The 144,179-nt window shown below is 44.1% G+C and overlaps 1 protein-coding gene across 1 annotated transcript; it reads right to left on the reverse strand.

The window, feature by feature from the left end:
• Positions 1-49,231: 49,231 nt before the first annotated feature.
• Positions 49,232-112,947, reverse strand: SNX16 (sorting nexin 16). The gene is made up of 8 exons (XM_082257765.1): positions 112,815-112,947; positions 97,285-97,723; positions 87,801-87,887; positions 84,367-84,515; positions 68,155-68,224; positions 67,752-67,888; positions 66,095-66,211; positions 49,232-50,195 (listed from the first exon to the last, which is right to left on the reverse strand). Exons 2-8 carry the CDS (start codon positions 97,639-97,641, stop codon positions 50,090-50,092), a joined length of 1,023 nt encoding a protein of 340 aa, XP_082113891.1. The 5' UTR covers positions 97,642-97,723; positions 112,815-112,947; the 3' UTR covers positions 49,232-50,089.
• Positions 112,948-144,179: the final 31,232 nt, after the last annotated feature.

Genomic DNA, 144,179 nt, shown 5'->3' on the forward strand with positions numbered 1-144,179 from the left:
TACAGATGTAGCAGACCCCCCAAACCTCCTAGGGCCTGGTGGTGACCCTCATAGGCAGAGAGGGCCTACATACCTCCCTTGGGTGTGGATTGTCAGGCATGGTGGGTAATGATACAAGTAGAAGAAACGATGGGGGCCAGTCACTTTTTTGCTTGAACAACAGAAGAACTTTATTTGTTCTCAACAGGACAAAAATAAGATAAAGGGAGAGAGGGGTAGGGCACAGGACACCCTTAGAAACAGTCGAATTGGCAGACTCAGTTTTCACATAAATGACAGGCAGTACAGGATAACAGACCTTGAGGTTCAGACTGACCTGGGAGGCAACTCCTCTCCCTTGGATTCAGTCCCTTTCTAAAATCTGTGAAGCTTCAGATTGACCTGGGAGGCAATTCCTCTCCCCTAGGTCCAATCTCGTTCAGCAATCTGTACTGGCTGGACAGCTGTCTTCTATATCAAAAAGGCAGGTAACTCACAAAAGGTTGTTGGAGCTCTGTGGATGCTCACTTCCATGCAAAACACAGGCTCTCCTCCGCAGAGTCTCAGGCATGTGGCTAGGCCCCAGGCTTCAGGCCTACCCAGCAGCAGCATAGTGGCACACACCCACCCCAGAGGGGGTCCGGAGGGCAAGAGAGCGAGCATTGGACTTCCCCCCAGTTAAATAGCCTCTCCCAGCATGCACCAGTTGCAATGTAATTGGCTAAGAGAGACATAAATATTCTTAGCCTGTTTAACTGTTTTTCTCACTCTACTGACAGAAGGGAGAACTACAGCCAAACCCAGATTAAGAGGAAGTCCATTTTACCACAGTACTAATCAGCCAAGCTAGTTACTGCCCAGCAAACTAAATTTTACCAGCAACCTTGCTTAAGACAAGGGTGCTACACAGGTGTACCACCACCCCCGTAGGGGGTATTACCCAGATATTACCCAGATAGTTCTTACTTCTTCACCAGCAGCCAGGCAAAGGGTTTTTTCCACTACCAGATACATACACACACTTTAGCTTGATGTAGTCAAAGACCAGTCTAGGGGAGTTGTTTTGTAGTTTTATTTTGTAGGAACTTGGATAGGGTAAGGAATTTGTAGAATGCTACTCCAGAATAAAGCTATGCAGAACTTGAAGACTCTAGCTGATCAAGAATTGAGTAGTCAATGAAGTCCCTTTCTGGGAGCAGATGACAGACTTCTGTGTAGCAGTGCAGAAATAAAGAGCATGAGCAAAGTCTCTTGTAGTGAAGGACAGGTAGACAAAGCACTTCAGATCACTAGCCAGTGATCCCATTAGTTGGACTCTTGGCTGACTGTACTAGCACAAAGGGGTAGCCAAAAAGAACGGGCCCCCTAGATCAGTGTTTCTCAACTCCGGTCCTCAGGGCACACTAACAGGCCAGGTTTGCAAGAAAACTAAAATACATCACAGGTGATATAATTTGCTGCTCAGTGATTGCAGTATTCTAGTCTGCATCCCCTGAAGGCAATACTTAAAATCTGGCCTGTTAGTGTGCCCCGAGGACCGGAGTTGAGAAACACTGCCCTAGATCTTTGGTCTTTGCAAACAGATCCTCTCAGGCACAACTTCTCCTCAGTCAGCTCTTCAGAAGCACCAGGGTCGCTTTAACTTCAGAGCTGCAGGTCGCCCGACTGAGGCCACATGGCTGCACATGCCAGAGGGGGGGGGGGGGGAGTAGAGCCTGCTTCACCCCTGGCTGGTGCAATCCACCATCCGGGAAGGACCCAGAACTCACATGTTTCCTGAATATATAGCCCTATCCCAGCATGCTCAGGGGCACCTCCCCTGTAATTGGCTAGACTGCATATATATTCATGCTGCCTATTTGTCTAGGTCCCACCTATGTTCCAGAAAGCTTTATTGGTTTCTAGAAGGCGGGAGGAGCCCAGGCAAACTCAACAGCACCAGAACACCAGGAGCAGCCCTAACTAATGAATTGCAGCATTCTGCTAAGCAGACATGCTAAGATAGATTTGCCTCTAGCCCCACCATTAGGCAGAGGAGCAAACTACACCAATCTAACTATTTACATCTAGTACCTATACTAGGAGGGTGCTACACTGGTCATCATGCTCACAAATTTATACATTGTCCTCTCTCTGAGCACACTGCAGCTTTGACCACACTTGATGCAACATGAGGACAAGGTTGCAAAGAACAGAAATGTACACAACTGATTACTATGGGCTGCAAGAAATGTTCATTTTAGTACAATTTTTATACATTACCCTGCATTGTTCTGTGTCATACACATATGCATAATACTAACATTTTAAAGCCCTTAGAACCTATGATTCTGCAGGGGTACTATTGAGTGTGCCAAATGAGTGCCTTGGTCAAAACTTGTGATATTCTGATAATCTCCCTTTCAAAAAACATCTAAACTTGGCCATACACACAAATATGCCCTGTAGCACTAAACCTTGGCAATATTTATGGAACATTCAAGCCTAGAGACACAGGGCCAACACATAGGCAATCATAACAATACATGTGCAATAAAAAGTAGGTGAAATCATTGCAGCCCATTGTGCCATGCCCCTCTACTCCAGGCATGCTAGGCAGTAGACTATCTCTGCCCCTGACTAGGCATCCTCTCAATGGCCAGGAGGTGCTGCATGTGGAGAATGCAGCCTATGTTTTCTCCCATATCGCTTCTTCTTTACAGACTCAACTCTCTTCTATGACCCCTTATGTTACTGGAAGAGGTGACAGTGACATCCACGGCCATGTCACTCAGCTGATAGGCAGGCATCTGAATACTATATTGCTATAGGACAAACTGAAATTACATTGCACATTTAACATTATACTGAAACCATATTTTCATTAAAACAATATTTTATTTTATATTAATAATCATCAAAATAAATAACCGTCAGCACAGTGGCCAAGTAGTTAGCGCTTCCGTCTGCCAGCCCTAGGGTCCTCAGTTTGAATTCCAACCATGACACTACCTGCATGGAGTTTGCATGTTCTCCCTGTGCCTGCATGGGTTTACTTCGGGTACTCCGGTTTCCTCCCACACTCCAAAGACATGCTGGCAGGTTAATTGTTCCTGTCTAAATGTGCCATAATATGTGTATGTATGAATGGGCGTTAGTGGACCATAGATTGTAAGCTCCTTGAGGGCAGGGACTGATGTGAATGTATAAGCACTGGGTAAATTGACAGGTCTACATAAGTACCTGTAAAATATAAAACATACAAAATCATGGCTGAAAACTTAGGGGTTACTTTAAAGCATCAAAAATAAGTCATCCCCTACTTGTCCCACCAAATTCTATTGTTTTATTTCTTATGGTGGAACAAGTGGGGAGGACGTATTTTTTCTCTTCATCATGGGGTACAGTAGGATTATAGCATTGGCAACCTCTAATATTTATCAGCCAGAATTATCTTAAGCTCACTCCCAGTTGGAGTGTGCACATGTCTACCCAGATGAGTAAGGAGGTGGACATAAGCCTATAAGGACTCCCACAACAAGAATGTCTGGGTAAACCTCTCTAAAATGTGTGTATATCCTTGTTCTTTCAACAGGTAGAAGCTCTCAAAATGTACAAGAGGCAGACACTTTACCATTGCTGAACAGAGTTCCAAGATATTCACATAAAAGCCTAAATCTCAATGATAAAGCATGAGGGATCACTTGTACAACTGGAGCTTAGAAGGAGGGCTAGTATAATCTTGAATTTAAAAGCTGATTTGCACAGTAGAACAGCCCAGGTTTTAAGAGTTACTGGGGAGAATCCAGCAAACATCTACAGGTATGTTGGAGGGCTTGTTTTAAAGAATATATAATGTTTCTGCAGGTTCAGCTTTAAGTGGTTCAGGGGACATAGACTCCCTGTTCCCCTCTATCCCCATTGGATTTACTCACTTACTGTTTTCTTGTCCATTGTCCCATCCACTCCCTACAACAGGGTGTCAAACTCAATATCATAGTGGGCCGCATCAGCAGTATGGTTACCCTCAAAGTGCTGGTTGTATTTGGGGTGCAATACATACAGAGTGCAGGGTTCAGGAGTAAATTACATACAGACTGCAGAGTTCAGGTGTGTGCTACGTACAGAGTGCAGGGTTCAGGGGTGCACTACATACAGAGTGCAGGGTTCAGGGGTGCGCTATGCACAGGGTGCAACCCCAACCCCCAAAAGCTTTCTTGCATCTCAACTCTCTCCTACCTGACCTGGCTCTAGTCCATTCCTGTGTAGCTGGCTCTGCCTTGCCTTGCAGGTAGATTGCTCTCTCTCTCTCAGATTCTGGAGATCTGTACCTGCCGAGGGTGAGAGCCAAAGGTGGTAGAATGGAGTTCCGACACATTCCGGCCGCAAAACTTTGTGGGAGGGCCACATGACAAGGCTTGGTGGCCCGGATTCAGCCCACGGGCCTTGTGTTTGACATATGTACCCTACAGTGTAAAGAAATATTCTGGTACTTCTGGGTATGGGGAAGCATGTGACTCTCTCATTCCTCCCATGATGATGTGATGTATGCTTGATTGTCCAATCACCAGGCCTTACACTGTTGCATAGAGTGAAGAGAGAACTATAGCCTTAGTGCCATAGCTAACATAGAATTAAGTGAAGCGGCATTGGAGGAATAACAGAAAAGGAGTATAAGGGTGGCATCCAATTTAGCAAAACAGTTGCTGTGTTTTGCATGGGTGAAGCACAGGATCACTTTAAATGTGTTACCTATTTTGAAGCCGAATTCTAATAAAGTGAACAGACCTTACATCCCATTATTAATATGTCATTCAGAATTAACAGGAAAGTTCAGAACAGTTTGTAGGTTTGACATCAAAACTTTTTAATGAGTTTTTATGCTCTTTGCTGCCTTTTTTAATCCACATCTCTCCAGAGAACATTAATTTAACCAGGGGAATTCCAAATGTATTCAGTTTTTTTCACGCAAAGGAACCTGTGATGCCCTTGGCTAACAGCATAAAACTGTTTCACAGATGGTAATAAAATCAAGTCATTTTGATGTGAGCTGTTAAGCTGCTTCTTTGTGAGATGTTCCTCCCAAATGATGAACTACCTTTTATTCTGCCACTAGGGATTAGGCTATCTAGACTCCCCAATGGTTCGATGGAAATGTATCCTAAGCGTTATCAGAATTAGTGATGTAAATACAGGAAATACATAGATGGTGTATTTTAAAGTAGTATTTTAAAGTAGAAGGACAGAAATAGGACTAAAAGCCTTGTGTGAGTGAGCCAGCAGTCCAGTGTTGGAGCTCCCCAATATTCAAACTCTGAAAGATTTAGATGTTTTATTATAATTTTAATAAAATCAGATTGAAACAAATTCTGAAAGGGCCTTATTAAAAGCAAGGTAAAAAGATGTGCTTAAATATGTTCAGATGTGCACATTGGCTCAAGACTTAGAATATTGAAGTCCAATGTACTCAAATGTGAATTAAATTTTAAGAACCACTGGTTCTGGTTAGGTTGCATTCATCGAACAAGGTACCCTAGAATGGGAGCCCTGGGTTGGATCCACACCAATGATGGTAGCGTCCAAGGTGATTTTTAATTATTTCATACTAAGCTAATACAGCCAACATTTTTAGGAGGCTTAGGCACTCCCCATTCATAAGGAATGAGATAAAAAGAAAAAAAAAAGAAAATAGTATTTGTATAACGTAGTGTTTGTAATATCGTTTTAGGGTGAATTCACACAATTGGGAGAGCTGCCACAGTGCTTCTCTGCTACCGGCTGTGCTAGGAGGCAGTGTGGTGCACCATTCAGCTCATCATAATGCTACCTTTTTTCATTGTGTCTGAGTTTTACTTGAAGTGTACAAAATGTATGTTTCATTCACTGCAATGTCGGGCAGCATGGTGCACTACGCTGCCTAACATTGCAGTGCGATTTGGCCCAATTCACTGCAATAAAATGCAGCATGTCTACCATCTGTCACCATATTTAGTGTGAATTGGCCCTTAATGCTGTCTGTGTCCCTGCTTGGGACATTTACTCTCTGGATTTGTCTTAAAGACCATTGTTACAGGGTTTAAAGCCCTATACACATTTGTTTTTTGTTTTTTTTTTAAATCTTTTTATTCGTTTTTAAACAAGAATAGCAGTAGAACAGTATGAGAATACATACAAGGAAACAATGAAAAGTTCCTGGTCGATTATGCGGTTACATACTTAAAATAATTAAATCACACGTATAACCATACGAGACGCATCAACATTACGATTCAAACAGTACCGTTTTGGAAACGTACCCAACTCTCCCCGGGACACCCAACTGGGAGCTCTTTTACGTCCCGAGGGGAGCCGGCCACCGTCACCAAGCCATAGATGTGTTTTGCTCTAAGTCTTCTGATTTATGTAGAGTTCCCTATACACATTTGTGTTTTGGTACAACTCTTTTTACCACAATGCACCTGCTCTATGTGCAGTACGATGTAATGCCATTCATTACAAATGGCACCCCAATATACTGTAATCCAAAGCAAAACCCTTGTGTGCTGGGTTGAGAAATAGGGTATATTTTCTTTTTTTTATTATTCCATTAAAGTGTTACTAAACCCAGGAGCCTGCATTCACTATATCTGATCTCCCACAGTACACAGAACATGGAAATTCAAATATTTTAGTAAAAATAAACAGCTAAATACCTTTTCTCATTCGCAGTATATAGCAGTCTTGTGATTTCTATCAGAGTCTGGCCGAGCATTGGTAAAACATGTAGGAGTATTCATTCTTTTCTGACTGTAATATGAGGCTGCATGACCCCTGACCCTCTGTCTGGACAGTGCTGATTGGCCCTGTGCAAATCATATGCACCCTCCCAAGAAAAAAAAAAAAACAACTCTCTAGCGATACACACCCAGCTGAGCATGTGCAGAATGCTCTGTTCTATCAGCTCAAGGCTCTGTTCTATCAGCAGATGAATTGGGGACTGCGGAAGAAGGAGAGGATCAGAGAAGACAGGATCAAACTGCCTTTTCACACAATGTGCAGGACTAACCCCTTAGGTTCCACAGTAAGTATAACAAGCATGCTTTACTGCATATACAGACTCATTTTACTGTTGTGGGTTTAGTAACACTTTAATAATGGATGATTGGCATAAAGCACATTAACACATTGCAAATGGATCGCAAATGTGTGGCTTGAAAAGTAAGGAAAAATCCGAAGCTGGAAGTAGTCACTGGAGTAGAAATAGAGGGGCCATCTCCCAACAAGGACACTTAAGTAGCAGCTAAGAAAAGGAGAGATTTCTTGTTGCATTCTGATGGGACAGAAAGTGAAATCCTCAAAATGGGACACAGATGCTGAATCTTAAATATTCCAAAAGTGAAATGTCCCTCCCATCATTTTTTCCTTTTCACCAGAGACTTGTCAGTGTACCTGCTCACATTGGTGTATTCCAGTGCATTCTCTATAATATATAAGTAAATCTAACAGACAGAGTGGACAGCCATAATGGCCTGGCTTCAGATCCAGGAACTTAAGTGCAGAGATCTCACCAGTAGAGTCCCATGGGCCAAAGCAGTACATGTCCTAATTGCTTTCAGAGCATAGTTATGAGGTCCAACCTGCCCCATCCTCTCCTGTCCATTGCCGATCTGACAACAGCCTTGAAGGAGATGGCTGATTTATAAGTGCAGTTTATTACAGCCGTTAACACTTTCCGCAGACAAGCAGCAGCAAGAGAAATGCAGAGCCCCCCAATCCCCGCTGCATTTCTCTAGTCACTTTTTGTCTATGGAAAGTGTTCAAAGTTAAATTTATGAATCAGCGGTCTCCTTCAAGGTTATTGTGGAATCAGGGATGAGATCAAACCTCAAAACTATGGTTGAAAAGCTACATGGGAAAAAGTACACGTATTTTGGCCCATGGGGCGGCAGAACTGTAACAAAAAAATATAGTGATAGATCTTCTGTAACTCTTCAGCATCTGCCAAACACTGAATATCAGTTCTAGATGACGTGATCCTTAATAGTGAAAATTCTGTATGTAGACATTTTTAGGTTTTTAGTCGCCTTTACCTTGCATGACACTATGACATTATTCACATAGGCTTCAGATTGTATAAAAGCAAAGTGTACAGCTTAAGGAAAGCATTTGCAGTGCTTTTGACAAGCTTCATTAAGCCTTTCAAGTACCATTCAGCTCCAATTTGAGAATATTAATGGATAAGTTCACATTTTGAAACATGTTACATGTTCCACTGGTATTTATGTTCCAGCAGCTGCAGCCTCTCTCCTTCTCCCCCTCCCAGTGACAGCAGAGGAGGGGGGGGGGCATCTTTTTCAGGTGCCTGCTGTCACTGTTTGAAAAAACAATCATTAACAGTGCTCTGTAAATCAGAAAATACAAAACCCAACAGTCTTAACAGCTGTCAGCTTGTAGTTTCCATGAACTACCATGGCGCTGTTGAGTGCTCTGGTTGGTCATTCATTCTTCCAGTCACTGTGGGGTTGTTTTACTAAAGGCAAAAAGATCGCAGTTGCTCCAGAGCTTAGTAAATGAGGTAAAGCTTCGCTTTGCAAAGAGTAAGTAAAGTAAATAAGACAAGTAAAAAAAAAAAAATGAAAGGAATACATACACTTTTTTTTTTTTACTTGCAAAAAGGATGCTAATGCTGACTGTCACTATAAGCTAAACTCAGACTTTAGCACTACTTGAAGCTTGTTAAAAACCCACTAAAGCCTGATAGCTGCTTGTTTAACCACTTCTAGACCAGATTTTCCCCCTAATAACCAGGCCATTTTTTGCAGTACGGCACTGTGTTGTTTAATCGACAATTGAGCGGTCATGCGATGCGGTACCCTAATAACATTGATGTCCTTTTTCCTCCACAACTAGAGCTTTCTTTTGGTTGTATTTGAACACCTCTGTGATTTTTTTTTTTTGCGCCGTAAACAAAAAAAGAGCGAGAATTCTGAAAAAAAAAAAATGGATTTTTGTCTTACCGTAAAATCCTTTTCACTGACAGACACGCTTTATGCTGCTCTCTCTAGGAGTAGGACTAGGCGGAAACCTTTTTGGTTACGCCTCTGAGGCAGTCCCAGAGGGTATACCATCACTTCCTGCTATAGGACTTAAGTTTGTAACAAGCAATGTCAGAAGGACACATAACGCATCCCAACAGAGGGGCGGGTGCTGTGTCCGTCAGTGAACCTCAGAGAAAAGGATTTTACGGTAAGACAAAAATCCAGTTTGCTCTTTCGTTCACTGATGGACACAGCTTCATGTCTTCTAGACCATTGGGATATCCCAAAGCAGTCCAATATGAGGGGTGGAAAAAACACAGCAAGAGATATAATTCCCAACAAGGCTAAACATAGCCAACCAGGTAAAACAGGAGCTCAACCAGGAACAACAGGAGCTCACCACCAGGGAAAAATCACACCCTCAAGAAGCAGGAGCCTCTGCAACGGCAGCCTGCAAAACTTTGAGGCCGAATGCCACAACCAAAGATGCAAGTATAAAACTATGTGAATGTGTGTACAGGCGACCACGTAGCCGCCTTGCACACCTGAACCACTGACGCCTGATGACGGAAGGCCCAGGAGGCACTAAGCGCCCTTGTAGAATGCGCTTTAACAGGGAAAGGAGGAACCTGACCCTTAATTGAATAGGCCTGCTCCGCCGTCTACCTCATCCACAATGGTTGCAGCAGATGTGGCCTGCCCCTTACGAGGTCCATCTGTAAGAACAAACAAAGAATCAGATTTTCTAATCGGTTCAGTCAACACCAGGTACACCCGAATCACCCAGACCACATTCAAGGAATGTAAAACAATTTCCTTAGGATGTTTCAGCTTAGGACATAAGGACAGCAACACAATATCTTCGTTCAAATGAAACCCCAAGACAACCTTAGGAAGGAACGCCTGACAGGGTCGCAACAACACTTTGTCCCTATAATTCACCAGGTAAGGCCAAGACAAGACAACGCAGCCAACTCAGACACCCTGCGGAAGTAATAGCGACTAAGAAGGCCACCTTCTGTGACAGAGTGAACAGAGGAAGTTCTCGAATACTTTCAAAGGGAGGCTCTTGAAGCACCGACAGTACCAAATTAAGGTCTTACGGAAGCACCAGGGATCTCACTGACAAAGACCAGATGGCAAAAAAGTGTGAACCAAGGGCTTCGCTGCCAACGGAAAAATATAGCCAAAGCGTAAATCTGGCCCTTAATGGTGCCCAGAGCCAAATGCTGGTCTACACCCAGTTGAAGAAACTCCAACAGGTGAGAAGTCTCGACAGGAGTTGTATTGGATGAAAGGCGTAAATCAGACAATACTGACCCCCAAGGAGCCACCAGGACATCTGCGGCGTTGGCCAGAGGATCCCGAGGCCTTGACATGAACCTCTGCACCTTCCTATTGAGATGGGAGGCCGCAGATCCACATTGGGGTTCCCCCACCGAAGACACAATTGATGAAAACACCTCCAGGTGAAGAGACCATTCTCCCTGTTCCAACGTCTGGGGACTGAGTTCGTCCACTTGCCAATTCTCTGCCCCCGGAATGTGCTCAGCAGAGAGGGCTGTAACAAAGTTCTGCCCACTTTAAGATACCGGCCACTTCCCGGGCCACCAGGAAATGCTTTGTTTCCCCTTGATGATTGACATATGCCACAGCCAGCCCGTAGCATTGTCCCATTGTATCCACACAGGGCGTCCCTGCAGACGATTCGTCCATTGAGACAGAAAGTCTGATCGCCCAAATTTCCAGGATGTTGATCGGCATTCTGGACTCCCCTCGAGTCCAAACACCTTGGGCCAAGTACACTCCCAAGACACCTCCCCATCCAGACTGACTGGCATCCGTGGGGATCACAGTCCAATACAGGGGAAGAAGGGATCTTCCAAGATGAAGGGCCAGGGAACAGAGCCACGATATGGCAGAGACTCCCTCAAACCCCAACTCAGCAGGATCAAATTGTCCAAAGACAGCGAATCCTTGTTCCATTTGGTCAGAATTTCCCTTTGCAGAGGTCTGGTATGGAACTGCGCAAACTGAACCGCCTCAAAAGGTGGAATCAGAACCAGCACTTGCATACAAGTCCTGAGCGATGACCGATGGTTGGACAACAGGAGCTTCTGAATTTTCGCCTCAGGAAGAAACACCCAGGCGTCAGACCCAAATAGTCCAACTTGGTGGATGGAGTCCGAGCCGATTTCTGAAAATTCAGGGTCCATACAAACTCCTGTAGAGTTCGCACAGTAATGTCCAAGTCAGCCTCTAGAGCCGAGGAAGACTCTGCACGTAAAAGCAGATCGTTCAGGTAACCCAGTACCGTGATCCCTTTCAGTCGTAGCAAGGCCAGAACTAGGGCCAAAACCTTTGTGAACACTCGAGGAGCTGAGGCGAGACCAAAAGGTAACGCCAAAAATTGATAGTGCTCCCTGCCCATGGCAAAACAAAGAAAACACTGATGCCTGACATATATTGGAATATGAAGGTAAGCGTCCTCGAGATCGATAGAAGCCAGAAGATCCCCTTGATGAAGGAAAGCTACTACCATGCAAATGGACTCCATCCGAAATTTCTGAACCCGCACAAAGTGGTTCAGAGCCTTTAGATCCAAGATCGGACAAACCTTGCCTTCCTTCCTGGGAACTATAAACAGATTTGAATAAAATCCTTGAAAACGTTCCGACTCTAGAACCGACACAATAACTCCTTGAGCTAACAGGTCCTACACTGCCCCGTAGAGGCCCTGTAGCCGCTTGTAAGACACGCCGGAGGCAAGGCCTGAAACTTGATCTAACCAAACTGAATCAACTCATGGACCCATATGTCCTGAATGAGCAAGGTCCACGGATCCGGAAATAGGCGAAGACGTCCCCCACCCCTGAAGCGGGTGTGGGCGCCCCTTCAGGCTGGTGAAGGCTTGTCCACGGAACCAGAACCAAAACTACGGGTGGATCTCAAACCCTTTTCCTGTGATCCAGACAGACGAAAGAGCCGCTTGTGAGCCGAGAAGAAAGGACCACGTTTACGAAGAGGTCCCTTGCCCTTAACAACCTGCGGAAGTAATGTACTCTTACCTCCCGTAAGACCCTTAATGATCTCTTTCATAGAGGCCCCAAACAAACGGTCACCTACAAAGGGTAGATCAGTCAGCACCTTATTAGAAGCCTAGTTGGCCGACCAGTGCTTCAACCATATAATGCGGCGAAGAATCGCCGCCGTCACAGATACCCTGCCGGCCAAGCGTCGGCATCCAAGGATGCATCACAAATGTACTGTAAGCCCTGGATCAACTGATCCGCCAGCTCAGGGCGGTGCTGACCCCCTTTCAGGTCCTGGCGTAAAATCTTAGCCCATTCCGTTAAGGTCTGAGATACCAAGGTGAAAGCAAACACTGGTCTCAAAACTGAACGAACCACCGTGAAAAGGTACCGGACCAGAGCCTCAGCTCTCTTGTTCACTGGATCCTTAAAGGATAGAGAATCCTCCCCTGACAAAAAAGTGTGGTCTTATTTAGCCTGGAAACCTGAGAGAGGGGGAACTGTCAGTTTCTTCAGAAGAGACTCCTCAAAGGGATATCTCCTAGCGCAATGCTTAGGTTTTCCAACCATACGTTTTCGAGAACTCCACTGACTAGTGACAATCTCGTCAAAATAGGCAGAAAAGGGGAAAACCTTAGTCACCTTGGAAGATTTGCGGGTGCCAAAGTGCACCGGAGTTGCCGACTCAGCCTCGGCTGAGACTTCCAACTTTAAAGTTTCCCACACAGACACAATTAGGGCCTCCACCAGGGCTTTTTCATGCGTGGCTGTGGAGGAGGACAGCTCAGCTTCACTATTAGAGTACTCAGCCTACATGGACGCAGATCTGGTGGGCTGACTCTCGTCCATGGCGGCCAAATCCACCTCAGACTCTGAAGAGGCAAAGGATACAGGTGAAGGCGGGGGGCGCTTCTTGCTAGGCCTCCTTTGCAGGGCCATATCTACCTTGGATACAAGTGACTGCAGGGCTGCCGTCATGGCTGCCAGGGCAGACTGAGACACAGAGGGTCCCGCAGCTTCCAGGAGTGGGGCAGGTGGTGGTACACGCTCCAGAGGCTCCATTGCCAACAAAGGGTTAAGCGGAACGCACCGTGCACAAATGAGAAAAAATGTTTTTTTCTTCCAAAATGGGACCCCCCCCCCGACCCCCCCGCTAGAGCACCACAAGAATCAGCAGACCCGCGGCGCTGTAGCCGAGGGAGAATCGTATGCCCCCAGAGACTCACTACCCCAGAGCTGGAGAGCGCCAACCAGCCTGCCACACTGCGATGGAAAAAGAAGAGGAAGTGCTAGCACTAACACTAGAGGCCCCCGCAGCACATCATCGCACTCAGACTACAAGATAATGGCCGCCGTTATTTCATATGGGAAACCCAAAATATGGCCGCTGGACTACACAAACATGGGCGCCAAAGTTGGGAATGCAGAGACCACGGCAAAATGGAGGCGCTGCACGGATCCCCACTGGACCCTAGGAAAAAGGTCATAAACCAGTAGGGGACCCCCCTGCAGCACCCAGGTACGGGCACCGCCAAGAGTGGAGGCCGACAACCACCCACCACTCTCCAGCCCAACACCTGACAAGCCCCCCCACCCAATGCACCCGTGCCCTCCAAGAGGGGCTATGGGGGGGGATAGGGGGCCGACGAGGGCACCTATGCAGGGGAACCCTGCTGTGGAGATGGGGGAAAGAACATGAGGTGGAGGGAGGACACAAGAAGGGGGTCTACCATCCCCAGGGAGGGCCTGCGACCAGCTAACAATGGAAAGGAGGGGGGACACTACTCACCACACCACCAGGTGGGCGCTACTCCCAGAAGTCCACCGCGCCATCTTGGAATGGGGGTGCTGCGGCCTGAGGTACGCTGCGACTCCGATTGTGACTGCTGTCGTGACCAGGGCTATGCGACCTCGTGAGGTGTTTCACTCGCCGGCCAGCCCCCATCCAGTGGGGCTATGTCGCTAGCAACCTAGCGCAGAGCTAATAGTTGGGTCGCACTCGCAGGCCAGACTGGAAAGACCATAATGGATCTAGGATACCCAGTGCGCAAAAGTTACCGCGTCTACAAAAAAAGATTTGTCATTTTTCTTTATTTATTTTTTACTAGTAATGGCGGCGATTAGCGATTTTTAGTGGGACTGCGACATTGCGGCAGACAGATCAGACACCTGACTTTTTTGGGCGACCAGTGACATTGCTACAGTAATCAGTGCTAAAAATATGCACTGTTACTGTACTAATGACACTGGCAGGGAAGGGGTTAACACCAGGGGCGATCAAAGGGTTAAATGTGTCCCTATGGGGTTCTTTCTAACTGTGTGGGGGATGGACGTGCTAAATAAGAGGAACACAGGATTCCTGTGTTCATTACTGACAGAAAAGCGGTCTGCCGTATTTACAAGGGAAGACCGCCCTTCTGTCTCCACGGGGAGCGATCGCAGGTGCCCGGCGGCATTCATGACTGCCGGACCCGTTGATTGGCTCCCCCTATAGCCAATCGGGGCACGGTACCCCAAAACAGCGTACAGTTACGTCGTTTCACAGGATAGAGCCGTCTTGCCGCAGTATACACACTGCTGGCGGTCGGCAAGTGGTTAGAGTGAGCACCGCTCCTGCTGTGATTGGACACAGTGGGAGCCAATCAGCGGGTCTGGCGGCCGTGATGGCTGCCGGGACCTGCCGATCGTTCCGTGGAATGACAGAACGGTGGTCTGCCTATGTAAACATGGCAGACCACTGTTCTGTCACAGAGGCAGAAAGAGATCTTGTGTTTCAGCTAAGCTAAAACAAAGATCTCTCTTTTCCTGTAGTACATCCAGTCCCAGTACAGTTAGAAAGCACTCCCTAGGAGCACACTTAGCCCCTTGATCACCCCTAGTGTTAACCCCTTCCCTGCCAGTATCATTTATACAGTAACAGTGTATTTTGTTTAGTACTGATCACTATATTGGTGTCACTGGTCCCCAAAAAGTGTTACTTAGTGTCAGATTTGTCTGCCGCAATGTCGCAGTCCCGCTAAAAATCGCTGAATCGCCACCATTGCTAGTAAAAACTAAAAAAAAGTCCATAAATGTATCCCATAGTTTGTAGACGCTATAACTTTTGCGCAAACCAATCAATATACACCTATTAGGATTTTTTTTTTTTACCACAAATATTTAGCAGAATACATATTAGCCTAAATTGATGAAAAAATTCTATTTTTTAAATTTTTTTATTGGGAATGGTTTATAGCAGAAATGAAAAAATATATATATATTTTTTTCAAAATTGTGGTCCTTTTTTTGTTTATAGCGCAAAAAATATAAACCGTAGAGGTGATCAAATACCACCTAAAGAAAGCTATATTTGTGGGGAAAAAGAGACATCAATTTTATTTGGGTACAGTGTCGCACAACCGCGCAATTGTCAGTTAAAGCAACGCAGTGCCATATCGCAAAAAATGGCCTGGTCATTAAGGGGGTAAAACCTTCCGGAGCTGAAGCGGTAAGTAACAAACATGTTATATTTACCTGCTCTCTGTAATGGTTTTGCAAGGAGCAGTCCCTATCCTCCTCCTCTTGGGTCCCCCGCCACTTCAGGTCCCTCAGTCCTGCCTAGCCCCCCATAGCAAACAGCTTGCTATGGGGGCTCCTGAGCCGCTGCTCTGTGTGTCCATTCAAACACAGAGTGCGACTCGGCCACACCCCTGCTCTCTCCTCATTGACTCACTGGCTCTGATTGACAGTAGTGGGAGCCAATGGCTACTGTTTCTGTTTCAGCCAGTGAGAAGGGTAAGAAATTGGCTGTTTACCACGTGACCGGCTGTGTCCAATCACAGCCGGTCACAAATGTCAACAGAGAACAGGTAACTAGCTGTCACCGTGTTCTCCTCCTCACACACTGATCCTGTGTGATGAGTAGATTGTGGTAACAGCTAGTTACCAATTACAGTGCACCCCAATCACACTGATTGCCCCCCCCCCCCAATATAGAGCACCTGTCACTAGCCCATCAAAGTACCCGAGTACCTGTCACCAGCCCATCAGGTACTCTGATGACAGGTACTCGGGTACTCTGATGGGCTGGTGACAGGTACTCGGGTACTCTGATGGGCTGGTGACAGGTACTCAGATGGGCTGGTGACAGGTACGCGGGTACTCTGGTGACAGGTACTCGGGTACTCTGATGACAGGTACTCGGGTACTTTGAGTACCTGTCACCGGAGTACCCGTCATCGGAGTACCCGAGTACCCGTCATCGGAGTACCCGAGTACCTTCCACCTGCTCATCGGAGTACTCGAGTACCTGTCACCTACCCATCAGAGTACCTTCCACCTGCTCATCAGAGTACCTGACACCTGAAGTACCCGAGTACTTGCCACCTGCTCATCACTACTCATCAGTACCCATCAGTACCTATCACCTATCAGTATCAGTACTGATCATCCGTACCCATCAGTACAGTATCACCTATCAGTATCAGTACTACTCATCAGTACCCATCAGTACTTCTCACCTGCCTGTCACCTGCCCATAAGAGTACCGAGTACCTGTCACCTGCCTATTGGAGTACTCTAGTACCTGCCACTTGCTCATCAGTACCAGAGTACCTGTCACCTGCCCAGCAAAGTACCCGAGTACCTGTCACCCTTCATACAGCCACCATGTCTAAGTCCAAAAAGGTTTATATACGTCCTCTGTTTAAACCTAAATACCGGTGTTATGGCAGCAGATAGCTGCCATAACCCTGGTATTTTTTTAAACGGTGGACGGTTGGCTTTCCGATAAGGGTGGTCCCAGCGGCATATTCGCAGCGGGATCACCCTTCCGGGGTGGCAGAAGAGGTGCCCCCCCCCTCCGCTCGCATTCAGGTCCTTTTCCCCGCTTACCGGACCCGCCGGCAGCGGGGAAAACGATCCGGTCCTGGATCCTCACAGACAGGATAGCTTGCCCTCACTCGACTCTATGGTCTTGGAGGACCGGAGCTACGGCAAACGTTGTTGCCTAGCAACCGGTTTAAAGGTGCCTTTTTTTTTTTTTTTTTCATTTTATTTTCTTTTTTTTTTATTTTTTCTTTTTTTTTTTTTCTATCTTTTAGTGTACTTGTGAGATCTGAGGACTTTTTGACCCCAGATCTCACAAAAAAGAGGTCCTGTCGTGCCTTTTTCTATTACAAGGAATGTTTACATTCCTTGTAATAGAAATAAAAATGATCAATTTTTTTTTTTTTTTTAAACAGTGTAAAAATAAAAAATAATAAATAAAATCAATAGTAAAAAAAAAAAAAAAAAAATTAAAGCGCCCTGTCCCCGTGAGCTCGCGCGCAGAAGCGAACGCATACGGAAACCCCGCCCACATATGTAAACAGTGTTCAAACTACACATGTGAGGTATCGCCGCGATCGTTAGAGCAAGAGCAATAATTTGAGCCCTAGACCTCCTCTGTAACTCTAAGATAGCAACCTGTAGAAATTTTTAAAGTGTCGCCTATGGGGATTTTTAAGTACCAAAATTTGTCACCATTCCGTGAGCGTGCGCAATTTTGAAGCATGACATGTTGGGTATCTATTTACTCGGCGTAACATTATCTTTCACATTATGGAAAACAATTGGGCTAACTTTACTGGTTTCTTATTTTTTGATTAAAAAAAGTGAATTTTTTCCAAAAAAATTGCGTTTGGAAGACCGCTGCGCAAATACAGTGTGATAAAAAATATTGCAATAATCTCCATTTTATTCTCTAAGGTCTCTGCTAAAAAAATATATAATGTTTGGGGGTTCTAAGTAGTTTTCTAGCAAAAACAACTGATTTTAGCTTGTAAACACCAAATGTCAAAAATAGGCCTAGGCAAGTGGCTAGGATGCATGATGGTGCTCCTTGGATGCTGGGCCCCTCTATATGACTAGGCTGTGAAAAAGTTTCACACATGTGGTATTGCCATACTCAGGAGGAGTGGCAGAATGTATTTTGGGGTGTCATTTTTGCTGTGTACATGCTATGTGTTAGGAATATCCTATAAATTGGCAACTTTGTGTAAAAAAAAAAAAAGTTTATTTTTTTTCCCACATTTTCCAAAAACTTGTGGAAAAAAAATGACATGTTCAAACGACCCATAATGCATAATAGAATATACGTTGGGAGTGTTTGCTTTCCAAAATGGGGTTATTTTGTGTACTTTTCCATTGTATTTGTGCTCTAGGGCCTTGAAAAGTGTGATAGGTAGTAAGAAAGTTTTATGTGTATTTATGCTCCTAAAACGCCTGATGGTGCTACTTGGATGTGGAGGCTCTTTTTGTGGCCAGGCTGTGTAAAAGTCTCACACATGTGGTATCACCATACTCAGAAGGAGTAGCAGAATGAATTTTGGGGTGTCATTTTTGCTGTGTACATGCTATGTGTTAGAAATAGCTTATAAATTGACAACGTTTCGGGAAAAAAAAGAAAAAAAAATTTTCTTAATTTTCCCAAGAATTGTGGGAAAAAATTATAATTTCAAAAAACTCACCATGCCTCTTACTAAATACCTTGGACTGTCTACTTTACAAAAAGGGGTCATTTGGGGGGTATTTGTACTGTCCTGACATTTCAGGGCCTCAAGAAAGGAGATAGGCCGTCAGTACATCTGGTGTGATCAATTTTCAGTAATTGGTACCATAGCTTCTAGACTCAATAACTTTCACACAGACTAAATAATATACACTAATTTGGGTTAATTTTACCAGATATATGTAGCAGTATACATTTTGGCCCAAATGTATGAAGAAAAATAAATTTTTTGCAAAATTTTATAATAGAAACTAAAAAAAAGTGTTTTTTTTTCAAAATCTTTGCTCTTTTTTTGCTTATATCACGAAAAAAAAAAACCCCAGTTGTGATCAAATACCACCAAAAGAAAGCTCTATTTGTGTGAAAAAAATGATAAAAAAATTGTTTGGTTACAGTGTAGAATGACTGAGCAATTGTCATTCAAAGTGTGATAGTGCTGAAAGCTGAAAATTGGTCTGGGCAGGAAGGGGGTCTAACTGCTCTGTATGGAAGCGGTTAAGTATTAAGGGGCTGGGGACGCTGCTAACAGAAGGTTTTTTTAACCTTCATGCATAAAATGCATGAAGGTAAATAATCTTGAGCTTATACCACTACTTTAAGTAATAGTCAGCACTACAAATAAGATCTGTGTTTAACACCTCCAAACTTGAATTGAAGTGTTCTTTGAAGAATTCAGTAAGGTTTCACACATGCCAGCTATATGCAATGTTCTATATCCAATGCCTGTGTAAACAAGACTGTACAATGACACAGTTAGTTGCTAAATATATGTTAACCGCTTCTGGACCGGAAGGATTTGCCCCCTTAACCACTTTACCCCCAGCCCTATTTCGGACACTTTTTGTTCACAAGTTAAAACCAGTATTTTTTCCTAGATAACTACTTAGAACCCCCAAACATTATATATATTTTTTTAGCAAAGACTCTGGAGAATAAAATGTTGGTCATTGCAAAATTGTTTGTCACGCGGTATTTGCGCAGCGGTCTTTAAAACGTCATTTTTTTGGAAAAAAATTGAAAAATCACATTTCCCTGCATTTAAAAAATACTAAACAGTAAAGTTAGCCCATTTTTTTTGTATATTGCGAAAGATGATGTCACGCCGAGTAAATAGATACCCAACATGTTACGGTTTAAAATTGCGCCCCCCCGTGGGATGGCGACAAACTACGGTCAATAGAGATCTCAATCTGTGACGCTTTAAATTTATTTAACGGTTACCAGTTTAGAGTTAGAGTGTAGCTCTTTTTTTTAAATTATTGCCCACGCTCTGGCGATCACGGCGATACCTCACATGTGAGGTTTGAACAGCGATTTCATTCGCGGCTCGACTTGCGTATACGTTTTTTTTGTGCGCGAGCTAACGGTGACGGGGACGGCTAAATTTTTTTTTTTTCCTATTTATTTTTTCTTTTTTTTTTAACTTTATTACAAGTTTTTTTTTTAAAAAAAAAATCTGATCACTTTTATTGCTGTCACAAGCAATGTTAACATCCCTTGTGACACCAATATGTAGTGACAGGTACACTTTATGGAGGGATCGAGGGTCTAAAAGACCCTAGACCCCTCCACTACACTTCCCTGTATGCAAAACGCCGAAAACGGCATTTTTGCATACAGCCGTTTTTCAAATCTGCCGCCTTTTGCAGCACAGTAACCCGGAAGTGACGTCATGGACGCCACCTCCGGGTTACGTCATCGGAGACCCGATCGATGCAGTTTCCGGCATTCATCGGGACTCCATCCAGCCGGCGGACGTGCCGGCTGGGTGCTCGGGGCTCCCGGTGGGACGGGAGCCCCGAGCAAAGCCATGAAAGGCGGCGGGAGGGGGGGGGACGTCCCCTCCCGCCCCCCCGGGTAACGATCGAGCGGCTCCCGAGCCGCATCGATCGTTACCGACGGAAAGCCGACCGTCGGCTTCAAACAACGGTACCGGGATGATGCCTCTAGCTAGAGGCATCATCCCGGTATAACCACTCAAAGTCAGCCGACGTAGATCTACGTGGCTGGTCGTTAAGTGGTTAATGACCAGGCCATTTTTTGTGATTCGGCGGTGCGTTACTTTAATGGACAATTGCGCGGTCGTGTGACGCTGTACCCAAATAAAATTGATATCCTTTTTTTCCCATAAATAGAGCTTTCTTTTGGTGGTATTTGATAACCTGTGTGATTTTTAATGTTTGCGCTATAAACAAAAAAAGAGCGACAATTCTGAAAAAAAATAAATAAAATAATAATAATTTTCACTTTCTGCTATATAACATTCCCCAAAAAAAATTAAAAATCTAAATTTTTTAACATTTTAGGCCAATTTGTATTCTACTGCATATTTTTGGTAATAAAAAAATTGCAATAAACCCCAAAAGACCTCAAACCCCTCCTCTGCACTTAAAAGCATTCAAAAAGCAGTTTGGCTGTTTTGAATGCTGTCATTTTTTGAATCTGGCGCCAGTACCCGAAAGTGATGTCATGACATCACTTTCGGGTTTTTGCATATTGACCCTATCAGAGCCGAATGCGGCTTTGACTGGGTCTTTGGCGGCCGTGCAGGCTGGTTGCTCGGGTATCCCGGTGCCACGGGAGACCCGGGTGAGCCGCGGAAGGCGGTGGGAGGACGTCCCCTCCAGCTCCTTGTAATGACAGCCGAGCTGCTTCTCAGCCGCATCGGTTGTCAATACAAGACAGCCAACCGTCGGCTATGGATGCCGGTACCGAGGTGATGCCTCTAGCTGCAGGCATCACTCCGGTACAAGCACTTTCCGGAAATATCGGCAATATAGCTAACCTCAGGGGCCGATTCCGATATATCGGGGAAAGTGCAGATCACCCCTCGATATATCGGCTTTGCCGATAATCGGTCGATCCCTACTTGTCACCCCTTTTACCCACGAGACACATTTCCTGTCCACTATGGGATTGATTTAGGCAAACAGTTTGTGCACTTTGCAAGTGCAGTTGCCCCAGAGCTTAGTAAATGAGGGAAAGCTCTGCTGATTTCTATCAGCCAAACATGTGCAAGCAAAAATGCGTTTTTTTTTTTTCTTGCAGGTAATTGGGTATTTTTTGTAAAGTGAAGCTATATGGTCAGCACTTCTGCCTAACAGTAATAGGGTCCTTGGTTTTATTTATTATTTCAGGTACTTATACAGCGCTGTCAATTTACGCAGCGCTTTACATATACATTACACATTCACATCAGTCCCTGCCCTCAAGGAGCGTACAATCTAAGGTCCCTAACTCACATTCATACATACATAGTAGGGACAATTTTATACAGGATCCAATTAACCTACCAGCATGTCTTTGGAGTGTGGGAGGAAACCCACGCAGGCACAGGGAGAACATGCAAACTCCAGGCAGGTAGTGTTGTGGTTGGGATTCGAACCAGTGACCCTTTTGCTGCTAGGTGAAAGTGCTAACCACTGAATCCCAACCATGGTACTAACTGCACAAAGTTTTCTTGATCTCCCTATGTCTGCGTGGGTTTCCTCCCACACTCCAAATAAATGCTGGTAGGTTAATTGCCTCCTGTCTAAATTCGCCCTAGTATATGTATGGATGAATGCAAGTTAGGGACCTTAGAATGTACAATAAATATGTGTAAAGCGCTGCGTAAATTGACGGCACCATATAAGTACCTGCAAAAAAATAAAAAACTATGCAAAAAAGCACCTTGAAGTGGACTTCACTCCTCTGGTTTTCACATGTGAGGAAGCCCCTATAGTCTGCTAAAGTATATGTAAACCCCTAAATCTGTTTTTCAGTATGTTTGGAATCACGTCTCACTGTATGCAGTTCTCCTATACAATTTACATGCTGCCAGAAAGGCCTGGTTCACACCTATATTTTTTAGTGCATTTTCAGTTTTGCAGAAATACACTACTGTCCATTTAACATGGTTTCCTATGGGTCACATTCAAATCTGTGCATTTTATGGAAAGGGACAGGGCTTTTTTTCTGGTTTTTGGTTCCATACATTTCAATGGATCAAAAACATGTAATGAAAAATGCAAAATGCACCTGGAATATGCAAACTGCAACCTGCATAGGTCTGAACCAGGCCTTACTGTGCTTTCTGTTGCAGGCTGACATTGCTAAGCCACTGCTTCTCAATTAGTAGCAGTTTTGTCAACCTACTGTCCAAGATATATTTGGCTTCCTATTTGATAGACAGTCCAATAGTCAATTAAACATGGAAGGCTGACAGCACTGCTGTTAATTGCAAGGCAGAGGCTTTGTGTTGCCAGTCTGATACAAAAGTGTTGTGACTGGCAGGATTTCCAGCTCAGTGTGGCAACTCCTTAATGCCTCGTACACACGCATCGATTATTGGCCGGGAATTTTCGGCCAACGTCCGATCGGCCGATTTTCAGCTTGTTAGTATGATGCTTTCGACAACTGACTCAGACTTTTCGGCCGAAAAAAATCTGGTGTGCAGGCTATAAAATGTTTGTTGGCCGTCAACACAACGGCTGATTTTCCGTCAGTCAGTACAGATTTCGGCAGACAAAAATCTGATGAGCAAGACTGGGCATGCTCAGAGAAGAAAAAACACACGGAAAGTAAATCAGCACGACATCACTTCTGAAGTATATTTTTGTTGGCCGAGATAATTCGTGTGCAGTCTAGGCACATTCCAACCAACAAAACACCACTCTGGACAAAAGTCGGACGATCGGTCGTGTGTACGAGGCATTAGTCTCTAAGCCAGCCCATGCTCCCACGACCATGCTATCACTGACCTGGTGGCTGACCAGCTCTGCATTGGAATCGGGGGTCTTTTCTTCCATTAACCTGGACAGTTGCCAGGACAGATAGCGGCCCCCTGGGAGTCCTAGGGGAAAAAAAAAAAAAACGGTCCAAGGGACATGGGTTGTTGAGACTTCCCATCAACATTCTTGAGCTAAGAGCCATTTGTCTATCCCTGATGCAGTGGATTGACCAGCTTCAGGGAGGACCAACAAGGGTTCAGGCGGACATCGTCACAATAGTGATGCACTTCAATCATCAGGGTGGAAAAGGCAGCTGTGTTTCACTTCAAGAACATGACCTAATTCTGGCTTGTGCTAAAAGGAACGTTTGAGCCTTTTCAGCTGTCAATATTCTCAGAGTAGACAAATGGCATCCAGACTTCTTCAGTCAGTGCCAGGACACCAGGAAATGGGCTCTTCAAGTGTTTTGGGACGTCTGTCACTGTTGGAGGGCACCAGATGCAGATCTGTTGGTATCCCGCTTCAACAAAATGGTGGATAGATTAGTGGCCAGAATTAGGGAATCTAAGGGCACTGGTAGATCAATTCCTGCTAATACATACCATCCCTCCATTACAGATTATTTCCTGGCTGCTTAGAAGGATAGAGATTAGAGAGCATATTGTTGATATAGGTGGCACCAAACTGGCTCAGAAAGACTTGGTATTTGGGCATACTCCAATTCCTGGAAGCCACTCTGTGGGCACTTCCTGACCAGCTCAACTTGCTGTCCCAAGGGGCAGTCTGCCATCATGATTCACCATTGCTGGCTTTGACAGCTTGGCAAAGTCCTGATAGATCGGGGTCTATCCAACTCTGTTATGCCTACACTGCTTAAAGCTGGGAAATCAACCTCTCAGAAGGTTGTATCGCCTTTAGGAAGGTTTACTTTGCATGGTGTGAGGCACAGCATTTTCACCCTAAATGATACTCCATGCGATGTGTCCTATCCTTTCTCTGGTCAGCCTTGGCAATTCCCTTTCACAGATCTCTGGTGGCTCATTTGCTGGTAAAGGTCTTTGGGAGGTGGTTGATATATTGTCCCTTGTTCAATCACTAGTCTCAGCATGCAATCTTAATCTGGTCCTGTCAGCTCTAGAGAAGCCTCTACATTGAGTCCATTCTCCCTTAGTCAACTTTACTTGTAAGGTGTTTTTTCTTTTGGATATCATGTCAGAGACAGGCCTCCGGACTGGCTGCCTAATCTTGTAAAGAACTTTTCTTTGTTTTTTATAGGGACAAGGTGGTTTAAAGCAGTGGTCCTCAACTCCGGTCCTCGGGGCCCACTAACAGGCCAGGTTTGCAAGATAACTAAATTACATCACAGGTGATCTCATTTGCTGCCCAGTGATTGCAGTATTCTAGTCCGCATCTCCCCAAGGTAATACTTAAAATCTGGCCTGTTTGTGGGCCCCCGAGGACCGGAGTTGAGGACCACTGGTTTAAAGGACTTGGGCCTCCTTTCTCTCAAAGGTGGTTTCACCCTTCCAACTTAAATAGGCCATTGTCCTCCCTTCTGCTTGCCCAGCTCCAAAGCATACCAAATAGTCTTCTCTACACTGTTTGGGGGTGATATGCGCAATGCGAGTTTACTTCTCAGGCACTGCTTCTACCCGAAACCTGGATTCTCTTTTTTTCCTGCCTGTGGGCTCCCATAGGAATGTCCGGCCTCTTGTTCCATTATTTCTAGGTGGATTAGGCAGGTCATCATGAGGACTGATGCCTTGAAGGATTGCAACAATCCTTTTCCTTTTAAGGCTCACTTGACTTAGTCCCAGGCCTATATTTCTCAGATTTGCATGACCACCACCTGGTCTTCTGAGGTGGATGTACAGGCCTCTTCTGATGCCAGCTTCAGTCATAAGGTGGTTCAAGCTGCTCTTTGAGTTTGAAAATTGTATTCCCTTTTTGAGGCCCATTGGCTTTGTTGGTGTTTTGCCCACCCCTCAGTTGTATTGCTTGGGAATGTCCCATTGTCTTGAAAATTGGAAGCCTGTGTCTTGTACTAGATGTTAAAAAAATATGGAAAAAAAAAAGTTTACCCATCTGAAAAATTCTTTTCTTAGAGCATAGAGCACAGTTTGAAAAAAGGCCACCCTACCTTCTGTCCTGCCCTTGCTGGGAGTGGGAGGGGATGTATGAGCTTTCCTAACCGCTTTGTTTGCCAGTGTCCGCACCTGAAAGCCTGTATCAATGAAAAGGATTTTATGGGTAACTAAAAACTTCTTATATTGGGATTATATACAATTTAACAAAAAGGGTAAATATCAAAATTAATCTGATTTCAGGGTAGTATAAAGCTATATTTAAGGACAGCAAGGCAGTAATTCCTTATTGTTGATGTGCTATTCACATAATGTAGAAAAAAAATTAAATAAAGCAATCGATTTTTCTTGCATGCACCAAAACTGCTACTTTACTTGCTATGTTTTTATCTTTTGTATTATTTGGTTCAAACCTTTCTCCTGCAGCATAGGTAAAATGAGGTTAAAGTGTATCTAAAGCCAAGAAAGTTTTTTTTTTTTTTTAAAGATAGAGATGGATTAAAACCTCAGACAGATTTATGTTTGTCTATGTCTTCCAATAGGAACAACTTGCTCTTCTGTAGCCAGTTTAATTTAAATTTAAAAAAAGGGTTAATCAGAAGAGTTTGTCCTAATTCAATTTTGCTTCACATTAGGTAATACATTTTTAGAACGTATATAGTTTATAATGCCTGGATTCGCTTTCTATCCTCAAAATTTGTATAAATTTTTTCAAACTTTTTTTTTTTTTTACTGCAGTTAGTTTCTTCTCGCTGTCAGAATACAATAGTGCAGTGGGAAGGATTCCCCATAGGAACTATGATCAACTGAACATTGTTGTGAACACTACTGCATGCTACTTGTTTGCTTATTTCATAGAGTCATTATTTTCGCCTGTTTAGCAATCAAGTAGGTTTGAGCGAAAATAAATCTCTTGTGTAGCTCTAGCCTAAAAAGTGGGTAAATTTATTAATAGCAAGAGGTTTAGGTTTGGCTAATTGCTATGCCTAATATCATGCCAATGCACACTAGAGAGTCCATTTGAATCTATGGAAGTAGAGAAAAATGCATGGTGACGATTGACGAACTAAAAAGTGGTTGTTCTACAGAAAGAAACTGCCAAAACCCATTCGTCACATACATGTAGTTCAATTTAAAGGACTAGGATCAATACAATTAAACATCATATACAGTGGGTACGGAAAGTATTCAGACCCCCTTAAATTTTTCACTCCTTGTTATATTGCAGCCATTTGCTAAAATCATTTAAGTTCATTCTTCTTCCTCATGAATGTACACATAGCACCCCATACTGACAGAAAAACACAGAATTGTTAACATTGTTGCAGATTTATTAAAAAAGAAAAACTGAAATATCACATGGTACTAAGTATTCAGACCCTTTGCTGTGACACTCATATATTTAACTCAGTTGCTTTCCATTTCTTCTGATCATCCTTGAGATGGTTCTACACCTTCATTTGAGTCCAGCTGTGTTTGATTATACTGATTGGACTTGATTAGGAAAGCCACACACCTGTCTATATAAGACCTTCCAGATCACAATGCATGTCAGAGCAAATGAGAATCATGAGGTCAAAAGAACTGCCTGAAGAGCTCAGAGACAGAATTGTGGCAAGGCACAGATCTGGCCAAGGTTACAAAAAGATTTCTGCTGCACTTAAGGTTTCTAAGAGCACAGTGGCCTCCATAATCCTCAAATGGAAGACGTTTGGGACAACCAGAACCCTTCCTAGAGCTGGCCGTCCAGCCATACTGAGCTATCGGGGGAGAAGAGCCTTGGTGAGAGAGGTAAAGAAGAACCCAAAGATCACTGTGGCTGAGCTCCAGAGATGCAGTCAGGAGATGGGAGAAAGTTGTAGAAAGTCAACCATCACTGCAGCCCTCCACCAGTCGGGGCTTTATGGCAGAGTGGCCCGACGGAAGCCTCTCCTCAGTGTAAGACACATGAAAACCCGCATGGAGTTTGCTAAAAAACACCTGAAGGACTCCAAGATGGTGAGAAATAAGATTCTCTGGTCTGATGAGACCAAAATAGAACTTTTTGGCCTTAATTCTAAGCGGTATGTATGGAGAAAACCAGGCACTGCTCATCACCTGTCCAATACAGTCCCAACAGTGAAGCATGGTGGTGGCAGCATCATGCTGTGGGGGTGTTTTTCAGCTGCAGGGACAGGACGACTGGTTGCAATCGAGGGAAAGATGAATGCGGCCAAGTACAGGGATATCCTGGACAAAAACCTTCTCCAGAGTGCTCTGGACCTCAGACTGGGCCGAAGGTTCCAACAAGACAATGACCCTAAGCACACAGCTAAAATAACGAAGGAGTGGCTTCACAACAACTCCGTGACTGTTCTTGAATGGCCCAGCCAGAGCCCTGACTTAAACCCAATTGAGCATCTCTGGAGAGACCTAAAAATGGCTGTCCACCAACGTTTACCATCCAACCTGACAGAACTGGACAGGATCTGCAAGGAGGAATGGCAGAGGATCCCCAAATCCAGGTGTGAAAGACTTGTTGCATCTTTCCCAAAAAGACTCCTGGCTGTATTAGATCAAAAGGGGGCTTCTACAAAATACTGAGCAAAGGGTCTGAATACTTAGGACCATGTGATATTTCAGTTTTTCTTTTTTAATAAATCTGCAACAATGTCAACAATTCCATGTTTTTCTGTCAGTATGGGGTGCTATGTGTACATTCATGAGGAAGAAGAATGAACTTAAATGATTTTAGCAAATGGCTGCAATATAACAAGGAGTGAAAAATTTAAGGGGGTCTGAATACTTTCCGTACCCACTGTAAATATCTTCAAACTGTTAAACCATTTAAAGAACATACTGTATATGTTACTATTGTAATCATTGCCATCTTAGTAGAGAAATCCTTTCTAACTGGATGCAGCACACTTCACTACTATTATTGTAGTTCCTCCATGGCCTCTAACCATTTTCCCAGACTAAAATACTACTCCAAGCCGAATATCTCATTGTCTTTCCAATTCATCATCTCTCTAGTTTCCCCTGGGAAATGTGCATCTTTTACTAGTGCTTTTGATTGTGTTTCCACAATGGATGTTCTCAAAATATAAGCTTAGCACTTTTTCTTTCCTTACTCCTTGTGGATACTCATATTGATAAGTCTATGGGTTTTATCATTCATAGATTAAATAAACTATATTAAGCCTCGTACACACGTACCCATTGTTGGCCGTGAATTTTCGGCTGCCGCCCGATCGGCCGATTATCGGCTTGTTAGTATGATGATTCCAACAACCGACTGCGACTTTTCGGCCGAACAAAATCTGGTGTGCATGCTATAAAAGGTTTGTTGGCCGTCAGCAGAACGGCCGATTGTTCCTCAGTCAGTACAGATTTCGGCCGACAAAAATCAGTTGAGCAAGACTGGGCATGCTCAGAGAAGAAAAAACACACGAAAAAGTAGACCAGAACATGACATCACTTCTGCAGTTGGTTGTTGTTGGCCGACAAAATTCGTGTGCAGTCTAGAGCACATTTCAACCAACACAACACTGGACAAAAGACGGCCGTTCGGTTGGCCAACAATCGGTGCATGTGTACGGGGCTTTAGTTTTACAAAGTACAGTATCTCACAAAAGTAAGTACACCCCTCACATTTTTGTAAATATTTTATTATATCTTTTCATGTGATAACACTGAAGAAAAGACACTTTGCTACAAAGCAAAGTAGTGAGTGTAAAGCTTGTATAACAGTGTAAATTTGCTGTCCCCTCAAAATAACTCAACACACAGCCATTAATGTCTAAACCACTGGCAACTAAAGTGAGTACACCCCTAAGTGAAAAGGTCCAAATTGTGCCCAATTTGTGTTAAATTTTGTGTTCTCGCTCTCACTCTTTCATACTGGTCACTGGAAGTTCAACATGGCACCTCATGTCAAAGAACTCTCTGACAATCTGAAAAAAAGAATTGTTGCTCCACATAAAGATGGCCTAGGCTATAAGAAGAGCGCCAAGACCCAAAACTTAGGTGCAGCACAGTGGCCAAGACCATACAGTGGTTTAACAGGACAGGTTCCACTCAGAACAGACCTAGGCATGGTCGGGCAAAAACGTTGAGTGCACATGCTCAGCATCATATCCAGAGGTTGTCTTTGGGAAATAGATGTATGAATGCTGCCAGCATTGCTGCAGAAGGTTGAAGCGGTGGGGGGTCAGCCTGTCGGTGCTCAAACCATACGCCGCATACTGCATCAAATTGGTCTGCATGGGTGTCATCCCAGAAGGAAGCCTCTTCTAAAGAAGATGCACAAGAAAGCCCGCAGTTTGCAGAAGACAAGCAGACTAAGGATGTCGATTACTGGAACCATGTCCTGTGGTCTGATGAGACCAAGATAAACTTATTTGGTTCAGATGGTGTCAAGCAAGTGTGGCAGAAGCCAGGTGAGGAGTACAAAGACAAGTGTGTTTTGCCTAAAGTCAAGCATGGTGGCGGGAGTGTCATGGTCTGGGGCTGCATGAGTGCTGCCAGCACTGGGGAGCCACCATTCATTGAGGGAACCGTGAATGCCAACATGTACTGTGACATACTGAAGCAGAGTACAAGGAAGGTGTGATCTGGATCTCCCATCAGAGTGGTAGCCTCCATCCCAAAATTCATGCAAACAGGAAATGCATTTGCCTTCCAGCAGACCACGTTTCCAGTGCTTCCATGCTAAGACTGATCTAGTAAGTATGGAGCCTTCATGTTTGCTTCATCCTTTATTTGACACTCCATATGTGCACACACATATCATTAGCAATAACGGAATTTTTGTAAAATCTTACCTGTAAAATTCCTTTCTCTGAGTCCTCCGACAGTCGTCGCCCCTCCATATTCGTCACTATGGGGTAATTGACCTTTGCTCCGTAGGAGTAGCTAGGCAACAGAATATGTCAATATTAAAGCTTTTAGCATATCCCACCCCCAGGGGGTGGTCCCCTCAGTCAATACCCTCCTGCTTCCTGTATCCATACCTCAGTTTCAGTAGAATAGCAGTAGAGTACATAAACAAACCCCAAAAGAGGGGCGGGGGCGGCGACTGTCGGAGGACTCAGAGAAAGGAATTTTACAGGTAAGATTTTACAAAAATTCCGTTTTCTCTTACGTCCTCCGACAGTCGCCGCCCCTCCATATTCGTCACTATGGGGACGTCCCAAAGCAGTGCAAACATGAGGGGTGGGAAACGCAGCCGCGCCCAAGGCAACGCAGGACCCATACCAGAGAAAGGAACCTTACCAAAGGAAGGAAACCAGCTGGGTAGCATGAAAAAACCTTGCTCAACAGGAGCAACAACCCAGGAAAAAACAAATAAGTGCGCCTTCACAGGCATGGGGGGAACTTTTCCCTTCAAAGCATATGCCTGCTCAATAGTCTGTCTGATCCATTTGGCGATGGTAGAAGCCGACGGCGCCAAGCCCTTCCGAGGTCCCTCAGGAAGGACAAAGAGGGAATCCGTCTTGCGAAAAGATTTAGTCGCTGACAGGTAAACCCTGATCGCCCGAACAACATCCAAGGAATGTAAAGCCACCTCCTTCGGATGCTTAGGCTTCGCGCAAAGTGAAGGCAAGACAATGTCCTCATTGAGGTGAAATTCCGAAATCTTTTTCGGAAGAAAAGAAGGATTAGGTCGCAAGACCACCTTATCCAAGTGGAGCACCAGATACGGAGACCTGCAGGACAAAGCTGCCAGCTCCGATACTCTGCGAGCCGAAGTGATCGCCACCAAAAAGGCGACCTTCTTGGACAACAGAGGCAACGAGATCTCCCTGATCTTTTCAAAAGGAGCATGTTGTAACACGGACAGAACGAGGTTCAAGTCCCACGGAGGCAAAGGCTCCCTCCGAGGAGGGACCAGGTGTCGCACCCCTTGAACAAAGGTGCCAACCAGAGAATTAGACGCCACAGGGCGTTGAAAAAGAATGGCCAGCGCAGAAACTTGACCCTTAATCGTGGCCAACGCCAAACGCTGGTCCACACCCGTTTGAAGGAAAGACAACACCCTAGACACCGAGTATGAGCGAGGGGAAAACCCCCTGGACTCACACCAGGCAAAATAGGCCTTCCAAGTACGGTAGTATATCTTCCCCGAAGAGGCCTTTCTAGCATTGATCAAAGTATGAATGACCTCCGGGGAAAGACCCCTATCCTTCAGGACCTCGGTTTCAACAGCCAGGCCGTCAAAGCCAGCGACTGTAAAGCAGGATGGAATATCGGTCCTTGAGACAGAAGATCTTCTCGAAGAGGCAGACGCCATGGAGCGCCGACCGCCAGATTCACGAGGTCTGCGTATTAAGACCGGCGGGGCCAGTCTGGCGCCACCAGAATCACCGTTTTTGGGTCCGAGGACAACCTGCGAAGGAACCGGGATATCAATTGAATCGGTGGGAACGCATACATCAGTCGATACTGATGCCACGGAGCCACTAACGCGTCCGACGCGTCTGCTCGAGGATCGCGCGTTCTCGCCACGAACCTCCCCACCTTGTTGCTCAGACGAGACGCGAACAGGTCCACATCCGGGAGACCCCACTTCGCGCACAACATCTGGAAGACGTCCGGGTGGAGCGACCATTCCCCCTGGTCCAGGGTTTGGCGACTCCGATAATCCGCCTGCCAGTTCTCCACCCCCGGAATGTGAACCGCCGTAATTGCCGGGACGTGCGTCTCGGCCCAGGACAGAATGTCGGCCACCTCCCGAGCCGCTCGGGCACTCCTGGTGCCCCCTTGGTGGTTGATGTAGGCCACCGCTGTGGCATTGTCCGTCTGCACCCGAACCGGACGGCCCTGAAGCCTGTCCGTCCAACGTCGAAGGCAGAGATTTATCGCCCGCAATTACAGAATGTTGATCGGAAGGGAGGATTCCCCCTCCGACCAAGTACCCTGGGCGGACAGAACGCCCAGAACACCACCCCAGCCCGACAGGCTGGCATCCATGGTGATCACCGTCCATGAAAGCGGACGGAAAGACTTGCCCCCCGACACCGCCGGGGACTGCAGCCACCACAGAAGATCCCTTCTGGTGCGAGGACTCAACGAGATCTGAAGATCCAGAGATTGTGGTCGCCCGTCCCACCTGGACAGGATCTCCGCCTGCAGACCCCTCGTGTGAAACTGGGCAAAGGGAATCGCCTCGAAAGCCGAGACCATCAAACTCAGACACCGCATGCCCGTCCGGAGGGATGAGCACGGAACGTCCCGAAGGGACCTGACTTCGTCCTGAAGAGTCTTGAGCTTGTCTTCTGGTAGGAAAACTTTTGCCTGAACAGAGTCCAGGATCATTCCCAGATAGGGAAGATGAACCGACGGGCACAGCGTCGATTTTGGGAAGTTTATCGTCCAACCAAACTCCTGCAGAGTCTGCATCGTGACGGACAAGTCCTTCACCAGACCCTGATTGGTCGCAGACCGAACCAGAATGTCGTCCAGATACCCCAGGATAGAGATACCCTGGGCTCTCAATAAGGCCAGAACCGGTGCAAGCACCTTGGTGAACACCCGCGGAGCCGAAGCGAGACCGAAGGGTAACGCCACGAATTGGTAATGATCCTCCGCAATGGCGAATCGAAGGTACCTTTGGTGACCCTCGAAAATGGGGATGTGAAGGTACGCATCCTTCAAGTCGATGGATGCCATGAATTCTCCCGGAACTAGAGCAGCCACTACCGAGCGCAGGGATTCCATGCGGAACTTGCGAACCCGCACAAAGCGGTTCAGAGCTTTTAAGTCCAGAATTGGACGTACCTTGCCCTCCTTCCTGGGCACAGTGAACAGATTTGAATAAAACCCCCGAAATCTGTCCCGATGAGGCACCGGAAACAACCACTCCCTGAGCCCGCAGGTCCCGCACCGCCAGGTGCAGATCCCGCAAACGCTCCGGAGACAGTTGAAGGTTTGAGGGAAAAAACCTGTTCGCCGGCCGAGATAGGAACTCGATCTTGTACCCGGACCGAACGATCTCCTGAACCCACCTGTCCCGAACGCGGGCCAGCCAGGGTCGAAGAAAACCGAGCAAACGTCCCCCCACCCCAGAACTGGGTGAGGGCGCCCCTTCAGGCCGCGTTGTTATGGGCAGCGGACCCGGACTGGCCGGACTTCTGCTTACCTGTCCACGGCTTCTTTTGGGAGCCTTGACCTTTGAAGGGCTTGCCCTTATAGTGCGACCGAAAGGCACGAAAGGATCCCTGAGAGGGCCTAAACGAAGCATGCTTCTTACCTTGAGCACCCTTAGCCTTGTGAGATTGGGGCAAGAGCGTGCTCTTACCCCCAGAGATCCCCTTTATCAGCGAATCCAGTGAGTCGCCAAAAAGGCGAGATCCCGTATAGGGCAAATTTGATAAAGTTTTGCGAGAAGATTGGTCCACAGACCAACATTTCAGCCAAATCAAACGGCGTGTTAACACCGCCACGCTGTGCACACGTGCAGCCAAAGGAATTACATCTAATTCTGCATCACACAAATACATGACACCCTGATGAATTTGATCCACCATAGCCAACGTTGTCGGCGGGGCAGAATCAGCCACCAGGACGCGCCTGAGCACCTGCGTCCAATCCGCGACAGCCTGAGCTGCCATAAGGGAAGCAAAAATAGCTTTTAGCATGGAACCGGTAACAGAGTAAGTATGGCGGGCAAGAGACTCCAGTCTCCTGTCCGTAGGGTCCCGGAACACCGGGGTATCCTCTGCCGGAATCGCAGTGGATTTATTCAAAACCGCCACCGCGTGATCCACCGGAGGTGGCACACACCAGCGTTCATCAGTGGCGGGCGTGAAAGGATAACGCAGCTTGAACCTACTGGGCACAGCAAAAGGCTTTTTTAGATTGCGCCATTGTTCACTAACAGCGCGCTGAAAATCCTCAGTGCAAGGGAAAACCTGTGACGTTTTTGCGTCTCCGCTGCGTCCCATAAGAAGCCAGGACGGCAGGCGGACATGGTTCATCCTGCAAATGCAGCGTTTGTTTGATAGAAGCAACCAATTCATCCATGATTGCAAGCTCTTCAAACGAGCCGGGGGGGGGAATCATCAACCCCTTCAACCTCTGCCTCCCCTTCTGACCCTGCAAAGTCCAGGGACGAACGGGACCCCGATAAGGGGACCCCAGCCATAGCAGCCCCATCACCATCGCCCTCTGAATCAGAGGAGATTGAAACTCTGGGCCGTTTTGTGGATTGAGCAGCCACAAGCATCTGTACCTGAGCAGCCAGGTTAGCCACAATGGTGGCCAAATCGCCCCCCTCAGGGGAAACAGCAGCAGCCCCTTGGCCTCCCAGTAAAGTGGGAGGAAATTTGCTTTCCTGAGAATCCATGCCCCCAAAAGTTTGCCCGGAGAAAAAAAGGGTAACGCCCCTTTAAAAGCGCGGCGAGCACAGCCCACCGCACACACACACCAGCACAAGCCGACCCCCACAGGGAAAAAAGTACAAACTCAGGCAAGGAATACAGGAATAAAGAGGGTAAAAACCTGGAGAGATCACTGCTGCTGCTGTATCGATCGGTGTGCCCAGGGAAAAGGAAGTGATGCAATAAAGGCCGCTCCTATAAAGCCTATGGAAGGCTACAGAAAAATGGCCGCTGTGGGAGGAAGTAAAGGCAGAGATCCTGCAGTGCTAACATGAGGCAGGAGCGATCGCCGCCAAAATGGCGGCGCTTGGCGCCAAAAACGCCGCTCCCCGCACATAGTAAAACACCATCACACGCCTGCAGTATAATAAAAAATGGCGGACCGCAGCAGCGGCCGCCGCATGTATGCACAAACACGATCAAATCATGCCCCGCAGCATACAGCCTGTCACACAGTCTGAACACAAACAGTGCAGTATGGCCCCCCTCCTTGCAGCCCACAGAATGCAGCCAAAACAGATAAGGAGCCCAATAGTGTGTACAGAAGCAGGGTTACACAGTCCCAGACCGACACCCCCTAAACAGACAGGTCCCCACACAGATACACTTACCTTCTAAATGGCGTGGGGAGCCCGCCCAAGCGATCAAGCCGCTGCACAGAGGGCAGGGAGAGTCGCAGCCAGGACGCAGCAGAACTGTGGTGCGAAACCACCTGTAGCGAACAGGGATGGGTCGTTCACACACGCCAGGAGAAAAACCTGACTGAACGCTCAATGGCAGGCTGGGAAGCCACAGGCCCACAACCTGCGCCCGCACGATCCTCTTCATCAGAAGAACTAACTAAAGCTGGAGAAACAAACAGCTAAGTAAAGATAGAGAAAAAAACACTCAAATAAAATCAAAAAGAAGATAAAGGCTGAGACAAAAAGCCCCAGCACAGAAACAGCCTGCTAACTCCTGAAAGCTAGACAATGAAACTGAGGTATGGATACAGGAACCAGGAGGGTATTGACTGAGGGGACCACCCCCTGGGGGTGGGAGATGCTAAAAGCTTTAATATTGACATATTCTGTTGCCTAGCTACTCCTACGGAGCAAAGGTCAATTACCCCATAGTGACGAATATGGAGGGGCGGCGACTGTCGGAGGACGTAGGAGAAACTATTTTACCTTATAGATTCATGATGTACACCTACTCCTGAGGAAGGGAATTATATTTTGTGAAACACGCAGAGTATAAAGGGTGCTATATTTTATCATGTCTTTTGTAACATGCTTGTATGTGCTCACAATGTATGTTGATGCTGTTACTTGTATACTCTATTTTATATTGTACATGTATTTTACTACTGATCAGTCCAACATGGTTTTACTGAATGTGATTATTATCCATATGGTTGTTTAATAAAACATTTGAACTATTGGTATAATACTGCACCATGTTATTTTTGAGTGCGTAGCCTCATTTAAAGTCCCCCGGACAAATGCATTTCCTGTTTATACTGAAGCAGAGTACGATCCCCTCCCTTCGGAGACTGGGCCACAGGGCTGTATTCAGACATGATAACGACCCTCCATACACCTCCAAGAGGACCACTGCCCTGCTAAAGAAGCTGAGGGTAAAGTTGATGGACTGGCCAAGCTTGTCTCCAGACCTAAACCCTATTGAGCATCTGTGGGGAATCCTCAAATGGGAGGTAGAGGAGTGCAAAGTCTCTAACATCCACCAGTTCCCTGATGTCGTCATGGAGTGAAAGAGGACTCCAGTGGCAACCTGTGAAGCTCTGGTGAATTCCATGCCTAAGATGGTTAAGGAAGTGCTGAAAAATAATGGTGGCCACACAAAATATTGACACTTTTTGACCAATTTGGCCATTTCCACTTAGGGGTGTACTCACTTTTGTTGCCAGCGGTTTAGACATTAATGGCTGTATGTTGAATTATATTGAGGGGACAGAAAATTTACACTGTTATCCAAGGTGCACACTCATTACTTTACATTGTAGCAAAGTGTCATTTCTTCAGTGTTGTCACATGAAAAGATATAATAAAATATTTACAAAAATGTGAGGGGTGTACTCACTTTTGTGAGATACTGTACATGTTTCAAGTTGTCTACATCTATTCAGAGAAATTTATACAACTGTATATGGAAAAAAAAAAAAGGATTTGGGCAGTTTCTTTATGTAGGAGAATCAGTCTTTTAGATGTTGCACATTTAGTATGTTGTTCTGACTTCACATGCTATACACGCCCCAAAAGGAAGTCAACAATAACAGCCTGTATATGTATCTATGTCTAGTTTCTATTATGAAGTAGCACGCTGAAAGGCTCAAGGGTCTTTTTTCATCATCTTCACCTTTTTTTCCCCTGCAGTATCTCCGCTTGTTGGCTCTTTTCTGCCTAACAAACCTCCAAAGTACTTCGGACCAAATGTCAATGTACAAATTGACTAAAAAATCCTCTAAATTTTGAAATTCATAAACTGTTCTGTTATTTTACTGCCTTTTTATACTTCAGATTACCCGTCAGAGGAGTTCAATAGCTCTCAGTAGACAATGAATGTTCTTTAGAAGCAATTCATTTCATGTATGGGATTTATCTTAAAGTAGAATTATAGGAAAACTTTTTTTTTTTGGATAGAGCAAGGGAGGGTAATTACCTTTCAGATGTATTTATTTTTTTCAGCATCTGTGCTGTGTCCCATTGCAGAGATTTCACTTCACTTCCTGTCCCATAGTCAAACAGAAAGTGAAAGGAAATCCCTGCAAATTAAGGGAATTCCTCACCAGAACTAGTTTCCCCATTGGAAGATTTCCCCTCTATTTTCTGGGGACAACCCAAAACTTGGGATTTCTTTTACTTTTAATGATAATGGTAAACAAGAAAAATGGTGAATCTCCTTAACAGTTGCACAGACAGTAATAAAAACTGACAGAGGTTGTATTTATCTCCACTATTTAAAACGTTTTGCCTTTAGTTATACTTTAACATTGTAAGAAATGCAACTTGAATATTACGGTTATGCACAATACTGGTGATAAATATGTGTCAACATATGGATGTATTTTACTTCGATATAAATAAAAAATTTACTTTGATATAAATAAAAATGAATCTTTTTTCAGTCAAGGCACCCTTTAAATATTGTGGAAAATCTCGATCCACCCTTTCATTATGGACAGTCGTGAGGCACCCTAATCTAAAATGTAAAAACGATTGTAATAGTTTTACATAATGCAGCAGCATCCACTATTCCAAGTAGGACACCCAACGTTAGAGGTGATTTATTCTTCCAAAGCAAATACACTTTTGCAACGTGGTACTGAATAGTATTCCAATCTTTCTCCATCACTCAGCTAATGTGACCCCACTGCTAATGGAGAGGCGCAGGGAAGAGTCAAACAAGGATGCTATGCAGGCAACTTACATCCTCCTTATGAACTGATGCCATTGGTCGTTGGGACCCCAGCTGCTAGAAGATTGTAATGGTGCACAATGAAAATGATAGAACTTTGTGAAAGTGTGCACAGATGTCCAGGTGGCCTCCTTGCAAACCTGTGTCACTGACGCCTGATGATGGAAGGTCCAGGAGGCACTGAGAGCTCGAGTTAAATGCGCCTTGACAGGGAAAAGACGAACCTGACCCTTGATGGAATAGACCTAAACCACCATCTGTCTGATCTATCTGGAAATGGTCGCAGAGGGAGCGGACAACCCTTTCCGAGGCACAAATAGCAAGTCTGACTTCCTAAAGACTCCATAGCTGCCAGGTGCACTCTGATTGCTTGGACCACATCCAAGGCATTTAAAGCAATTTCCTTTGGATGTTTTGGCCTGGGACACAGGGAAGGCAACACAAGGTCTTCATTCAAATTATAATCAAAGACAACCTAAGAAAGGAATGACGGATAGAGGCGAAAAACCACCTTGTCTCTGTGAACCATCAAGTAAGGTGAATGACAGGATAACGGCACCGCTTCCGACACCCTGCGCGCAGAGGTGATAGCCACCAAAAAGGGACAGCGTAAGCAGGGGAATCTCTCAAAAGGAGGCTTCTGGAAGACAAAGCACAAAATTGAGGTCCCAAAGCAGTGACAGAGACCGAGACAGAGAAGGAAACTCGGATCTTGTAGCCGGAGCGTATGACCTCGTGGACCTACTTGTCTTGTACCAGGAAAATCCACGGGCCCAGAAACCAGCAAAGTCCCCCAATCTCATATATGGGTTAGGGCGCACTTTTCTGCTGAAGGGGCCTTGTCCACAGATCTGGAGAAGCCCGCTCTGGACTTGCCAGACCAAGTTTGCTTAGATCCTCCAGAGGCGGCCCGAAGTGCTTCAATCCCTTATGAGCTGAGAAGGAGGGCCCACGTTCACTACGTGGATCCTTGCCCTTAGTAGCCTACGGAAGAAAGGTACTCTTCCCCCCTGAGACCTTTAATGGTGTGTTCCAGGGTAGCACCAAACAGGCGATCCCCTTGAAAGAGAAGATCAGTCAGGCCTTTTTAGATGTCTGGTCTGTAGACCAGCATTTGAGCAAAAAGGGGAGCCGAGCCACTAGGGGAGCCACATCCAAAGAGGCATCACAGATAAACTGCAGCCCCTGGACCAGCTGGTCTGCCAGCTCAGAAAAGGCAGGGGGGGAGCTACTCCCCCTCCAGGTAATGGCGCAAAAAGGCTAAGCCCATCCAGTCAGATTTGGTTCACTAGGGCAATGGTGAATATTGGCCTCAGTGCCGAACCAGGCAGTGTGTACATATCACAGGCCACAGCCTCTGCCTTCCTGTCAGCCGGGTTCTTAAGGGCCAGGGACTCTTCAACCGGAATCATGGTTGCCTTGTTTAATATGGAAACCTGAGGGTCCACCACCGGTGGAACAGACAACTTCCTAATAAGGGACTTCTCATTGGGGTATCGCCTAGCAACTCGCTTAGGGACCCCAAGGGGACGCTTTGGCTGTCCCCACTCTTTAGGGAAAATTCTGTCAAAATAGGATGGGAAAGGGAACACCTTTGCCGCTCTGGATGTCTCGTGAGCACCAAAAGGGAACCTTGGCCTCTGTCGCAGCCGCATCCTCCAACTTTAAGTCTCAAGCACAGACACAATCAGTGCGCCCACCAGCGCACTGCGGTTGCAGAAGTGGAGGAAACCTCCTCACTATCTGAGGATTCAGGGTGCGTGGTCGCAGACCCAGCAGGGTGACCCACGTCCGCGGCAGCCGATTCAGATTCAGAATCTGAAGAGACAAATAAGGCAGAGGAAGGGGGAGGGGGGCGCTTTATGTCAGCCATTGCCCAAAAGCGATGGCTGGATGGGACCCTGAGGGCTCTGCAGACACAGAGAAGGAATCAGGTGGGGAGATAAGCTCCAAAGACTCCGTGAGTCACCAGGGGAACCCCACAAAAAAGTGTAAAACACTGCTAAGGGACAACCCCCGCCACTCTGGCAGCACCACTTGGTTGCCAGTCACAGAGCACCAATCGATCCTCAGCAGAGAGGGACAGGACCCCACCAGACTCACCACCCCACAGAAACCAGGCACCTCAGCCACCAGGAGAACCTGCACTGCACGAGCGGTGATCAGGAAACGAAAGGATCCAAGAGCAGGCGCCAGGGGAAAAGGAGGGGGCTCCCACCGCCGAAAACGCCACCCAGAAGACTCCATAGACATGGCAGTCACTGTTTTCTATGGCAGACCACTGCAAAATGGCCGCTGGACTACACAAACATGGCCGCCTTGCATTGCAGCACAAGGCTGCAACAAAATGGTGGCCCTGCGTGGCACCACAAGGCTCCCAGGAACCCAAGAGGGATGCCCAGGCCTCAAGGACAAGCCTAGGCAGGACGGGGGGCTCTGGCAGGAGCCTCCACCAGGTACAGCCCTCCCCCCCGCACAGCTGATTGTCCGATTGCCGGCAGTGCACTCCCGCCCCCATCGCCAGCATAGCGCCCTGCCCCCACCCCAGGAGGGGGACCAGACCACCCACACAGCCCCAGCATAAGTGGAGGGGGGGGTAGAACGTTGGGACAGATGAAGGGGGATGCCTGACGGGGAGGGGACCATGTCCACCCCAAAACCCTCCAGGGGAGACAGCTACTCACCATACCAGGAACCAGGCGGGCACCGCTCCAGACAAAACCCCTCGCCATCGAAATGGCCGAGACTCAGTCGTATGCCATCTCGCTAGGTGTTTAACTCGTAGGCCAGCCCCCGTCAAGGTGGGCTATGTTGCGGCTGACCTAGCACGGAGCTGAGGTCTGTGTGCACTTGCTGGCCAGACTGGGGTGACCACTGGATCTAGATTATCCAGTCCGGCAGTTGATTGTAGATCTCACAGGGAAAAAAAAAACAGTAGATAAAATCTATCTAAAAAGAAACAATTTGCCAGGACCAGAGATCCCAGCAAGAAACTAGGTCCTTACGTCTGACTAAGCAGAAAAAAAAATGGAGTACCTATAGCAGTGAGAGGGAGTTTATCCCCTGAGACTGCCCATAGGCATAGCCAGACTTTTTTTCTGCCTAGTGTCCTACTCCTGTAGGGGACAGTATAACCCAATGGTTAAAAAGATCAGGATCAGTGTCCGTCAATAAACGAAAGAGAAAAAGATGTTTAATCAGACCTAAAGCATAAATTCTTATTTTAGATCACCTGTATGTGCTGCCTAAGTTACATTCACACTGGCGATTGGGGTCAGTGGGAATAGTAGCAGCAGAAGCAATCAGATTCCTGCTTCAGCTGTCAGTGGCTAGGTGCGGCCGTTGGCCCTGTTCACTATGACAGGTTGCCGGCAGTCACAACTATTAGCGGCTCTCTGCACAGCCAGTGATTACCTGTGGTGACTGCTGGATACACACAAAGTGCGTCCGGCAGGCTCTAATCGCACAGGCCCTAATTGCTGGTGTGAATGTAGCCTAAATGTCCAGCTAAAGAATATTAGATAGGACATTCTACTATATCGACATGGCAAAAAGCAGCAATGGGACCCAATGGTCCAAATGTTGAGACATTTTACAAATGGCTACCAAGATACCTTTAGAGCAGGGGTCTCCAAACTTTCTAAACAAAGTACACTTTGTCCTTCATATTTTAGGGGGGCATGACTGTGCCCAGTGGGAGAAAATGTCCCATCTTTGGTATTAGGGGAAGAAATAGTTGGGAGGAATAGTGCTCCATCATTAGTTTCAGTAGGGGGAACAGTGTCCCATTGCTGGTCAGTGGAAGAAATTATGCCTTATTGTTGGTGTCAGTGGCTGGAATAATGCCTCAAGGGTCTGGATAAAGGCAAGCAAAGGGCTGCATTAAGCCCCCGTGCCACAGTTTGGAGACCACTGCTTTGGAGCCTCTGGAAGTAGATGAGAAAATGACAATTCTTAAAATATGAAACACACAAGTAAAGCTTTAAAAGGGGCTCCCCTTTGACTAGTATCAGTAACTCTTTTACTCCCTTGTAGGACAGCATTATAATCCTTATGAATGATGACAGGCCAGCTGCATAATATATGAATCAAACGTGAAACACACATAAGGATATACTGTTATATTGTGCACAAATGCATTTATGATTTACAGAAACTTGAAGAAACATGAAACTGTATGTGCCAAAACAATGTCATGTTTAGCAACCACACTGAATTAACTGGTGTTCTCTGCAACACATTACTATACACATTTTAATGAATATACAGTATAAAAGATTGCATTTCAAACAATGCATCACTTTACCATTAAAAAATTTTGACCAATGAAGTTTAGACATATATTGCTATAAATATCCTAAAAAGGCACTCTCCCCTAAAAAGAAAATCCAAAAACTCAAACTAGAATTTCCATACAGACAACTTTCCTGTAAATTCCAAGAGCTCAACTTTACATGGGATTAGTGAATAACTTAATAGCAGGAGATTACTCCTGTTGTCAGATGTGTCATCTGCAAACAATTTAAATCGTGTTGCAAACCAAGCAACTATTAAAATGAGACTCATCCCAATATACTAGGATCCTGGAAAAAGTTCATGTGCAGCTGAGCACTTAAAGCCAAACTCTAGCCACTGTATTTTGTTTGAAAAATAATGGGGAAGGGTTAGGGCCTCTGTCAGCGTTTAACTGCTATCTGTGTCCTTACTGGGGAGACATCTCCTCACATCCTATCAGGATAGGAGGCAGGGGGAAAATCTCACCAACAGGCAAAGAAACTCCCCCAAGAAAAATGTTCTCTCTTTTTTTGCAGGAGGAGGAATGGGAACACTCAATATTGCCTGTACCCCTGTTCACAGTGCTGTATCTTGGCCTAGGCCAACAAGGCCCAGGGTGGCACTTTGCAGGGGGGGCAGCAAAAAAGTTGCACCCCGCACAAAAAAAAAAAAAAAAAAAAAACAGCCTCCTCCCGCACGAAAAGGGTCCCCACCGGCTTGCGCTACACTTTTAGTATAGTGCCAGTCTTATGGGGCGAATTGGGCTAGAAGGCAGGGTCCAGGAGGCAAATAAGTCTGGCACCCACATAAAGCGCTTTCACTGCTACCTGCCGGCATGATAATACCGGTGGGTGAGGACATTCGGACAGACCGCAGGCCGTTGACCACATTTAATACAACTGGCCCGACAGCCTCCAATGCTAGTAAGTGTAGCACTGCAGCCTAATGCTCCGCCTACCCTCCTCCACCCCCAGGTATGGCAGGCATCATGACAATAATATAATTTCAATTTTTTAAACATTCTTGTCCTTGAGCAAGCATATTGAATTGCATCATATACAATTAAGATTTTTAATTGTTTATGATGGCAATAATATTTTGCAATATGTCACTGGGATTTAGAAGATTACTCCTATCTTATAAGATATTTGGACTTGTGTTTGCTGCCTCTGAATATTTCACTTATTTGTATAATGACTATGGACATCCTATTTATTATACAAATAAGTGAAATATTCCTATAATTACAATCAGTGGCAGCAAACACAAGTCCAAATATCTTAGGCTGCACTAATGGGCATTGATAGGCTGCACTAATGGCCACTGATGGGGCTGTATTTATGGCCACTGATGAGGCTACACTGATATGCTGCACTGATGAGGCTGCACTGATGGACAGTAATGAGGCAGCACTGATAAAGCTGCACTGATGGGCACTGATGAGGCTGAACTTATGGGAACTGATGAGGCTACGCTGATGGGCACTGATACACTGGGGTTGTGGTCTGTGGTTTACAGATGACAGAACGGGTCAGAAACAGGAAGGGGTGTGGCTTTTACAGGAAGGGGTGGATCATATTTAAATTAGTTTAGCCAGGCCTAGGGCAGCACAAAACCTAAATACACCACTGCCTGTTCATGATGTACAGTTGTCCCAGCGACAACTTAAACCCCCATTTCTTGGGAAACAGAACATCTCCCTACTTGGATCAGAGATAGGAATCAAAATCTGACATAAAGGCGACCGCTTTTCATTCTATCCAAAAAAAAAAAATAGGACTGCAGTTGGGCATAAAAAAAAAAAAAAAGTATACCAGTACTGAAAAACATGAAGGCTGCTCATCTTGACCTTATTCTGAAAATGCAAGTTACCTGGCCAACTGTCCTCATTACTTGAGTCTTTTACATGGATAATACGTGTTCCAGGTCAGAGGCATTGGCTCTGCATAGAAGACAACCAGCATTTTAAAAAAGTAGAAGTCGGAAATGACCACCTACATATTACCCATGTACAGTAAAACCTTGGATTGCGAGCATAATTCGTTCCGGAAACATGCTTGTAATCCAAAGCACTCTTATATCAAAGCAAATTTCCCCATAAGAAATCATGGAAACTCAGATGATTCGTTCCACAACCATTTATTCTTGCAATAACAAATAAGTCCTTCAGTTTATAGTCCATATAAAAAGATTATAGCATTGCGAGAGGTTATATAACCATAAAATGTCCATCCACAAATAGCCGCTTCCACAAGGGGATTAGAAGCAAAATCCAGCAGGAGCTACAGAGTATGAAAGAGAAGAGAGGCGCCTCTAAGTGTAGCAATATGGTTCCATTTAATGAAGGTACAACATTTAGCAACTCACATGGTTGATGAATAAAATAGGCACATCTAAGTATGCAGGCATCCGGGGTAAAGCTGTCCACATAGACTATCTTCTGCACCGCCGACTGCCATTCTGTAATCCTGACCGGGAAGACCAACCTGCAGTAAAGCGATCTGAAAGCGAGGGGCAGCATGGAAGGGATGACGTAGATGGTGGTGCGGAGGATGGTCTATGTGGACAGCTTTAGCCTGGATGCCTGCATCCTTAGATGTGCCTGTTCCAATCATCAACCATCTGAGTTGCTAAAGTTTGTACCTTCATTAAATTTAACCATATTGCTACACTTAGAGGCGCCTCTCTTCTCTTTTCTACTCAGCTGTGACTTGAGGCTACTTGTATATCAAGACATCGCTTGTAAACCAAGTCAAAATTTATTTGAAAATTTTGCTTGTCTTGCAAAGCGCTCTTAAACCAAGTTACTCTCAAACCAAGGTTTTACTGTACATGTTTTCTTTTAAATGCACATATGATCATTCGCATTTGGCATCAGTCATTTTGCAAGGCAAATACTACAGAGAATGTCAAGTGATTAACAAGCAGTGGCATCGCTGTGAACTGAAACTACATAAATGTATGTAAATAAGAGGAGTTTTAATCCCACATTTAAGGCCTCCTTCCTAAGGCTGGCCATACACTATACAATTTTCTTGTTCAACTTTCCTTTAGATTTACCAAAACCATATAATAGAAGGTCAAACCTAAACATTTTCAATTTGTATGCAATCAAGGCAGGCCCTTGCAATACATAGTTGAAGGTAAATCTCAAGGAATTTGAATAAGAAAATTGTATAGTGTATGGCCAGCCTAACTTTGCAGCCCATAGCTGCATTCACGTAAAAGTTCTTTGTGTTAGGGTAGCCCATTCATGAGCAGCTAATGCAGGACTACAGACAAAAAAAAAAAAGAATGGCAGCACAATGCACTGCAATGCATTATGCCAATGCATGGTGAGGTGTGTGTTTTATGCATATCCGAAGGAAGCCTTAAAGTGATTGCAAACGTTCAGGTTTTTTTTTTTTTTTATATAACAAACGTGTCATACTTACCTGCTCTATGCAACGTTTTTGCACAGAATCCTCCTGTTCTTGGATCTCCTGCCACTGCTCCTGGCCTCCTACCTCTTTGTCCAGTGTCCCCATAGCAAGCCACTTGTGCTCCCAAGCTAGCTTTCTGTATCCATTAACACACAGAACCAGCTTGGCCCCGCCCCCTCTCTCTACTCACTGGTTGTGATTGACAGCAGCAGGAGCCAATGTCTCTTGCTGCTGCCTCTCTGTCCAATTAGGAAGGAGAGAGCCGAGTGAGCTGCTGCTCTCGTGCACATCCCTGGATAGAGATTTGGCTCAGGTAAGTATAGGGGGGCTGGGGGGAAACTGGTCACAGGAGGTAATGCATACAATGCATTAGGGTAAAAAAAAAAAAAACGTTTGCCTTTAACTTTAAGATTAATTTGTCGCAGATCAGAATTTAAGTACTCATTCATACCAGCATCACAACCACTGCATACAGAGGTGTATAATGGTTTACATCTTCCCCTGAATGAGCCATTTATGTGGTGGTGATCCCAGCCTAGATTTATTCAGCATGGGCTTAGGTCATTCTGTGCATGTACCAGCAGTCAATAAGGTCCATGAACACTGGCCGCACAAATGTTATATGCTTACAGTGTACAGACAATTTTTTAACACGAAATCGATAGGGCCATGTTAATGAGGCCTAAGCTGAGGGTCACAAGACAAACTTAGATCCTTAGACATCGTCTGTCTGGTTCTATTGTCACCAAGAGGTCCTAGTTTTAAACCATATTTGTAATAAATAAAGGAAATAGGTGATAAGAGTTACAAAATAATTTGCATGCTAGAAATGTGTTATCTGTAACCTTTATACTGACCTTCAACTAACCCCACACTATGTTATAGAGTTGGAAATGTCACTCAGAGAACAGCATTACTCATTTATTGCATGTGAAAAATATGGCCAAAAAAGGTGTTTCTTTAGAGGTGGCCTAAAAACAAAGAGGAACTGCTCTGTTTAAAGCTGGACTCCAGGAATTCAGTCACTATGTAAAATATGCTGGCAGTTACGTCCAACAAGGTACGTGTCACCTTCTGGACTAATCTCTTTAAATAACATCTGAGAATTTTACAGAGATCTGCTGTTCATTCACAGAAGCCTTTGGATTCTGTGAATAAGTTCAGAGTACAAACACTTCTGTGATTAGGCAGGAGGAGGAGTGGGGCGGGCACAGTGGCTACATGCAACTCTGATGCCTCAGGAGCCGAGACCAGAGAGTCCAGCGTCAGAGTGCCAGAAGCATAGCGATAGTTATGCACTCAGCAAAAATATGAACTGTAAGTTAAAGGGATAAGTCCACAAGGTGGCGTGGTCCTTGTTGGACTTAACCCCTGCTAATCCAGCACATTTTACAAAGTAGCTGAATTCAACTTTATGCTTCTACCCGCCAATATGCTGAAAGAACATGTACTGGGGAGGGATTGGCTTTAAACCTAGGGGTCCATGTAAGAAACTTGAGAAATAAAACAGAGAAGAAAAGTGGATGACATGCCCATAGTGACCAGGTGTCTTTTTTATTTTCTGAAAAAAAGAAACAAGGAATCTAAATACATTTTTGTAGCCAATGACTTTAATTTTGGTCTGATCTGTAGGTCCTCAGTTTAGGGTTTCTTTCTGTTACAGGTCCTATGGCAAGATCCTCCTTCTTTGGACACTACCCAAGCCACTTTCTTACCACGTTAGTGAAACACTTGTTTCTCTACAGAAGTTTATTGGGTCACAGCACTTGCTATATAACCAGTTAAGGGAAATGCTCAGCATAGAACCTTTAAAATAAGTACATAAGAAATACGGCAGTGTGTAAGGCTTGTCCATCCGTTTCCCACATGCCCCATTACTAACCCCCTGAGCTTGAACATATTATCCCTTAAGAAAATGAAGATAAATTGCAATTTGGTAGAAAAACAACATAAAATGCATCCCAAATAAGAAATAATCAATGCTACTTTTAAAACTTTCATCTCGTGTGCCTATCTGTATTTCAGGGAACAGTGATGTCACTGGTTCAGTGTGCATTTCCTAGCTGAAGAGAACCTAACATACCTCTGCTTCTGATCTCCCATTTACACTACATCAATTTTGTTTTGGCTACCACATTGTATATCTTCCCGATATTAAAGCGGTTGTATACCCCGCTTAGTGATTTTTACCCACAGGTAAGCCTGTAATAAGGCTTACCTGTAGGTAAAATGAATATCTCCTAAGCCTATACGGTTTAGGATATAATCACCCTGCATGCAGCCGCTGACACCAGTGGCGCATGCACTCTGAATGTTCGGCATATCGTGTCAGAACTTCAGAGCTCCTTGGCGGAAGGAAGGGTTCCTGCGCGCATGCGCGGGAGCTACGTCAGCGCGGCTCCAGCCACTCACAGCGCCGAAGCCCGTGAATGCGGAAGAAACGATGGGGGTAACAAGTCAGCTCTCTCAGCGGTGACCGGGCGCCGCTGCGGGGGGCTTCTTTCTAAGGTATTTTATAATGTGCTACTATGCAATGCATAGTAGCACATTATGCTATTGTCTTGCAGGTTTTTTTTTTTTTCAGCGGTTTACTGCTGTTTTAAAACATAAAACTTCTTAATAAGGGAAAAAAAAAAAATATACAACAATACAGAGTACAGAAGACGACTACCTAACCATGGTGCAGAATGCAAAACAAGGCATGTGCTTGTCTGTGAAGATTCTCATTTATCCAGATCACTGTATATCTAGTGGTTAGTTATTCTCAACTAGACTTGTTCTGTAATGTTCAAGATGTTTTGTAGCTAAGTAGCTAAGCAACATCTTCAATGTTACAGTCCTGTTGAATGTGACTAACTACTATTAGGTAAGTTATGTGCTTCCACACCACAGATGTAGGTTTAGCAAAAAAAAAAAAAAAATGCTTTACACTGCATAACATATACACAAGCATCCATTTCCCCTCAATGTATAAATACTTTGGAATTTGGTACATCTAGATTCATAGTTAAAATATTGGAACATTTATAAATGTATATATCTAAAAACCATCTGGAAATTAGGATTGTGTTTGAAGACCTGCCATGAACGGAGATCATTGAGTTCCTGGGAGGCGGGACACAAATTTAGTTTACTGCAGAACCCTTTTTTCCAAGGTCTCCCTCTGTTGGAGTGTTGGAGTAACAGCAGCGTAGCTGTACGCAAGTCGAAAGAGGCTGCAGACCCTGGGAAGTTGGGAGGGGGGGGGGGGGGGTTGGGCTTGGGCATGCAGGCCCTGTAGTCACTATCATAGCATGGGGATATCAGCTAAAAAGTTCAGTTATCTTTAAATTTTATTTATATCTAATATGTTGTCACCTCATTGGTCAGTCCCAATGGTCCGATTCTACAGATCAATGTGAGGAAAGGCGTCACTTTAAACACAGCTTATAGCTCTTCTCTGAGAATTGGGACACATTTGATTTTGCATTGCAAATGGATCATGACACAAGCAATTAGAAGACCAAAATGCTGCGTAAGGGCAGTTCATATTTTAAACATAAATTGACAAACAGTATTTAATTCCATCTCCGTTCATGACAAGTTCTCTTTAACAATCTGAAAAGCAGCCATTTTAAGATCCCTTAGACTGTAGTGCTTTCCTGAGCACCAATGTACACAAAGGTTTCAGGTCTTCATGGAAACTTACAATGAATCTCCAAGGGAGCTTCTGGAGGTCAGGTGTGCTGCCTGCACAGAAGAGTTACACGAGTCACACACTGCTCTAATAATAGAACAACCTGTACTTGTATATTGTTGCTCAGTTACTAGAAAATCTCTCTGAGCCGTCACTGATTAAAATAACACGACTGGCAACATCCACAGCAGGAAACAAGTGATTCTTTGTGTGGAAAAAGAAAGCAAGCAGGAAGCAGACTTGGCAAAGCAGAAGAGGCCCGTGTGGCACTGATGAGATTAATGCGGACTTCAACAAAAGTGCTTGAAACAATGCCATTCTCACACAGACACAGCTAGACAGAAATGTATCATTAATGTGCAGGAATCTAAAAAAGGGCTTTGTTTATTCAGTTCTAAGGTGCAAGCCAAGCCCCCTTATGTCCTCGGATTGTATAGCAAACTTCAATGAGCTGGCGACATAGCAGCAAAGACGGCACTTTCTTGTTTTAGTGTTATCTGTGCATGTAAACATCCCGCATTAGTGAGTTAAAGGCTCTATTACGTCACTGGATGGCACATAAACCCCTAAGGATGAGCAGAAATCGTCCAGTGTATACAGGCACATTAGATGTCTTCGTCTGGATCTGCCACCTCAGCAACTTCTATCTCTGGCGGAGGCTCTCCATCTGAAGACTTACTCCAGCAGTTCTCATGGCTGTCTTTATAAGAGCTAGGAAATAAGAAAAGAACAAACACCAAGGGTTAGTTGTAAACAAAGTGAATGCAGACTGCCTACTTCTATCAATAAAATGGATCTAACAATGTGAATATAATTGCTCTGTAGCTATTTTGTATAACTATACTTTTAAAACCGCACTTATAGTAGCTTTTATCCAAAAACTTCATTTAAAGTCTTAACCACTTGCCAAACGCCGCAAGTATATATACTATGGCGGTCAGCCACGTGCAGGCAAAGTGACGTACTGGTACGTCACTAGCCTGTGAGCCAATAGGGGGGCGAGCGCGCGCCGCCGGAGGTGCGCTCCCGCCCCCGCTCGTTCACGGACCCCCCTGCGCGTGGGTCCGCCAGTCACTCGCGATCGTCAGTTACAGAGGGAGAAAGGCAGGCGGCTAGTATAAACAAAGCCGCCTGTCACTCTCCCTTGTGTAACAGCAGAGATCTAACGGTCCTGCTATGTAGAACCGTAGATCTCTGCTGTTACACACACAGCCACATCCCTGCACAGTAAGAAGCACGCCCCTAGGGACACACTTAACCCCTCCTTCTCAAATAAAGTTAACCCCTTCCCTGTCAGTGTTATCTTTACAGTAACAGTGCATATGTATAGCACTGATTACTGTAGTAATGTCACTGGTACCCCCAAAAGTGTCAAAAATGTCAGTCAAGGGTCCGATCTGTCCGCCGCAATGTCGCAGTCCCGCAAAAAAAAAAAATCGCAGATCGTCGCTATTACTCGTTAAAAACAAAAACACCAAAAATGACAGAAATCTTTCCCTTAGTAAACGCAATAACTTTTGCGCAAACCAATCAAAATACGCTTATTGCGATTTTTTTTTACCAAACATATATGTAGCAGAAAACAAATTGGCCAAAAATGTTAAAAAAATTTAGAATTTTACATTTTTTTGGGGAATTTCATATAAAAAAAAATGTGAAAAATATTGTTATTTTTTCAAAATTTACGCTCTTTTTTTGTTTATAGCACATGATCAAAAAAAAAAAAAAAAAAAAAAAAAAAAAAAAAAAAAAAAAAAAAAATCGCACAGGTGATCAAAATACCACCAAAAGAAAGCTTTGTTTGTGGGAAAAAAAAGGACGTCAAATTCGTTTAGGTACAGCGTCGCACGACTGCGCAATTGTCCGTTAAAGTCACGCAGTGCCGAATCACAAAATAGGGCCTGGTCAGGAAGGGGGTAAAATCTTCCGGGGCTTAAGTGGTTAATAAAAAAAAAAAATAAGATACACTAGATTACCAAAAGTATTGGGACACCTGCCTTTACACCCACATTTTAACTGTAATAGCATCCAAGTCTTAGTCCGTAGGGTTCAATATTGAGTTGGCCCACCCTTTGGACATATAACAGCTTTAACATGGATGGTTAAACATTCTCATCGAAAAATTCCAAAACCTTGTGGACCGCCTTCCCAGAAGAGTTGAATGGTTATAGCTGCAAAGGGTGGTGGTGCGTGTAAAGGAAGGCATCCCAATACTTTTGACAATATTAAATATATATATATACACATACATACACTATATATATATATTTATATATTACACACACAGTTGTGCTCAAAGGTTTGTATAACCTGGCAGAAATCGTGAAATTTTGGCATCGATATTGAAAATCTGACTGATTATGCCAAAAAAAAAAAAATGGGATTTTTGACACTGTAAAATCCATTTCTCTGATGTTCATTGACAGACACAGCTCCTGAACATCATAACCATTGGGTTTTACTGCCCCCTACAGGAGTAGGATACTAGTACATGTAGAGCAGATAGTGCTCAAAAATTATTTGGGACTTTGTATGAGATGTGGCCACTGGGCACATGGTGTTATAAATGATATTGCATATACCTGGGCTGGTGAGCACAAAACAAGTATAGAATCAATTAACCTCATGTGTTTTAATATTGTATAAATGGCAGTTGACAATGATATATAAATACAATACAATGGGGGTAAAAGGGGTATGTATATATAAGGTTTGGTAAAAAATATGACAACATGAATCAACATTCAAAGAGGTACTACAAAACATTCGTGTATGCCAGATGAAACTTGTGGATAAATTGTTGTACAAAAACACATGATGTTAATTGATTCTATACTTGTTTTGTGCTCACCAGCCCAGGTATATGCAATATCATTTATAACATCATGTGCCCAGTGGCCACATCTCATACAAAGTCCCAAATAATTTTTGAGCACTATGTGCTCTACATATATAAGTAGACATAGGGATGGAGACCCAAGGCAGGAGTCTCACTCAAAGTCCCACCAATCCTCCAATACCTTTCCTGTGTCCCTTCCCTTTTTCCCTTCCCTCCCCCTCCCTTCCTCCCTTTTCCCTTTAACAATATGGAGTAGTATACTAGGTAGAAAAAGAATCTGGCTATGCCTATGGGCAGTCCCAGGGGGTATACTCCCTCTCTCTGCTATAGGTACTCAGTTTAGTTATAAGCAGTGTCAGAAGAATTTTAACTCCACAGAGAGGTGGGTGCTGACGGTAAGTCAAAATCCCATTTTTCTTTTGTTCAGTGACGGACACAGCTCCTGATCTTCATAACCATTGGGACGTTCCAAAGCAGTGTTAAACATGAGGGGTGGGAACAGCAATAAATTCCCAAGGCTAAACAGTAGCCAACCAGGCAACAGGCAACCAAAACAATTGGAGCCCACATAAAAAAAAATTTAAAAAATAAAATACACCCTCAAAGAGGATCAGGTCCTCTAAACAGCAGCCCGCAAACCCATGCGGCCAAAAGAAGCATCCACAGATGCCAACATAATCCACTTTATAGAACTTTGTGAAAGTGTGCACTGATGACATGGTGGCCTACTTGCAAACCTGCTTCACTGACGTCGTATGATGGAAGGCCCAGGAGGCACTAAGCGCCCGAGTAGAGTGCGCCTTGACAGGGAAAGGAGGAACCTGACCCCTAATAGAATAGGCCTGAATAACCGACTGTCGGATCAATCTGGAAATGGTTGCAGAGGAAGCGGACAACCCTTTCCGAGGTCCATCTGTGAGCACAAATAGGGAGTCTGACTTCCTAAAAGACTCTGTAGCTGCCAAGTATACCGCAATTGCCTAGACCACATCCAAGGCATCCAAGGCAATTACCTTCGGATGTTTAAGCCTTGGACACAGGGAAGGCAACACAATGTCTTCATTCAAATGAAAATCAGACAATGTAAGCAAGGGAATCTCCCGAAGATTCTCAAAAACAGAGCCTGTAAGCAGTCCGGGGAACTGCACAAGTTCGAAGAAAAGAACCTTGTCGGAGCACAAGAGCAAAAACCTGATCTTGTAGCCGGACCGAATGACTTTGTGGACCCACTTGTCTTGTACCGGGGGAGTCCACGGGTCTGGGAACCAGCGAATAAGTCCCCCCACCCCCGATAAGGGTGAGGGCGCACCTTCATGCAGAAAGAGCCTTGTTTGCGGGTCTGGAGAAGCCGGCTCTCGCCTTACAAGACCACTTTCGTTTGGATCCTCCAGAGACGGCCCTGAAAGCCTACAAGCCCTTGTCAGTTGACCCTGAGTGACGTAAACATTTGTTATGAGCCGAGAAGGAGGGCCCACGTCTACGACGGGGTTCCTCGCCCTTAGTAGCCTGCAGAAGAAGGTACTCTTCCCTCCCCTGTGAGACCTTTAATAATGTCATCCAGGGTAGCTCCAAACAGGCTATCTCCTGGATAGAGAAGATCAGTCAAGGCCTTTTTAGAAGTCTTGTCCGCAGACCAGCATTTGAGCCAAAAATACACGCTGAAGGACCACTGCCGAAACAAGAGAGCCGAACCACTAGTGGAGCTGCATCCAAAGAGGCATCACAGATAAACTGCAGCCCCTGGACCAGCTGGTCCACCAGCTCAGTAAAGGCAGAGGGGAGCTGTTCTCCCTCCAGGTCACGGTGTAAAAGCTTAGCCCACTCGGTTAGTTTTCGACACCAGGCTGATGGTGAATACCCGCCTTAGTGCTGAACCAGTCAAGAGTGTACATATTGTGGGCCACAGCCTCCCGTCTTCCTTTCAACCGGATCCTTAAAGGCCAGGGACTCTTCAATCGGAATCATGGTTGCCACCAGGTACAACCCCCCCACCCCCCCGCACAGCCGATCGTCTGGTCGCTAGCGGCGCACCCCCCCCCCCCGGCCCCAATCACCACCATTGCGCCTTGCCCCCACACAAGTACATGAGGAAGGCAGCGCATGAACCACACCGGGATGTAATGGATAAGGAAGTAATGTGAACATCCAGTATAGAAAGGGTTAACAGTTTATTGGTATTGATAACCGAAAAACAAAGTACATAAAATGCTTACATCCCCCTGGGCTGGAGTGGACAAGGGCACCTGGCAGCAAGCAACACAAGTGCGAGGAGGTCAGTCTCCCAGGACTGCTGAGCAGTGTGTACACAAAGCCGAGTCATCGAGTCGAGATGACTCGATAAAGCGCATAGTGCAAAACATGTAGTCATGGCAACCATATAGCTTGTGTTCCACCCTGGTTCCTGGTATTTCCCCAAAAGTGGCACCTGTCCGGCTGATGTCACCGATACGGAACTACAGCAGAGTCCTTTCATCCTCGCGCCGGCTGGTTTCTGGCTTTGTGTACACACTGCTCAGCAGTCCTGGGAGACTGACCTCCTCGCACTCGTGTTGCTTGCTGCCAGGTGCCCTTGTCCACTCCAGCCCAGGAGGATGTAAGCATTTTATGTACTTTGTTTTTCGGTTATCAATACCAATAAACTGTTAACCCTTTCTATACTGGATGTTCACCTGACTTCCTTTTCCATTACATCCCGGTGTGGTTCATGTGCTGCCTTCCTCATGTACTTTTGTCCATATCAGCACCCTTCCTATGCTCGTTGGCTAGCAGCAGAAAAACCGCTGGGGAGCCTCAGAGGCTTATTTCTATCCCTCCACCCTTAAGGCACTCCAGGAGCACCAGATTTGTGATTATTGCTTTGACTTCTGGACTAGATTTTTTCCTATGGCTGCCCTGGGTGCGAATCTCTTTACTGAGCCATTAGTTGGCTAACAGCAGAACAACTGCTGGGGAGCCTCACAGGCTTACTTCCATCCCTCCCCCCTACAAGCATCCCAGGAGCACCTGGTTTGTGATTATTGCTAAGACAACCCACACAGCCTCAGCATATGTAGAGGGAGGGTAGGTTGGGGGACAGATTTTAGGGGGGTGCCTGCAGAAAGGAGGAGAAACTGGGGATCCGACCAATCCAAGGAGGGGACCACGTCTACCCCAAAACCCTCCAGGGGGAGAGGAGGGTCAGCTACACACCACCACAGGAATTAGGTGGGTACCACTTTAGACAGAACTGGGTGGCTCACAATTAACTCCTGAGTTGCCCGAATTTTTACCATGTTTCTAGTGGGCTCTACTTCAAGCACCCACTGATTAATGTACAGGGAGAGGAAAGAGGTGAGGTTTTATCAGTGGTGGGGTGGGGCGGGGCATAGTTGGGAGGTTATGGATCTGTCAGTAGGGGGCAGGGTCTGTCAGTGGGGGTTGGTAGTTGGAGAAGGGGGTGTGTCAGTCTGGGGGAGTGGAAATACGCTAGCGGGGATTATCGCACCAGAAGAAAGAGCAGTAGAGAATCTCTGCTGCTTCCCTGCTCTGCATATGAGAAACATTTCGGCCCTGCTATGACTTCCTGTACAAATATATCACTGAACTACTGTCCCCCATCCTCTGTCCTACAGACACCATGCACTTCAATAAAGACACCTTCCACTGTCACCATCCTCTGTCCTACTGACTGATACCAACCTCTGCCCTACTGACACTATCCCCTGCTGTACTGACCCCTGTAATCTGCCTTGCAAACTACTGACTCCTGTACTCTGCCCTACATACTAGTGATCCCTGTACACTGTCTCACATACTACTGACCTCTGTATACTACAATACATCCAACTGACCTCTGCCACTGAAGCTAACTTTTAAGGTGTTCCAAGTTTATCTTTTTACAGCGACATCGGCTTAAATTTTCTTCATGCTGTTCTTACTTTTTATCGGAGCCTTGCAAGTTAATTTTTTTTGAAAAGGGCCCGTTCACAGCTGTACGTTTTGGATGCAGTGAGCTGGCAATAGGGTTAAGTCTGATGTGGTTTGATGCACATTTAATCGTAACAATTCCCTTTTTTTGTGTGTCACTGCACAAAGTGATATTATATTCATGTCACTGCACAGCAGCGTGGTGCATTGCGTTTGCTGTGCGGTGACATGCAGGGACATCCAGTGAGATGCGCTATTATGCAAACATGTTGCATATTATCACACATCTCTGGAACACAGAGAAACAGTTTTCTGGTGTGAACACGACACAAAGAAAACTGTTGTCTTCTGTAGGTCATTGTAGTTACAAGCATTTATCTGTGAGCAAAAAACGCAGGTAACTGCACATAGTGTAAAAAAAAAGAAAAGGCGTTGAATCCTGATGATCTCTGATCGCTTCCATATTGTTCAGGTAGACCCCCACCTCTCAAAGGTTGCCTACCCATGCCCTAGAGAATTGGTGGGTTTTTCAATTTCTTATGTCACACTGTATTTTATGTACATTTTAAAGAGGATGTTACGCAGATTAAATAGATACCAAATACGTCACATTTTAAAATTGTGCATGCCCGTGCACCCGCGACAAATTACATACATTTTATTATCCATAGTTGATGCCTTAAAAGCCTGTAAGGTTACCACTGGTGCTAGAATTACTGTCCATGATCTGAAGTTCCCAGTGATATCTCGTTTGCATTTGTGCGCAAGCACAGGGGCACTTTATATAATTTTTTTAATTATTATTTATTTATTTTTTTATTGCTTTCACTTGGTCTTTTTTTGGATTCTTTTTATTGCTGTCACAAAGAATGTAAACATCCTTGTTACAGCAATAGGCATGTATTCTTCATAGCGAGATCTGGGGTCTATAAGACCCCAAATCCCTCCTCTGCACTTAAAGGCATTTAAAACACCAAGATCAGTGTTTTTGAATGCTTTCGAGTTTATAAAAAATGGGTCTGTTTACATCCGGGTAACCCAGGTGTGATGTCAGGTCATCACCCTCCTGGTTACCATAGCAGAGAGCCGATCAAAGCCAATCCCAGCTTAGCTTTGGCTGGCTGAGCAGGTTTACATCCCATCCCGCTGCTTGTAATAGAAATTGAGCTGCTAGTTAGGCGCACCGATTGCTATTACAAGAGAGCCGACTGCCGGCTATAAAAAAACGGTACCGAGATAATACCATCCTCCTGGTAAAACCACTTGAAACCAGTGACATACCAGGTGCATGATTGGTCAACAAGTGGTAAATTGCAATTAGTGTCTGTGTTTAATAGTCAATGAGTTTGTTAGCTCTCATATGGAGATACTGAGCTATGGGGAGCAGAAAAGATCAAAAGACCTGCATAATAAGCTAACAGAACTTTATAAAGATGGACAAGGATATAAAAAGATATTCAAAGCCTTGAATATGCCAGTGAGTACTGTCCAATCACTTAAGAAGTGGAAAATTCAAGGATCTCTTGATACCAACTCTTGATACAACTGCCAGAAGAATGGTTTGCTTTGTTTCAAGGGAGCACAATACAGCGATACTTGAACAAAAATGGGCTGCATAATCAAGGTTGCCAGAAAAGTCTTTACTGCACCAATGCCACAAAAAAGCCTGGTTACATAATGCCTGACAACCTCTCGACACGCCTCACAGCTTTTGGGACACAATATTCTGGAGTGACGAGACCAAAATAGAGCTTTATGGTCACAACCATACGCGCTATGTTTTGAGAGGGGTTAACAAGGCCTATAGCAACAAGAATAACATCCCCACTGTGAAGCATGGTGGTGGCTCACTGGTGTTTGGGGGTTTATGAGCTCTAAAGGTACAGGGGAATCTGGTGAAAATTGATGGCAAGATAAATCCAGCATGTTATCAGAAAATACTGGCAGACAATTTTCCATATTCTGCAGGAAACCTGCAGAAGACGCTCTTGGACTTTCCAGCATGACAATGACCCTAAGCACAACTCCTAGTGCTGCCTCTTGCTCTCACAGTCTGAATTTACTGTAAGGCAGTGTTCAAACTGGTGCTCAGGGGTTTGGGTAAAGAGCGATGCATCAGCATTTTTCATATTCAGTTTTAAGTGCATTCCCATTTACTTCTTTTAGACCGTGCATATTCTGAAAGCGCATCAAAGATGTAGTATGCTTTCATGAAAACACATGGTGAAAAACCGTGGGCAAAACACATGCATAAATCGTGCTGCGCCCAAACCAAAGTACGTCAATATAAAGTTGCTCTAAGGGGAATTACAAAAGGTTGATTATTAAGACTGAATCGGGCACTTACACAAAATGTATAAAAAAAATTAAAAACAAACACCACAATGACAGCCTACAAAGCCCTGCTAAAAGTTAATAAATAGTCACTTGGTTAAACTGGATACAAGTCAAATTAGCCAATTTAGAATCTGGGTAAGTGTAATCCAGATTGTCACTGGGGCAACCATGCAACTCAGCCAAAACTCCAATAGGATCCAATAGTCACAGGCAATAACTGTCGTTGTGCAAGCCTAGGACATCGCTACGGACATGTTTCAAGCCTTCATTCCTTCCTCAGGGCACAGTCAGGGGTCCGAGGTATGATGTGATAGTTTGGACTACACATCCCCACATGACCGCAATCATGATAAAGTCTAAACTGCATATGACATCCTGGTAAGTACAGCTTTTTATCACTGGCCTATACATCACTTCTGAGTGCAATACTTTTTTTTTATTTAATGTATTATTATTATTAAGTTCCATCTAGTTAGCTTTAATACATTACTGTTTTTTAAAACGTACCTGCTTAGGTTACAAATTTGCATTTTACTCTGCAACCAGCTATAAATTGTCTAACGCTGCCAAAAATGTTGAATATATATCATTTATATCATGGCAGCAGTACTCCCTACAGTTCTTATACCCTGCTCATGGTATTGGCACCCCATCCCTCCAACCCCCAGACATCTTGAAGAATTCCTTTGCAATAGGAGTTTCATATTTGTTGAGACACTTTCATAGGACTTATGCACATCTAAAGAAATTGCTGAAGCAGCAGTTTTTCTTACACCACCACAGATTATTTGGATGGTTAGGGCCCTTTCACACAGGCTTTCCGATCAGGACCGCCTGTCAGACCCTTCATTCACCTCTATGGAGTCGTGACATCTGCTGACACCGGTCCCTATCTGATTCGATCCTGTTTGTCAAATCCAGATGGATGGTGTCCCTATTTTTCATCCGTCTGGAGGATCGTTTTCATCCTAACTCCCCATAGAGGGGAGCAAGACTCTGACAAGTCTGTCTCAGCACAGTGAGCGAAGACGGACCTGTCATCCACCTGCTCAAACGGATCCGCCCACTGTGAAAGGGCCCTCAGAATGAAGGCAGACCTTTTCACTTACCAACCAGTTTTAGAAACATAAAAGGTTGCTAGCCTTACAAAAAATTTTAACAGAAAAAAAGAAAAAAAAAAAAAAGTAAAAACACTACAATAAAATGCTGCTAAAAATCTTGCAACCTACAGTATATAAAAGTATCTCACAAGAGTGAGTACACTCCTCACATTTTTGTAAATATTTTATTATATCTTTTCATGTGACAACACTTTAGAAATTACACTTTGCTACAATGTAATGTAGTGAGTGTACAGCTTGTATAACAGTGTAAATTTGCTGTCCCCTCAAAATAACTTAACACAGCCGTTAATGTCTAAACCGCTGGAAACAAAAGTGAGTACACCCCTAAGTGAAAATGTCCAAATTGGGCCCAATCAGCCACTTTCCCACCCCGGTGTCATGTGACTCGTTAGTGTTACGAGATGTCAGGTGTGAATGAGGAGTAGGTGTGTTAAATTTGGTGTTATGGCTCTCACTCTCTCATACTGGTCACTGGAAGTTCAACATGGCACCTCATGGCAAAGAACTCTCTGAGGATCTAAAAAAAAGAATTGTTGTTCTACATAAAGATGGCCTAGGCTACAGGAAGATTGCCAAGATCCTGAAACTGAGCTGCAGCACGGTGGCCAGGACCATACAGTGGTTTAACAGGACAGGTTCCACTCAGAACAGTCCTCACCATGGTCAACCACGAAGTTGAGTGCATGTGCGCAGTGTCATATCCAGAGGTTGTCTTTGGAAAATAGATGTACGAGTGCTGCCAGCATTGCTGCAAAGGTTAAGGAGGTGGGGGGTCAGCCTGTCAGTACTCAGACCATACGCCTCACACTGCATCAAATTGGTCTGCATGGCTGTCGTCCCAGATGGAAGCCTCTTCTAAAGATGATGCACAAGAAAGCCCACTAACAGTTTGCTGAAGACAAGCAGACTAAGGATATGGATTACTAGAACCATGTCTTGTGGTCTGATGAGGCCAATATAAACCTATTTGGTTCAGATGGCGTCAAGCGTGTGTGGCGGCAACCAGGTGAGGAGTAAAAAGACAACTGTGTCTTGCCTACAGTCAAGCATGGTGGTGGGAGTGTCATGGTCTGGGGCTGCAGGAGTGCTGCTGGCACTGGGGAGCTACAGCTCATTAAGGGAACCATGAATGCCAGAACCATGAATGCCAACATGTACTATGACATACTGAAGCAGAGCATGATGCCCTCCCTTCAGAGACTGGGCTGCAGGGCAGTATTTTTACATGATAACGACCTCAACACACCTCCAAGATGACCATTGCCTTGCTACAGAAGCTGAGGGTAAAGGTGATGCACTGGCCAAGCATGTCTCCAGACCTAAACCCTATTGAGCATCTGTGGGGCATCGTCAAACAGAAGGTGGAGGAGCGTAAGGTCTCTAACATCCACCAGCTCCGTGATGTCGTCATGGAGGACTCCAGTGGCAACCTGTGAAGCTCTGATGAACTCCATGCCCAAGAGGGTTAAGGCAGTGCTGGAAAATAATGGTGACCACACAAAATATTGACATTGTGGCCCAATTTGGACATATTCATTAAGGGGTGTACTCACTTTTGTTTCCAGTGGTTTAGACATTAATTGCTGTGTGTTGAGTTATTTTGAGGGGCAGCAAATTTACACTGTTATACAAGCTGTACACTAACTACTTTACATTGTAGCAAAGTGTCAGTGTTGTCACATGAAAAGATATAATAAAATATTTACAAAAATGTGAGGGGTGTACTCACTTTTGTTAGATACTGTAGGTAACCTGGAATCCACTATGCCAGCCAAAAGCAGAGAATGAATGAGGCTCTGCTACAATGCCAGTGAAATTAAACGGCTACCATGATTGGCCAAAGATGTCAGAACAGGCAAAAGCGGTGTCCTGCAGGTTCCTCCCTCCTCCTCTCCAAGCTAACAAACTGGTACTATCCACTGACAACTCTTTCCTGTGAAGAATGAAAGTTCAGAGAAGCAGCCCTGAGAGAGCAGGAGTTAGCAGGACTTAAACCGATATTAAAGGCTAATTTGTTAAATAAAATAATAAACAGGTTATACTTGCCTGCTCTGTGTAATGGTTTTGCACAGAACAGCCCGATCCTCTTCTTCTGGGGACCCCCCGCCAGCACTCCTGGTGCCTTTTCTACTGCGAGTGCATAGCGCTTCCTATAGGGGCACTCTTGAGCCACCTTTTCCGTGTCTATTGACACTGACCAGACGGCTCGGCCTCGCCCTCAGCTTGTTGTCACAGAACTTCATTAACAGCAGCGGGAGCCAATGGTTCCTGCTGCTATCAATCAGCCCAGACAGGAGAGAGAGCAGAGAGAGCCTTGGCTCTCATGCACAGCGCTGGATCATGAATGGACTCAGGTAAGTGTAAGCGGGGGCAAGGAGTGAAGGAGGGGATTCTGTTACATAGAATGGGTTAAGGAGAAAACCTTTAGGCTTTAGAACCACTTTAAAGTCAATAATTGCAAGTGCTGGGATAAGAATTTTAACAAATATCAAGTTCATGGGTCATTTTATTTTTTTGTGCTCAAAATGTTAAGCTAAAAAACGCTGAGGGTTTATTATTGCTTTAAAGATTTTGAGTGAATGCATAACTGCAATACCTGATGTTCCTTAAAACACAGATCATTTTTACTAGAGACAAAAAAAGAACATTGTAGTCTATAATGTCACAAAAGCAACTGATCAGCAATCTACCCTTCAACTAGATCACTAATGCCACAGGTAAGAACCGCACTTTGTTATCCATTAAAGCAGAAATATTACATGCAAATGGTACCTTTAACCGGCTGCCAAAATGGATTTTAGTTGTGCACTTCAAGAGAACTTTATCGAAAAAGAAGCATAATAAGGCAATGTAAATGTCACATTTATACACATGCAGCAGAGAACAGATTCAACTCTTAAATACTGAAAGTTCTGCTTTAATGACTGGAAGGTCACCCTACTGATAATCACAAAGTCATTGTCATTACAAATATGTCTTCTCACCATTTAATTTTTTATTCTCATGTGTAAGAACTCAGCTTGAAGAGCGAGTTTTCTTTTAGTCCTTTAAACTATATTCCCCACCCCATTTAGTTTAGCGGGCTCCTGAGTTCTTCACACCTTCTAATGGCTGGTCCATACTCAGGACAGTCCCCAGCCATTCAGCAGAGTACATACCATCGTCCATAGGAGTATTAGAACCGTGGCGTACATGCGCACTAGGCCTGAGAACCCCACTGGCTTGCTTTACTTACAAAAACTGTGCGCGGCCAGGCAAGGCCACACAGAAAAGTTCATTGAAGGTAAAGTGAGTAATCTTATCAGCGTTTGTTATTGCACAAAAACCTTGTTTCCATGTATAGTCTGTAATTATATATATATGAGTAAACAGGCAGCCAAATGTTCTCATTAAATATGCAGGCTCTGATTCTTGCTCAGCAGTGCTGCACATCAGTCTTGCAGATCCTCCTATATAACTGCAATCTGAAAATTATAGACTTTCTCCAGTCTCTGATGGCATGAAACACCCTAATGGTCCTGATAACTAAAGACCATATATTCTTTACCTAGGCTTTAAAAAAGGCACTTTGAGAGGGACAACAGTTTTCTTTTTTTTTTTTTTTTTAATCAAAGCAACTGATCCTATTTTACTTAATATAATACGATTTTGTACTACATGTTGCATGTTCGTGTGTAAATTTTAATGACAAGTTTGCCTCATTGTGGACCTATACAAATGTTGGTTCAAGTTCCTTTAGTGCCAGTTCACATTATAGCGATGTCAGACTTTGCATGTGATTCGCACTGCACTGCTCTGCAAATCACACACGATGTCTGTGCGATGCAAATTCAGCCATACATACTGTATGGCTGAATTTGCATCGCATTCGGACTAACGTCGTGCAGCACTTTGTATTGACACTCCCAGCAGTTCGCACATGGCAGTGTGAACTCATTGGTGCATCGCACCAATGTGAACCGGCACTTAAAGCGGAATTTAACATAATTTTTTTTTAACTTTCACCCACCAGCAAGCTTACATTTTTTACATGAAGTACACAGGGCATAGTGTGGTATTAAAGCTTTAGGTTTTTTGTATCAAAAGACAAAACATGTTCTACTTACCAGCTCTGTACAATGGTTTTGCACAGAGCAGCACCGATTCTATGCTTTTGGGGTCACCCACCAGCGCTCCTAGTTCCTCCTCTTCTGCGTCTGCCCCCATAGAAAGCCAGTTTCTATGTGGGTAATCGAGCGGGTTCACTCCTGAGTCACCTTGTCTGCGTCTATCGACCCCGACTGTGCAGCTCAGCCCCACCCCCTTATCACAGAATTTGACAGCAGCAGGAGCCAATGGCTCCCACTGCTATCAATCTGTCCAGTAAGGAGGGAAAGAACAGAGAGAGCAGCTGCACTTGTGCACATCGCTTGTTGGAAATCGGGTTTAGGCAAATCTAAAAGGAGGGGCTGAGGAGGCTAATGCAGCATTGGATGGTTTTTACCTTAATGCATAGAATGCATTACAATAAAAACCTTAAGGCTTACTGCTACGATAAAGTGGCTCATTTGACCTTAGGCTCGGGTAAGCTGCCAAGTAACATGGTTGTAAGATTTTGTTATCCTTATGTATGAGGCTAGGCTCACCACAACCATGGACTTCAACAGGTCCTGATTTTCTACCATATGTGGTTATTTGACTTTATTTTTGTAAGTTTATGTATGGCTAAGCATTACCTCAATGTTATCTTATAATGTGATTTTACCTCTCTCTTGTAAAATATTTTTCAATAAAAACTATTGTAAACGAAAAAACAGTAAGGCTTTAGAAACACTTTAAACCCTGCATTGTGCACATGCGCCTTTCCATTCTAATTCGTGACACCAAGGCAGTGCCATTGCCTTGGTGTACATCACAGTTTTCTTTGGCAAAGTGCTTTGTTCTTGCGAGTACTCTCATTCATTCCTCACTGAGAAGGGAAATATCCTCCCTTTAGTTCCACTTTATCAAAGCTTTAACCACTTAAGCCCCGGAAGATTTTACCCCCTTCCTGACCAGGGGGTATTTTGCGATTCGGCACTGCGTGACTTTAACGGACAATTGCGCGGTCGTGCGACGCTGTACCTAAACGAATTTGACGTCCTTTTTTTCCCACAAACAGAGCTTTCTCTTGGTGGTATTTGATCACCTGTGCGATTTTTTGATCACGCGCTATAAACAAAAGAGCGTCAATTTAGCAAAAATAACAATATTTTTCACATTTTTTTATATGAAATTCCCCCCCAAAAAAAAGTAAAAATCAAAATTTTTTAAAATTTTCGGCCAATTTGTTTTATGCTACATATGTTTGGTAAAAAAAAAAAAAAAAAAAAAATCGCAAAAAGCGTATTTTGATTGGTTTGCGCAAAAGTTATCGCGTTTACTAACAAAGGGAAAGATTTTTGTCATTTTTGTTGTTTTTTTTTTTTAACGCGTAATGGCGGCGATCTGCGATTTTTTTTGCGGTACTGCGACATTGGGGCGGACAGATCGGACCCTTGACTGACATTTGTGACACTTTTGGGGTTACCAGTGACATTTCTACAGTAATCAGTGCTATACATATGCACTGTTACTGTAAAAATACACTGGTTGTGAAGGGGTTAACTTTATTTGGAAGGGAGGGGCTGTGTGTATCCCTAGGGGCGTGCTTTCTACTGTGATTTGCTGTGGCTTGAGCTGTAAGGACACTGATCAACGGATCTACATACTAGATCCGTTTTATCAGTGTCTTTACAGCGAGGAGAATGACAGGCAGCTTGTTTACACAAGCTGCCTGACATTCTCCCTCTCCCCCGCGAATCGATCGGCGGACATCGGGTCCGCTGGTCACACGCGCGGGGGGGGGTCCGTGACCACGCGGGAGCGCGCCTCCGGGGGCGCGCGCTCGCTCCCTAGACCCTCACAAGCTAGTGACGTAGCCCTACGTCACTTTGCCTGTGAGGGGCTGACTGCCGACGTAGATCGGCGTTAGGCAGTCGGCAAGTGGTTAAGGCAGTGTTGGAGTATAGGTGTATTTTAATTGACTTAATGTGTACTGGTAAATCTACTCTAATGGTTGACATTTTGGTGAGTTGTTGTGGATCCTTGCCTATCCAATGCAGCATGGTCGTGGTAACCCATTCTCTCGGTACCTGTTATTCTTCCATTATTACAGTCTGCTCTCTGAGCCCATTCTCTGTCATTTTTTTCACATAAAATCAAACACAAATATAGGCATGTAGTTACTGTTGCATAGCTCTGTTTATACAGTTCCACATAAACCAAAAGCAACAATGGGCACGCATCTGCTGCAGGCATTCATATTATTTTCTGGCCATTTTCTAGACTTCAGACCGTTCTGCTCCATTTTCACAAGGAGAAAACCCAACATAGGTATAACCTACCCATTCTCTGTAGAGGCAGCTTGATCGGCTTCAATGGCGGAGGACTCCACCTCACCACTGCATTCACTCTCCTCTCTGGAAGGTCTTCGTGCCTTACTGTGTCCAACACTGATTTCCCTACAAAGAATCAGATTTGGGTTTTTTATGAAGGATAATACAGCTGGACTCCAGGGAAACAGCTTAATACACAGATGATACATATATGGGATCTGTTTTACCTGCTAAAGGATTTGTATTTTTGTACATCAAGTCTTCAGCTTTACACAATACAACCAGGAGAATGAGACACCCATTCCTCAGTGACGGGAATGCAGTGGTGTCATCTCCCAGCCCCAGCATGTGAATGGACATTAAAAGAACAGCAACAGACTGATGACCTATTTTTTAAAGATATGTTTATTGAGATTCTTACATAAACCACAAACGACCCTCTCCTGTAGGGTGTCTGCGGTCTCTGACCCTCTCCTGTAGGGTGTCTGCGGTCTCTGACCCTCTCCTGTAGGGTGTCTGCGGTCTCTGACCCTCTCCTGTAGGGTGTCTGCGGTCTCTGACCCTCTCCTGTAGGGTGTCTGCGGTCTCTGACCCTCTCCTGTAGGGTGTCTGCGGTCTCTGACCCTCTCCTGTAGGGTGTCTGCGGTCTCTGACCCTCTCCTGTAGGGTGTCTGCGGTCTCTGACCCTCTCCTGTAGGGTGTCTGCGGTCTCTGACCCTCTCCTGTAGGGTGTCTGCGGTCTCTGACCCTCTCCTGTAGGGTGTCTGCGGTCTCTGACCCTCTCCTGTAGTGTGTCTGCGGTCTCTGACCCTCTCCTGTAGTGTGTCTGCGGTCTCTGACCCTCTCCTGTAGTGTGTCTGCGGTCTCTGACCCTCTCCTGTAGTGTGTCTGCGGTCTCTGACCCTCTCCTGTAGTGTGTCTGCGGTCTCTGACCCTCTCCTGTAGTGTGTCTGCGGTCTCTGACCCTCTCCTGTAGTGTGTCTGCGGTCTCTGACCCTCTCCTGTAGTGTGTCTGCTGTCTCTGACCCTCGCCTTTTTAAGATTTTAGACTACAGATAAAAAAAAAAAAAATGGAGTTCTTATGAATTTTTTTGATTAAAACCATGAGCGTTAATCGTGATGCATCGCGGAATCTAATCCAATTGTTGATATGATAACCGTAATCGAATCGAATAGAATCGTGAGGCAAGTGAAGATGCACACTTCTACACTGTACTGCCCTGTATTTAGTAGGAAGCTGCCATAGTTTACTTTCGGACTATGTACCAATCCCAGGGCAGTGATGCTCAACATCTTTAGCTCATATTCAGCAAAGAATGTGACAGACTTCGGTTTCATGACTTTAAGACTAACAGACGTGTTTGCAGTACATCTGTTCCCAGACACAAGTGTGGCTAACAGTAGCACAAATGTTGCTTCTATTCAGGGCCACATTCAGACCGCAATAAAATGCTTCCTATCCAAGGTGTATGACCATCTGGTGACCTACAGAGGCTGGAAACACCAATGGTGGTGAGATTTACACAGAGCCAAAAGACAAAAATGAGGCAATTTATTCCAGAATCTGAAAATAACTCCAATAATTTATAAGTAAAAAGCCTGCAGAGCAGAGAAATGGTGGCCAGGAAATGTCCTCAGACATCGCAGTTTAATGGGAAATACTCACTGAATCTGGCTTTCCAGGGTCTGTATATGCAGCTGTTTCTCATTTAACAGCTTCTTCATGGCTTCCAGCTCTTTCTGCTTCTCGGCAAGATCCCTTTGAAGTCTGTAATTTGTTTCTTCTAACGTCTCGCAGAAAGCCTAAGTGCACAGCAATGTTCAGTCAAATTCGGAAGGAAAAAAAAGAAACTGCTAACATTATAAAGAAGAGAAGGCGGCATTATACGGCAGAGAAGAAGGCATCGGATTAGTCCGCTTGTGGATTTTTAGCTGCTAGGGGACTACAGATCCCAGCATGCTTCTTCATCTCAAATAAGCCCAGCTGTGGCTTCCTAAGCCTGCAGTAAAATAGGAAGATAATAAAACAAGCCAATATGAGAATTAATTACAAAAACAAAAACACTCACCCTGCTCTCTTCTAGACTATCAAAAGGACCAGGAGGATCATCTAAGCAGAGAAACAGCCTCACCGAGGCACTGAAAGAAAAAATACATCTCATTACTATTAGTTTATATAAGATCATGCACAAGAAAAAAAATATGAAATCTTAAAAAGGTAATTCTGTATTAGAGGCCTAAACTTATTACAACTTCATTTTTTTTTGTAATAGTTTAGGATAGAATAGGAAGCAGTCATTTGCATTAGCATTGCTGTCTGTGCCCACACAGTGACACCAGGACAAGAAATAGGAGGGTGCAGTTGTCACCGGAAACAGAGAAAGAAATAAAAATAAATCTCATCATCTTGATTATATTTTAAATATTTTGGAAACAATGCAATACAGGCCTTAACCAAGTCTTTAAGTGCTGGTTCACACTAATGCGATCACAGACATCGCATGTAATTCGGAGTGCACTGCTCCTAAAATCACTTGCGATGTCTGTGCGGTGCAAATTCAGTCAATCGCAGTGAACTCGCTTTTTTTTGGTCCGCAGCAGAATCGGATCGCATAGTGGTTCACACCAGTGCGATTTGATTTCTGTGCGAACTGTCAGATCGCACTGCGATATGCGATCTGATCTGGGGGTGTTGTTAACTTTGAATTGATCCCCCCAGTGTATCGCATATGGCAGTGTGAACTGCCTGTGCTGCGGATGCGATGCGGGAACACGAGGTATATTCGCAGTGTTCCCGCATCGCAATAATGTGAACCAAGACAAAAGTGGAACTTTAGGCCAGAATTAAAAATGGCAGGAATTTTAATTCATGCTTTGTCTCTTCTACGGTAAAGTTACTTACCTGCCTGTATAGTAAAGCACGAACACTCAGCTCACTGTACAAATTAGGCAATGCCGAATCGAACTGAACTCCCCAGCACACGCATGGGAGTGACGCCACCCCACCCGGCCAAAGACAGCAGCGGGCGATCAAGACCCCGAAAGCTGGCTGCCAAAAGAGGTCAGTGGCCGGGCAGGGAGATCAGGGACACCGCACTGCTGGAGCCAAGGTGAGGAAAGATTCTCTTTAACTTCAAAATAAAAACCGACATGTGTTCTAACCCTCTCCATTCTACTAAATAAAGTATTTGTTACCTCTGCCCCAATCTAGGAGATAGCCCATCATGTCCTTCTGACACCCTGTCAGCAGGACAGGAATTAACGTTCGATCTCTCCAGCGAGGACATAAATAGCCAATGAAAAAGATATTCTAACCCTTCTGTAAGAATTAAAAATCTGTTTTGCCTGGAGTTGGGCTTTAGGAAATACAAACCCTCTCTGACCATTCATCTTTTAAAAGCGACGAAGGCACGCATTCCACTTTGGTAGAAGCAAATATGCCCACCCACCAAAACTAGTTTCCAAAGATTAATGAGATCAGGGACATAGACAATCTTACCGGTATGCTACATAACACCAAAGAGACCCTCAGGTCAACATGGAGGGCCCGGCAGTATTTTGTCTACACTAATGCCTACATAAGGCTAGATTCACACTTCGTCTCGGTTCACACTACGTCGCTCCGACGTCGCTTCACACTACGTGCAGCGTGACTTTCACTGACTTCATAAAATGAATGTCTATGCAAGTCGCTTCCAGGTCGCCCCAAAGTAGTACAGGACCCTTTTTCTAAGTCGGAGCGACTTGTGTCGCTCCTATTAGAACGGCTCCTGTACCGCACAATGGGAGCGTGACAGGCCGCGACTTGTCAGTCGGACTAGTGTGAATGCAGTCTAATACTATGCAAGCTGAATCAGTGCGATTTCAAGGAGCAGCTCCAATGCGAGATGATGCGGTTCAGAAGGGATTCTAATGCATTTTGATGCGATTTGAACACAGTATGTCAGTCTCTTTCCTAACATGGACCTGGGTGGGAGATATGAAACAAAGAAAAGACTTGTAGAAAACGAACTGAAATTGTGGTATCTTAGGAGACATAAGCGATATGCATTTGATTTCCATTCAAGCCTACGTAGCTACAAATCGCACAACACTGCACTAAACTCGCACAGGACTCTTAAAAATCGCATTGTAATCGCACTGCATATATGTGAGCAACCTCCACAGAAACTCATTATTTCACTTGTCATGAAATCCTATGTGTTCTGGAATGCGTCAGAAATTGCATCAGTGTGAACCAGGGTTAAAAGGGAAATTCCACTTTAGTGGGGGGAAAAATAGCAAATAAAGAAAAAATAATATAGCGTATACAATTGCGACACAAACCAGAAACATAATTTTCTGCTTGTGGGATTGGCTCACTGATTTTCCCAGAAGGCTGCCTAAGATACAAATCAATAGAAACACGTCTAAAGGGATGCAGGCCCAGCAGCTTTCCTCATTAGTGCTCTGCAGCTGCACAGTTGAATGATAATCATGAAACCATTAGACCCACTCAGTCCAGGGGCACAGAGGAACAAACATTGATTTCTTAAGAACAAAAAGGTAGGAATCTGCAACAAAGGTTGGTAAAATCCTTGAAATGTAAATAGATCACGCAGAGGGGAATGTTCTTTTCTCAACAAAAAGTGGAGTTAGGCTTTAAATGCACTCTCGGAGGAATCTGTCCAGTCGCCACTTCTTTCTCCCAGGAAGAACATTCTACCCTCGCCCGCCTATTCCTTTTTTGTCTTTGTCCTCTCCCCCTCCCCACTCCTATCTCTATAGTCTTACCATAGTTACCATTAATACTCACCAGCTAGCAAGGTTATTGCTCCTTCAGGATCAATGATGGTGTACAAAGTTCACTAACCCATAGAAATAACTAGATTTTAATTTATTATAAATAAAGCCATGCAAAGTAGTTTTTAAAGTTCACAGCATTGAATAAACCCACTGTTGACTCCCCAATGGAGTAGAAGTGAAGTGCTGCTCACTTTGAATAAACAATCATGTGCAAACATCTATTTTCCCCATGCACATTTGGAAACATGCATTCAACTACTTATTTACTAACAATATAGGATGGTTAACCACTTCAATACTGGGCACTTTCACCCCCTTCCTGCCCAGGCCAGTTTTCAGCGCTGTCACACTTTGATTAACAGTTGCTGGGTCATGCAACACAGTACCCAAATTAAATTATTTTTTTCACACAAATAGAGCTTTCTTTCGATGGTATTTAATACCTGCTGTTTTTTTTTTCTTGCTAAAGAAAAAAAGAAAAAAAAAAAAACAAGTTTTCTTTTGTTTCTGTTATAACATTTTGCAAATAAATAATCTTTCTTCATAAATGTAGGTGAAAATGTATACTGCTACATTTCTTTTGTGAAAATAACCCAAATTAGTGTATATTATTTAGTCTGTAGGAAAGTTATAGGAGTCCACAAACTGTGAGATAATCGATCAATCCTTCTGTACTGACGGCCCAAAATTTCTAATTTCTTGAAGCCCGAAAATGCCAGGACAATACAAATATCCCCCCGAATGACCCCTTTTTCATGGTATTTAGTAAGAGGCATGCTGAGTTTTTTGAAGTGGTCATTTTTTGGAAAATGAAAATATATATTTTTCCCCAATTTATTAAGCATTTTTACATACTGTCACCAGTACAGTGTCATCATATAACTGGCGTGGTGGTGATCAGGGACACTGACTGGTTAATTCTATTATTTTTTTACATACAGTGACCAGAGTAACACTGTACTACTCTGGGGAGGTGAATAGGTTTTTATTTTCCTTTTCTTTTTACACACTATGATTGCTTAGAGCTGTGAATTTTACAGTTATAAACCATTTTTCTGAATAAAAAACATTTATTGCTTACTACTGTGATTAGCCATGTGATCATTGTGACCAATTACAGAGCTCATCACAATGGTAGACAATGAAAGGCATGAATAATGTACAATTGTCATGTGATTGGCCACAGCGATCACATGGTATCAGCAGCAGGCAGGTACAGTGATCTGTCACCAGCAGTGTCTTGTGGACATGGCGGGTAACAGATCCTGGTGGAGTGAGGCACGATCCTGGGAGGATGTCATACAATGTCCTTTCAGAACAGGGCTGTTTGGGATTTAAAAAAAAAAAAAAACAAGCAATTATACTCACCTAGGTGGATGTAGCATAGATCCGATCTGCAGTCAGAAGAAAGCGATGAAACACCGCTGATCGATTAGTTCTCCCCTCTAGTGCTTACCGGAGTGCTTGGCTGTGGAGCGGGTGGTGGAGTGCTGCAGAGATGGTTGTTCTTCTGGAAGGTTCTCCTCTCTCCACAGAGGAACACTGAAGCTCTGTCAGTGACCATTTTTTTCTGAATGAAAACTATTCATTCATTGTTCACTATTGTGATTAGCTGTGATTGGCCACAGCCAATCACATGGTACAGATGGGCTGTGATTGGCCCTGTCTGTACCATATGATCACTGTGACCATTCTCAGGGCTCATCACAATAGTACACAATGAAAGGCATGAATCAAAGTCTTTCATTGTGTACAATAATGTGATCTGGTGTGATTGGCCACAGCGATCACATGGTACCAGCAGCAGGCCGGTACAGTGATCTGTCTTCAGCCGTGTCCTGGGGAAAGGGTGGGTAACAGATCGCGCCGGAGCGAGGAGCAATCCTGGGAGGACATCGTATGACCTCCTTCCAGAGCAACAGGGCTGTTTGGGATTTAAAAAACCAAACAATTATATTCACCTAGGTGAATGCAGCATTGATCCGATCTGCAGTCAGATGTGAGCGATCAAACACTGCTGATCCCTCAGTTCTCCCCTCTAGCGTTCACTGGAGCGCTTGGCTGTGAAGAGGGTGGAAGGGGCTGGCTCAGCCTCTCAGCGCATCCCTGAGAGGCTGAGCCAGGTGTCAGTCCAGGCATTTGGGCAGATCCTGACCATATCTTTCCCCAGCCTAGACGGGATGAGTGACGGCTGAAAACAGGTCACGGAACTGCACCCCTGTAATCCATAGTAGTTTGGCCATACTTCTCCTTTAACATCAGTTCCCATGTGCATGCTTGTGTGTGTTGTGTAGGTGTGGTGAGATGTGTCATTACATTTACTTTTTTTTTTAAGCATCACAAAATGACAATTAACGTTTTTATACCTATGATTCATATCTATACACAGCACTGCGTTGCATGGGGAAAACATTTAGACAAGCTGCATTTGTATGCAGTGCACTGCACCACACCTCTATGTTGCATTATGGTATGAACAGGGCACAAACAATTATTTTCTATGTGTCCTTTGAGTCTGCATAGATGGTGTGAATAAGCCCTCTCTATGCAAACTCAACACTGACATTACTGGGGTGAACACCCCCTACTCCTTTAGTAAATCAACCCCAGTGATCCTTTTTTTCCAATAACGCAGTGCTTTTTTATTTTTAAATATCCAAGAATTTCCACCTGCTTCTACGAAAGCATTACTGGTAGTCTCTTCCCTGGGGCTATCACTCCAGACTACTGGACTAAATATAAATCAAAACAGTTGAAGCAATAAATTACAGAAGGGACTGCCATGGCAGGTTCGCTGGACATAGAGCAGTACAGGATGTCAGGTTAGCCCAGGGTCAGCACAATAGAATGTACAGGATGCGTTACCATCAGGGGGTATTGTACAGGCCTTGTTCAAGGAGAGCGACATGGGAACAAATCCCACAGAATCATATTTTATGCAGCACTTAACTCAAACTGTCATCCTGCCAAAATCAAACTACACTGTTCCTTGTTATGGGGAGAGAGGCTAGCCCACGTAGTCACAACAGTCTGAAAAGGAGAAAGAGCAATTATTCATGTGCTTCCCCGCTGTAAAGACCTATTATACTACAAGAGCCAATGTGTGACACTGTTCCCAGCAAAGACATTTCCAACTGACCTCTTTCCACCCTCTTAGGGGACAGGCCATCGCTGCTAACGTGAACATCTTTTGTGTGAGCATAGCGGTGTACTATATGGGAAATAAACTGCTATTGAGTTTATTTTATAGTTTCCAAATAGAATAATACATGTATTTTCTTTCATTTTTCCCAATTCTGGGCCAGTCCACACCTGAATCACACAGGAACGCAGTTTTCAGTGCAGTATGATTTTTCAGCCTATTATTGTGAATGGGCTGAAATCACACTGGATCGTACCAAAAGTAGTGCATGCACTACTTTAAAGAATGTGGGTTAGGAAACGTGCACGGAACGCAGGTTTCCTGCACCACGCGGGTGTGAGCAGACCCTAAAATTATTTGAACAAAAGGGGTTGCCAGGACGTCAATTCATTATTTACTGCTATCTTTGTTGTATAACAAGTAACATTTATTTGTTGCTCTATTGTATTGCAGCTTATTTTAAATATAACAGTTCAAAAAAAAAAAAAAAAAAAAACTTTAACATGCAGTTTCTGAACAAACATAATAAAATGCTATATTATACTAAAAAGTGTGTGTGTGTGTGTGTGTGTGTGTGTGAGTGTGTGAGTGTGTGAGTGTGTGAGTGTGTGAGTGTGTGAGTGTGTGTGTGTGTGAGTGTGTGTGTGAGTGTGTGAGTGTGTGAGTGTGTGAGTGTGTGAGTGTGAGTGTGTGAGTGTGAGTGTGTGAGTGTGTGTGTGTGTGTGTGTGTGTGTGGTGACTTGTCTTTAGAATTCTTTAAAATACATTACGTGAATACATAATGGTTTTGGCTTATAAAGTGGCTAGAATAAAGTCAAGAATATGAAGAAGAAGAAGAAAAAAAAAAAAAGATTATTATGCACAGAAAGGCCCCGAAAAATATTGTGCTATAGAGTCCATATTTTAAAAGATACATTAAAGTGGCTGTAACCTAAACAAAAAAAACATGCTCCTGCCCCCTATTAAAGTGGTGTTCTACCCAAAAGTGGAACTTCCGCTTTAAGCACCGATCACCCCCTTACATGCCATTTTTTGAGGGGGGAGCGGGTACCTAGTTTTGACAAGTATTCACTCCCACTTTCGCTCGGGCAAAGTTCTTCTCTCACCCTCCCTCCCTGCAATTTTCTGGGACACGTCACAGGTCCGGGAAGATTGCCCGGCCACTGAGGAGGCACAGTCAAGGTGCCCACACTTGTGATGCCAATGCCGGGGAGAGGCGAGAGAGAGGAGCATCGCTGGATCATGGGACAGGCGAGTGTGTGTGTTTATTAAAAGTCAGCAGCTACACTTTGTAGCTGCTGACTTTTAACAAACTTAGAAATGAGTGGAACTCTGCTTTAAGGCACGAGATATACAGTGCTTTTGCCATGTCAATTGTCCCTTTCTATGTTCTACAAGACCTGGCTAATCCTGCCTGTTCCCGTCTTCCCCTCTGTAAGCTGACCACGTTTATCATGGCTGCTGATCTCTGATAGTGTGGTCAGTTTATCCCCTCCCCTCCCTGTGTAATTCTATTCCCTGCAGCTGCTCCAGTGTTCCTAAAGTAAAGTCACATGTATTAATGATTTGATCTTCTGTTTTAGGTCCCTGTTCAGTCTAGTGTGTGTGTTTTCCTAAAATTATAATGCTAAACACCTTCTATGCAGAGGCCCGCAAATAAAAAGGTCTATTTCACACCGAATGATTTTTATCCAATCTGGGACTTCATGCTTACTCACTTTATACCTTTCATCTACCCAGGCTTTTAGATGGTGTCTATGATTTTAAAGTCTTATTTACAGAGAATAATAATGAGCTGTATAAAATTACTGCTTGGCTTCAAACAAAAGAGGGAATATTACACTACACTGCAGTCACATTATTATTTTCATCTAGATTAAAACTCGTCTGACAACTATAAAAGCTTTAAACCAAACACTGAACAGGCCAGATAGGATGTAATAAACATGAGTAGTAGGTAGAGGGTCAACAAACTGTCCTCAGAGAAACCTCAACTGGGGATGATGCACATATTTAGTGAAAGAACTGCAGAAATTGCAGAAACTGCACAAATGAAAGCTGCCAGCCCATCTATAAAGCATCCTATTATAAAAAGTTATAATCTTAACCACTTTACCACCGGAGGATTTTGCTGTTTTACGTCCAGGCCACTTTTTGCGATTCCGCACTGTGCGACTTTAACTGATAATTGCGCGGTCATGCAACGCCGTACCCAAACGAAATTTACGTCCTTTTTTTTCCCACAAACAGAGCTTTCTTTTGGTGGTATTTGATCATCTCCGCGATTTTTATTTTTTGCGATATTAATAAAAAAAATGCGACAATTTTGAAAAAATAATAATTTTTCACATTTTTTTTTATATGAAATCCCCCCCCCCCCCCCCCCAAAAAAAAATTTAAAAATCTAAATTTTTTAACATTTTAGGCCAATTTGTTTTCTGCTACATATTGGTAAAAAAAAAAACGCAATAAGCGTATTTTGATTGGTTTGCGCAAAAGTTATTGCGTTTACTAACTAAGGGAAAGATTTCTGTCATTTTTGGTGTTTTTTTTTTAACAAGTAATGGCGGCGATCTGCAATTTTTTTTGCGGGACTGCGACATTGCGGCGGACAGATCGGACCCTTGACTGACATGTTTGACACTTTTGGGGGTACCAGTTAAATTACTACAGTAATCAGTGCTATACATATGCAGTTACTGTAGAAATGACACTGGCAGGGAAGGGGTTAATTTTTATTGGAGAGGGAGGGGTTAATGTATGCCTGGTGCTTACTGACGTGTGTGGGGGGGAGGTGACTGAGTGACACAGGGACAGATCGCAGGTTCAGCTATGCTGAATCCTGCAATCTGTCCCTGCCTGTCACTTAGGCGATCCGCCCACTTTGTTTACACAAGCGGGCAGATTTCCACACTAGATCCCCGACGATCGGGGAAGAGCAGCGGTGATCACCACCGCTCCTCCCCTGGCCCGACTTCCGCTGTAACTGAATACAGCGGGAGCGCGCGCCGCCGAGAGAGGGGAATGTCTGGTGGCGTAGGTCTACGTCACCAGACGATAACGAGCCACTGTGCCGCAGTAGCAGCACAGTGAGCAGACATAAAGTGGTTAAACTGTATCTGAGCACCACAATCTGAAAACACTATTTACAGTGCATCCAGGAAAGTATTCACAGTGCTTTACTATTTGCAAAATTCATTATAGTCTCTAAAAATATACAAAACAACTCCCCATAATGAAAATGTGAAAGAAGTTTGTTTGAGATCTTTGCAAATTTATTTAAAAATAAAAACAAAAAAAGTCACATGTACATTCTGAAGTTCTCACAGCCTTTGCCATGACACTCAAAATTGAACTCAGGTGCATCCTGTTTCCACTGATCATCCTTGAGATGTTTCTACAACTTAAATGGAGTCCACCTGTGGTAAATTCAGGTGATTGGACAGGATTTGGAAAGGCACACACCTATCTATATAAGGTCCCACAGTTACCAGTGCGTATCAGAGCACAAACCAAGCCATAAAGTCTGAGGAATTGTCTGTAGACCTCAGAGACAGGATTGCATCAAGGCACAGATCTGGGGAAGGGTATAGAAACATTTCTGCAGCATTGAAGGTCCCAATGAGCAGTGTCCTACATCATACGTAAATGGAAGTTTTGAACCACCAGGACTCTTCCTAGAGCAGGCTGCCTGGCCAAGCTGAGCGATCAGGGGAGAAGGCCTAAATCAGGGGGGTGACCAAGAACCCGATGGTAACTCGGACAGACCCCCAGCATTTCTCTGTGAAGAGAGGAGAACCTTCCAGAAGAACAACCATCTCTGCAGCACTCCACCAATCAGGCCTGTATGGTAGAGTGGCCACTCCTCAGTAAAAGGCAAATGACAGCCCACCTGGAGTTTGCCAAAAGGCACCTGAAGGACTCTCAGACCATGAGAAACTCTGGTCTGATAAAACACAAATTGAACTCTTTGGCCTGAATGGCAAGCATCATGTCTGAAGGAAACCAAACACCGCTCATCACCTGGCCAATACCATCCCTACAGTGAAGCATGGTGGTGGCAGCATCATGCTGTGGGGATGTTTTTCAACTGCAGGAACTGAGAGACTAGTCAGGATCAAAGGAAATATGAATCCAGTAATGTACAGAGACATCCTTAATGAAAACCTGCTCCAGAGACCTCTGAACCTCGAACCTTCGTCCCAGTCTATCTTCCAACAGGACAATGACCCTAAGCGCACAGCCAAGATAACAAAGGAGTGGCTATGAGACAACTCTGTGAGTGGCCCAACCAGAGCCCAGACTTAACCCGATTGAACATCTCTGGATAGACTTGAAAATGGCTGTGCACCAATGCTCCTCACCCAACCTGATAGAGCTGGAGAGGTCCTGCAAAGAAGAATGGGAGAAACTGCCCAAAAATAGTTGTGCCAAGCTTGTAGGATCACACTCAAAAAGACTTGAGGCTGTAATTGGTGCCAACAAAGTATAGAGCAAAGGCTGTGAATGCTCGTGTACATGTGATTTTTATTTTGTTTTTTATTTTTAATAAATTTGCTAAGATTTCAAACAAACTTATTTCAAGCTGTCCCTATGGGGTATTGTTTGTAGAGTTTTGAGGAAAATAATGAATTTAATCCATTTTGGAATAAGGCTGTAACATAAAATGTGGAAAAAGTGAAGCGCTGTGAATACTTTTCAGGAGCACTGTAATTCAATTTTAATATTCAAAGCAAACTCGCCCATCCATCCATGTCTCTATGCTTTATTTTTGTTGAGAAATCACTTAGAAAAACACCCCCCTAGCATTTCTAGCAAAGGTTATCTTGAGTAAGGGCAGATGATTCGTGTAGCATTGACTTCTTCGGATCCATCTGCCCTTAGCTCAGGCATGCAGACAGGAGGGTGTGCTTAACAGAAAAAGCTTCTCCTCCAGATAAAAGGAAAAAAAAATGACCCTAAAGACTCATGGGGTGTATGACATCATTTTGGCCTAGGACAGAAACCAGGAGGCAAATTAAGTTATTATAATATACTTTCCTATCTATTTACTAAGGCTAGCAGCTTAAGGATTTAAAATAGATAATGTTGATAGTTTAGCTCGACTTAGTATATATATTTTTTACATTTTTAAATTAACTAGATAGGACAGCCATACCACAGGACTGGGGCATCAGTATGGGCTTAACTGTAACACGGCCACATGTAAAATCTGACCAGGGGCCTTGTGTCCTAACATAGAAATTAAACTAGAATATGTTGTACATTTCATTTTTCTGATTTGGTTAAACATACACTTGAGAAAACCATTAGGTTACTGTAGTGGGTTTAGGCTGAGCTTGGTTCTGCCCCCTCTCAACTTTGAACCTCTCAGTTTTCTAAGTCAACGAACAGCCCAATGACCAAAAGAAAATCTCAGAGGGTAGGAGGGAACAGGGCCAAGCTTAATGTGGGCAATCACACTTCTTACTGACTTAAACCCCCCCCCCCCCCCCCCAGTTGCCCAGCACTTCCAGGTTTCTCACGTAGGTGATAAAGACATGCCCTCCCCCACACACAGCCTCCTGGGATATTTTGGTCATGCATCCCAAGGAGCCTCCAAGGCAATCCATACTTTGTGTGCATGTTACGTGTTATCAGGGGAAGAACTGTTTATTTCGCACTCCGCCACTCGATGACTCAATGCGGCGCATGTGTGTTGCCTTGCGGCCTGCTGCAGGAGGAAACATTTGGCTTCCGACATTAGAAAAGAAGATGGCAGCACAGGATTGGGTCTGCAAAGATGGAGTGCCAGATCACTAGAGAACAGTGCAGGATTTGTGGCCATGAAAGTATGTGTTTTGTGGTTAACACAGCGAAAGAGGGGAAAAATACACAAAGAAAAAGACAAAGAGGACCTTAACATGTGCCACATCCAGGTATTTCTTACAAAGAATACACCTACATGGTGAAAAATACACCTACATGGTGGGGGGAGTGAAGTTCCTCTAATGTCTACAGGATAGGCCAAGACTTGCATATAATCTACTGATTTTTTTTTTATATACAATGACATTTTCACTGAAGGTAAGAACATGTCCTGTACATGTGTGGGCTTTTGAAAATGTTATACTTTTTATGAAATGAACAGAGCTTTTACAAAACACATGCTGTGTGTTGTTTTTTAAAGAAAAGCCTTGCATTATTTGAAACACCACCTAACTAAAATGATCATCACCTAAGCCGACCATACATGGATCGAAATGTCTGGTTCAGCAAGGACAAGCCAAATTTCGATCCACATATGAGCACCCTGGTTGTACACAAGTCGATTTAACCAGCCAGTTGGGTTTTTCCCAAACAATTCATGCCGCAGGTTATAAGCCAGCAACACTAATCATTGAGTTCTGCCAGTGTTAAAGGCTCCCCACCTGCAGAACAAAATGCTGCTGCGGAAGTTATTCCCCCATCAACACTGACTGTGCTATAGAAGTACCTGTAATAATTTTCTTTCCTTCCTCCATGGAAGGAAATAAATGTATGGCCTGCCCAATTGTAGCTTTGAAGAATAAAGTTACATAGTTACATAGTTCGTGAGGTCGAAAAAAGACATCAGTCCATCCAGTTCAACCTATGATGTGTGTGTGTGTGTGTGTGTTTGCTGTTAACCATTCATTGTATACCCCTTATGTTGTGGTCTTTAAGGTGCCCATCTTTTTTTAAACTATCGATGCTCCCTGCTGATACGACTGCTTGTGGAAGAGAATTCCACATCCTTACTGCTCTGACAGTGAAGAACCCCTTACGTATTTTAAGGTTAAACCGTTTTTCCTCTAGTTTTAGTGAGTGGCCACGTGTCTTATTGTATTCCCTTTCTCTGAATAGTTTGTTCCTTATGCTAGGGTCACCAGTACAGTATTTGTACATTGATATCATATCCCCCCTCAATCGTCTCTTCTCCAGAGAGAATAAATTCAGTGCTTGTAGTCTTTCCTCATAGCTGATGCCCTCCATTCCCCTAATTATTTTTGTTGCCCTTCTCTGGACTCTTTCCAGTTCCAGCACATCCTTCCTGAGGACCGGTGCCCAGAACTGGACAGCATACTCCAGATGTGGCCGGACCAGAGTCTTGTAGAGTGGGAGAATAATCTCTTTATTTCTGGAGTGAATCCCCTTTTTTATACATCCCAGTATTCTGTTGGCTTTGCTTGCAGCGGCTTGGCATTGCATGCCACTGCAAAGCCTGTTGTCTACCAGTACCCCCAGGTCCTTTTCCATCCTAGACTCACCCAGAGCTTCCCCCCCCCCCGTGAGTAGCTTGCTTTAGTATTTCTGACGCCCAAGTGCATTACTTTACATTTTTCAACATTAAACCTCGTCTGCCATGTAGCTTCCCACCCCATTATTTTGTTCAGGTCCACTTGTAAGGTTTCCACATCCTGTATAGAAGATATTGGCATGCTTAGTTTAGTATCATCCGCAAATACTGAGATTGTACTAGATATCCCCTCCTCTAGATCATTTATGAATAAATTAAACAGGATTGGCCCCAGGACAGAACCTTGGGGGACCCCACTTTCCACACCCACCCAATCCGAGTACTCCCCATTAATCACAACTCTCTGTACTGTCCCCTGGAGCCAGTTTTCTATCCAGGTACTCACCCTATGGTCCATACCTACCTTCCTTAGTTTGTACATTAAGCGTTTCTGGGGAACGGTGTCAAAGGCCTTTGCAAAGTCCAGATACACCACATCCACAGGCTTACCTTTATCTAGGTGGCAGCTCACTTCATCGTAGAAGGTTAATAGATTGGTTTGGCAAGAACGATTTTTCATGAATCCATGCTGATTACTACTAATGATACCATTTTCATTACTAAAGACTTGTATGTGGTCCCTTAACATCCCCTCCAAAATCTTGCAGACTACTGATGTTAGGCTGACCGGCCTATAGTTACCCGGGATATATCTCAACCCCTTTTTAAATATTGGTACCACGTTGGCTTTTTTCCAATCAGCTGGCACCATACCTGTCTGTAGACTATCCTACAAAAGTAGGATAAAGTCAGGCTGCATCAAAGCACTAAGTGGTAAATAGCTTAATGTTTTACGATGCCGGTCCAGCGACTGCAGCTGGAGACCGATGCACTGTAGGAGAGATCAGTGGTTCCTGTACAGCGCCCGACAAGCCCCCCATCTCACCACTATAGCACTGTACATATCAGGTAGTAAGATTTGCGAACTGAAGATCTGGAGTAACAACAGTACAGAGACTGCTGCTCTCATCCATTTCAGTCTTTAAATGCGGCCTCTAGACAGGCATGGGAGTTTTCTGCCAGGACAGCTTTGAAAAGAAAAAAACAGTAAGCTATTCACCATGTAATCATGTTTTAAAGCAAGCCTGACTTCTTACCGCTGCATGCCCCCGAAACCACCATTTTGGATATGGAAGTCAACTGACTTCCTAAGGAATCACAGCCGACTTTCTGCACTGCAGCTTCACAGGATGTGTGATATTTCCCAGGACGCTGTGGGCGGGTGTTGTGGGCAGGGGGTGTACCTAAGTGTAGGTCGCCATTTTCACTGTGAAGAGTGAATGTCTGCTTTAATAGTCAGTGGTGTGTGGTTTTGGGTTTTAGAGAAATATAAAAAACCAGCACAGTGGCTGTGGTAAATGTACTTCCCCAAACTACTGAACACTTAAAAAGGACTAGTGTTAAATTACCGAAATTCCACTTCACTGTAACAGAGGTCTCTGCTTCTTTCTAGAATGCCATACGCCTCCTACAACTCGGGGTGTCCCATTATGCCGATACAGACTTTGCGACGTTGCATTTGCGGTCGCATTGATGCTCTCCATGAGAGTGAATGGTCCAGGAAGTGTCGCCTCGCACTGTGGAGTTTGCCGCTTGTCCTGTCATAGAACGTACCTCCTACATGAGCAGTCTTCAGCGGGTGAGCGGTTAATAGCGGTTTCCTTACAGATTCTGGAAGAAGAAAAGTTTGCCCTGCAAGCAGAGGGACAATCTACAGGTCTGAGGGATCTCCGGTTCCCATGGTCTAAGAGATACCTTGTTAGAGGTTGGAGAAGATAGTGTTTTTTGCTGGATCTTACAAGCGCTTATTATCTGCAGTTCGGTAAGGGACCAATTTGAGTGATTTTCACTTGGAGATTGGAAGCACCTGGGATTGCTGTGTTTTTTAGTTCATTTGCAATATATCTGCACCTTATTTTCCATCTGGTAAGGAGGAATTTCACCTGGTGGTGGGTTTTTCACACTGAATTTGAGAAGTATTGTTTACATTTTTCCATCAGTTTGAGTCACCACTTATGGACTTTTATGAATATTTTATGGACTTATGAATTCTTGCATTTATAATTTCCACCTATATTATTTGTAATTTTTTCCACATTGTAACACTTTTGAGTGATTCATTTGGGATATACACTTGGTTTTAGCGCACCCATCATACATTTATATCATTTATATTCACTAGGCACTGAATACCGGTAGCAGCTTTAACATCTATTAGCGCACCCTCCTAACACACCTATAGGTAAGCCTATAATAAGGCTTACCTGTAGGCAAAATGAATATCTCCTAAACCTGCATGGTTTGGAGATATTCACCCTGCATGCAGCCACTGACACCAGCGGTGCATGCGCTCTGAAGGTCCGGCGTATCTTGTCGGACCTTCAGAGCTCTTTGCTGGAAAGTTAACTCTTGTGCGCATGCGTGGGACTGACGTCATCGCGGCTCCAGCCACTCACAGCATCGGAGCTGCCGAACGCGGAGGAGACGCCAAGGGAACATGTCAGCTCCCTCAGCAATACATACTAGCACATTATGCCATTGTACTGCAGGGTTTTTTTTTTTTTTATACACAGGGGATATAACCGCTTTAATATCACTAACACTTTCAGAAACAGGTCAGCAATGGAAGCCATTACATATCTCTTATATCAGGTTTCCTTTAAGATAAACTGGTCTTACAGCCTTTCCCAATTAGACTGTAAAAGTAATCAGATATAATTTATAAAGTACATTGTGCTCGTCGCATAATGCATGAAATTACAGTGTTCATGAATTCCGTGAATATACTGTGAGCAATATACAGGATTGAATTTCTTAGAGGAACTGAAACAAAAAGAAGAGGAACTGGTCTTTAATCTGCAACCCTTAACCAGCCACAATTTTTTTCAAATCCCTCTAACACAAAGCAATATTTATAAAGCTAATGATCAGTTTGACTGAACTGTAATTTACATTGCCACAGGTGGGAGGAAATATCACTCACAACAAGAGCTCAGAAAGATTCAAAGATCACAAAAGCCTGTGATAGCAAAATCAAACAGTAATAGCCGGTCATACCAGTTTGCAATATCCTTGTGTGCCACCAAGTTTTGTAGAAATGCCTGCAGGCCCAGCTGTCGATCCTCTAGAAAATCTAAATCATAATTGTCCTTAAACCATCGTTTAGGAGGAAGAGCGAGCCGGAAACCAGGAAACATTTCCTTAAGCTGGGAGGAATTAAAATACACATTTAGTTTTCACAAATTAAATTAAGACTCGAAACAACGTGCAAAGAATGAAATCAGGTAAGAGAAGTCAAGCAGGCGTCTAAATTATGAGGCCTCATGCACACTGCAGCTGTCAAACGCCTTTTTTAATTTTTTTTTTTTTCTGCCCCTAAATGCACCTCTATTTTAGCCTTTGTGTCCATGCACACCCGGGCATTTAGAGGCAGAAATCTGAATGCAATAAGGTCACGTTCAGGAGAGGAGCACTTGGGCAGAAAAAATGCCTGATGCATCTAAATGGCTGCATTTAGCGCTTGAGTGTTTATTTTTTTTCAATGGTCAGAATGAATAAATTACTATTCTGGCCAATGAAATAGACGACCAAACATATGGTGCGCCTGAATGCATCAAAGCACTTGAAAGATGCGGCTTTAGGCGTATTTTGAATGTTGCATTTCTTCTGTCAGAGGAAAAAAAAAAAGTGTTCAAAACCTAGTGTGCATGAGGGCTAAAAAAAAGCACAAGTAAGCAGTTCAGTTAGGTTTGCTCTCTGATATTACAGCACAAGCAACTCTTGTATTACAACAGTTAGTTAGTAGGTCAAACTAAAGTTAAGATGTTTGATAAGACTTCAAAGTTAGAACAAAGTAACTACATACAGTATATGTAAAATCACTCAGTTGCTTAAATGTTTTCCACACTTCTTACATTAAGGCTTCATTTGCATGGGCATTTAGCCACGCTGTGAATCCCAGCGGCAGGAATCAACCAATTCCTGCAGCTGGGATTGAGATGTATGTGCACATAGCGTCAGCCACCAAGCCAATACACTGCAATGACAGGCTGTTGGCGCCCACAGCTGTTTGTGACTAAGGGTCCTTTCACACGGTGTGGTCTGTTCTCTGCTCAGCGGGGGATCGATCCGCTGATCCCCACTGAGCAGGCAGCTGACAGCTCTGTCTCCACTCTGTGTGCGGAGACGGAGCTGTCAGACCACCGCTGTTCTCTATGGGGGAATCGGATGAGATCCGATATCATCGCACCGGATCCTCTGAACGGATGGAAAACAGGGTTTCCATCCGTCCGGACTTCACGGATAGGAATCGGATAGTGGCGGGTGTCAGAGGAGAGGTCTCCGCTGACATCCGCTGCCCCATAGGGATGCATGGGGGATCCGATCAGATCCGCCTGAAAAACTGACAGGCGGATCTGATCGGATTGTTCGTGTGAAAGGACCCTAAATTAATCTAACTGTGATAATCATGCCTGGGAGCACACAAATTGTGTCCAGTTGCGATCCAGGGATGTCTTTATTATGCCTAGTCTCTGCAGAGCAGCATCTATCAGGCAGGAAGGATTTAAAAAGGGCCAGGTCATTAGGGTTTCCAACAGAGAACTTGGAGCAAGTTGTATTTGCATAGAATTGTCTTTTGAACCTCTGACTTTCACAGCCCAACATTATGAAGCTTTCAAAACTGTCCAAATTAAAAGGATAAGTTCACCTTTCGTAAAATGTTACATCCATATTCAGGGTGTAACAGGTTACGAACAGACAGGTCACCTCTCTCCCTGATGTGACAGCTAGCGGGGATCTCCCCCCCCCCCCCTCATTATTTGACACAATTTAAAAAAATGCAGCTGAGCGGAGCTCTGGCTGCGCTACTCATTCAAAGTCCTCTGTGAATGGAAAACTACAAATGCCAACAGCCTTTGCGGCTGAACTCTTGTAGCTTTCAATGAACTACCACGGTGCTGTGGAGTGTTGTGGTAGTTCTTGGAGTCTTCCTGTCAGATTGTATCTACTTGCCCCGTACGATGTACAGACACAGTGCAGTGCTTTACAGGCTCCAGAAACCAAAAAATAATAAATGCACATTTTTTACCTGCAAAAAAGTATGCATTTATTAATTGTTGTTGAACTTATCCTTTAAAGTAAGTTCTAAAGGCAGAAGATTTTTTACCTTAATGCATTCCCCCTCAGATTCCTCCTTATACTTACCTGAGCCCAATCTTGATCCAGCAATGTGCACGAGAGCCAAGGCTCCCTCTGCTATGGTTTTATTTATTGGGAGCCACTGGCTCCTGCTGCTGTCAATCATATCCAGTGTGAGTGCCTTAAAGAGCTGGCTCAGGTGCAGGCATGTACAAGTGTCCTCATAGCATGCGGCTGGCTATGGGGGCACTTGGCTGGGAGAGAAGAGCCAGGATTGCCAGCAGGGGACCAGAGAAGAGGAGTACCTGAGCAATAGTTTTGCACAGAGCAGGTAAGTATAACAGGTTTGTTATTTTATTTTTTTAAATAAAAAATGTGCCTATAGAATCGCTTTATTGTTTACAAAATATTGGGGAGTACTGTATATGGCTGGCCCATCTTAGGACTCTTTCACACGGGCGTTCCTTTTTTTTTTTTTTGTAACGGACACGGATGACACTTGTGTCATCTGGTCCGTATGTCCGTTTTTCATCCCATCCGTTTGCGGATGAAAAACTGACATAATGCATGTCTATGTAAATACGGATGTCTGCGGATGACACCACTGACATCCGTTTTTGCATCCGTTCCGTTTTTTGAAAGGAAGAAAAAATAGGGTTCTCCTCCGTTCAAAAAAACTGAACTGAACTGACGAAAAACGGATGTCAGCGGATGATCATCCACTGACACCTGTATTTACATAGAGATACATTATGTCAGTTTTTCATCCGCAAACGGATGGGATGAAAAACGGACATATGGAACGCCCGTGTGAAAGAGCCCTTAGACTTTCTAATCTACTACAATGAATTTTATGAAATACAAGAACATTTATACACTGTTAAAAGAGAAGTACAAGCAAAGTTTTATGGGCCATATTTCTCAGGAGTACACTTATTTTGCAAGTTTATGATGCAAAATCAGCCAACAGCCGGCTGACATCACAGAGCTGCTCCAGGCTCTAGAAGGATCCCGACCATATTGTCAGGATCTAACCAACTGCTTGATTGACAGCTGGCGCCAACACTCAGTGTGGCTGACAGCCAAAGCCAGCTGCACTCCAGTGATTACCGACAGTCACTGCTCCGAGCAGACTGAGAAATGACCAATCAGTGGTAACGTGATTTCGCAGTTCTTGGTCTTCAAGGCGGTGGGGGACAGTGGTAGCTTAGAGGAGAGTATAGATGTTTTTTTATTCACCCCAAAATTCACCTTTAGACTACATTATTTTGCTTCAGTTTTTCTACTACTGTATGTGTCCCAAAGCATGGCAAATGAACAGCGTGGCAAAGATTAAACTCTTTCCTCCTTACCTTGTCATTAAGTCTTGAAAAATCTGTGTATCTTCTGAATACAACCCAACTCTCATCCGGACTTCTTCTAACCAAAATTTTGTAAACCTGTCAATAATTGAATATATATCAGAGTTATCTAGTATAGCATTACTTGGGTGAAGTTAGTAATAGCAAAAGTTCAAAGGCTGATTCTAAGCAAGCTTATAACAAATATTTAGTTACCGATTTAGGAAAGATATTCCCAAACACACCTGTACTTCCTAATGCATTAGCTCAACATGGAACTTTAGTCAGAAAAAAAGTCCTGCTAGATCATTTCAAGGGATAGTAAAGTCTCATTTAAAAAAAAACAAACCTGTTATACTTACATGCCCTGTGAAGTGGTTTTGCACAGGGCAGCCTGGATGCTTCTCTTCTCGGATCCTTCTTCGGTGCTCCTGGTTCCTCCCTCTTGTTGTGTGCCCCAACAGCAAGCAGCTTGCCATGGGGGCACCAGAGCCTAGCTGCAGCTCAGTGTGTTTATTCAGACACAGGGCCGCTACATGGACCCACCTCCTCAATCTCCTGATTGGCTGACTGACTTTGGTTGACAGCCGCAGGAGCCAATGACGCCGCTACTGTCTCTCAGCCAATCAGGAGGGAGAGTCCCAGACAGCGGAGGGACTCATGGACATTGCTGGATTGAGATGGGCTCAGGTAAGTATTGGGGGTGCTCGGGAGGCTGCACGCAGAAGGCTTTTCATCTTAATGCACAGAATGTCTTGCCCCTTTTGCAGGTATAGCTATGTAAAACATTAAAAATACTGCCTATACTTTTTAGACTCTAGCAATACACCTTATGTCTCACCCTGCTCTGCACATGCTCAGTTGCTCTGTTTTTAGGCACTGCTGAGTTTGTAGAGGCCAATCTGCTGACAACCTTAAAGCAGAATCAAACCTTCCTATCTTTTAGGGCTCATTCACACAATACCTGCATGAAAACTGATAGGAACTGAAAGGAAAACTGTGCAGATTTCACCTGCAGAGAAATTGGTTTCACATCAGTTGAAATCAGTTTTTATGCGTGTCAATTATGTGCCCTATTCACATTAATGTTGTTGTCATGTCAGAAAATTGCATACACGTTGGAGATTCCTGCACATTGTGATGTGAACAGGGCACATGCATGCAGAAAAATTTACATCTCTGCCCCATGGTGTGAACCAGGCCTTACAGCCAAGGAAGCTGCTTCAGTTTGAACTTCGACTGCCATGGTGCTGCACATGTAATCAGTTATGACACCAGACATTTGTTGGTTTGACAGTTAGGTTGAGGACACAAGCAAATGTGACCGTTATTTCCAGCATTCCAGCAATGTAACTTTTTTTGGAAACTGTAAATCCATGGGCTTAGTTCCGCTTTATGATTTACTGCTGTTCAGGAGCTTTTGGGCTTCAGCAAAATGGCAGCCTGCAGCAAGACGAAACAAACAATTGTGGAGGCAATTTACAGCACACACTCATTTTGGCAGCATAATTATTAATGTGGAATAAATGTTCCTTGCTAAAGAACATCATTTTTTATCAAGTTGTTATGGGTAAAGTTCCACTTTAAGTAGTCTAGTCATTCAGTTATAAGGAAATATCCTTCTGAAGATATGTACCAGTTATGTGTACCACTGCTATACACTTACAGGAGCACTAGATTGTCCCAATAAGGGCTACTGATCTCATGTGCTGTGCTTAAAACTGCTAAATTATATATCCTTTTCTAACATCAGATGTTTATCCAGTTCTGGAAAGCACCCAGAGAACCCTTTAAATGTATATGGCCAGGTAAAGAATAATTTTGTTGGACAGGTGACTCACAAACGAACAAAAGCCACACTGTCCATTGTGCAGTCTTCTACTTTCTATGAACTCTACATTTACAATCATTAACTGAGAGCAAATAAAGGGTCATTTAAACATCAGAAAACAGCACAAGTAACAATAGTTTATCTATTTATAAGACGGATACTGCAAACTATTTATGTGGAGCTGGAGTCCAAACGATGAAGTGCAACCCCATAAAACCCCATTCTTCTTTGTAGGAGTTATAAGCATCTAGTCATGTGAAATGCATAAATGTTCCTGTATACTAATGTAACCCCAACCATCGACAGCCAGATAAATACACCCAAAGAGTTTACAGTATTACAACGGGCCATATTTATCCAGATCTGTAATGTGGATGATGCTCATAAACATAGAATTTGATCTCAATTCTGTCTTCATGGTAAAAAATGTAAAGGATCAGAACACATCTGTTCTCCCATACTAACTAATATAAAGTCATAGAACTTTAAAATAATAACTATTGTCAACAAATAGTATTTTTTACAATGGATCTAAAAAAATAAAATTCATGTCTACATGAGGATACCTGATCCAAGGTAGCTGTGGACAAACCTGTTGGTACCCTTCTACAAAAAAAGAAGAACCCACAATTTTCTCTTAAATCCCCCGAACAGTAATTGGCATCCATCACTGTTTATTCCATATTTAATCAAAATCACTCTTTGGTTTTGGTTAAACAGAATAACTTAAAATAACAAAACAATCCTAAAATGCCATAGACAAAAATATTACCTGAACATTTTGTTGCACAAAGTTTAACCGCTTGCCGACCGCCGCAAGTACATATACTGCAGCAGTCAGCCCCGTGCAGGCAAAGTGACGTATGGCTACGTCACTCGCCTGCGAGCCAATAGGGGACCAGCGCGCGCCGCTGGAGGCACGCTCCCACCCCCGCCTCGCTCACTGTGCTCCCCACCGGTCACTCGCGATCGTCCGTTACAGAGGGAGAAAGGCAGGCGGCTAATGTAAACAAAGCCACCTGTCATTCTCCCTTGTGTAAGTGCAGAGATCATACGGTCCTGCTATGCCGGATCGTATATCTCTGTAGTTACACAAACAGCCACATCCCATAACAGTTAGAAGCACGCCCCTAGGGACACACTTAACCCCTCCTTCTCCAATAAAGTTAACCCCTTCCCTGCCAGTGTCATTTTTACAGTAACAGTGCATATGTATAGCACTGATTACTGTAGTAATGTCACTGGTACCCCCAAAAATGTCAAAAATGTCAGTCAAGGGTCCGATCTGTTCGCCGCAATGTCGCAGTCCCGCAAAAAAAAAAAAAATAATCGCACAGGTGATCAAATACCACCAAAAGAAAGCTCTGTTTGTGGGAAAAAAAAGGACGTCAATTTCATTTGGGTACAGCGTCGCACGACCGCGCAATTGTCCGTTAAAGTCACGCAGTGCCGAATCCCAAAATACCCCCTCGTCAGGAAGGGGGTAAAATCTTCTGGGCTTAAGTGGTTAAAGCCTCGCATGCACAATGAGAATAACGAACGAATAATCATCCAGTTGTGTTTTTCTTTTGCATGCTACAGAAAACTAAAGTGGTTACTAAAGTTATGAAAATTCTCATAAGACAGAAAACAACCTCAGAAAGTGTAGCTGCTGACTTTTAATAAACACACACTCACCTGTCCCACAGTCCAGCCATCAGGAGACTCGGTTCTCTCCCTGTCCTCCGGCATCTCTAGTGTGGGCACCCGGCTGTGACAGCTTGCGGCTTCACACTGCACATGCGTGAGTAGCGCTGCGCGTCCTGAGTGGACGGGCAATCTTCTGGGACCTGTGACATGTCAAAGAAGATTGCAGGAAGGGAGGGGAGAGGAGAACTGCCACTCGAGCCACCTAGGTGGCACGAGAGGAAGTGGGAGAGGGTACCAGTCAAAACTAGGTACCAGCCTTCCCCCCCCCCCCCCCAAAAAAAAAGATGACATGCCAAATGTGGCATGTCAGGAGACCTTAAAGTAGAAGTTCCACTTTTGGGTGGAACTCCGCTTTAAACAGGATTTATATTTATAACATATGATCTCAATCAGCGCAGCCAATACCACAAAAAATCCCAAAAAATATTTTAAAATATTTATACAAATTTTGCAGCAAGCTATAACACTAAATGGGTCTGACAATGATGGGTCCAAAGATTTCATCCCAATACCTAATGGCAGTCAGGGTGCCATTGTGTCTAGCCTGTAGAGGTCTGTGCATTCCTGCATGGATATGCCTCCTCAGAACTTCACTGACCCACAACCAAACCGGTCATGCTGAACAATATTCCAGGCAGCATAACATTCTCCATGGCTTCTCCAGACCCTTTCACGTCTGTCACATATGCTCAGGGTGAACCTGCTCTCATCTGTGAAAAGAACAGGACACAAGTGACGGACCTGCCAATTCTTCTGTTCATAGGCAAATGCGAATCAAGCTCCACGGTGCCGGGCAGTGAGCACAGGGCCCACTAGAGGACGTCGGGCCCTCAGACCACCCTCATGAAGTCTGTTTCTCATTGTTTGGTCAGAAACATTCACACCAGTGGCCTGCTGGAGATAATTTAGTAGGACTCTGGTAGTGTTCATCCTGTTCCTCCTTGCACAAAGGAGCAGATACCGGTCCTGCTGATGGGTTAAGGACCTTCTTTGGCCTTGTCCAGCTCTCCTAGAGTAACTGCCTATCTGGAATCTCCTCCATGCTCTTGAGACTGTGCTGGGAGACACAGCAAACCTTCTGTCAATGGTATTGATGTGTCATCCTGGAGGAGTTGGAATGCCTGTGCAACCTCTATAGCAGGGATCTCCAAACTCCGGCCCTCCAGCTGTTGAGGAACTACATGTCCCACTAGTGAAAACCCCAAATTCAGTATCTCAGAAAACTAGATTATTACATAAAACCAATAAAAAAAAAAGAAAGATTTTTATTACAGAAATGTTGGCTTACTGAAAAGTATGTCCATGTACAGTTTAGTATGCACTCAATACTTGGTCTGGGCTCCTTTTGCATAAATTACTGTATCAATGCGGCATGGCATGAAGGCGATCAGCCTGTGGCACTGCCGAGGGGTTATGGAAGCCCAGGTTGCTTTGATAGTGGCCTTCAGCTAGTCTGCATTCTTGGGTCTGGTGTCTTTCATCTTCCTCTTGACAATACCCCACAGATTCTCTATAGGGTTTAGGTCAGGCAAGTTTCTGGCCAATCAAGCACAGTGATACCATGATCAATAAACCAGGTATTGGTACTCCTGGCAGTGTGGGCAGGTGCCAAGTCCTGCTGGAAAATGAAATCAGCATCTCCATAAAGCTGGTGAGCAGAGGGAAGCATGAAGTGTTCTAGAATTTTCTGGTAGAGGGCTGCGCTGACTTTGGACTTGATAAAACACAGTGGACCAACACCAGCAGATGACATGGTGCCCCATTGCTGATTGGAATTTTTTTTTAAATAAATTTACTTTAATTACCCTGCTATTGTTGGCACCGTCTGAACATGTTAGTTATCTGGTTGTGACTAATCATCAGACTTTCTGAATACTTTTCCAACCAGGAAGAACAAACATGTGGCTCAGGAGATCTGACAAGGCTTGCTGCATGACTGTTCAGGGTCAGAGATCTTGAGAGAACTGAAGCCAGAGGATCAGCATGATGAACAGGCAAACAGCATAAGAAGGTTGTGAGCCTTGACATTCTACTTTTGTTACATGGAATGTTGGTGCAGGGTGTCCCTCCTTTGATGCCTGCTAGTGAATTAGTCAACACTGTGAACCTGAGAAATATTATAAATGAACAAGATAGAGAATTTGCACCATTAACTTGGCAAATTAGTCCAAGCAGCCTAAATATGATGTGTTCCCCATACATCGAATCAGACAAGAGTCATTAGGAAGTCCTTAGAAGAGACAGAAAATGCAATAAAAAAAATCAATACAAATAAACATCTGAAATAAAAATGATTCTAATTTAAACAAAAAGTAAAAGATCAAGTATATACAGAAGTATACGGCTAGACTCCTTAATAGGCAGACATTTGTACGTATCTAGCTAATGATTACACAGCCTCCAATCAATACGGCAACATTACTGAAGGGAAGACGGATATCCGATAACCCTTAGTACTTGTTATAAAGATTTCTCTCTCTAAATACAAGGACAATAAAAGCATTTGCTGCTAGCTGCAACAGATGAGATGATGCTATTAGATTGCCTTTCTAATGACCGACATTCTTTGAAGGCTATTGTTAGTCAGAACATATTTTTAGAAAAGATCAGGACCAGCAGTATTTAGATTAAACTCAATCCCGTGTGCAGGAAATGTGCCATGACCACAGATTTCAGTGCATTGCAATAAAACGATAACTTCTGTGTCAACAATTCCATTGTTATTGTTATCTGCAGCTTTCAATCCGGCCCCCCCTTAAGAGTCAGTTCACACTATGGCGACACGACTTCGGGGCGACTTGAAGAAGTCGCCGTGCACTGCGATTTCGGCGTGGCTTGCACTGACTTCACATAATGGAAGTCAATGCAAGTCGCTCCGACTTTGGCCAAAAGTAGTGCAGGAACCTTTTTCTAAGTCGGAGCGACTTGAGTCACTCCTATTAGAACGGTTCCCATTGCACAGAATGGAGCACGACTTGTCAGACGACCAAGTCGGAGTAGTGTGAACCGGTAGTAAAGCGTTTGTTACCCAAAAAAAACCTGGCTGATCCTGCAAGTTTATACCCTCCCTTCAGTACACTGACCACAGTGTATCATGGCTGCTGAGCCCTGACACCGTGGTCAGTGTACGTGCATCTTTGTTTTCTAAGCCTGTGTGCCTCCATCAATGTGTTTTATGAAAAAAAATAAAAATTCTGTGAATACCTTATTTCTGTGTGCTGCTTTGAGATCATGTAATGGGCTCTCTCTCCCCTCTTCTCCTCCCCAGTGACGTTAGCAGGGGAATCTCGGCCCCTGCAGCTGTCAGACAGGGAGAGGAGAGAGCCAGCCAGTCACATGATAGCCAAGCAGCACATTAAAATAAAGTATTCGCAGCGTTTTTTTTATAAAACACATAGAGACACACAGGCTTAGAAAACAAACAGGATTATAGGAAAGTCATACAAGTGGCTTAACAACCACTTTAATCACTTCAAAACTGGACACTTTCACTCCCCGTCCTGCAATTGTATGGCCAAACAAAACTGTACCCATATGAAATTATTATTTTTTCCGCACAAATAAAGCTTTCTTTTGCTGGTATTTAATCAACACTTTCATTTTTTGCTAAATAAATTATAAAAAAAGGACAAATATTTAGAAAAACACAAAAAAAAAAAAAACATGTTTTTCTTTATTTCTGTTAAAAAGTTTGCAAAAAAATCTTTCTTCATAAATTTAGGCCAAAAATGATTCTTCTACATTTCTTAGATGAACATAACCCAAATCAGTGTATATTATTTAGTCTGTTAGTAAAGTTTGGAGGCTCCGTTCACATACTGGCGTGTCGAATCGCGGGCAGAATCGCCGTGAATGTTTGCAAATCGTGGGACGCCCGTATGATTCCCATGACTTGCAATAGCACCCCAAACGCGGTGCGACTTTCCTCCGTTCACATCCTGGCGTTCTGAATTGCAGGCAGAATCGCGGGATGCCCATGCGCTTCCCGTCACTTCCAATGGCACACTAAACGTGTTGCAATTTTGCAGCGATTGTTGCCCAACGAATCTCGGTAAAATAACACAAACAGAATCACGGGATGCCCGCCGCCCAAAAGGAGCTCTTGTACTTTTTTTTTTAGACGACAGGCTTCCTGTGATACTGTTTGCGCGATTTTACCGCGATTCATCGGGCGACAATCGTGGGAAAAATGCGCCGCGTTTGGGGTGCCATTGAAAGTGACAGAAATGAAAACGGGTGTCCCGCGATTTCCTGTGATTCGAGATCGTGGACAGAATTGTGCCGATTCTGACCGCGATCTGGAATGCCAAGATGTGAACGGAGCCATGGAGTCCACAATTTATGGTATATACAGTATATCTGAAAATCGATCATTCTTGATGTACGGACACCCTATCTCCTTTCTTGAGGCCTGAAAACGCCAGAACAGTACAAATAGTCAAATAACCAAAGTCAAATATCCAAAATACCCTTTTTTGGAAAATAGACAGTCCAACGTATTTTAGTAAGAGGCTTGGTGAATTCTTTTGAAGCTCTAATTTTTTGTCACAAGTTTTTGGAAAATGGAGAGATTAGAGAAAAAAAAAAAAAAGTTTTCACAATGTTTATTTTTTTTTCTTTTTACATACGGTCACCAGTGCAGTACAGCGTCATCATAAAACTGGTGTGGCAGTATGTACTTTAAAAAAAAGAGTGGTGTCCCGTCATTGGCGTCAGTGAGGGGGAAGGAATGGTGTCCCGTCATTGGCGTCAGTGAGGGGGAAGGAATGGTGTCCCGTCATTGGCGTCAGTGAGGGGGAAGGAATGGTGTCCCGTCATTGGCGTCAGTGAGGGGGAAGGAATGGTGTCCCGTCATTGGCGTCAGTGAGGGGGAAGGAATGGTGTCCCGTCATTGGCGTCAGTGAGGGGGAAGGAATGGTGTCCCGTCATTGGCGTCAGTGAGGGGGAAGGAATGGTGTCCCGTCATTGGCGTCAGTGAGGGGGAAGGAATGGTGTCCCGTCATTGGCGTCAGTGAGGGGGAAGGAATGGTGTCCCGTCATTGGCGTCAGTGAGGGGGAAGGAATGGTGTCCCGTCATTGGCGTCAGTGAGGGGGAAGGAATGGTGTCCCGTCATTGGCGTCAGTGAGGGGGAAGGAATGGTGTCCCGTCATTGGCGTCAGTGAGGGGGAAGGAATGGTGTCCCGTCATTGGCGTCAGTGAGGGGGAAGGAATGGTGTCCCGTCATTGGCGTCAGTGAGGGGGAAGGAATGGTGTCCCGTCATTGGCGTCAGTGAGGGGGAAGGAATGGTGTCCCGTCATTGGCGTCAGTGAGGGGGAAGGAATGGTGTCCCGTCATTGGCGTCAGTGAGGGGGAAGGAATGGTGTCCCGTCATCGGTGTCAGTGAGGGGGAAGGAATGGTGTCCCGTCATCGGTGTCAGTGAGGGGGAAGGAATGGTGTCCCGTCATTGGCGTCAGTGAGGGGGAAGGAATGGTGTCCCGTCATCGGTGTCAGTGAGGGGGAAGGAATGGTGTCCCGTCATCGGTGTCAGTGAGGGGGAAGGAATGGTGTCCCGTCATTGGCGTCAGTGAGGGGGAAGGAATGGTGTCCCGTCATCGGTGTCAGTGAGGGGGAAGGAATGGTGTCCCGTCATCGGTGTCAGTGAGGGGGAAGGAATGTTGTCCCGTCATTGGCGTCAGTGAGGGGGAAGGAATGGTGTCCCGTCATTGGTGTCAGTGGGAGGGGATGGTGTTTCATCATTGGTGTCAGCGGAGGGGGGAGGAGGAAGGGGGGTTGTGGTGTCCAATTATTGGTGTCAGTGGAGGGGCTGGGTGACTTTTCATAAAAAACGTATATATATATATGCATTATAAAAATCAGGGTGTGTATGCTTGTATATGTGTCTGTGTGTCTTTTCCACTTTTCGTCAATGAAAACCCCACACTGGGTACTTAAAGCTGAAAAATCAATGTAACATTGCAAATGGATAAAACTCACCGTAAACTTGGCTCGTTCTTCCATTACTTCATATCCTAAAATGGTTGGAGTTGAAGGCCTTTCCTCCAGATCAACTGAATTTGGTATGTGTTCATGTTCCACCGGTCGGGAACTGTACTCTACTGACGAGTCAAACTTAGTCCTGATGAGAGGGCTGCCGCATACAGATGAAGTGCAGCTCATATGATCGGGTGCACTCAGCTTCTTGCGCCCTCTGGGATCTTCATGTGGCTCCTTTGATGAGTTTGAACCGGTTGAGCTGCTCCCAAGCGAGGAGCTCCTTTGGCTTCTTGTTGTAATGCTGCCTGCAGAAGAATTTCCTATTGGCACAGGCACAGGCACAAAAGGAGTTGCCATAATTGCACTTTTCAGCTGTTTGACTGTGCCAAACGACACCACCCATTTAACAAAGCATTCTGGCCACACAAAAATGCAGAATCTGGGGGAAAAAAATCATACAGAAAAGATTGTGAAATGGATTGTGGAAGTATGCAAACCAAGTTTTTATGTTAATTCAGATTTTTTATAGGTTGTGTTTAGAAGTGACAATAATAATAAAAAAAAAAAAAAGAGACTCTGTCACCAATATAAAAAAAAGTGGCAGATAAAAGCAAAAATATTTCACAAGTATTTTAAAATGGTTACAGTTTTTCTTTGCTTAAAGTAGAACTATAGGCAAAACTTTTTTTTTCTCTCATTTTGGATAGAGCAAGGGAGGATTGTAATCCCTGTCAATTTTTTTTTGCCATCTTTGTTCCATTTTCCTTTACTTCCTGTTCCATAACCAAACAGGAAGTAAGAGGAAATTCCTGCAAATGAAGGGAATTCCTTGGGACCCCCAGGTCACCAGAACTAGTGTCCCCCTTTGGAAGATTTTCCCTCTATTACTTTTCAAGGGACAACCCAAAATGTTGGATTTTATTTTACTTTCACTTTCAATGATATGATAAACAGGAAAAATAGAGAGGGTGCATTTCCTTAATAGGTTCATAGACAGCAAAAAAACTGACAAGCGTTCTTAGCCCTCTCTACTCCATCCAAAACTTAAAGAAAAAAAAAAAAAAAGTTTTGCCTTTAGTTATACTTTAAATTATTTTTTATTCACTTGCCAACCAGCCACAATAGAGTGGCAGGTCAGCTCTATTGCGTGAAACGACGTAACTGTACGTCGTTTTGTGCAATAGCCAGAGGGGGCGCGCTTGCACACTGATTGGCCATAGGGGGAGCCAATAAGCAGGCCCAGCAGACGCGATGTCCGTTAGCCACCCGCAATCGCTCCCCAGAGAGGTAGAATGGCGGTCTGCCGATGTACACAAGCAGACCGCCGTTCCGTCAGGGATGAACACAGGGATCTTGTGTTCCTGCTAAGCAGGAACAGGGATCTCTATATTCATCCAGTGAGCCCACCCCCACACAGTTAGAAAGCATCCCCTAGGGACACATTTAACCCTTTGATCGCCCCTGGTGTTAACCCCTTCCCTGCCAGTGTCATTAGTACAGTAATGGTGCATATTTTTAGCACGGATCACTGTAATGACACTAGTTCCCAAAAAAGTGTCAAAAGTGTCAGATGTCAGATTTGCTCGCTGCAATGTCACAGTCCCGCTAAAAATCGCTGATCGCCACCATTACTAGTAAAAAAAAATTTAAAAAAATATCATAAAAATATCCCATTGTTTGTAGACACAATTACTTTTACACAAACCAATCTATTTACGCTGAATGGGATTTTTTTTTTTTACCAAAAATATGTATCAGTATACATATTGGCCTAAAATGATGAAGAAATTAGATTTTCTAAATTTTTTTTTATTGGATATGTTTTGTAGCAGAAAGTAAAAAATATTGTTTTTTTTTTTTTCTCAAAATTGTCAGTCTTTTTGTTTCTAGCGCAAAAAATAAAAACCGCAGAGGTGATCAAATACCACCAAAAGAAAGCTCTATTTGTGGGGAACAGCGTCGCATGACTGCGCAATTGTCAGTTAAAGTAACAGTGCAGTTTCGTAAAAAATGGCCTGGTAATTAATCAGTAAAACTTCCCGGTCCAGAAGTGGTTAAAGTACCACTAAACCCACATCATGAAAAAAGCTATCAATAAATAGTCTATTACATACTCCGTCACTAGGAGATATGTTTTCTGTATTCTGCAAAAAAAACCTGGTTGATCCTGCTGCTCTCTGTCTCCCCCTTCCTGTGAATGTCCCCAGCTAGAGATTTTGCAAAGCAGTGTTGGCAGCTCTGCACATGCACCAGTTTCCTCCTATCAGATCTGAGCAGCCCATGTGACTATAAAGTCACACATGTATGCTTATACACCGCAGAAAATGCCTCCCTCCTCCTTCATGCTCACTAACCAGCTAAACACAGTTGGCGGGATATTACATGTAGATTGATGGAAGCTTCACCTCCCTCTTATTCTAAGACACAGGCTGGAGGGGCGTGACACAACCTGTGACTGGAAGAAATCTGCCCACACCATGTTTTTTCCACAAAATAATAAAGATTTGATTTCAAATATATATTTGTATGACAATCTACAACTGTTTATTTATATTTACTCTGTATTCCAAATTATGGTTTGCAGCAGAAGACTAAAAGCTCCTCCTGCTTATGGTTCCCTGCAGATAAGGCTGTGAAAAAGCAATGTGACAGCTGTATATTGATTAGGAAAAAGCTACTTAGATTTTCTTTTTATTATTTAAATAATTACAGTGCCATCATCCATTTATAGAAAAAGAAGGGACAATGTAAATAAAACAGTATGCGTTTTGGAATCACTTGCTTACCGGGGCAATATCCCCTTGCCTTTCAAAGCAGCTGATCAAACAGGGAGGGTGTGTGATCAGCTGCTTTCCTGGCTGTAACAATTCCCGAACTGGAAGTGATAAAACCCTTGTCACTTCTGGGATCATTCGTCGTGGAATCCCTTTTACATGAAAGCCAATCACCGGAAGTAGAAATCGATACCAGGATCATGGCTCACGGTGGCAATCTGACCCGGAAATGGGAGCAAGTATGTGTCTAAACCAGGTGCACACTCTCCCCCCCCCCCCAAAAAGTGCCAAATATGGTAGTGGGGGGGGGGGGGTTAAGAGATTGTAAAAACAAGCGGAGCTTCTTTTGGTTAGAGCTCCGCTTTAAACTCCGGTTTCCTCCCACATTGGCTTTTGTTCAAACTGGCCCTAGTATGTGTGTGCATGTATGAATAGGAAATAGGGACCTTAGATTGTAAGCTCCTTGAAGGCAGGAACTGATGTTATTGTTTAATACATATGTGTTAAGCGCTTCACAAACTGACAGCGCTGTACAAGTACCTGTAATAAATAATAGAAAATTTGACTACTGCAAGAAAGGTTAATTAGCTAGCACAGCCCTCTCCCTTACATGTTATCCCCTCTACTGGGAATGTCTAATTCCTGTCTGTGATGGCCCAGCACCTCTGCCCCTCCCCTCCCCTCCCCTCCCCTCCTTAAGGTAGCCAGGGGAGAAGTAAAAAATACTATAGCATATTACTTCAGGGACAACTCTGCGTCTGCTGGGGGAGCGCTACTTACATTAATTGCATTTATAAATGCAGATTTTTCTTTTTGAGTTAATAAAAAAAAAAAAATTTTTTTTTTTTGCATCCTGACAGGCATATCATATCCCCATTATGAAGAGAATGATCTCACCTACAAATGCCACAGAAACAAAGTAAAACCTGCTGTGAATTCTAGATGTCAGCTATCAGCTTGTTCTTTTAATACACAGGGAGCAGCATATTTACCTTTTCTTCCTATCCATTCTGAGAACCCGGGTGACCTGTCATGCTGTATGCCAACAAACACACTGCTCCAGCTACCAACATATAATTAGGAACTATTCAAAAATAAAAACAAAGCCAGATCGTATATTGAGCAACTCCTATCTAAATAGAAAAGAAGCCAAATTCCAACAGGCATGAATACTTTACTGCACCAAAACATAAGGAAATCCCCGCCATGCAGGCTCGCTTCTATGTCCTGTAAAACAGCCTGTTTACATTCTGGGATCAGTATGGCTCCTGCTGTAATTCCTATAAGTGCTGCAGGTCTCCTAGACCCCAGCTCTGCTGTCATATCTCCGCCTCCTCTCTACCTGACCATTCCCAGAACAAAGCCTGGGGTGGTCAGGCAAATGGAAGGGCGGAAACACGGCCACAGTACTGGGTTCTATGAATCTGCTGCATTAACAGGAAGAACAGTGGGAGCCGTACTAATCTCGGCATGTCAACAAACTGGATTTGCAAGACACTGAAATAACCCTGCATGGCAAAGAAATGTTCTGCTTGTGTAAACCTGGTTATTAAGGCAACTAAATGTTCTGCTTGTGTAAACCTGGTTATAAAGCCTGAAGTTGGGCTTTACAGTAGAACTAAAGGGAAAACATTTTTCCCCATTTTGGTTAAAGTAAAGGAGGGTTATAACACATCATTTCATTTTTTTTTTTTTTTTTTTTTTTGCCATGCCATCTGTCTCCTTGGAGAGATTTCCCTTCACTTCCTGTCCCATACCTAAAACAGGAAGTGAGAGGAAATCTCTTCAAAGTGAGGGAATTCCTGGTCATCACCAGAACTAGTATCCCGATTGGAAGCTTTCCCCTCTGCTACTGTTCTGGATCTGGAGTCAACCCAAGATTTGGGGTTTTCTTTTACTTTCATTTTCAGTGATAACGGTAAATATGACAAAAAAAAAAGGAGGTGAATCTCTCCAATGGGACAAAGACAGCAACAAAAACCGGACAGGTGTTCTACTCCCTCTTCACTCTATCCACAAATAAAGAAAATATTTTGCCCTTAATTATACTTTACGTAAAAAATTTAACAGTGATCATTTTAGAAGCCCAACTCTGGGGAATTACTAAAATCTACCCCTGCAGTGCCACCACCACCATTCCAAGGGTTAAATGCTCATTAACTCTAGGGAATGAGAAAAAAGGTTTATTACCTTACTCATCACACTGATAGGCTTCCTTGACTTGAGCAACCGGTCCCCCAAAGCCTCTTCTATATGGGGCTCCTGCTAGCAGTTGCATCAAGTACAATGCAGGCCCAGCAGCCATGCAATGTAAGAGGGATTTTCCACAAGTCGGAAAGGAGCAGATTACCAGAGCAAGAACTAAGGTAAGTACTACAAATTATTCCTCATCCGTTAGAGGTAATGAGCATTTACCTCTAGCGTTTGGGGGGGGGGGGGGGTGCAAGGGTACATTTTTTGTAATTCCACAAGTTGTGCTTTAACACATGATAAAACAAGGAAAAAGATAACCAAATCTAATATAAGAGATGAGTAACACTTAAAGCGGAGTTCCGGCCTCAAAAATGACTTTGGGCCATCCGCTCGCTGACATTAACCTGAAAAATAAATGGATAGTCCTGATTTTTTTTTTTTGTTTACTTACCTTGTTTTTGAAGAAAGTATACTTCCCTTCCTTCCACTTCCTCCCTCTGCGGCAAGCGCCGTCACTTCCTGCTTGCGATGACTCCTGGGAGCTGAACGTCATCGCTCCCAGGAGTCAATGCACCCGTACCGGCCCCACACGTCAGTTCCGGTGCCCAGAAGCTGTGCAGGGATGACGCGCCTGCCCCGGAAGTGACGAGCGGGGCCGGTGAAGGGCATTCCGGGACGAAGAAGACACAGAAGAGGATGCCCTGGCTTCAGCTGCCCACACCTGAGATGGCAGCGCTGGACAGGAAATTTTCAAGGTAAGTTTTTCTTCTAAAAAGGTAAGTGCGATCGGGGACAGTTCAGAGGCTATCATTGTGGAATGTACTAGCCCTGACTGTCCCGGGGGTATATTTTTCTAAAAAACTTTTCCGAGGCCAAAACTCTGCTTTAAAGAGTTTATAAACCCTCTTAGAACTTTCACCTATAGGTAAGCCTTTAACCACTTTACCACCGGAGGATTTTGCTGTCTTACGTCCAGGCCACTTTTTGCGATTCAGCACTGTGCTAATTTAACTGACAATTGCGCGGTCGTGCGAAGCCGTACCCAAACAAAATTTACGTCCTTTTTTCCCCACAAACAGAGCTTTCTTTTGGTGGTATTTGATCACTGGTGCGATTTTTACTTTTTGCGCTATAAACAAAAAAAGAGCGTAAATTTTGAAAAAATAACAATATTTTTCAAATTTTTTTATATGAAATTCCCCCCCAAAAAATGTAAAAATCTAAATTTTTTAAAATTTTTGGCCAATTTGTTTTCTGCTACCTATGTTTGGTAAAAATAATCACAATAAGCATATTTTGATTGGTTTGCGCAAAAGTTATTGCGTTTACTAAGGGAAAGATTTCTGTCATTTTTGGTGTTTTTTTTTTTTTTTTAACGAGTAATGGCGGCGATCTGCGATTTTTTTTGCGGGACTGCGACATTGCGGCGGACAGATCGGACCCTTGACTGACATTTTTGACACTTTTGGGGGTACCAGTGACATTACTACAGTAATCAGTGCTATAAATATGCACTGTTACTGTAAAAATGACACTGGCAGGGAAGGGGTTAATTTTATTGGAAAGGGAGGGGTTAATGTATGCCTGGTGCTTACTAACGTGTGTGGGGAGGTGACTGAGTGACAGATCGCAGGTTCAGCTATGCTGAACCCTGCAATCTGTCACTGTCTGTCACTTACACAAGCTGGCGGATCTCCAAACTCGATTCCCCGACGATCGGGGAAGAGCGGCGGTGATCACCGCCACTCCTCCCCTGGCCCGACTCCCGCTGTGACTGAATACAGCTGGAGCGAGCCTCCGGCGGCGCGCGTGTGCCGCCCACAAGGGGAGGAGTCCAGCAGCGTAGGTCTATGTCGCTGGACGGGAACTAACCACTTTGCCGCAGTAGAGCTCGAGTGAGCGGTCGGCAAGTTGTTAAAAAGTCTTACCTATAGGTACTGTAAATATCTCCTAAACTTGTACCGTTTAGGAGATATTTACTTTTAATGCAGCCGATGACCTCATCTGCGCATGCGCTCTGAAGGAACGGCCATCTGTGCCGTTTCTTCAGAGCCCTGTCCTGTGAACGGCAGCTCCCAATCAGATGGACGGAGGACGCAAACCAAGCAGGACGGCCGAACATGTCAGCCATCCTGTCGCTGAGCGTGCAGCACTGTGGGGGCTTCGTTCTAAGGTAAGTATTTCATAATGAGCTAGTATGCGATGAATACTAGCTCAGCTCATTATGACTGTCTTACATGGTTTCTTTTTTTCTTCATTTTTTTTAGGGGGGTGTTTACTTCCTCTTTAAATGAGGAGGCAAAGAGGCAGAGCCTAGCCGCAGCTCTGTGTCTGAATGGACACAGGGAGCTCTGGCTTGGCTTGGGTGCCCCCATAGCAATTGGGTGCCCCCATAGCAAGCTGCAGGAGGGAGGTGCCAGGAGAGCCGAAGAGGGATCCGAGTAAAGGAGGATCTGGGCCACTCTGTGCAAAACCAACTGCACAAAGCAGTTAAATATATAAGAAAAAATAAGATTAAAAAATTCGACTTTAGAATCACTTTAACTTCCTCCATGTATGATAAGAAATGTTCAATGTATAACCTCTATCGTTTACCATGAATACAGAATCATTATGAAAACATGCTGTGCGGTTCAGACAAAACAGTTCATTCCCAATTTCCAAGGATAGTCCACTCCCGTCAAAATCCAATGTTTTTTATGTAATGACATATGTAGATCAGGGTGTCCTAGCTAGGGATCGACCGATTATCGTCAAAGCCGATATATCGAGGGCCGATCTGCATTTTCCCCGATATATCGGAATCGGCCCCTGAGGTTACCGATATTGCCAATATTTTGGGAAAGTGCTGTACCGGAGTGATGCCTGCAGCTAGAGGCATCACCCCGGTACTGGTGTCCATAGCCGACGGTCGGCTGTCTTGTAACGACAACCGATGCGGCTGAGAACCGCTCGGCTGTTATTACAAGGAGCAGGAAGGGACGCCCCCCCCTTCCTGCGGCTCGCTCGTGTCTCCTGTCCCACTGGGAGACCCGGGCATCCTACCTGCACGGCCACTTAAGACCCGATCAAAGCCGCATTCGGCTCTGATCGGGTCTCCATGTAAAAACCCAGAAGTGATGTCATGACATCATTTCCGGGTACTCGGCGCCAAATTAAAAAAAATGCGAGCATTCAAAACAGCAAAACTTGGTGTTTTGAATGCTTTTAAAGTGCAGGGGAGGGGTTTGGGGGTCTTTTAGACAGCTTTTCTGTGTCGATTTCAGAAGAAAAAAAATATCAAAAACCATTCTGTCAGTACAGAATTTCAAGTTTCTGCCCCTGGCCTCCCCTTGTCAGATAATCCAGTTGTTAGGTCTCATGACAGCAGCAATCCCAGGAGTTCCATTGGCTCAATTGCACTCCAGAGCCCTTCAGTCTTTTCTTCTCAGATGTTGGGATCGCAGAAAGGGATCCTTGAGCGATTCAGCTTTCCGATATAGGTTTCTCTGGGTCTTTTCTGGTGCGAAAATCCAGAACATCTGCGAATGAAAGTTACCACAGATGCCAGTCTTTGGGCTTGGGGAGCTCACTTAAAGAATGGCAGGCTCAAAGACCCTGGTCACCAGAGGAGGGGGCTCCTTGCAGTAGAGAGAGTGTTGTTAGCTCTCGAACCAAGAATCCAGGCAGGTGAGCTGATGATTTTTTCAGACAATGCCACAATGGGAGCATACCTCAACAAACAGGGGGACACCCACTCAAACAGTCTCTTACCCTTGTCCCAAACGATCCTGCCCTGTGCAGAAAGTCGTATTGCCTCAGGACTGTCCACATCAATGGCACAATAAATATTCTAGCAGATTATTTGAGCTGAGTAAAAGTCAGCAGCACCAATTGGGAATTGAACATGGAAGTCTTCCAGGAGATTACAGGGAGATGGGGGGTACCCTCTGTGGACCTCTTTGCATCCAGCCAGAACACGAAGCTCCCAGCCTTCTTCTCACTGGAAAGAGAGATGACGGCATTGGCAATAGATCAACAGATGCACCAACCTTTCCATGGAGTTTCAGTCTCCCTTATGCCTTCCCGCCAATTGCCACGGTACCTCGAGTGATCCAAAAGATTGTTCAGGAACAGGTGGAGGTAATTCCAATAGCCCTTGGTGGCTCAGAAGGAGTTGGTTTGCGAATCTTAAATCCCTCTCCATCGCTCCCCCCCCCCACCCCCCACCCCGGCAGATCGTAAAGATCATCTTCGGCAAGGGCCAGCGTTCCATCACAACCCTCAGATTTACCAGCTGACAGCCTGGAGGCTGAGCTGCTCATCCTACAGTTATAGGGATGTTCAGAAGGGGTTATTAGTTCTATTATAGACAGCCGTAAATTGGTCACAAAAAAAAATTAGTGCAAAGTCTGAAAGACATTTGTAACCTGGCAGAATAAGGCTGGAATTTGTTCTCCTATTCCCTGTACCCTGGATTTTTTACAGGAAGGAGTTGAAAAGGTTCTGTTAGTACCCTAATGCCCCATACACACGTGCAGATTATCTGCAGACTTTTGTCTGCAGACTTACCTTTTCTATGTAGTGCAAGGGCCTGCCGGATTGCATACAAATTGAAAGTGTTTAGGTTTGACCTCATATTATATGGTTTTGGTAAGTCTGCAGACAAAAGTCTGCAGATAATCTGCACGTGTGTATGGGGCATAAAAGTAAAGATTTCTGCCCTGTCACTTTTCCTAGATGTCAGGCTGGCCAACAATCTACTGGTTAAAAGTTTTCTTTTATCTAGAGCCAGACATACTCCTAGATTAGTTGTACAGATTCCTCCTTGGGATCTGTGTTTAGTGCTGAATGCACTTACCAAAGCTTCCTTCAAGCCCCTGAGTGAGATTTCCTTAAAGCGGAGTTCCAGCCCCAAAATCATGCCTGCCGATATTATGGCATCTGCTTCCTTATCCTTTCCTGAGACCGAATTGGATATTCCCGGCATTTTTTTTTTTTTACTTACCTTTTTAGAGAGAATATACTCACCTTACCATCCACTTCCTCCTTCCTCGGCAGCGGCCCGCGCCGTCACTTCCTGTCCCGCAATGCTTCCTGGGAGCTCTTACTCGTGGCTCCCAGGATGCAATGGGCGGTGACGAAGGCGGCCGTCCGCTCCTCTCATCGCGTGATTTCCAAACAGGAAATGACGCGATGTTAGGCGGAGCACAGTACTCCACAGTACATAGTACTGGGCATGCGTGAGATTTCGCGCTGGATTCACCGGCCTCCGCCCACTACAACCAGGAAGCAGGGCAGGCATTTCCCCACAACGGACTCGGCGATCCAGGACAAAGATGGCGGAGCTCACAAGAATTTTTATAAAGTAAGTTTTTATGCTTGCAAACATATTATTACAATGTATGAGACAGGATTAGCAGATGTATAGAGGTCTAAGGGTCACTGTTTGGGGGATATTAAAAAAAAAAAAAAAAAAAAAAAAAAAGATTCTGTGGCTGGAACTCCGCTTTAAAGTCAATATCCATAAAGATAGCATTCCTGTTAGCCGTCACTTCGGGCAGAAGGATTTCAGATTTAGCCCCTTTCCTGTAAGGACCCCTATTTGAGAATTTTGGATGATAAGGTGGTTATTAAACCAGACCCTCTATATTTACCTAAAGGTTTCCTCCAGGTTTCACAGGTTCCAAGAGGCAATCCATCCTAGTTTTTGTACCTTGCCCAGAAATCTGGAGGAGGAGGAAAGATTTAGTTGCCTTGACGTTAGAAGATGCATTCTTCATTATTTAGAAATGACCAGTCATTTTAGAAAATCCTCTTGGCTTCTAGTTTCGTTTAGTGCATCCAGGAGGGGATCTAGGGCATCAAGGAGCTCCATTGCTCGTGGATCAGGGAAACTATTTGTAAAGCTTGCAGTTCTTCAGGTCAGGCCCCTCCGAAAAGGATTAGGGTGCATTCTACCAGATCTGTGTCCACATTGGGCAGAAAAAGCAGGAGCATCGTGGAAAGAAATTTCCAGGGCTGCTGTTTGGTTTTCTCATGCTTTCACCAGGCATTATAGAGTATAAATGCTCTCCAGCCAGGACCTCTCCTTTAGAAGGAAAGTGCTGCAGGCTGTCATCCCTGACTAAGGTATAGAATCTTGCTTATCCTCTCTAAGTAGGTGCCCTGGAAGATGAAGGGGGAAAACCCCCGTTAGACACACCAGTAACGGTATTTCCATAAATCTTCCAGGACAGCATCCGGATTCCCACCCTATCATTTTTTGGACACCATTTCTGACATATAGTTTGGTGGTGGTTACGGAGTTTTTTTCTCTATTTCTCCTCTGCCTTGTGCACATTGGTGGAGGTTTACTTGATCTTCACAATAACTAAGGGTCAGAGGAAGGGGAGGGCTTTTAAATTGTGTCTAATGTAGAAGGCGGAGCCAATCATCTCTCTAAAGTAGCTGTCCTGGAAGAGTCATGGAAATACCGTTACAGGTAAATCTAACGGGGGTTTTCTTGCGCTAAAGGTGCCAATAATGGTTTCAAATTCATTATAAATGTAAATTCATGACATTAAAAAGTCAAATAGAATACAATTATATATAAAAATGTAACTATTTTTTAAAAAACTATAATTTTCGGGTTTCAGCCAATTGCATCCTACATTTGGTTTCAGCGCCGCTCTACCTATTGTTTTTTTTTTTACCATCTGTGTCCCATTTTGGAGATTTTTCTTCACTTCCTGTCCCATAGTCAAAAGAAGTGAGAGGAAATCCCAGGTTGGCAGCAGAACTAGTGTCCCCATTGAAAGATTTCCCCCCTATTCCTGTTTAGGTAACAACCCAAAATTTAGGATGCTTCACTTTTGGTGGTAACAGTAAATAGAACAAATAGAGAGTGAATTTCCCAACATAGGGGCATACAGCAATAAAAACCTGTAATAATCCAGGGCCTGACAAAACCCCAGGTGCTAGGTTGCAATGATGACAAGAAATTTCGTCCTGGCACCCGGGCTGCTGCATGTACCCCGGGCTCTGCTTGCCCATCTGCAGGCCTGGGATCGGCATAGCGGGTGCTGCTAGGTAGCAGGGAAGGAGAATGGACACATATCCACTCACCTTCCCTTCTTGTTGTTGTCACACATCACTTCCAGGTCCCCGTTGACAGTTTTCTCTGCCTTTAGGGTGGGGAAAGAATGTAATGCAGTGCGATGTGTACAATTCAATGGTGCAAATCTTTTAGACCTTGGATGTTTTGTTAAAGAGAACCTGTCACCAAAAAAATCATCACAAAAGGGGACTTTTTGTGTTGGGGAAAAAAAAATAAATAAGTTTTTATCTGAAAAAAAAAAAAAAAAAAAAAAAAAAAACTCAAGTTACACTTAAACACATAAAATACCCCCCCTCCCAAAAAAACAAACAGAGGTCCCGCTGCCCCTACATATACGCACGCGGCGAGGCGCCTACACCTGAAAATGCTGATTGCGATACACATTACATATTGCCGCGCATGCCAGCATGAGAGCAATAATTCAAGCACCAGACCGCCTTTGCAACGCTAAACTGATAACCTATAGGGGGCTTTTAGGCTGGGTTCACACAATTCCAGTGCAGGTTCCTGCATTGCATGTCTCTGGCACGCAGTTCACACTGCCCTTTCCGAACCACTGCGGGTGTCAAAACAAGGTTAATGACAACCCCAGACTGGTTCGCAGATCGCAGTGGGAACTGTGAAATGGTGCTTTTGACAGGCACCCTGCCCCACCTCCGGGAGACAGCGCCGCTGCGCTGTCTCTCGGAAGTTTGACCCCCTCCTCCTTCCCCCGCCGCCAAGCCAATCTAAAAAAGCGCAGCGTGCTTCGCGCATGCGGGACCCGCCCGTGAAGCCGCAAAGGCTTCACTGCTGGATTCCCTCACCGGCAATGGCAGCACCCGACAGCCGATGGAAACATCGGCTGTGGTGCCGACATTGCTGAACTCCAGGACAGGTAAGTGTCCTAATGTTAAAAGGCAGCAGCTACAGTATGGTGGAGGGGAGGGGAGGGGAGGGGAGGGGAGGGGAGAGAGGCTGGAACACCGCTTTAAGGACCAAGCTTATTTCTAACACATGTTGTTTACAAGTTAAAATCAGTATTTTTTGCTGGAAAATGACAAACCCCACAAAATCTATACGTATATATATTTTTTAGGAAAGACTCTAGAGAATAATATGGCAGTTGTTGAAAAATTTTTCCTCAAGCGGTATTTGCACAGCGGTCTTTCAAACGCAATTTTTGTGGAAAAAATACACTTCACTGAATTTTAAAAAAAAAGTTAAACAGTAAAGTTACCCCAATTTTTTTGTATATTGTAAAGGTGATTTCACACCGAGTAAATAGATAACCAAGATGTTATGGTTTAAAATTGCGCACACTCATGAAATGGCGACAAACTACGGTACTTAAAAATCTCCATAGGCGACGCTTTATACATTTTTAATAGTTACCAGTTTGAAGTTCCAGAGGAGGTCTTTTGCTAGAATTATTGCTCTTGCTCTGAAGATCATGGGCGATACCTCATGTGTGTGATTTGAACACCGTTTACATTTGCGGGCGTGACTTACGTATGTGTTCTCTTTGGTGCATGAGCTCACAGGGACAGGGGGCGCTTTAAACTTCTTCTTTTCCTATTTATTTTTTTATTTTTAACACTGTTCCTTTAAAAAAATAATCTGATCACTTTTACTGCTGTCACAAGCAGAGATGTATAGTAACTAAGTAGAACTACTTCACTACTGTACTTAAGTACCAGAAAGGCGGTATCTGTACTTTCCTAGAGTAGAATTTTTTTCTCCTACTTCCACTTTTACTTCACTACATTTTTTCGATGATTTCAATACTTTTTTTTTTTGTGCTGCATAGTTACTTGTTACAATTATAAAAATGACCACTGCAAGAACAGTAGATGGCAGGTTTCATGAAGCTCAAAACATGTGTATTATCAGCGCATACGAAAATAAAAGCTACTGTATGTATAAATAAAAGCTGCATTTGAAATAATAAAAAACAATATGATGTTCAAACTTTTGACTTCTTTCTTTAATAACTACATAACACAGTACTTGTACTTTTACTTTCAGTACTTGAGTAGCAAAATTTTTTAAAAAAACTACTTGCAATACTTAAGTACAAAAAATGTTGAATACTTTAGTACTTCTACTCAAGTCACTTTTTGATCGAGCACTTCCACTTCTACTCAAGTCACTTTTTGATCGAGCACTTGTACTTTTACTCAAGTATGGGTTTCGAGTACTTCATACAACTCTGGTCACAAGGAACATAAACATCCCTTGTGACAGTAAAAGGCAGTGACAGGTACTCTTTATGGAGGGATCTGGGGTCTAAAAGACCCCTCCACTGCACTTCAAAGTATTCAAAACGCACTTTTGAATAATGTCAGTTTTTATTTTTTTTTTTAAATTGGCGCCGTAAGCAGCCGAGTAAACCGGAAGGGACGCCATGACGGTTTCTTGATTGGAGACCTGATCGAAGCCGAATCCGGCTTTGTTCAGGACTCCAACCAGCCGTCACGTTGCTCGGGTCTCCTGGTGGGATGGGAGACCTGAGCAGAGCGGAAGAAGGTTGGGGGGGGTGACGTCACCTCCCGCTCGCTAGAAGACATACTTGCCAACTGTCCCTTTTTTCCTGGGACAGTCCCTGCAAATAGGAGCCTGTCCCAGGTAATTTATATTGTCCCTGGAAGCGCCTGGTAATGGGGCTGCCCATAAATGTTACGCAGAAGTAGTGCAGCTGAATGGGAGAATTTTTCCAACTCTGATACTTTGGCCTTAAGTTTGAAATTCCATTTTTAATTTCCTGTAATTCTCTCTATATTGACTAGACCCTATAATCTGATAAGTAGGTGAGAATAATTATGCAGAGCGGGCGGAGCTTCAGGGGAGTGGGTGTGGTAATTGATAGCTGTGCTGCAAAGTATCCCTGGAATTTTTTTTTTAAATGTTGGCAACTATGTAGAAGAGCGGCTGCTGAGCTGCATCGGTTATCACCCGAAAGCCGACCGCCAGCTCTAAAAAACAGTTGCAGGCATCACCCCGGTACAACCACTTGTTAAAGCCGAGGTGTTTGCGGGAAGTGGTTATATGTGTGCAAAAAAAACCTGTCTGGCTGTGAAAGGGTTAAAGGAATTCACCATCAGGAACAGGTTACATGTTCCACCCATAAGATTTCTTAGTTAAAAAAAAAAAGCTGGCTCCTAGAATCAAACTTGTCAAGCACAGATCTAATCCTTCCACTCTAAAACAAAAATAAAAAATGACTTGCCTTTAATTATTCTCCAACATTACATAGAAGAGGAAGGATAAGCAGTAAAAAGTGAAGCTGTAAGCTGTGCAATGTAAATGGGAACCATAATAAGGAAGGTTTGATCCCTATTTGGTTGCAGAAGTGGAAATGCACTTTGGGAATAAAGTCAGAGATCCTGGGTGATGTCAGCTGACACTCAGGAATGATCCCCCCAGAACTACACGGTCTAATCATAGGACTAAACACATGCAGGGAATACACTGGTTGTCATGGCTCCGTATAGTCAGCACTGTACCTGTCCTGGTCTCAGGTCCCTCCGCTCCCCTCTCTCATAGGAAGGAAAACATGCAGCTTCATCCCCCTGGCCAGCTCACACTCAGCCGTCTGCACGCTCTATTCCTTCTACATCCAAACCTCAGTACGGATCACAACCAAGCCTCCATCTGGCAACAGAGCCAAGCCTCGTTCTGGAACCAGGAAGTTGTACCAAGCCTCGTTCCCGCCGAGTACACTCATAGCACACTCCAAACTAGAAATTGCTTGTTGAATGACAATTAATAAAAACGTAGAGCTTCTTCCACTGTAGGAAATGAAAAAAAAAAAAAAAAACACCTCTGCTTTGTTTAACCAATTGAGCACTGGAAGTTTTACCTCCCTTCGTTACCAGGCCATTTTTTTATACGGCACTGCATTACTTTAACTGACAATTGCGCGGTCGTGAAACGCTGTATCCAAATAAAATGTATGTCCTTTTGGTAATATTTGATCTCTGCGTTTCTAATTTTTTTGGGCTATAAACATAAAAAGACAATTTTGAAAAAAAAAAATAATATAATATGTTTTGCTTTTTGTTATTAACCACTTGCCGACTGCCTAACGCGATCTACGTCGGCGGTCAGCCCCTCACAGGCAAAGTGACGTAGGGCTACGTCACTAGCTTGTGAGGGTCTAGGGAGCGAGCGTGCGCCCCCGGAGGCGCGCTCCCGCGTGGTCACGGACCCCCCCGCGCGTGTGACCAGCGGACCCGATGTCCGCCGGTCACTCGGCGATCGGCGGGGGAGAGGGAGAATGTCAGGCAGCTTGTGTAAACAAGCCACCTGTCATTCTCCTCGCTGTAAAGACACTGATCACACGGATCTAGTATGTAGATCCGTTGATCAGTGTCCTTACAGCTCAAGCCACAGCCAATCACAGTAGAAAGCACGCCCCTAGGGATACACACAGCCCCTCCCTCCCAAATAAAGTTAACCCCTTCACTACCAGTGTATTTTTACAGTAACAGTGCATATGTATAGCACTGATTACTGTAGAAATGTCACTGGTAACCCCAAAAGTGTCACAAATGTCAGTCAAGGGTCCGATCTGTCCGCCCCAATGTCGCAGTACCGCAAAAAAAATCGCAGATCGCCGCCATTACGCGTTAAAAAAAAAAACAACAAAAATGACAAAAATCTTTCCCTTTGTTAGTAAACTCGATAACTTTTGCGCAAACCAATCAAAATACGCTTTTTGCGATTTTTTTTACCAAACATAGGTAGCATAAAACAAATTGGCCGAAAATGTTAAAAAATTTTGATTTTTACATTTTTTTTGGGGGGAATTTCATATAAAAAAATGTGAAAAATATTGCTATTTTTGCAAAATTGACGCTCTTTTTTTGTTTATAGCGCGTGATCAAAAAATCGCACAGGTGATCAAATACCACCAAAAGAAAGCTCTTTTTGTGGGAAAAAAAGGACGCCAAATTTGTTTAGGTACAGCGTCGCACGACCGCGCAATTGTCCGTTAAAGTCACGCAGTGCCGAATCGCAAAATACCCCCTGGTCGGAATGGGGGTAAAATCTTCCGGGGCTTAAGTGGTTAAACATACCCAATAAAAAAAAAAATGTAAAAAAAATCTAATTTCTTTTTCATTTTAGGCCAATGTGTATTCTGCTACAAAATCCCAATAAGTGTATATTGATTGGTTTGCACAAAAGTTATAGCATATACAATTTAAACTATGGGATATATACTGGAATTTTTATAGTTTTGTTTTTTACTAGCAATAGCGGCAATATCGCAACGGACAATCTGACACTTTTGACACATTTTGGGAACCACGGTACGTCATCTGGCGCTGGAGAGCCGCCTTGCCACTGTATATGTAAGTTATATGGTCGGCCAGTGATTAAAACTGGCATATATGCCTCTGTACGGGGCCACTGATAGGGGGGACCACCAGTCCTCTTGGAAGGGGCCCGAGCACACAGGGAGGCTCACACAGGGAGGGGAAATAGTGATGAACCATATTTACATAAATCTTTCTTCAGCAGCTGAAAGCTGATCTCTCCCCCCACCCCCGCTGCCAACTTTTACCTGCTGAGAAAGAGACAGTTGTCCCTCACTAAGGCTCGGTTTCCACTAGTGCGACTTGCGGTGCGACTTGACACATGTCAAGTCGCACAGCAAGTCAAAACCCATTGTTTTCAATGGGGCACGTTTCCACTGCCGCGGCTTCAGTTGCCGCGACCTCAAAAGTAAATCGTGTACTACTTTTGAGCGCGACTTCCCTCTATATATGAGGGACAAGTCTAACTGAAGCCGCGGTTTACTTTTGCTACGAAGTCGTGCTAGAAGTAGCACGACTTCGTAGCCGCACTAGTGGAAACCTAGCCTTATCCTCCTCCCTGTGAGGGCCCCCCTCCCAGCCCTGGCTGTAATGTTAGCTCTGCTCCTGCGTTTGTTATTTGTAACTTTGTTTCTCTCCCTGCAGTTCTTCACTGTACTCCTTGTCCCAGCCTGTATATTGTTTTAATCTCTCTCCCCCTTTGCTCTGTCTTCCTGACACAGTCACAGCTGCATTCCCAATGGGGTGAAGAATTTATTGTTACACCAGTTCCAAAGCTTCCTGTTATTTTGTCCCAGTGCAGTTTAGTGTGCTTCCTGTAGCTGGGCTTTCCACTCCTCTCCCCCAGACTACTTCCTGACCCATGTAACTTTGGTTCTTCTCCCGTCTACACTGTCAGTTCCCTCTTCATCCATGTATCAACTCCTTCTATTTACCCATTTACTAACTGATCTGGCAGTAGTAAACTCCATTTTTTTATCTTGTATCTACAGGTAAGCCTATAATAGGGCTTACATGTAGGTACAGTGAACACCTCCTAAACATAGCTGCCGGTTAGCACTGGCGCATGTGCACTGCGCTCTCAATAGACCGCATACCATCCTTTAAGAGAGCTGTGCTGGGAGCATGACACCCGCGCGCATGCGTGTGATTTACTTAATCGCAGTTTGGCCAAGCGACTGGAGCCCAAGAAACCATAGAGAAGACCAGACAAAGATGGAATCCCTCTTAGTAGTGGAATGAAACTAAACAATGGGAGGGGAGAAGCCGCTCAGGTGTGTGTTCCGAACCTGGTGCAGGTCAGATCCGTAATCCAAGAACTGTAGAAATCCAAAATTTGAGACCGCACTCGAGATATATGTTGAAATCAAAAGATGTCCTTTATTCTTCATAAATGAAATAGACAGACAGTGTGCAGACAGACGTGTCAGGTTGACGCGTTTCACGATGCTGTAGGTCGCTTGCTCTTAACCACACGATGAGATCTCGAAAGTCGGCAAGCATTTGTAGGTAGACAAACAAGTGGAAACAAGGCGGTGTAATCACACACACCTCGAGCCAATTTAATTAATGAAACAAATGAGTGCCAGACTATTCGAAATGTCAAGGTGAAAATTGTTATTGACACATAGAATCCCACCAAGGGGAAAATGTTGGACATCGTGAAAGAATAAGTAAAATATTAAATAAAATCACGTAACATTGTAAAAAATGGAAAGTTGCAATGGGGACACATAAGAATCCTGCTCCTTCAATACCAGTAAAAAGAACCATCTACATAACAAGTGTATAGTTATAATACATGTGAAAAAATGTGAATGGATCCCTCTTTGTAGGGAGGGGGAGACAAAATGTATGAACCAAGAAATAAATATTTTGTATATATATATATTATATATATGTACATGTATAGAAAGAATATATATATATATATATATATATATATATATATATATATATATATATATATATATATGTATAAACACACAACTGATAAAAATTATCGTTGGTGATAAAACATCATGGTATATGTCTTTTGTAATTCCAAATACATGTAATATAGTAACTTAGTGACACAAACTAACCATGAATAACAACTTGGAAGAAGGAGAAGGATTCTAAAAAATCCATAGATATGAGTGCCCCATATGCAATATGTCAAAATTTAGGAGTTGGTCTCAAATCTATGTGATGTTGACACCAATATCATGTCAATAACCATACACAATGTGAAATATAAAATATATGTCATACTGGAAATATAAAACGCACCATGGTAAAAGGGCACAGCCGGGGGTGTACACACAATAAAGATTACAGTAGACAAAACATCCTCCTTATATATAATAAATATTTGAACATATATCTGACACCTATAAAATGTATATCTAAAATCTGTTTGTGTGTAAAAGAAGACTCCCCGCATGTGTTCAAAAAACCATGGTTACAAGGTCATTCCCTGTTCAAACTGAGACCAACTCCTAGAAACAAAACAAGGAAAACCCCTAGTCTTTATATTGTAACTAAAAACAGCACTCAAAGCAACAACCAAGCACTATAAATCTAATGAAGAGCTCGTAAATACGAGAACCATGTAAAGTGTCAAAGTGCAAATAGGTACAAAAAGGCACAAAAAAACACAAAAACCCACAAAAATCTTGTTTCGCTTTATAGCAGTAAAACAGTGAAATACTACAATAGTGTACTACGAGCAGAAGAAATATGGTGATGAATCATGTGTATGTTGCCATACACCAGACGATACGTATATGACATCGGTGCAAATCAACCCAAAGCAACCCAAAAAGGATATAGGTACCTATTGATAAACTGTGATACATCACCCGGTAACCCCAGACCCAATAACTGTAGGGTGCCTGGGAAGAAAATTGCATCAAAGTGTGTAAATGTCTAAAGGAAAAATTATTCAAGAGAAACCGGCATAGAAAATATTTGAATATAAAATATAATAGCATATTTCAACATATGAAGCATTAAATGCGCACATGGAAATATCTAAATAGATGATTAAATGATATTATTTTATGTTATCTAACTACAAAAGTGACACATAGTTTTATGGGAGAAGGAGATCACTCATAAAAGTGGGTGACATCCCATTCCCAATTGAGGCCTTGGGGTATACGTGTATGGAGTCTAAGATCCATGACACCTCTCTTTTGCAGAGTAATCAAAATACATCACCACCCCTAATGGGTTTAGTGATTTGATCTATAATTTGAACCTGCACGAGAGAGATGTCACTTGCGTGTTCATTATTAAAATGACGAGCTACATTCGTGGACTTTAATGTTCTTATGTCGCTGAGGTGCTCCCTAAAGCGTTCTTTAAGTTTACGAGTAGTCCTGCCTACATATTGTGTAGAGCAGGATTTACAGGTAATAAATACTTGGTGTTACAGTTAAAAAACTTGTTTATGCGATATGTTTTGTTATTGTAAGAACAAATGAAATTGTCCCTCTGAATAATATGTGGACATGTTACACAGTCTGTCATGCCACACCTGTAATTACCTTTACAGTGCAACCAGGTAGTAGACGTGGTGGGTCTCTTGGACGAGTAAAGACTGGGTGACAAAGAGTTTCCCAATGTCATTGCTCTCTTGGCCACTACATTAACTCCATTGTTTAGGATGTCGGCACAGATATCATCTGAATTCAAAATTGGTAAATGTTTATGAATTATCCATCTAACTTTTTGAAACTCTAGACTATAGGGCAGGGACAAAGTGACCGAGGGAACCGGCTTATTTAAATTTCGATTTTTATCTTTATGATTTATATGTTTATGTTTACGTTTATAACGGGTTCCGGCACTAGAAATGCTATTGCTAGCGGTATTTGTACCCATGTTGGAGCGATCGCGCAGATCTCCTATGGATAAGAGATCGTCACGATCCCGATTCAGGGCCAAAAGATAGGCTCGATTCAACATTCACCTTGGATAATCCCTGGCAAGAAAGCGAGAATAAAGTAAAGAGGCTTCCTTATTGAAATCAAAAACATTACTACAGATTCTACGCAATCTTAAAAACTGGCCGACAGGTATACCCTTGATGGTGTGCAGAGATGGGTGGCTAGATCTGGCATGCAGTAAACTATTGCCAGATAATGGTTTTCTGTATAATTTGGACGTGACTCTATTGCCCAAGTGACTCAAACTAACATCCAAGAATTCAATTTTATCAGGACTTTTTTGGCCTGTAAATTTTAAATTTAACGAATTATCATTGAGGTAATACAAAAATTCATCTAAATCCACATCTCAATGGCAGACAAAAATCAGATCGTCGATGTAACGATAAAATAGAGCGATGTGGCTTCTGAAGGGATTACTACCTCCAAAGATGTGGGGTCTCTCCCACCAACCCATATAGAGGTTGGCGAGAGAGGGGGAAAAGTTGGCCCCCATCGCTGCCCCACATCTTTGGAGGTAGAAACTCCCATCAAAGGAAAAATAATTATGTGTCAAAAGGAATTGTAAAACTTCTAAAATGTACAGCTGGAGACACATAGATAGATTGGTATTCTGTTTCAGAAAGACATCAATAGCCTGTAGTGCCAAATTGTGAGGTATAGAGGAGTACAAACTGGACAGATCACATGTGATCCAGGTGAACTCCTCCGACCACACAAATCTGTCCATGATATTTAACAAATGATTTGTATCTCTTAGATAGCTAGGAAGCCGTGACACCAAATCCTGTAATTGTCCATCTAACCACTCCCCAAGCTTTTCACAGAGGGACCCAATTCCCGAGATGATAGGTCTCCCCAAGATGGGATCCAGGTCTTATGAACCTTGGGGAGATGGTGAAATATTGGTATGACTGGAAACCCGGGAACAAGTTTTTCGGCTTCTTTAACCGAAAAAGCACCCAAGGTGACTCCCTTGTCAACCAGGGATTGAAGTTGTAATTTAAATTTATTGGTGGGATCACTTCTAAAAGCTTGGTAAGTCTGCTCATCTGCAAGCTGTCTAAGGGCTTCCTGTTTATATGTGTCAATATCTAATAGACTATTGCACCACCTTTGTCAGTGTTTCTGATAGTAATCAGCACACCATCTTTTAGAGATTTAAGTGAAGCTCTTTCCCCAGCCGTAAGATTGTCCAGAGACCTAGAAATAGAAATTGGTGTGGCTATTGCCAACTTGAAAATGTCCCTTTCTATAGCTTTCTGGAATAAATCCATGTTAGAAGATCTGGATTGTATGGGGTAAAAGTTAGAAAAAGTAGAGAGTGGTATTTTCTTTGTTCCTTCTCCATCACTTTCCTGTATGGGGACTCTGTTTTCAATGGCTAGATCCTCCAACTCCGTAATGGCACATGTTTCTCGAAATGTAAATATGGAATTGTTAGTGTTGTTGGATAGATGGTTCATTGTCATCTGATGGTGTATCCTCTGAAGTAAAGAAGTGTCTTTTTAATGTTAGATTTCTGACAAATTTATTTACGTTGAGGATAGTCTCGAACGGGTCAAAATGGGCATGTGGGCAAAAATTTAGGCCCTTAGAGAGGAGACTAATGTCTTCGGATGTAAGGGATCTCTTCGACAGGTTTATAACATTACTCACAATAGGAGCTGGATCCATATCCAGGACATCAGTCGTTATTTCCGATGGGCTCTGAGACGATATTGGCCATCTGTGTGACCCATGGTGTCTCCTTCCTCCCCTCCTGGTTGTTTTTTTCCTTTTCTTTTGGTGTATCTCCTCCCTCTCTTGACTGACCCCTTTTTTGGCATTGAAGAGGAACTAGAGATGTTGCCTGATCGGGACGTCTGTGGGTATTCAACAGAGGTGTCTGACGTGGGAGCCATAGATGTATCAGTAGCACATGTCTCAGGATCTGAGAAGCTGACTCTTTTTTTGAAGTGTTGGCGATTCCAAGGATTGGATTTCTTCCATGTGTACACATTTTTAGTTTCGTAGTCGATTTAATCTCGAAGTAGTTTTTCTTGTTTGCCTTTAATTATATCCGTTTCCAATTTATCGATTTTCTCGTTTAAATGCTGGTCAAGATCCAGAAATGACGACGTTTCTTTAAATGGTGAAAGATCAGCTTGTAGCTTAGATATGTCTTCCTGTAGTTGATCTAATTCCAAGGATTTGGAGTTGACTATAAGTCTCATTAGGTCAAATGAACATTTTGAAAGAGTATCTGTCCATTGTGTGTGATTACACCGCCTTGTTTCCACTTGTTTGTCTACCTACAAATGCTTGCCGACTTTCGAGATCTCATCATGTGGTTATGAGTAAGCGACCTACAGCGTCTGTCTGCACACTGTCTGTCTATTTCATTTATGAAGAATAAAGGACATCTTTTGATTTCAACATATACCTCGAGTGCGGTCTCAAATTTTGGATCCCTCTTAGTAGTGACAGCACACAATTAAGGGCTCATTCCCCATTCCGCCTGTCTTTCTATGGGGATGCAGGACCTGTATGTACACAGCCGCAGGCCCTTATTGAACAGGAGTGCAGGTGAGCGGTCCCCAGATGCATACTGTCTGAGTTTGGGCTGTACACCTGCACCCCTACGCCTGTCAAATTATGACCTGCAGATGTGTTCGTACGGCTCCAGGTGGCTCAATCCACATAAATGAACCACTGATTCACACTGTACAGACCACAGCACCCACATAGTTGCCAAAATTAAAAAAAAATTTCTAGGGGCACTTTGCAGCACAGCTATCAATTACCACACCCACTTCCCTGAAGCTCCGCCCGCACTGCATAATTAATCTCGCCTATTTATCAGATTATAGAGTCTACTCAATATAGAGAGAATTACAAGAAATTAAAAAAGGGAATTTCAAACTTAAGGCCACAGTAGCAGAGTTGGAATATGTCTCCCATTCAGCTGCAATACTTCTGCGTAACATTTATGGGCAGCCCCATTAACAGGCGCTTCCAGGGACAATATAAATTACCTGGGACAGGCTCCTATTTGCAGGGACTGTCCCAGGAAAAAAGGGACAGTTGGCAAGTATGCACCCATGTGCATGAGCCCCAACCCCTATCTTTTAGATTTAGCAAGAATTCTGTGAGTTATGTTGTATTTTTGTCTGCTAATAATGATTTTATTGTATTTTTATCTAAATATAGCTTTAATATTTTCTTGGGGGGGGGGCCTGTATGCGATTACTATCAGCAGCACCGCCTCTGTACTCTCAAGAAGGCCTCGTTCACACAGGCGTGCTTAGACCAGGCCTATTTCTGACATTTGTTGTTTACAAGTTAAAATCAGTATTTTATGCTAGAAAATTACTTAGAACCCTGAAACATTATATATATTTTTTTAGCAGAGACCCTAGAGAATAAAATGGCAGTCACTGCAATATTTTATGTCACACTGTATTTGTGCAGCGCTCTTTCAAACACAATTTTCTAGGAAAAAATATACTAATGGATTAAAAAAAACAAAAAAAAAAAACAGTAAAGGTAGCCTAATTTGTTATGTATAATGTGAAAGATGATGTTATGCTGAGTAAATATATACCTGGCATGTCATGCTTTAAAATTGCGCACGCACGTCAAATGGTGACAGACTACGGTACTTAAAAATCTCCATAGGCGACGCTTTAAATTTTTTTACAGGTTATCAGTTTAGAGTTACAGAGGAGGTCTACTGCTAGAATTATTGCTCTCGCTCTACCTCACATGTGTGGTTTGAACACTGTTTACATTTGCTTCTGCGCAAGAGCATGGAGGGATGGGCTCTTTAATAAAAGAAATGTTCTTATTTATTTTACTTTTTATTTTTTATTTTTGCGCTGTCCCTTTAATTTTTTTTTTTTATCACTTTTATTTCTGTCACAAGAAATATAAACATCCCTTGTTACAGTAATATGCAGTGACAGGTATTCTTTGTAGCACCCTTCTAGGTAGGTGCTAGAAGAGAGTATCGTTTTTGGGTCTTTCTGCTTACCAAAAAAACAGAAAGATTGCCAGGTAAAACACTGGAAATAATCTGAGTCAGTGGACGGGTGTCAGTCAAGGGGATGCTAGAGAGTGTCCTGAAGATAAAGTAGTTGCATCAAGTCTGCTACTAGAGAGAGCAAGAAGACTTAAAAGAGAAATATGGGGTTTCTTTTTTTTCCCCATTTATACTTACCTAGATGGATTCAGCATCGGTCCGATGCTGCATCTGTCCCCCCCCAGCGCCTCTGCAGTTCTGACAGCTCTCCGAGCAGAGAGCTGCTGACTGTCAGTCATCAGCTCTCTGCTCTGCCCCCTCCTCGCTCATTGGAGCTCTGGGCTGTGAAGGGGCGGGGAGCAGCCGGCGTAGGCTCCCAGCCAGTGGTGGCTGGTGCTCAAAATTTTTGGGGGGGGCGCAAACAGAAAAATGTAATAGGCATTGCTTTGTGCCAAAAAACACTGTAAAAAATTGCGTGACTTTGAGGTCACAAAAGTGTGAAAGGGGCCTTCAGTAATCAAGGTATAGTGTGCCCCCTTTCAATGCAGAGAGACCAGCGTGCCCCCATTCAATGCACAATGACCAGCGTGCCCCCTTTCAGTGCAGAATGACCAGCATGCCCCCTTTCAATGCAGAATGACCAGCATGCCCCCTTTCAATGTAGAATGACCAGAGTGCCCCCTTTTAATGCAGAATGACCAGCGTGCCCCCTTTTAATGCAGAATGACCAGAGTGCCCCCTTTCAATGCAGAGTGACCAGCGTGCCCCCTTTCAATGCAGAGTGACCAGTGTGCCCCCTTTCAATGCAGAATGACCAGCGTGCCCCCTTTCAATGCAAAGTGACCAGCGTGCCCTCTCTCTATGCAGAATGACCAGCGTGCACCCTTTCAGTGCAGAGAAACCAGCATGCCCCCTTTCAATGCAGAATGACCAGCGTGCCCCCTTCAATGCAGAGAGCTCATCCTGCCCCCTTCAATGCAGAGAGATCAGTGTGCCCCCATTCAATGCAGATAGATCAGTGTGCCCCCTTTCAATGCAGAGAGAACAGTGTGCCTCCTTTCAATCCAGAGATCAGTGTGCCCCATTCAATGCAGAGAAATCAGTGTGCCCCCTTCAATGCAGAGAGATCAGTGTGCCCCTTTCAATGCAGAGAGATCAGTGTTCCCCCTTCAATGCAGAGAGATCAGTGTGCCCTCTTCAATGCAGAGAGATCAGTGTGCCCCTTTCAATGCAGAGAGATCAGTGTGCCCCCTTCAATGCAGGGAGATCAGTGTGCCCCCTTTCAATGCAGAAAGATCAGTGTGCCCCCTTTCAATGCAGAGAGATCAGTGTGCCCCCATTCAATGCAGAGAAATCAGTGTGCCCCCTTCAATGCAGAGAGATCAGTGTGCCCCCTTCAATGCAGAGAGATCATCATGCCCCCTTTCAATGCAGAGAGATCATCATGCCCCCATTCAATGCAGAGTGACCAGCGTAATGTGCCGTGCCCCCCCCCCCCCCGAGACCAGTGCACTTACCTGCAGCTTCTCCTCAGTCCCCCGGCGTCTCCTCGAGTCCTCCCGCCTCCTCCTCGGCCAATGGCATGGTTTTGCCTTTCGGCCAATCAGGAAGCGGGTTTCTGACCCGCTTCCTGCTTGGCCATTAGGAGGATCCGTGTGCCAATAGCAAATTTTCATTCCCTATTGTCACACAATGGGTGGGCTCGGGGTGCACTGCTCTGCGCCCTGGGTCCACCAGTTTCTGAATCCTATTAGAGCCTCTGGCTCTAATCAGGTGACTCAGAAAAAAAAAAGACCCCATTGAGCTCCATTAGTCCGGCGCCCCACATGCAGATTAGGGGGCCAGACGCATGGATAGGGGGGGTGGCGCCCCTGCACCCCCAACGCACCGGCTGCCACTGCTCCCAGCGGCTCGCTGAGAGGCTGAGCCGGGTGTCGTCTCCGTGGTCGTGATGATCATGGTGCCTGGAACGATATCTGTGACACCAGCAGAGAGCGGACTTCAGCCTGCTTTCTGCTGAAAATGGGTCACAGGAGTGCAGAACGAACTGCACTCCTGTGATCCACAGAAGTACAGCCAATTCTTTTATACAAGTGGCAGTATGATCAAGGCAGTGTGTCTGCTTCCATAAGTAATCGGGTGAGGCCAAGTGAGAGTTGTCCTTATCTACTGTGAATAGTTCAGTTGGAGTATCCCACTATTCCCTTCTCCCATCCAAGTTCCACAATAAATATAAAAAAACAAATTCCCTGGACTGTTTATTGAGTAACGCGCAAACGAGAGTAAAGAGGGATATGTGAGAAACCTCCAGCAACTGTCTGCAGGTAATCAGAGTGTAGCACTGCCCCCTTGGGGGTTGCTTGTATATTCTTCTGTGCCACTTTGACCCTGTGAACCGTCCAGCCCTCCTGACACTATAGGTTCAGACATGTTGTGTATACCTTTAAATGACATACAGACTCAATGCAGATAGATTTGAACTCTTTAGCTTTGCTTTACTCAAATAGAAGACTTGAAAAGAGTGTTAATCAATTAGGCCCCCGGATGAACAGCCAGGGCTCGCTTGAAATAACACTAAAGAACAGTTAATAACCAGTTATAGTATCAAGTAAATGCACCAAATATACACAGTATCCTTCAGTAAGTGAATGAATCTTTCAGAAAGCTATGAGTTGCTATGAGAAACACTCTTACCAAAGGAGAACCCCGGACCACGCCCCACACTATATAAGGCTGCTTACACAGGAGCCCTGTGTACTGTGTTAGGAGTGGAGATTAGGCAGGTAGTTAGTGGATTGTGCTTTCAGTCAGTTTAATACAGTCAGTGCAGTGTAGTGCTGTGCTGATTCTTGTGTAAAACAGTGTAGTGCAGTCAGTGTAGTGTAGTGCTGTGCTGATTCTTGTGTAACTCAGTGTAGTGGGGCCACTAAAGTGTTGGTGTATACAACACATCTGTATCACTCCACTGATCCCATTTTATTTCATTGATATATATATATTTTTTTTCTTTTCATTTTTGTTTGCAGCATCAAGTTCAGTTGCTGCAATATTAGTACTTCTTTCTGTGTAGCAGGTGCTATTCCTTCTGCGTCAGCAGTGATTTTTTTTGTGGCGTGGTGCAGCAGCACTAATAATATTTAGGGCATAATTGCTGTCCCCCCTTTAGCATAACAGGTGCTATTCCTTCTGCGTCAGCAGGGGTTTTTTCATGCCGCAGCAGCACTAATAATATTTAGGGCATAATTGCTGTCCCTCCTTCTGCGTCGCTGGTGCTTTTCCTTCTTGGTCAGCAGGGTTTTTTTGTGGTGCAGCAGCACTAATATAATTTAGGGCATAATTGCTGTCCCCTTTCTGCGTAGCAGGCGCTATTCCTTCTGCGTCAGCAGGTGTTTTTTTGTGGCACAGCAGCGCTAATAATATTTAGGGCATAATTGCTGTCCCCCCTTCTGCGTCGCAGGTGCTATTCCTTCTGCGTAAGCAGTGTGGGTGTTTTTTTTCATGCCGCAGCAGCACTAATAATATTTAGGGCGCAATTGCTGTCCCCCCTTCTGCGTCGCAGGTGCTATTCCTTCTGTGTCAGCAGTGTTTTTTTTGGCACAGCAGCACTTATATTATTTAGGGTATAATTGCTGTCCCCCCTTCTGCATCACAGGTGCTATTCCTTCTGCGTCAGCAGGGTTTTTTTGTGGCACCGCAGCAATAATAATATTTAGGGCACAATTGCTGTCCTCCTTCTGAGTAGCAGGCACTATTCCTTCTGTGTAGCAGACGTTATTCCTTCTGTGTCAGCAGGGGTTTTTTGTGGTGCAGCAGTACTAATACTGTTTAGGGCATAATTGATGCCCCCCTTCTATGTCGCGGTTGCTATTCCTTCTGCCTCAGCAGTGTGTTTTTTTTTCTAATTTTTCGTGGCACAGGACCACTAATAATATTTAGCGCATAATTGCTGTCCACCCTTCTGCAATGCAGGTGCTATTCCTTCTGCGTAGGCAATGTGTGTTTTTTATTTTCATGCTGCAGCTGCACTTATAATATTTAAGGCATAATTGCTGTCCCCCCTTCTGCATCGCAGGTGCTATGCCTTCTGCGTTAGCAGGGTTTTTTGTGGCACAGCAGCACTGATAATATTTAGGGAATAATTGCTGTCCCCTCTTCTGCGTAGCAGGTGCTATTCCTTCTGTGTAGCAGGCACTATTCCTTCTGCGTCAGCAGGGTTTTTTTTTCGTGGCGCAGCAGCACTAATAATGTTTAGGTCATAATTGCTGTCCCCTTCTGCGTCACAGGTGCTATTCCTTCTGCATCAGCAGTGTGTTTTTTTTCTAATTTTTTCATGGCACAGCAGCACTAATATTACTTAGGGCATAATTGCTGTTCCCCCTTCTACGTCGCAGGTGCCATTCCTTCTGCATCAGCAGGGGTTATCTTTTTTTTTGTGGCACAGCAACACTAATATTATTTAGGGCATAATTGCTGTCTTCAGCATCAGCGGGGGTTTTCTTTTTTTGGCTTTATTAAATTTTTCTTTATTAAAAAAATAAAAACTGTAATAAAACAGTTTATAGTGCACCAAGCACAAAAGTATTGCACCCAAGCACCATATTCCCTTCCCACATTCTATAATAAAAAGGTATAAAAATCCCCCCCAAAAATAAAAAAACAATAATAAAATGGTTTATAGTGCACCAAGAACAAAAGTATTACACCCAAGCACCATATTTACATCCCACATTCTATAATAAAAAGTTATAAAAAAAAACAAAAAATCTCCATCATGTCTGAAAGGCCAACAAGGAGAGGCAGACGCTCACAGGCCACTAAAAGAGGGCAAGCAGCCTCTGTGTCCACAGTGAAAAGTGGTGGTCACGGTCATGGTGTATCCTCTGCAGGCGGGGCACGCTTGTCCTTTTTTTCCCGGTGCTGGACGTGTTATTGAGCCACAACATGCAGAAGAGTTGGTGGACTGGATAACTAAGCCGTCTTCATCCTCCTCATCCTCTGTCACCCAGGCTCATACTAGTTTGCCATCCACCCCAGCTCCCAAAGCGGCTTATTCCACAGGCTCCTTGTTCTAAGCTACTCCTTCTGTAGCCCCACCATCATGCACGGAGGAGTCACTGAATTATTCGAACATAGTGTCAGTTACATGATGCTTGAGGATGCGCAGCAATTTGAATGCTCCGATACTGGTTCCCAGGTTGAGGAAGCAAATAACGTGAGCCTAGAGAGAGGGGTTTACAATGATGGACAAGAAACTAGCAGTCATGTTCCCCCAGCTGCAGGATACTGCCATGTTTGCTCCAGTGACTAGGAGGGAGGGGATGATGATGTCACTTACTGTACTTTGGTGACTGAGAGAATAGAGGAGGAATAGAGGATAGAGGAGGAAAATGAGGAGGAGAGGTAACAAATCCAACGAGGCAAGATGTCCTCCAGGGGCCGGCTTAAGGGCAGCTACCCTATTGCATCACACCACAGAGCTCCACAGGTGCAAGGCACTGCTAACTCCCAGCTTACTGAAGTGGATCAAGCGTGGCTAGAACACCAGCTGCTTGGACACCACATGCTTGACAAGACAAGACTGCCATGCAGTCCATTGGCAACAGCACCTGAAAGACCCACATAAAAAAAAATGCAGACTTCTCCTTGCTCCTCATCTGGGATCTCTACTTACTATACCTCAAGTCTTCTCAAAAACCTGCACTGAGAGGAATGATGGTATAGCAATGGGTGCCACAGGTACTTGCACCCAATCTGCTAGCAGTACACCACCTGTTGGTTTCACCACCAGGCAGATTTCACTACCCTAGTTGCTGAACCGTAAAAAAAAAAAAATATTGTCCCAGCCATCCACATGCTCAGCATCTAAATGCTAGCTTGGCCAAATGGCTAGCACTACAACTGCTGCCTTTTCATATGGTAGACTCTGCCCCCTTTCGTGAATTTGCGGAATGTGCTGTACCACAGTGGCTGGTTCCAAAAAGAAACTTATTTTCACGTAAGGCCATTCCAGCTATGCACCATCATGTGGAAGGCAATGTTTTGGCCTCAGTGGACAGAGCAGTCGGCACGAAGGTTCACATTACTGATGACTCATGGTCAAGCAGGCCTGGTCAGGGACATTTCCTTCACAACGCACTGGGTAACTCTGCTGGCAGCTGGGAAGGATGCAGGACAGGGTTCAGTGCTGGAGCTTGTTCCGCCATCATGCCTCCAAAAAGCTGGTGGTGATTCTGCCACATGTCTGCTCCACCCCTCCTCTTCTTCTTCCTCCATGGCCTCTTCTGCTGAATTGTCATCTGAACCAGCAGTGCTCCCTAAGTGTTCATGGGGCTACGCAAGCATTCAGGCTAAAAGATGTTATGCAGTGCTTCATTTGGTCTGTATAGGGGACAGGAACCACACCGGGGCAGAGATTTTGTCAGCTCCTCAGGGGCAGGCTCAGAGGTGGTTGACGCCACAGCAGCTTCAGCCAGGAATGGTTGCTTTTGCCGGGAGCCGACAATACATTACAGCCACGAGCAAGTTTAAATTACTTTTTTCCTTTAGAAATGTCAGTATTGCTGCAGCAGGCTCCATACTTCGTACAGATTTGCCACTTTACAGGCACACTAAGGAGACTCCCCCATGCACGATATTTAAAGGAATTTTTCATTTTTTATTGTTTCACTTTAAACATCATTAAAATCACTGCTCCAGTTGAAATGCCACTAAAGAACAGTTAATAACCAGTTATAGTAACAAGTAAATACAGCAAATATACACAGTATCTTTCAGTAAGTGAATGAATCTCTCAGAAAGCTATGAATTGCTATGAAAAATACTCTTACCAAAGGGGAACCCCAGGGCGGCCTATAGTACCTGTATCCTGATGAGAGAGGAGGTAATCTAGATACCAGTAACGTGTCCCCTTTAAGAGCAATGATATAGCAATGTGCAGTATGCAAGGCCTTGCTAGTATCTTCACCGGCAGTTGGATTTCATAGAACAATTGATTCCCCAGTGTAGAACAGTGTGAAACAGGCAATGCAGGATAGCTGGCTCTGATTGATGATGATCCACTAACTGCTCTAAGTGTAGAGTGTCTGTGTTCAGTGTCTAAGAGAAACTGTAGCAACTGGTAATTGTACTCTGAGCAGGTGCTCTCTCACCAATCCTGATGTCCCTCTTATGAGTTTTGGAAGAACAGGCAATGGCAACTCTCCACGCTGTGAGACACTGAGATGGCTGTGCTCTGCTGCTTCAGTGAGTCCCACCGATCACAACTCGATCAGCGATGCTGCAGACATGTTTGCGATGTAGCGATTGTCATCTGTCCCCGCCTGGGCTGAGTCTGCAGACAGCTAGGTGGTATACAATAGGCCGCAGTCCTCTCTCTCTGCAGCAGACCGATGCACACATGATGGATCCCGGGAAGCAAGAGAGCGTGGGCCTGTTCAGCAGATCCCTTTATAGTCTCTCCCTCAATTCTTCCCTGGAATGAATGGTTTGATAGGAAGTATAGTTCATAAACAGTTCAGCAGTGCAGTAATATCCTTTTAGAAAACTATAGTTCCCACAATGCTTTTTTTCCAGTCTCAGGAGTATGATGCATGAAATCCGAGACCAACACCAGGGGAGCATAGAGACTGTCTGAGAGAGCAGAGAGTAAGTCTGCAGTGTCAGATAATGGTAGTCCAGCCTACAAGAGGGAGGCCTAAGAAGTCAACAAACAGCACACCCTACGGGGACAGTGCTACATCTTTATGGAGGGATCTGGGTCTTTAAGACCCCAAACCTCTCCTCTGCACTTGAAAGCATTCAAAACGCGGGGATGCTGCCTGTAATAACAGTCAAGCGGCTGCTTAGCTGCATCAGTTGTTATTACAAGAAAGCTAACCATCGGCTCTAAAAAACGGTACCGGGGAGACATCACTCCAAGACAACCACTTGAAGCAAAATGACGTACAGGTGCCTTATTTTGCAGCAAGTGGTTAAAGGATAGGTTCACCTTTTGTAACATGTTACCAGTGCTGGGACAAGGTCATTCAGCATCCAGGGCAAAGTTGCCAAACTGTGAAATCCCCTCCCCTCCCCTAGTGATGCTGCTGTCACTAAAGGATAAAGGAAGCTAGAGAGAATATTAACCATGGAGACAAAGAGAAAAAGAAGAACATGGCATCGGTTCTTTTCTTTCTCCACTCTACTAATACTAGTGTAGCACCCTTTAGTGCGCTACTAGTGTCAGTGCAGGCAAATTTAAGTTATGCCTTATGGTTAGTTTATGAGTTTGAAATTGGGTCAGGATTATTGCAGGTCAGCCTTAATTGCTCAACAGAGGCAGGTATCTGGTATTTCCCCCTGGATCTAGAAGTTAGGAGAGGCTTCTGGAGGTCAGTGGGTGGAGGCCAGGAGGGACTTATCTGCATGCTTGAGGGAACTTGGCAAATCCCCAGGCAGAAAGTCGTGGCTGGGTCAGGCCTTAAATATGGAGGAACCCGGCCAGCAGGGGAGTCAGGTGGAAAATGGAGTGCTGATTTGACTGTCAGTGGCCTAGGAGGGGACCCCTGGGTCTGGAGGGGGGGGGGGGCTGGGCTTGGGCTGGCTTAGGAGTATCCTATCAGCATCTTGATTTGAGAATAATTCTTGTCTAAGGAGCAGCAGGGAGCAAGGAGGACGGTGTAATTCACAAGCTTTCAGGAGGACAACGCTGTGCTTAACCCTCCCTATCCCTTGCCCTGGAAGATCTTCGGAGCAGCCAGGTAGACTAGTGGACAAGCAGCCAGGTGGGCTGGTAGTTTCTGCAAGCAGTAGAGCTTGTAGCAGTTCTACAAAACCAGAGGAGATACTCCTGTATGCAGTTTGCCACATACTCTGCTACTTTCAAAAAGGGGACTGAGAGCTCCTAGTCCTCAAAGGACTTTTGCTTTTTGATCATTAAAGACTGTTGGTATCCAGAAGGGGGAGCAGTGCAGGATTTTTGTACATAGGAAGGAAATTGTACTCATTCATTGTTGTGGTCAATTTTAGCATCCCATACCCCCTTTACCCTATCCAAGTTTTTACCCATAATAAAACAACAAAACAAAGCTCAAAGACTGTCTTTGATGAGAGTGAGAAAAGTGTTACACTAATAGTATTACTATATTTCTTTGCTTTCTGTGCCCCTGCTTCTGTGTCCCCTACACTTATCGTAATGTGATAGGTGTAGGGCGCTGACCCAGGGATCATGTCCATTACACTCAGCAGTTTAGGAAGTGGCAGTATTCTTTAATTTTTACATTTGGTAGGCTGTTTATTAAAAAATGCAATCGAAAATCTTGGGCTTTAAGAACTATTAGGACAATAGCCAATCATGGACACCAATCAGATAGAAAATTACAGGATCTGATTGTTATGGGCAACACAGCCTTTTCTGATACAGGAAATTCCCTATTTCACAGTTTTATGCCTTCATTAAGGCAACTGAATGAACAGTTATGATGTGCATAATGCAGTAACCTTTAGTAAATCTTCACATTTTATTTTAATGTAAACTCATATTGGCGAAACATGAATTCTAAATTGTGGATACATTAATAGTGTAACTATAGCCTGGAATGTCAATGCACAATGACTGACTTTATAACCTTTTGACAGAGATTTAATTGTAACAGTTTCTTCTCATTGTTCTCTTTCTGGCCTTTGTGATAAAGGTTTACCCTTTTTTTCCATGTAAAATTGAAAAGAATATATAAAATTCATCCACTGAATTAATTATTTAGGAGTCCACAGCAATAAATTGGGAAGCATAATTTTCTCAAATTGGGACACGGCGACGGAACACATACATTTTTTTATCATTAGCTACCTAATGGAATAATATAACACTTTTAGCTTAACCCCCGTTTGAAGGCTGGGCCCTGTTATATTAAAAATGGAATTAATAATACAAAATCATTACAAATTTTCAACTATATTATAGCTTTTTATTTCTGGAGTAGGAGCACAATAGGTAAAGGAGTGCATCACGGGTATTATTTTACAAACACATAGCAAATTCATACATTTCTAGCATAACTTTTTGTTGCTTTTAGAAAGCAAATACATACAGTATTTAAAGTAGAACTCCAGGCATGTAGCTAAACACATACTGTAGCTGAATTAAATATATGGGATCTGTTTGATTTGAGAAAGAATATGTCATTCTGTGCAGCCAGTCTTCTGATCTAGGCATTCCTGTCAGACAGCATACAGTGGCCAGTGCCCACTTTCAAAGAAATGAAGGGTCTATAACTTTTATCATAGGTGTATTTTAAATAATAGAGACAGAATATCAACCAAAAATCCATAAAAAAACACAATACAAATGTTATAAGTTGAGTTGCAGTTCAGTGAATAAAATACTGTTAGTATTTGGTCCCTGGACAAAACATGACTTAGTACTTGGTGGAGAAACCCTTGTTGGCAAGTACAGAGGTAAGACTTTCCTTGTAGTTAGTGACCAGGTTTGCACACATCTCAAAAGGGATTTTGGTCCACTATTTTTTACAGATCCTAATCCTTAAGATTTTTTGGCTGTCCTTTGGCAACTCAATGACTTTAATATGCTTCTTCTTGAGCCACTCCTTTGCTGCCTTGGCGGTATGTTTTGAGTCGTTGTCAGAAAGACTCCTCCATGACCTATCTTCAGTGTTGTGGCTGAGGGAAGAAGGTTCGCATCCAAGATTTTACAATACATGGCCCCGTCCATTGGACTCTCAATGTGGCAAAGTCGTCTGCACCTTTAGCAGAGAAACAACCCCAAAGCATAATGTCTCCACCTCCATGCTTGACTGTAGGGATGGTGTTCTTAGTGTCAGAGTCCCCTTTCTCAATAAGGCACATGTACAGTCATGCCAATGAACATCTAAATTATTCAAAGAAGGATTGGGAGAAGGTGCTGTGGTCAGATGAGACCACGATTGAGCACTTTGACATTAACTCGACTCGTCATGTTTGGAGGAAGAAAAATGCTGACTATGACCCTAAGGACACCATCCCTACAGTCAAGCACATAGGTGGAAACATGATGCTTTGGGGCTGTTTCAGGTACAGGTACTGGCTTGTAAAATCTTGGATGAGAACCTTCTTCCTTCAGCCAGAACACTGAAGATGGGTCGTGGATGGCTCTTCCAGCATGACAATGACCCAAAACATACCGCCAAGGCAACAAAGGAGTGGCTCAAGAAGAAGCACATTAGGGTCATAGAGTGGCCTTGTCAGTCTCCAGACCTTAATCCTATAGAAAATTTATGGAGGGAGCTGAAACTTCGAGTTGCCAAGAGACAACCAAAAAACCTTAAGGATTTGGAGAAGATCTGTAAAAAATAGTGGACCACAATCCCTCCTGAGATGTGTGCAAACCTGGTCACCAACTACAAGAAACGTCTTACCTCTATGCTTGCCAACAAGGGTTTCTCCACCAAGTACTAAATCATGTTTTGCTTGGGGATCAAATATTTATTTTACTCTCTGAACTGCAACTTAATTTATAGCATTTGATTTGTGTGTTTTTCTGGATTTTAGGTTGATATTCTGTCGCTATCATTTAAAATACACCTATGATAAAAATAATAGACCCTCCTTCATTTCTTTGTAAGTGGGCAAACTTACAAAATCTGCAGGGGATCAAATAATTTTTCCCCACTGTAGCTAGATCCTCAACGGTGAGTGTTCAATAGCACTACTTAGACACAAACACACTCTCAGCATTTTGATTGGATAATGATAGAGAAGCTCCTCACTGATAAGTCAGCACTTCTACTCATTCTGCTCTCTTTCTGCCAGCCTGTCTTATAGTGTCTACCCTCCATCTCCCAGCTGCTATTAGGACAAATTTGGGTATTTACTCTCAATACATTTTTTTTTAAGTGAATACAGACCAAGCTTTGGCCCACCCAAAAGTAATATAAAGTCATAGGTGGAGTCTGGTTGGCACTACTTGGTTTCTTTTATCTCCGGGAGGCTGTAGGGGCAAGCTCTTTCAGCTATTCCTGGCTCAGTTCTCAGCCATCATGAAGTTATTGGTGTTTCTCCTCTACCTTTTGCATTCTTCATGGTTTAAATAAAAATAAAAAACCAACAGACAGAGTAGGACCCTTTGTTCTTGTTGTAGCTGGTGTAGCAAACAGTAGAAGCTACTGAGTTTCAGTTTACTGAAATAGCCAGTCCACCAAAAAGTGATATTTCAATTATAGATGAGGTCTGGACTTTTTTGATGGTTTTATATATTTTGTGCCAAATTCTATGTTTGGGGCACACGCTCCAGAAAGTATACAGCCCTAAATGAAAATACTGCTTGGTAAAACGTCCAGCCATGTCCAGTCGCTGCGTATTTCAGCTTGTCATAGATTTTTGACAAGCTGCTGGCAGCGGGACTGGACACTGCATCTGTGCCTCCAGGGCACCTGAAAAAGTTGGGATTTGATACACATGGGTGAAATGACTAGTGCGCATGAGGACTTAAAAGGTAACTCCACTTTCATGGGAAAAAATAGCAAATAAAGAAAAAAATAATATAGCGTGACACAAGTCATATTGTAATTGAATGTTAATAAAATTATCTTTTCTTTTCAAACTGTAGCCTCTGTAATTTTCTGAAAATGCAATGCAATATGGCTACCTGGCGTTGTTCTGTACACAATATGTGTACTGACTACAGCCCAGAAACATAATTTGCTGCTTGTGTTATTGGCTCACTGATTTTCCCAGAAGTCTGCCTAAGATACAAGTCAGATTTCAGGCATCCACTGCAACAAAAATGTCATTTTTCGGTGAGATACTCCCAGAAACACATCTAAAAGGATGCAGGCCCTGCCAATTTCCTTATTTGTGCTCTGCAGCTGCCACAGTTGATTGATAATTATGAAACCACTCCAATTAGACCCACTCTGCACAGAGGCACAGAGGAACAAACAGGGTTTTTTTTCAGAATAACAAAAGCTAGGAATCTGCAACAAAGTTTGTTAAAATCCTTGCAATGTGCATACTGTAGATCCCCCAGAGGGGAATGTTTTTTTTTTCTCAACAAAAGTGGAGTTACACTTTAACTTCTAGCATCAACCAAAAATATCAATTAGGCAACAGCATTTTTTCCTAAGCATTTACATGTGCATTCTATGTGGTTCAGTAATGTTTATGAAATCTAAGGACACACTTTGCTTGTCACCATGAAATCGAATGTCCCATATTTTATAATAAGACATAAAAACACTTCTACATGAACTTTGGATATGTTTTCAGTGTGTATGTATAGCATTCCAGTAGATGCTATCATATTTGTACAGAAATATGTTCATGTGCAGTGAAAAAACATCCAAATTTCCTTGGAAGTGCTGACATAAAAGAAAAGCATTGGAAGAATTTTAGGATGTGTTGCAATAATGTCAACTGCAAAGGAAAAAACAAGGGAACCATTGTAGAGTATACTCACCCTAAAGTGACCCTGTTGCCAGACCATTTATTTCAACAACAATCTTCCCATAAGAGGTATAGGTGTATTTAACATATTTTATTTTTCTGTAAACGCCTCCCTTTTGAAGACATCCAAAAGCCGTGATCATAGATATATAAAAGATTATTCAAAGTGTACCTTCACTCTCTCAATCAACATTGACTATTTTTATTCCTTATGCTGCTACCATTAATACTGTAAATAGATAAAAAGGTATATACTCGAGTATAAGCTGACCCGAATATAAGCCCAGTCACCTAATTTTACTTAAAAAATGTGGGAAAACATATTGACTCGAGTATAAGCCTAGATTGGGAAATGCAGCAGCTACTGGACTCAACTGGACCACCACGAGACACAAAACAGGGGCTGCGGGCATGGTACAGGAGATGCAGGGCTGTGGGAATTGTACAGGAGATGGTACAGGCATGGTACAGGAGATGGTTCAGGCATGGTACAGGAGATGGTACAGGCATGGCACAGGAGATGGTTCGGGCATGGCACAGGTGATGGCACGGACATGGCACAGGTAATGGTACAGGCATGGCACAGGCGATGGTACAGGCATGGTACAGGAGATGGTACAGGCATGGCACAGGAGATGGTATAGGCATAGCACAGGTGATGGTACAGGAGATGGTACAGGCATGGCACAGGAGATGGTACAGGCATGGCACAAGAGATGGTACAGGCATGGCACAGGTGATGGTACAGGAGATGGTACAGGCATGGCACAGGTGATGGTACAGGCATGGCACAGATGGTACAGGCATGGCACAGGAGATGGAGTGCTGTGGGCATGGTACAGGAGAATGTTCTGCAGGGGCTGTGGGGAGTCTCACTTACCTGTTGGTGAGGCGCCTTACATTTAAAAATGGCGCCGCCCGGCGTCAATAAATCACTGCGCATGCGCTGCCAATGCTCGGGAAAGACCATATATGTTCAGCTATTCCCGGGCAGACGCCGCATGCGTGGTGACTTGTTGGCGTAAAGGTAAGTGAGACTGTGACTCGAGTATAAGCCTAGGGGGGCTTTTTCAGCATAAAAAAAACATGCTGAAAAAGTCGGCTTATATTATATTTACTAGTTTTAAATGGTTATTTTTTAAATTTCTTGAGTTAATTCCTAGTTTCCAGGCCAATTTAAATGATGTCATACATCCCCAGAGTCGTCAAGAGGTGGGGGGGGGGGGTTCTCAGCAAAGCACACCCTCTTGCCTGCATGCCTGAACTAAGGGCAGAAGATTCCTGCAAAGTAAATGCTACCTGAATCATGCCATTACTCAAGATGCCTGTGGTCAGAAATGCTAGGGGGTGTTTTTCAAAATTATTTTCAAAATCAAGCATAAAGACATGGATGGGTGAGGTAGTTTGGCTTCGACTAGTAAAAATAGCATTTTTGGTTTGTAGTGCCCAGATGCACTGTAGTTCAGCTTTAAGGAGATGGGCAGTGAATGAGCTGATCCAGCCAGTAGACAGACAGTCCTAGAAGAGTAAAGGGCTATGATGTGCAAAAAAGGAGGAGGGTGTGCTAGGGAATTGACTATAAGTAATTTTAGAGGCACATTGCACAAAAATATAAACATTTTATATAAAAAAAAAGAACTACACTACAAAAAAGCATTTAAAATACTTTATTTGTGTGTATTTCTATCAGTAATATTTTAACTAGTTGACTTCATGACCAGGGCATTTTCAGCACTGTGTTACTTTAACTGGCAATTGTGCAGTCATGCAACACTGTACACAAATTACATTTTCATAATTTTTTCACACAAATAGAGATTTATTCTCATGGTATTTGATCAACACTGGGCTTTTTTATTAGTATTTTTTTATTATATAAATAAAAAAAGCATGAAAATTTTGAATTTTTGCTCAATTCTGTTATAAAGCATACCCAACAATATCAAATGGGATAGTAGGCAGGACTTTATTCTATACTTTCAATAACTTAAACTAAAATAAAAGAGACTGACAAAACCATTTTGGAAAAATAAAGGCCGCGGCCGTTTTAATACTTGTATTAAAATTTGTTAACATAAACTCAATAACTTTAACCCGATCACTGAGATCCAGGTTACCAACAAATTATAATATCAAAAAGCAAATTATCCAAGCATACTCATCCCAATAAAAGGGGATAAACCACAAGAAAAAAGTCCCTCTTTGCACCACGCAAAGATGACCTAACAAGTATAAACTGGCCGCGACAGCCAAGGGGAGGGGAGGGAGGGGAACAAAACATTTCAACTTGACACGACGTTCTTCCTGAGGTAAGTGGTGCTTCAGGAGCTGAGCCCCCCTTTAAATAGATCCTGGGCAGGCTCAAATGCGGGAGAAAAACAAGAAAAAACCAGTTTGAATGTTATTCTTCCTAGCTACAGAATAAGCCCCACAGTGATTGGGGCTTATTCTGACCATACACTGGCTAGCCCACCTAAATCTGCCTAGTAACCTATTGTAATGACTAAAGGATGCTTACTTTTTACAAAAGCCTGCCGCCATCCCATCTAGAAAAAGGGGCTCATTTGAAACCCTTTTTCTTTACATGGGATAGCAGGCAGGACTTTATTCTATACTTTCAATAACTTAAACTAAAATAAAAGAGACTGACAACACCATTTTGGAAAAATAAAGGCCGCGGCCGTTTTAATACTTGTATTAAAATTTGTTAACATAAACTCAATAACTTTAACCCGATCACTGAGATCCAGGTTACCAACAAATTATAATATCAAAAAGCAAATTATCCACCAGACAGGAGGCTAAAGCCCTCCTGTCACAACCCCCACAGCGCGGCCTTCTCAACACACGTACCCAGATTGGTATTGAGGATATCAAGTCCGATATCGGAGAGGTGAACGTCATCAGACCTGTAAAGCCCGGCGATACCACCTTCCAGCTCAAAATGCCGGAAAGACAGAATGCCTGCAGAGCCTAACCATCTAGCTAAGGCTTTGTTGATCCTCCTCCGCACCTTCTCCAACGGTTTAAGGTGCGGGTGTTTGAACCATACAAGCCGGGGAACAACCTCAGAAAATACAATCCGCATACCAGGGTATGCAGAATGTAAATAAACTAAATCATCCCTAATCCTAAAAACTAGATCTAGTGACCTAAACTTCCCAATGTCATTTCCCCCCAGATGAATGACCATTACATCAGGGGGGAAAAGGACCTTTAAAAGCCTGCTAAGCTCAGGTAACAGTTCAGCCCAACACATGCCCCTCTTACTGAACCATTGGACATGATAGAAGCGTGGATCCAAACCAATGTTCTCCGAGTAAACTCGTCTCCTGGCTCTCGCACGGGCCCAATGAACAAAAGAGTGGCCAACGATCCATACAGAGAGGCAGACAGAACCTAAAAATCAACAACAATTGTTAGGACGAATATACGACATATATGCATTCGACTTCCATCTACCAATCGCTTTTAGTGCCTGAGCTTTAACCCCCAACCTGGCAGCTTCAGTAGCCGCACCGATCCTAAAGGAATGCGAAGACATCTGGGAATGCTCCAGGCCAGCAGATTGCAAACATTTGCGCAAAACGGCATTGAATTGGAATTTCGTTAATGCTTTACCCGACTGATGAACAAAAAGAGATCCCGCAGAAGATGACCGTATCGCTAAAAACCTGCGCAACAACAAAACTGGGCACAATGCAGAATGACGGTACTGGTGCAAATAAATCCATTTTCCCACGCCCAACTGATCAGTTTTAGAAAAACGCAACAAAATGCCGACGTCTTTCTCGCGAAGGTCAATATCGGACAACAACAAGCCGAAACCGCTATTCGCGTCGTGTACAAGCTCCGAAATCCGCAGGGCACCAAAAAACATTATCGAAAACGCCGCCTTAAAAAGCGCAGATTCATAAAGCGAAAAACAAACACGCTCGGTTGCTAAACAAAGTTGCTCCAAAATATGAGGAATGATCGCCTCCCTGCTATCAGGGCGCCAGTTTGCTTTCCGATAGCCTTTCAAAGCCTGTCGGACAGCAAAAAAGGCAGAGCAGGGCGGATGATTCTGCAATTTAGCGAAAAAGGAAACACCAGCAAGAAGCTTATTGACATGGGACCAGGAATATTCCTTTGCAAACAAAAAATTCAAAAACAACAAAACTAGATGTTCTGAAAATTTATCAGGAGATTCACCCATGGAACATAGATGGGCCGACCAAAGATCCCAAGCCGATTGATATCCGGCTAGGGTAGCTGGGGCCAGAGAACCTGCGATATTAAGGGAAACCAGATCTACACAATGCCCCATAGCCGTGCCGGGTAACGACAACCCACCTGATCCACGTCTGGAAATAGCCGAAAAAATCGCTCCATCTGCAGACGAGACAAAGAATCTGCCAAATCGTTATCCTTACCAGGCACATAAGCGGCCTTTATCCATATGTTCAATTTTAAACAACGGGATACATGGTACCGCAAAGGATTCACAACAGGAGGAGATTTGGAAGACAAGCAGTTAATGGCAAACATCACCCCTTTGTTATCAGTGCGAAACAAAATGCGCCTATTCTGAAAATGTGAACCCCAAACCTCAAGGGCCACCACGATTGGGAAAAGCTCCAACAGCACGCTATTGCGAGTGTAACCCAATCGCTTCCATCTGTCAGGCCAGGAGTCAGCACACCAATGAGTTCGCCAAATGGCGGCAAAACCCACCGAGCCCGCTGAATCTGTGGCGAGACAGAAGTCCTGATCGGTGACAAACTCATCTTGCCACACTGCTCTGCCATTAAAATAAATCAAAAACTGCACCCAAACCAGCATATCCTCCTTGACATCAGAGGACAGGCGGACGTGCGCAGTAGGTGATTTAAGACCGGAGATAGCAGCATAGAGCTTCCTGGCAAATAACTTTCCCAGAGGGATAATCCGAGAAGCAAAAGCCAGCAGCCCTAAAAGAGACTGCATCTCCTTCAAAGTAACCTTCTTCTTGCGAATCATAGTCAACAAACAGTTTTTCCACTTTTTCCCGGGGCAACCTAAATTCCATCAAAGCTGAATCTATGTGAATACCTAAAAATTGTACCTCAGTAGATGGCCACTCCGTCTTTTCATGTGCCAAGGGGATCCCGAACTGTTGTCAACAAATGTCAAAAAATGTTTCAAGCAAATGCAAACAGTCAGATGACCCCGCTTTACCCATGAACAAAAAATCATCCAAATAATGGACGAGACAAGAAGAGCCCGACCTGCTGGACACAACCCATTCTAAAAAAGTGGAAAAACATTCGAAATAAAAACAAGAAAGGGAGCAGCCCATGGGAAGGCACCTATCAAAGAAAAATTGATTCCAAAAGAAAAACCCCAAGGAGTTAAAGGAAGAAGGGTGGACTGGCAGCAGGCGAAAAGCGGACTTAATATCCGTCTTTGCCAGCAATGCCCCCTTTCCCAAACCTCGCAAAATCACCAAGGCATCCTCAAAGGAAGAATATTGCACAGAATCTTCGTCTTCGCTGATCTCATCATTTAAAGACTCCCCAAAGGGGAATGACAAATGATGGATGAGACGATAGGAATTAGGTTCCCGCTTCTGAACAATGCCGAGAGGAGATATGCGAAAACCGGGAAATGGAGGTGATTCAAAAGGGCCAGCAAACCGACCCGCCTGCAACTCCTTGCAAATCTTTTCAGCAACCACATCCTCAAGGCAAGCAACAGATTTCAGATTTTTTACCAGAGTGCAACCCGTGCCTTTAAAAACAGGCAAAAAGAAACCACAAGTGAAACCCTCAATTACCAGCGTGGCTTTCACCTTGTCGGGGTATCGCAGAAGCCACGGGAGCATTGCGCACAGTTTCACCGGGGTTGTTGCCTTTTGAAAAACCCCCTGCAGGTTGGGAACTCTGCATCCTTTTAAAACACTTGGCAATTGGGTGCGAACCCGCACAGAATGCACATTCGTGTCTATATCTACAATTCCCAGGCCATTTGCATTGAGAGTCGTTGTAACTGAAACAGACCCCTTTGCGAAATGAATGGGAAGGAGTAGGCTGCTGAGTAATTGTAGACGGTTGTCTACCAAAGGAAGGCTTCTGGGGTAACAACAGATCCAGCCAAAGGCTGATATCCTTGACACCCCACTTCAAATGCTGCTGCACAGCCAACTTCTGGCGGAAGGCGACATCATAAGAGAACCAAGCCGTCCCACCAAAGTTTTTGTAGGCCTCTAACACGATATCCAAATGCTGGAAGAGACCAACACATTTGGAAGGGTGCTTCTCACAGAGCACAGCAGCATATATAAAAAAACGCTTGCAGCCAATTATAAAAAATTTTTGTCACTGGGCGTCTCCGCTCCTCCTCGTCCTTCTTGTCACCCTTGGAGACAAACTCCTTAGCTGAAGGCAGCAAAGAAAGCATGTCAACATACAGACCACTCCAGATTTTCTCCTTCACAGAATCGGATAGGTGAAAACCCAGAGGGGACATCTCACAAGTCAAAGCCTCCCTGAGGCACACCTCAGGGAGATTTTGAGTCCTGGCCAGGGCGACAGAAGCAGGAGGATCTGCTAGAGGAGAGGCCAAACTAGAAGGCGGATTAGGCACCGCGCTAATTCCTAAAAGGCCACTAGATGGCGCCCACACGTCTAAAGGGGAAGATGCCTGCACCCGAGCGTCAGCAGACGCACTAGATACAGCCACCTCCCCCCCCCCCCTGCGGGCACCAGGCCACCAATAACTTGGGGGGCAGCAGATAAAACCTGCTTAAATTCCCTAAGGAAGTCAGATAGAATCGCTGACATTTCGGTAGCTGTGGCCAGATGAGACACACCCACCCCCCCTCCAGATAACCCCAGCCCAGCCTGCATATCCAACCTGGCGGGCGCTATGTCCCGATCCCTGAGGTATTGTACAGCCAAAGGAGGGGAAACCACCTGAGGAGGGAAAAAATTAGCTGCCTCACCTGGCCCCGGGACGGGGGGACGAACTCCATGCTGCTGCTGCTGCACAGGAACCGGGTGCTGTGAAGACGCCGGGGCCTCGACTAACCCACCGGCGGGGAACGATGCCGAGCTGGATCTTCCTTCACTCCCGGCGACGAGCGGCTCCCTCCGGGCGACGGGCGGCCCCCTCCGGACGATGGACGGCTCCCTCCGGGCGACGGACGACTCCCTCCGGGCGACGGACGGCTCCCTCCGGAAGACGGACGGCTCCCTCCGGGCGACGGACGGCTCCCTCCGGTCGATGGGCGGCTCCCTTCTGTCGACGGGCGGCTCTCCTCGGACGACCGGCGGCTCCTTCCCGACGACGGATGACTCCCTCCGGGCGGCGGGTGGTGAGTAGCGGCAGCGGGGCGCCCTCTTCCTCTTCGCCGGGACGGCCTCCTCACTGCGAGTCTTCGGCGCGCCGCGCCTACCCCCGACCGAAGGACGATCCTCCTCCGCCGGTTCCGGTGCTGAAGATGCCCTCCGACCTCCGTCGACATCCGGTCCGCTCCTTGACCCGGTGACGGCTTCCGGGCGCCCGCTTGACTCGATGACATCATCGTTGCGCAGACTTGACCCGGTGACGACACCCGCTCTACTTGACCCGGCGACGACATCCGCTTCACCGTTGGATCCGCCAGAAGACACCGACGCCGGGACACAAGCATCAACGGGCAGAGGCTCCACCGGACAGGACGACGAAGAAGACATGGCCAGACAGCGCCGGATCCAATCTTCGGAACCCGCTTCCCCAGCCCTCTCGAGCAGCTGGCGGATGAGACTCATCTTGACAGAAGAGCTGGAACAAAACTTTTCAACTTGACACGACGTTCTTCCTGAGGTAAGTGGTGCTTCAGGAGCTGAGCCCCCCTTTAAATAGATCCTGGGCAGGCTCAAAGGCGGGAGAAAAACAAGAAAAAAACAGTTTGAATGTTATTCTTCCTAGCTACAGAATAAGCCCCACAGTGATTGGGGCTTATTCTGACCATACACTGGCTAGCCCACCTAAATCTGCCTAGTAACCTATTGTAATGACTAAAGGATGCTTACTTTTTACAAAAGCCTGCCGCCATCCCATCTAGAAAAAGGGGCTCATTTGAAACCCTTTTTCTTTACATTCTTCATAACTTGGGGCCAAAATGTATTCTGCTACATGTCTTTGGTAAAAAAAATTCCAAAAAGTGTTTATTAATTGGTTTGTACCAAAGTT

The sequence above is a fragment of the Pelophylax lessonae genome (assembly GCF_965119305.1).
Source record: "Pelophylax lessonae genome assembly, chromosome: 5".
NCBI classification, from domain to species: Eukaryota; Metazoa; Chordata; class Amphibia; order Anura; family Ranidae; genus Pelophylax; species Pelophylax lessonae.

Coding starts and splice junctions, on each gene's coding strand:
- SNX16 (XM_082257765.1), bottom strand. CDS start 97,641: ATGGCAACTCCTTTTGTGCCTGTGCCTGTGCCAATAGGAAATTCTTCT. Junction 67,889..68,154: donor ATAGTCTAGAAGAGAGCAGG/GTGAGTGTTTTT, acceptor CTGTGCACTTAG/GCTTTCTGCGAGACGTTAGA. Junction 50,196..66,094: donor GCTGCCTCTACAGAGAATGG/GTAGGTTATACC, acceptor CTTATTTCCTAG/CTCTTATAAAGACAGCCATG.